At 39.8% G+C, this 121,896-nt stretch overlaps 1 long non-coding RNA gene across 1 annotated transcript; it reads right to left on the bottom strand.

Annotated features, from left to right (window-relative positions):
• Positions 1-48,918: 48,918 nt before the first annotated feature.
• Positions 48,919-97,855, bottom strand: LOC133265443 (uncharacterized). The gene is made up of 2 exons (XR_009741957.1): positions 97,736-97,855; positions 48,919-49,104 (listed from the first exon to the last, which is right to left on the bottom strand). It is a non-coding gene; the product is annotated as an uncharacterized LOC133265443 (long non-coding RNA).
• Positions 97,856-121,896: the final 24,041 nt, after the last annotated feature.

Below are 121,896 nucleotides of genomic sequence, written 5' to 3' on the forward strand. Positions count from 1 at the left end.
GAGGAAAAGTCTGAAAAAGTTGATACAGTTTGGCATGGTTATTCATTATGCATGGGAAGTGCATTGCTTCATTTTCATTAATTTTACATAGAAATGAGACACAGAACAACATGCTTTTCTCATTTTTGGGAGCTTCACGAAGCTTATGTTCTCTATGCAGAACCAGTTATAGACAGGCAAAACCAAAAGCATTCCATATTCCCCAGACCATTAATCCATGCTTAAAGAGAATGGGATTGTCCTTGCTTTAAATGCTGGCATTCTGTTACTTCTCCTGGCATAATGCTATTTCTGAAAACTGAATGGTGCGATGGAAAACATTCAGGTGTGCTAAAAATATAAAATACTTATTTGGCATATCATTGAAAATAGTAACTAATCATCATGATGTGAATGTATAGACTATCAAAATACAAGAGCAAAGGTACAGGAGTGTAGCTTTACATGTACTGGACTAATGGTATCACTCACAAAAAAAAGATTGTAGCTAAAATACAGCCTGATTGTTGAGCTTCACTTCGTAAGGTTGAGGATTCCTTTTTCATTAAATAACAGCAAATTTCTGTCTATTTTTTTCTGTCTGAAGGAGATGTAGTTGAAAGGTCAGCATGTCAAATTCAGGATGATTTTTAGTAATTAAAGATATAATTTGATACTGAAATGTATACTGCTTTTTTAAGAGCATGCAGCTAAAGCTCAGAAAAATCTTGTGGAACTCTTCACACAAATGTGATGATTTACATACTGGTGAGAACAGAAATATTTTGAAGAATATATGAAGTATTTTCTAACCCCTTATAGAATCCTTTATAGACTAATACAAAATATAGCATAATCTCATGAAGATAATCAATATTAAAGGTATTTTATATACTTGCATTCAAGCTCAGACCTATTCATGATGACTTTAGTCGCAAAGCTGCATCTGTTCCATGGACCCAAAAGACTGCTATGGTTTGCAAATGATGAGCAGTTACTTTTTCTCTTCTGCTTCCTACCCCTCTCTGCAGCATCCACTATCTTACTCAAGCTCTCTTGTTCTGAACCTTACAAATGTCATTGTGAATCAAATCCTGCCATTTTAAATCTTCCAGGTTGACTGTTTTTTCTTTATAGCATAAATTACATTAGTTACAATCCTAGCAATCATATTTTTTTTCTGGTCCTAAAATCTTAGTTAAGGTCAAGTGGTGTCACCACAAAATTAGGAACCAAAAACTTCCTTGTAATTCTGTAGCCATAGACACTTGTTTCACCCGAAGTAAGCAAATCCTCAAAGCTGCTTGAGTGTCAGTTCTTTATATGTAGTTGGGTGATGATTCCTCTTGCCTCTTAGAACTGTAATAGAAATTATTTAAAATCCATGATCCTGAATGACCTAGAAGTACTAAATATTATCATCTAAGTATAACTAGTCCTGATTATGGATTTTGCATTGTGTGTAAAATGGTAAATATCTGGTTGTTTATGGTATTCTTTTTGGTGGGTAAAGCATGCACTAACAACAAATTTCATGTAGTTAATCCTTTCTCTGTTTTAGTTACCAAAGGTACACATTCAGCCCTCACTTACCCCTCTGCAGTCCTATTGACTCTTTCGTGATTTACTTATAGTTTAGAGTAGAGTTGGACCCAAAATGTTCACTTCTGATGTAATTTAGCTTTTGACATCAATGGAGATTTTGTTCCTTACCTTCTGCCTTGTGATACCTCATATGCTCACAGAAGTTGTGAATGCTCCATCCCTGGTGGTGTTCAAGGCCAGGTTGGACAGAGCCTTGGGTGGCATGGCTTAGTGGGAGGTGTCCCTGCCTATGGCAGGGGGATTGGAACTTGATGATCTTAAGGTCTTTTCCAACCCTAATTATTCTATGATTCTATATGAATGCCATTCAGGGACTCAGAAAACCTAATGTTTTAAGTGGAATGTCTGGAGTACATTTTGCATAGCAGTTATTCCCAGTATTGCATAACCAAAGTTTCAGCAGAAAGAGAGAAACAGTTAGACACTTCATGTAGTTAGTTAAGTATGGGGGTCGATAAGAGTAATGTTACTTAAATGTATCTATATTAAAAAGCGTAAGTAAAGGTCTTCCTCAGCTGAAGACACTGGGTCCTTTATTTCCTATCATATCCAGTCAAAATACTGTTTTCCATGCAGGCATTGCAGCAAAAGAAAAAGAGAATGCAGAAACAGGCCTTTCTCTATTCCAGCCACTCAGGCACCCTGAGTCCAAAGTGGTGATGGAAGCTGTTCTTTTTCCTTCCCACTTAATCCAACCCTGAGCTGGATTAGCAATGGCGCATTTCTTTGTCAAAGTGCAAGCTTAGACTGGATAACCATGTGGATATTCCCAGCTGGGAATCCTGCTTTAAGTACCCTCACTTGACACACATACACAGTCTCTTGGCTGCCTAAGACCCCTGCCCATCTGTTTGAATGGCACTATGCCTACTTCCCCAGATCACTGGCCATTTTCAGTAAGGTATTACTGCCAAATGAGGATTGGTTCGGATGGACAACTGACGTAGAATTATTGCCTGCTCTTCTGCTTGCAACTTTTTTCTTTCTGATACTGTAGAAACCTGTGTTATAGGTGTATATGGTCCTGGTCTATTTAGAGCCGCACAGGCAAAATCCTAATCTGATTGAAGCTGCGGCAGTGTTACCAATGATCTGACTGGGAACAGATATGAAATATGTCTTCTCTGCACTGGAGGGAAGACACATTAAAAAAATGAGTCTGCCAACTGTTACTGAGTCCAACACTTTGCTGTGTAAGTGCTTTATAGATGACAGAGATGCCTGGACATAAACAGCAATTCTTTCAAATTGATGAAGCAAGGAAGAGTTCAGTGTTACTGTGGTGATTCCAGGGGAGTTCAAGACATGCTTTACTTAATGTTGGGGTTTTTTTTTGTGTTTCTGCACAATATTTGAATCTTACTTTGACCCTTCTCCCTGGAAGTAAAACTATCTGACTTCTTGACCAGCTCACATCCAGTATATGATTTATGGTTTATGCCTTTGTGAAGATCTCACATCCCAACCCATGTATGTTCATCCATGCTGACAGAGGATTCCTCTGCATTTTGGAGCGCTCATAGTCTGAGAGGTTTTGTGAAAGAAACATGATGGAATACTCTCACAAATGAAATCCCAATAAAAAATAATTCCAATAAAAAACAATTATATGCCATTTTTTACCCTTTTATATTTTTACCTGACAGAATAACATGTGGAGAAAATTGAGCCCTGTCTGTTGCAGTGTAAAGGCACAGTGGGAAGAAAAATGGGCTGAAAGTCAATCAGGGCTCTTTTATTGCCTCTGCTGTTGAGCTACTTTATGACCCTTATCAAGTCTCTGAACTTCTCTGTGACTTGGTTTTCTTTTGTTACTAATTAACTAAATTGTAAATGATTCAGAAACAAGACTTCTACCCTCATCTTGGCTTGGGGTTCAGATGCTAATAAATCAAAAGTAACCATGCTGAAAACTTCATAACTGATCTTTCATTTAGCCAAACATATTCTTACCTATTTGGGAAAGTACTGACTGACTTACATAAAAATAGGGTTCTGTAACAAGAGAACATCACAACACATATCCTGTGTTGTCACTCATCTGTTTATCCTTCTATTCCATATTCAAATAGAAGTGAAGTATTTTAGATCCTTTAAAACAAAGAACATAGCAAAAGGGATTTGTTCTCCCCCTGATAGATTTCACAACTTCCCTCATGCCTAAAATGAAAACCAGCTCTTTTAGCTAGTATATGTGGCTGTAGCTCTATATGTGTGTGTTATAATGCACATACAAATACAGTGTATTAGAAATAAAGGTTTCATATATGCTTGTAGTTAAATAATAACTTCTCATGGTGTCATTGTTATGTGCATGACTGTTCTGGATATAACCAGTGTCATATGGAAGCCTAAAACCAGGTATCCCCTTCAGTAAGACAAGCAAATGGCAGCTTCAATTCTTTCTGTAAATATAGGTCAATTCCTGCAGAAGGAAATTTGTGCTTTCAACTGCAGTACACCATGTGTGCAGTCCTGGGTCCCACAGACTCTAGGTGTTGCCAGCACAACAACTTCTTAGGCTTCTTGTTAGCTAATTGTGTATCCTTTTCCTTAGCTCTATGATGTGTTTGAGTTGCATATAGCTTATCTTTCTCCATTCTTAGTTTAGGTGTTTGGCAGAGGCATTTCTGCTTTTGGAAATTTATGATTTTGCAAGTTAAAACAGATGTATTGTTGTATTGTTATTTTCTCCCCTCTATCTCTGTACCATGAATGTCTTCCTAGTATCCTTCTAAAAATAGCATATATGTTTTGAAGCTCTCTGAAGTTAATACTAATAGAGAATGAACTATAAGGACAGTACAAAAGCTTCTCATATCACTGCTCAGATGAGAAGTTTTAAGAGTGAACGTGGTAATATTTATGTGACTTCCATGCAGCTTGCTTGAAGAGGGGTGGGTAGCTTGTACAGAGGTTTAGATAAACCAGCTTTTGCTTTAACATCAGGAATTTTTTATATTATTTCACTTATTATTTCTTCTTTGGCTGTTGTAAGGATTGCTTATTCATTGACCTCTGATCCCAATTCAAACATTACAATTTCCTATTTACTCTTACTCCTCTGTCCTTTCGAATTTTATTGAGAAACTTCTAAAGGCTTTTTATCCAATTAGTGCAGGAGGTGTTTACCCTGTCCATCCTCCTCCCACATGTGACCAGAGTTTAAAAACAGCCTTGAGATTTTTTGTCTCTGAAAGGAAAAGGCCTAGTTGAGAATATGGTGAGACAGATATTTTGTTTTCTGCTCCCTTTGTGGCCATCCAAGAAGCAGGTGATTATGCTGTCAAAATGTTTGTGTTTGTGCATATATACGTGTTTACACACACTCTTTTAAAAAACACGTGTGTATATTTGTATGTAGAAATGGTACCCTTGAGGGGTGCTTCCTTTAAATAGGAATGGTTAAAAAAGAAATGTTCCCTGGTAGCAACAGACCTTCCACTTTACATCACAGCTAAATCCATGCAGTCTACACACATTCTAAATATACTCCATGTGTGTGTAAAAACCCACCACCTTACACTTTTGAAAAGGAAGCCAGCTTCTTTAGAGTGTAATTGGAGAAATATTGTAGCATTCTCTGACTTCCGCACGGGAGGGAGAATCAAATTAACCATTTACATGAAATTACAATGAAATTACAAATTAGGGAGCTTCAAAATCTATTGTTATGCAATTTGTGGAACTGCTCCAGTATCCCAAACGCAGCTACTGCTTCTGAAATACATTCATGTGCAGTTTAAAACAGTCTCACAACCTCCAGTGAAGCAGGACAATTGTTGAGGAGACAGGATGACTGACATGGTAGCTCTGAGGTTTATAATTTAGAGGGAGGTCTCTGTCAGAATCAACACCACTATGCTGATGACGTTAATCTCAGATAATATCTGATAGAGAAGATATGCTGTGATAATGTATTTACTAAAGATGTTTTACTGATAAGAGTATTATCAGAGTATATGTGTGCATAAAAATGTTTGTTGCTATGGAGTTACAACTTTTATATGATGCTAACATGGCAAAAGTACAACACACGGAGCCCTCTGTGTAGCTATGAGTGCTTGGTTTAGATCTTGCTAGCTTTTGGGAGCTTAAAGATACAGGCAATTCATGGAAGTGCTAGGGGGATGTCTTGGCAAACTAAATAAGCTGATCAATCCCTTTTGATGGGCCCCTTTTTAAAAGGTTATACAAAAGAACTGTTTTGTTTGAGCAAATTGCCTTCTACTTCGTGAAAATCTTATCTAAATGAGTCCCAGATCAATACTCTTGAGGCTTCAAGAAGAAAAAAGAGAAACAACACAAAAGATAGGTCAGAAGCTATATTTTAGCAAAAATGTCGCTTAAGTGCTGTTGTCTGACACTGTGAACTCCAATCAATGTGTCAGTATTTGGGAATTTGAAAGGAAATAGGAATCAGACCTGACAATCCAGAGCTGAAATTTGATGCTCTGTTTTTTTTTGATAAACTGACAGGCAGTGAAAATTACACACGTCTGCAGGGAATTGGGAGAAAAGGAGAGACAGTTTTGTAGAAAGTCTGCTTACGATTCACAAAGGCATGCATTTTATCAAAATGGATTGCTTGTGCAGCGTGTGGCAGGTTGCCTTGCTTTCTGAATGGAAGCTTTTGCAGCTTGTAAACTGATGGGTTTTGCACACGTCTACAATATACTATGACTTCTGTCGGCTTACAGTTTCATTTCTGTTGCTGCCCCATTCTTGCAAATGAAGCAAACGTGATGAAAACAGGCAAGCAAAAAGGAATTAGAAACTTTACTCCAAAAGATTTTTTTCTAGATATATGTTCAAATTTGACAAAATGGGTTCAAAAAACTGGTTTGGTCAGTAGTTTAAAAGAACTGGATTCTTCATGTTGCATCTTCCTCAACATCAAAGCCTTTAGATTTGTGTAATATTTTTAATGTGAGACTCTCAAACCATGCTGCAAGCGGTCCATCTTAAAATACCTTATTCACAGAGACAAATATTATTATACCCATATTGCAGGCCATAAGCAGAAAGATTGGGTGACCTGCTCCAGATCGTAGCCAGGAGTGCAATGTGGGAAAAGAACTTAGGACTTCTGACCCTCAAGATGGCATTTGATGTAAACACAGTTTAAACATGTAAACACAGTTTAAAATACTGGAACCAAATCCTGAATCTTGCGTAAAAACGCCCTCAAATGTGCTTTGTGTAAGAGACCAAAGAAGTTTTGGTACATGTTTAGTGATCTTCTGAGTTCAGCACACTCTCTCTGGGAGCAGGTAGTAATTCCAAACACTTCACCCACTCTGTGGGTTAATTCATTCCTGTATTTTATCTTAGTCCTCTGAATACAGGGATTAAATAACTTCTTGAAATTATTCTCTTTCTCCTCCCCCACCGCTACTACCACCTCTCCCCCCATTATTAACTCTTGTAATTGCGTTTTGTTTTCAGACATATAAACATGTTTTGTGCATGCAGTGGAAGTGGAATCCCTTTGTATTGCTAGAATCTTTGAGCTTTGTAACACTTCTCTTTATAGTTTTTTTTAAATTTTAAAAGATCCCTGGCTCTGTTGCTTTTAAAGCCTTTACAAGCATCACAAAAATTACAACCTGTAAACTGCTTTATGTCATTTTAGCTTTAGTATATAGTCTTATAAGAGCATAAATACCACTTCATTAGAAGTGTTCTTAAATGCCTTGATATGTAAAGAACGTTTTCTGAATTTAATCACTTCTTCCGCTGTGCTCCTGGAGACATAAGTAATAACAAAGAGAACTGTCAACTCTGAAAATCAGCATTCATAAGACTTGATGAGATGGCTAAACATGCTGGAAAGTTTGGCTTCGTCTGTTATCGACCATATCTGAAATTAGAGTGCCATGTCGTTTAGAAAGGATTGTACAGCTGTAGGGACAGAAAGGAGAACAGCAGAGGGGTGTTGCAAAGAACTGGTATAGCAGAATATGGAGAGGACAGGGTGCTCAAAGGGCTGCAGGTTGTCAGAACTCATCCCAAATCTGGTTCAGTCTAATTAAAAATGAAGTTGTAGTTTTGATTTGTGTATTGTAAAGTATGAAAGACCCTTCTGATCTCTTTGTCACTGAGAAAAGGTATTCCATGCCTTTGGTAGAAAGGGAAAAATAACCACCTTCTCTTAAATTAAGTTATGATACTGTAGGATACTGTGCAAAAGCATCCAGTCCCAGGCTGCTGCTGTTTTACCATCTATTACCTTGGTTTCATGTAGCAGCAGCAGTAGATAAAGTGACTCTGACCATCTCAGATTCAAGACTAGCTTTACGTTCATGGATCCCCTACATAAATCAAGTGCAGTTGTGTCTGAACAATTGTCTGCCAAGGCTAATAGAGCCGTTTCGTTCTTGTATCAGGCAGTAAGCAAGGTATAGTTGTTTATGCAGCTGGGAACCTTATGCTTACTGAGTTCACTCAGTCTCAAGCATTGTGGAGCATAATCTAACCAGCATGTTATGTTCTGTACAGGCAACTTATGTGGAAGAATCAATCACAGAAAAGTAAGTACTGTGTTCTCAAACAGGGAGGAGTGTCATTTGGTTTCTTTTAGCACTTTTAAATTGCATACTGCTATTTCATTGGAGATAAAAACCACCTGCATTCATTGCAAGAAAGGGAAAACCACTTCTACTACTACTTCTTAAATTAAGTGAAAGGTTGTTTGGCTGGGTGTCTTTGCCTCTTAACATGTATTTTCACCTTAGAAAATGGCTGCCTGTTATTGATTTATATAGGAAAAAATATAACCCAGAATATATTAAATGTGGTAGATCCTATTTAAAGTGGCAGCACTTGTAAATTTTTTTTCTGTTTATTGGAGGATAAAGGATTAGGCACTTCCAGTTTTCTTTTTACAGATAGATTTGTTTAAAAAGTTATACTTTGTTATGTGGCTCCTGATTTTTCCAACGTGCTGTAGCTGTGCCCATCCTGTGCCTTGTTCTATTTTTTTTAAATATATCTTTAATGGATATGCAGAAATTTTGTCGCTTGTTATCTGAGTCTGAAGAGTTTTAATTAAATAACTTTCACTCATGTTTGTTGCGCCCGTTTTTGATGGCGATGTGACCCAGAGAATCTGCATTAGTTGACTGTCATACTAATAGGCTTTTGCTTCAATTTTGGCCAGTCTGACAAGTGAAAAATAGATGTCTGTCATGTGACAAGCTGCTGAATATAAATCCTGTTAGCATTTGCTCCTGAGAGAAAAAGGAAAGGTGAGAGCTGGGGAGGGGGTGGAGAAAAAATAGGGAGTTGGAAGAGGGTGGAGAAAGAAGAAAGGAAGCATGTTAGCTGCTCATAAAAACATCAAGCCAAGAAGAGAGACCTGACCAGCTTTATAAGTGTTAGCAGAAGCTACCAAGCCAGTCAGCTCTCTCCAGCTGTAGGTATTCTAGAAACACCTAATATATGCACTGCAATTTAATTGGTAAGTAAATAAAAGCAGTGAAGAGGCACATTTGTGGTGCTGTATTCAGGTATATTATCAAGTCAGCCTGATTCCTGAACTGACTGCACAAATGTACTGATAGTTTGCAGAAGATGATTATAGACGGATTTTCATCTAAAAAGGCCAGCTAACTTATGTGTGACCACAGACTTCAGAGGCCTGCAGCACATTCTGTTTATTTTCTGCAGTAAAGGGAGTATCAGTTTTTTTATTCACATAACTGAGAGACATGGCCTTCATTTAATTCTGCTACCTTATTTTTGGGGGGAGATGGTTTAGACATATCGAGAATTGACCTTGCCAGTGTTTGAGAACCTTTGCCTAAGCAGAAAAGGTTCTGCTTCTGCCTGGTGGGAGACAAAAGGTCCACAGACGTATTTCAAACCTCCATATACCTCAACAGTTTATTACCCTTTTCAAAAGTGGGTGGTTTAAGCTGCTACCAACTTATTAGCTCTGAATTAACAAAGGTCCCCACAAAATTGGATCTATATAGTTAAAGATGTTTGTTGAAATACTGTACAAGCATGAAGACCTATTTGTTTGATAACAGACAAACAGAAAATATCTTTTGACTGTTTCTACCCAAAGAAGCTTGTAAAAGGTCAGTTCCCTGTCAGAATTCAGCATAACAGTACAGAGGGTGAGGATAATACGTGAGGCTGCACTTCAAGGCTGTCTCTGTGATTGCCAGCATCTGTTGTGGTTTTCAGACTTGTCCAATATGATTTGCTAATACAGTTGTGTGTTCCATGCCATGCTACTGAATGCAAATATATGGAGCATGTTACATCCAATATAGCTCACCCTCAGGGACAGTCTTTATGCCACACTTCCCTTTATACATCCCAAGATGTATTGTGAAGATAACATTGATATATAGATGAAGTTGAATCAAACTTGAATACTGTATTTATATCAGCAAAAATGAACTTCAACTGCATAATAGTTGGATTCAGATTTCAGATTTATAGTAGGAAAGAAAAGTTTAACAATGATGTAGAGAATGTTGTCCTTGTTTGCCCACTTTCTGAATTTCTGACTGTTCTCCTTAGGTGTAATGTTGTGTGGGGTATGCCTTCAAGTAGTCTGTATCTGAAGGTCAAAATGATGATTGGTAGCATTTAGAAACTGGAATTGGAGTTGTTTGGGGTTTTTCTTGTTATTGTATACGCTAATAAATGATGCAGGGAAGTTAACTGTCTGGAGGAATAGATTCTAGCTTTGTGACTCATGCTTTTACTATCAGCTCAAGGGATACATGGATTTGAACTAAGCTAGTTAACAGCATTACCATCAGGATGGAAAAAACAAAATGAAAGTGTATTATTCCATTTGTGATCTGTGGTGGTTTCTAAGAATTCATATTCTAGATAAGATTATGTGCCGCCATAAATTTCTTGGAGGGAAAGTAAATACCTGATTATCATCCCCTGACCAGCCAAATTCATATTCTCAGATACTATAATGATAGATGTGATATGAAAATACAGAGGGAGAAACTCTCTCTCCTGTTGCCATCACTTTTGAACTATTCTAGCTCTTTTGATTTTTTTTTTGTTAAATCAAGGCTTGTTCTAAGGAGTTGAAAGTAGAGATTAGCAGGAACCAGATATTTACGCAGAGGGATCTAAATTTTAAGAAAGTCCTTGTGTTATTTTGTTATCAAAATGCTTCACCAACAGCTCTCTGTAGAGATCATAATGCATGTTGTGACCATAGCATATTTTCATATTATAGTTTGGTTTGTGTAAAATATACATCTCTTGTAATGTGTTAACATCTTTTAGTAACTGAGGTACTGTCAACTTCTCTAACAGGCTGAGTTTGATTGAGTTATATATGGGACAGAAATAATCTTTTACTGTGCTGGCATCTTGAGAAAAGCTTATTAAAGTGTAAGATGTGTTACTGACTAACAGGAAAACTTCATTGGTTCCCAGTACTTCTGTAAGTCAGCGTATCTGCAACCAAGCTTCTACTTGTTTCTTTTCCTGAGCCCTGTGCAACCGCTCTTCCTGTACGCCTTGCTCCTGCCCTGAAAGCAAGCAGGGCACCTGGGACTTGACCTCTTCAGCAGTGCTCTTACCCTTTCTATTCACCTCACTGGCCTCCCATAGAAGGCTCTCTAAATGAATCTTTGCTCGAGCACATGCAGCAGATGACTTTCTTTGAGAGCCTGTCGTGGGTTCAGCAGTAGCAGTCATTTTTCTCCTTCTTGGTAGCTGGTGTAGTGCAGTGTTTTGACTTTCAGCTCGGGAACAGAGCTGATAACAAGGATGTTTTGGTTTGGCCAAGGACTTTGTGAGCCTCATGCTCTGCCAGGGAGGAGGCGAAGCCAGGAGGAAGCAGAGACAGGACACCTGACCCAAACTGACCAAAGAGGTATTCCATACCACAGCACGTCATGCCCAGGATGTAACTGGGAGTTAGCCGGAAGGGCTGGGAGACTGCAAGGTTGGAGGAGGTATCGGTCGGTGCTTGGTCGGGGCTGGGGGGGCAAGTTATCGGTCGGCTGGTGCTGAGGTGTTGTATTCTCTTCCCTTGTTATTTCCTTTATCATTATTATCATTGGTGGTAGCAGTAGTGATTTGTGTTATACCTTAGTTACTAAACTGTTCTTATCTCAACCCGTGGGAGTTGCATTCTTTTCGATTCTCCTCTCTGTCCCTCCGAGAGCAGGGGGAGGGCAAGAAAGGGGGGGGGGGGAAGTGAGCGAACGAGTTACCTGACTGGGTTTAAACCACGACAGAGCCTTTGAGCAGCTGACCAGAGTTCTGATAACCACGAATCTGTTGATCCTCCTAAACTGCATTGAATGCAAAAGGTGGACAAGCTGGTGAAATGAAGGCTCATTGCCCCTTCCCCTCTAGACTATTCACCTACAAAAGAGCAAAGTAAAATCCTGTGTACAGTCACTAGCTGCGATGCTAACTCATCCTAATGTGAATTTTTATTAAAACAGTAGGAGGTGAAAATGACTGGGCTAAATGCAGGTGAGGCAGGCCCCTGGGGACCAGTGAGGAAGGGAAGGCGAGTAAATCAATATGTGCCATGGGATAACATCGTGTCTGAAATGGAATGATAATGGCAGCAGCTGAAGCTTGTATCGATGCAGCAGGAAATGCCTTTTTGCTCCACTGATGATTGTTGTTCAGTTTCAGAAAACACAGAAAGTTCTGTTTCATTATTAAAAATCAGCCAGAAGGTGTCTGTGTATGAGGTACAAATGTTTACAGATTGTTAGAACAGTCATTTATGTTACAGAACACTACTCCTACTGTACATGCACAGGAAGGTCAGCAAGTTATTTTACAATTGTGTTTTACTTGCAAAGGAAATGAGGAAACAATGATCTAACCCATTTAGTCTTCAGAGTGAAATTTACAATGTAAGAAATGGTTTAGCCTATTTAAATAATGGCTATGATTATGGCACACTAGTATGGTGCATTCCATACTACAGATCATGTTATGAATAGCATGCTGAGTGATTTTTTTAGTATATGTAAATTACGGAGAAGCACAAAAGATGCATCTCTGAACTGTTTTTGTAGAGCTGATTGTAGGTCTGACTGCTATAGGAGGAGGCTGAAAGAGCTTTGTTGAGAAGCATTGATTGATCAGTAAAGAGTGCAACAGCAACAGACATAACATTGCAGCTATAGATTTTCCATACTTTATCTTCAGGGCTTGTAAAGATACAGTGGTGATCAGATGAAGAGGTTTTCTTTCACCTTGCAGTAACACAAAAAATTATAGCATTCTGCAATGCCACAAACAGCTTTTTTTGCAGAACACTGAGTAAAAGAAAACTCTTTCACAATCACGACTTTATAGCTAGATATTGTCCTTATTCCTTCTAGTCTCCTTTAGTGAGAGATGCTTCCAGCAATAATTTAAAGTAATGTCCCAAATTTAGAAACAAAGTGGGAACTGTACATTCAAACGCTTAAGGATTCTATTCTTACTAAATGGAAAGTGAGTGGAAAGTCACGTGTGAAGCATGTGTGCATTTTATTCCTGCTGATAGATATACAAGATTTGCTGAAGAAACTTATATTTAGATTCAGAGTTAACCAGTACAATGGCCTATAGTTAAAAAACATATATATTAGAAGACAGTAGCTTTGTGTACTTGGTTAGCAAAGAGAAGATACCAACAGACCCTGATCAACAAGTGACTAGGATATGTCAGAGTTGATATTTTTATGTGTAAGTCAAATCCTGGCTGGGCACACACCCCATTTCAGCTATAGGAGGACCCATCAGATGGGCACTGCTGGAAATAATGTGGATTGTTATTCATTAGCTGTAATTTTGCTGCACCCCAGTAATAACTGTATAAATAGAAAGAGAGAAAAGAACTGCCACAAAAAAAAATGCTCTCTTTACCACAGTACTTCTTTTTAGAGATGTGTCTGTTCAAATAGGTTCTTGGAATATTTTTGCATTATTACATATATTTCCAATAAAACTGCACTTACCTAAGCAGGGCCTAAGTTACTGGAAGTTTAGTTTAATAGGAGTTTAACAGTAAGTTCTTTAAAGGCTGCTGCTAAGTCTACTGATCTTTCTGTGTTTTTAAACCCATTTTTAGTAACATTTTGGTTTTCACTTGGTGACATGAAAGATCTGTAGAAATGGGATATTCAACGTACTCATATTTAGAGAGACATAATTGGAATAAGTAGGTAAAATATAAGATTGATAAGAAGCACTAGAAATTTTTCATACAGTAGCCTGTTCTCTAAATTGACAATAGCCCTTTTGTGTTTGTTATTTGTTCTGAATTTAATTCACAACACACCCTGTTTTTTTTCCATTTGCAATATAAATGAAGAATCAGAACAGAGCACATGAAGTTCTACTAAACAGTCTTTTTGTATTTGTAGGTACATATATTTTAGAGACTATTACAGAACAAAATTATTTTTGAGAAAGAAACTGCTTTCAGAGGATGCGTCTCCTCCAGGATAATTACCTTTAGCCAAGCTGCAACTTAAATTAGCTGTAGTATTCCTCAGTTCCTAAAACCCTGGTGAAATTTTACTCTGAAACATCCACCTTGTTTTGTTCAGTTTCAGGGATGATTTTAGTTTAGTCTTGTGCAAAGTAATCCTGATACATATATCCGTAAATGTAATACAAATACATATATCCGCATATACATGTGATTGAGCCCCTAAGTGCTTCCTCAGGATAAATACTGTCATAAAAAAACCATGAGGTGAACATCTCTCTTTGATAATGTATTTCTCTGGTGTGCAAGTAGAACACTGAGTAGCAGTCTTTGGATTTCTGTATGGGATTTATGGTTAAAAAAAAAGCCCTGTATTCAACATTAGTCCAGATTACTTCCCTCTGTAGAAGTTGTCATTGAAAAATTCCTCGTGCTCAGAACATCATCGCTAATGATAGTTTCCATTTTCAGCATGTATTAAAGAAAGCCCTTTTGTTCCACATAGAGCCCACATAATGACGCAGCATTTAGTGATCCCAATGTTGAAATGTTGAGTGAATTTTCATTAGAAATCTTAAAATGTGCCCAGTCCTTCAGCTGGTGTATATTACGTATATACTGGTGTATATTATGTATATACTGGTGTATATTATATATTATGTATGTACTGGTGTATGCATTGTTTTGCTGGAGCAAGTGGAGGGACAACAGTTAAAACACTAGAGGGTTTTAGTCTAGGCTTTTAGTTTTTATAATAACCTGGGGTATGATACAAAGCAAGACTTGCCGTATTCCATATGTGAAATGAGTTGAGATGGACAGTTTCCTGCTGTTCGGTACCTATATTAACAAGCAGGTACTCATGTTGAATCTGTTCTGTGTATAAAAATGACAAACTTGATTTTGGAATCTCACAGGCATCAGGCAGCATCGAAGTCATACAGTTATAAATAAATAAACAATGCTGTGTAATTAGCTATTTTTGTGATATAAAAAAATGTCAGCACACGCAGGCATAATGCATTCCAGATTTTGCATAGGATTTAGCAGCAGTCTGTTTCAAATAGCAGCAGAGAAAATCCTTTTCTATTGACCCAACAAGAAAACAGTGTGAATTCTGAGATCAATTGGTTGCCAACATGTTCCAGCTCTTTTTCCAAGATAAATATGTGTATATTTGTATTTTAAACTTTTAAATTACTTTCATCTGATGATCTTAAATAGATTTCCAAACTTTGATGAATATGTAGCATACAGTATTTCTGGGATCTACAGGGATCAGACTCTTCCACTCTTAAAATGAAATCAAGTTTGTGATGAAAGCCACTATTGTAAAGTGCACTTCAAAACAGCTTAAAATGGGAAATGAAAAACTCTAGTGGAGACTTCAGGTGAATTCATTAACTACATTGTTACTGCCAGGAGTATGATCAGAATAAATATTGAAAGATTTCATATGCTGCAGCAGTGCCTGTTAATGTCATCCTGAGACATTGTTTTAGTACTGAATCTGAGAAGAGGGAGACTCGTGCTATGAACATCATGTCCTGAGAAGGAATAAAAAGCAAGTTCCTCATGGTAAATACTGAACACTACAGGCTTGCCAAGTCCTCTGTGACACTGGACTCTTAACATGGAAAGCAAATAAACCAGGAACTGTTTTGCAAGTAGATCTATTCAGATTGCCTCAGCACTTTGGTATATTAGCAGAGAGCTCCAAAAGGGATGGAGGAGAACGCTTATTTATTTTGGCTTCATTAAATGTATTTACACAAGTAGAAAAAAAAAAAAGAAAAGAAAGAAAAAAATTTAGGAAAACCAAAGCATGTCTCTGACAGAGCCTGTTTGCATGTCAACAGAGTTCAGAAAACCTCTAAAATAACAAAAGTTGGCTAAAATGCCACCCCTGTGGTGGTGCCAGGATCAGTTGTGCTCTCTATAACTGTTTGCCAGCATCTGCTGGAACACACTGAAGGGGTGAGGTGAATTTATACTTTACTGATCAACTTTATTTCCTTATCCATGTCTTCTGCTCCTTCCTCTCCTCCCTTTGCTCTCCACGTGTATGCCTGTCCTTCTCTAGTAGTCTTAAAACTGCTAATGACTGTTCAGATTCACTGTGCCCTGTCAGATTTTGATTTGAAGTTACTCCCTGGAGCATTTACTTTCATACAAACAAGAGCATACAGATAGAGCACTTTGTATTTCTTTCTCCTAATGGCACGCAAACATGCCTGGCAGGTGATAGCTGTTGGCATTCAAACTATCTGTGCTACTTTCTCCATTTTGCTCTCCCATTTGCCTACCGATCACATTTTATTGGGAATGATGCAGAGCAGGTGAACTAGAATAGGTTCATTGGATTGAATAGGTGCTAAAGGAGAAAGTGGCAATAAAATACTTAACCTCTGCCTGTGATGCCTCAATTCCTTCCGAAGAACCTCCTCAGAATACAAAAGATTTTATTATAATGATAGCAAAGGAAAAAAGTGGTGTGCTTCAGTGAGAAATGCATTTTCTGCTCATGATCTTTCACCTGCTGAAGACTGCCTCAGGTCACTTCTCACTGTTCAGCTGTTACAGGAGCAATATTTTATTCCTTATGTCAGTTGTAATTTGGGGAGCAACCAGAACAGAAGAGGTTCTGTCTTTGGAGGTTCTTGGCACTATGGCATATTCTTGTCATACAGACCTGGTGCTGCAGCAACAAAGAATTATTAGCTCAATACTCAAGACTACTACCATTTGTAAGTGGCATCAATCTCTGTTTTGTTTGTAGGGGTAACCTGAGGTGTTGATTTTTAACGAGCAGGGGTTTAACGCTCTGAATTGAGCCTCCACTACAACTACTGAAATCACCTGGGACTCTGACCTTCCTGTATTAGCTCTTAATTGTGGAATTTGCTGCCTTGCTGTTCCACTGGAGTTCAAGATTGCTGACCTTTGGAGCTTACTGTGAGGCCTATCTCTTCTCTTGGGCAAAAAAGCATTAGCTTCTAATAAGCAGGTGAGAAATTTTTATTTATTTTTTAACATGAATTTGTGTCATTTTTGGCACATTATACCCAGGTAAATAATGGATGAGGATTATATATGTTGTTTGTGCAACTGCAGTGCCAAACCCCACATGTGATAATCCAAAAGCTGAATAATTTTGAAGTATCCATTGAATTTTACTTTGGTTGCATGCTTGTCTGTTGCATGAGGAGACAGTGCTGTGGACATAGGCTGTGGTTGAGCATTTGGTCTAAAAGAGGGACCACAGAGAATGATTTTCCTGTGTAAACTTTAATGATGATAAGGAGAAAGCAGTGCATTATTCAGCCATGTATAGCAGCTAACAGGGATTTTGCTTTTCACTGCATCTATATGGTTTTGAGTCCCTGCGTCTTTAATCATTTACATCTCTGACAGGCTTTTTAGAACTGTGCATGCAGACATTTTTCTATTGGAGCACCACCAAAAAGTCTGTGTAAGCACATTATGCAAGGAAAAACATGTCTTGAAAATACTATTCTGGGGGGAAAGCCAAAGCAAAACAAAAAGCCAGTATAGTGCAGAGGGGTTTTGTCCTTTCCTGGAGTCATGACCCTTTGTTAAGATCAGGGCTATGCAGGCTGATTTGTTATTTATTTAGAGAACAAGATCAACCTAGAAGCAAAATGGAAGACTGAAGAACTAAAATACCCTACAAAACACATAGATAACATTTCTTCTCTCTTTTCCATTCATAATTCCTCAGTTATCTCCTTGTGCTGCTTTATAGTTAGCACTGGAACTCCCATTTTTATATAGGAGTATTTTTTTGTTCCAATAAAAGAAAAACGTTTTGACTCAAGAAGGTTGTATTATGCAGTGCCATGAGATTTGTCCTTCTCCCCCACCTTTCCTGTTAGCTAAAGCTGCTTTGCAATACATTAAATGATACAACACAAAAGATCTAATAGAATCTGAAATAGCTTGAGTTCTTAGAAACATGTAAAAATCTGCATAAAATGAATATTGCTAAAGCTCTGTCCAATTTCCATATCCTTTCCACATTGTATTTGTGTGTAATAGGCTTCCAGGAATGTTCATGACCTTACAGCTGTCCCTTTAGCTTACAGTCCAGTGCTCTGTCCTTGAGATATGTTGCACGCAGAATGAAGACAGAATCATGGCTTCAGGCCTCCATCTCCCTCTTCTGGAAAAGATAAATACAGCCTAGATAGGAGACATCCTGCAGTCAGTACTATTGCAAATCCATGTGAGTAAGTAACACTCACTGGGAAACAATTATAGAGGGTAAAAGAAATTAAGATCAAACAGGAATATAGCTTTTTCTCAGGAACCTCCAGGAAAAAGCATGTTTATTTACTATTATTTTTTTAATTATTAAACCCACTAATTTTTTTTCACTTAAAAAAATAAAAATGGACATATGCATTTCCTAACAGTTTGACTTGCTATTTTAAAAGATCCTTTTCTTTTTGAAGAGACTGTATCCTGCTCACATACACAAGCAGCCAGTTTCTTATTTGCTGTCAGGGTTAGCAAACAATCAACACACATTTACAACACTACTTCAGTAGCATAATGGTGATGTGATGTTGGGTTTATTTTTGCTGCCATGCAAATTTTCATTCTTTCTGAGTAAATGTATTTTTCTGCTGATATTCTGCTTCCTGGCAGGTGCTCAAAACCTCCTTGTTCAAATGTGTTTGCAGATGGCATAGTCATGGGTTCTGTGTGGTGGTTGAGTAGACAGTGCACAGACTGGGACAGAATTACAGTCACTATTTTAGAACGAAGGACGTACGTGAGATTTCAGTATCAAAGATCTCAATACCAGCAGTGCTTACCACAAGCATTACCTAATATAACCCTGTTTATGAAGTTTTGGGGCTGGATTTGAATGAGTTTGCTACTGAAGGGTATGATGGGATGTATCCAGAACAGACCTGCTTTTGGCTTAGAGCTCCAGCCCCAAGCAACACAAACAGTGCTGTGCAGGTAGAGGAGCTGTGCAGTAATGCTAGGAAGTGCAATGGATTCTTGATGTTAGATTAGTATCCAAAACATTGATATTTTCACTCAGTTTTCTTCCTGAACTTTTGTCAATATTGTTAAACAAATTGGATGGATGGAGATTATGAAATAATTGTAAGGCTTCCAGTGTAGACTCAGTTAATTTAGATTACAGTTTAAACTTTCTAAAATATTCCCACATATTTGTGAATGTTCTGTACTTTTCTGTGGTGGTTGAACTTTGTGAATGATTTGTAATTTCAGGAAGGTGGAGCTGCTCAAGTTAATCAGGTCGTTTTGGAGACATGAAGCAGCTATTTCAAAGTGCTATTCCATGTCTCGACGGTAGTTTTCTGTGTACACATACAAGCAGCACCGCTGGTGAGGACCGTTGCACAGTCCTCTGGTAACATTCCTGAAGTTCAGCATTTACTAGGTTGTAACTGGAGCTACAGACATACTGACTGCATGCTTCTGCACTCCAAAACCACTGACCAGGCTCCAGACACAATCTTTGGCATACTTCCTGGCACAGATTTTCCATCTGACACCATTACTTAAAACGATGATCTTTCAGCTCCCCTTCCCTTAATTTCCAGGACCAGTATGACCATGCCAGGGCACTTCAAGCTTTTCCTGCCATTCATCTGGTAGACTAGTCAGATGTACAGTCACAAACAAACACAGACAATGAAATCAATACATTGTGCAGAGGGATTGTAAGTGCAAACCCTCTTTGCATTAGCACAAAAAAGGGCCATCTTCAGATACGAGTCATCCCTTCCCTGACATTTTCTCTGTGTGTCTCAGTGCTCACAGTTATTTTTTAGGATTTGGGTATGTGTCCTGCTAGGATTTGAGAGTTCCTTCTCTTCGAATACCTCTTTAATTGAGGCCCGCTCCTTCCCATGCAGAATGTCTCTTTGACCTTTTCAGTTAGCTTCTTTCAACATCAGGAATTTTACAGATTAAAAAATACTTTTCTCCTCATAGAAAAATTGTCCTTTTCAGTGTTTTTCTTGGTCCCACCTCATCTTCAGGTAGAGTTCAAAAGCAGGATGTTATCTGATTCCCCAAATTATTGGAACTCTTCCTATTATTTGTTAATAATGTATTTGTAAATAAGCAGGTGCGTATGACATTCAAATGAGCAAAAATACACTCCTTTGCCAAAACAATTTAAGTGTACTAAAAAATCACAGTAGGATATAAAACCACAAGAAAAAATGTCACTAGGACAGAATATAAAGTCATGTCATTTGTAGTTCAGCTGTATCATGTTGTCTAATTTTTATTGCTTATCAGTTTTAATAACTACATGTGTGAGTTTTATTTGCTGAAAGGTGATTTAATGAACTGGTGTCTGGTGAGGTTCTTAGGGAGAGTACCAAGTCTTGTCAAGTGTTCTGGTTAACAATGCTATCTAAATTTTTTCATCTTTCTCCTAATTCATATAATGGTGCTGTTTTTTATTGCTTGTCTCACTCATGTGAGGGTAGGGCATTTAATTTTACATACCACACTGAAAGTAATAGTGAAAAGGCACATGAACTGTAAAGAAATCTCCCCTGAAGTATTAAAAGCAAGCTCTGGGAAATTTTAGGGTTGATGTCAAGACAGATAAATATACTGTATGTGCATGGGGGGGATTTAGTGTCACATGAGCCTACAGAGCTTTAGTACAATGCTTCATGAAGCCAGAGCTGGTTCTGGCAGTCTGTGTTGTAGCAGCTGATACATTGCTGCTAAAGCTAAAGAAAAACGTGGAAGGGAATTAAAAATCAAATAGAAAACCATCTTGGGCAAAAGAGTAATAATAAAGATCCATATTATTCTTGCTTTCCAGTGACTCTGCCAAGCTGTGGTGTAGGGGACTAGAAAGTTCTGAATTCATAAGTTTCAGAGAAAAGTTGTGGAGAAAAGGATTCGGCTTCTGCAGACTGTGCAGTATCTGGAAGTCCAATTCCTTCTGCCAATAAAGTCAGTCAGTATCTGAATGAGATCTTGTTACATGGCCCCAGAATGTACTTTGAAATACCCTAATGCATGGAAATATAATCTAAAGTAGATCGAGATGCTGCTTTCACTAGAGTGCTGTTTGTCAGCAGTTTAGCTGTCCCACGGTAAATGAGTGTAGGTGTTCCTTCTGGAGAACACAAAGGACCAGGACAATTTACATCCTGTTCATGCTTTCCAGTATTCTACTAGAGAAGGTGCAAAGAGATACTAGGTCTGACTTACAAAAGATCTTTGTAAAATATGTGTCTATACTTATAGGAAGTACAAGGATCTATCCTTTTCCTGCTGATCTGAGCACCTTTTATTCTCGTTATGAATTCATTAGTAGTGCAGGATGTTCAGCAGTACAAAAGAATGTGCTTTTTATCAAACAGACTCTGGTAAGTTCTTGTAAGTCACTCTGTATTGAGGGAAAATAACGTTCTTCTGTTTTGGAATACAGCTAAATGAGAAATATTGAAAGGCAGGCATCCATGAGATATGCCATCTTCACAAGTAAAAACTGGGGGTGGTCCAGAGCACATCTTTAGAGACTCCTGTCATTCCAGAAAAGCAGGAACCCATCACATTCACAGTGGGGTTTAGCAGCACCCTCAGACTAACAGGCTCAAGAGAGCAGATATCAGCATGGACCCTTCTGTCTGGGGGTTAGTTTGAGGCTGAGATGAAACTTTATTTTTTCCTTCCAAGAACATCTGGCTGAGGAAGGGACATATTGCCTCCTATTTTCCCTTCTCAGGGTGTTTTGCTGCAACGTACCCCTAGAAGAGGTGAATTATGTAGTTGGGTTCATATTGTCACTTTGCCTTTTTACTCCTCAAAAGTACATCAAATAAGCTACAAAATTTATGTGTCCCTGAATTCAGCATGTCAATAAGGAACTGCAAAAGCTTAGTGAACTCTAGAACTCAAATTACACACAAACCTGTGTATATGTTTCTGTCAGATGAGACAATGGAAACTAGAAAACAGCAGCATTTCTGTGGCCAGCATTTAAGATGCTTAAGATGCCCCCCCCCAAAAAAAATGGAAGCACTTGTCATAAGCTGGAAAATAGATATAGTGCGTATAACATGACTAAGGTAAACAAACAAGATCAAACAAAAGCTGAGCAGGCTTCTGTGTAACCGAATGCCACGTGAAGTGTAACTGCTGAGTGGATTCTCTGAGAGGGGAAATGAAACTGAGCAGACAGGACAGGCAACAGCATAGTCTAAGTTCAGTGTTGCTGATGACACTGGAGATTGCACTCATTTTGGCAGCTGATTTGGTGTTTTCCCCAGTTGAAAATGAGCTGGGAAAGTGCAGTGTGTGTATCCCTTGAGCCTTTGGTGACAGGGTCTGCAGATTCTAGATTAAATGCGTTCTTGGCAAAAAGCTAGTATCTAGCTCTTTGTGCGTAGTGACTCATCAGGATGGAAGTTAGGAATATCTAAGAGTTGGGTTGTCTAGATTTTTATGTAAAATGTCTCAGGGTTGATATTTGGTATTTGCTGTTTTTCCTTTGTGATTGCTTTCTTATTTGTGTTTTCTTTTATTCTTCTGCTTGTGGCCTAGGGTTTTTCTGTAAGATGATCTGTATGATATATTAGGCTACAAATGTAGACAGCACTAGCTGAACAGAATTATCATCACATCCTGATATTCTCATGAGTAATAAACATAAGGGGAGGTTACTTTGCAGTATACTGAGTACATGTACATACTGCAAAGTTGCTAATGCACTGTAATATGGCCTTCAATTTTTATTGTAGGATAACTTTCTCATCTAAAAAGCCCTCATTCAACTTATACACAGAGGTACAGGTTACTACCCTGACAGGAAAATGTAGTAAGAGGCATTGCTGACATGCATATATTTTGGAAGGAAGTGGCAGGCACAGAAACTATCTTGGTTTTCAATATTTTTTTTCTGTAATACACCCTTTAACCATCCCCAAGCATACTGTCTGAGGGTCATAGTTCAGGCACTCAAGCTTTCTGTCATTTTTTGGACCCTGGAAGCTTGATACCACTTTATCAATTTAAATTAAGGTTTTCTAAGGTTAAATTATCAATTTATCAATTTGATTTAAAGGTTGAAAATTATCCTTACAAGGAATATAAGATTTTCTTTTACATCTATATTCAGTTAAGTGGGCAAATTGATTACAGCAAGGTCTAAGACCTGCAAGGTCAGCATGCAATACAAAGGTAGAGAATGATCAGGAAATCCTGTGGGCTTCTTTCTATTTTATCATGTATAGTCTAGGGAGAATGAGGATGATATTTATAATGTTCTCAGGATGTGTCTTAATGCTTTTATAACCTGTAATTTTTGAAGGTGATAAGCCAGAATACCTGCAAAACATACTAGAAATTCAGTTGCAAAGATTGTTCTTTACTGTCCTTTGGGTAGTAAGGTAATGACCACCTGCACAAGTCATCATGGTGTCTTTACATTGGTCAGTTTGTATTTGTTGAAAGCTAAAAATATTTTTCCAGTCCTTATCTGTAAAGTTGTAATCAGGAGATGCTATTTTTGCAGAAGACAGGGCTGTTGATCAGGTTTAAATATCATGGCAAAAAGCAGTCAAAACAAAGCCTTCTGGAAACTGCCTTCAGAAACCACAGTAGGTAAAACCAGTGACACAAATCCCTCTTCTGGTACCTTTGTGCTAGATTTGCAGCTTTGTAGAATATATTCACTTGTACTTTGCTCAGCAGCACAGTCCTGTGTCCTGACAGCTGAGTAATGTTCTGCTCACGTCTTCCCTTGTAAAATGAAAAAAGTAGATCATTCAGTATAGATGTGACATGTGCAAGATAGATTTCTACCCAGCACAGTTCACTGCTGAAAGTATTAGGTTGAGAACCTTCTTTAAAGATAACCAGATCTTTAAGTTCTCCCCATCGCCACCCACCTTCCCCACAATTAAACGCAATACAGAGAAAAGTTTAAACTAAAAATTGAATTTATTCTTTGGTAATTTCTGTATGAAAAAAAATCTGTCATGTCTATTGTTCCAGAAAATAAACCAATGCCTCTTATTTTTAGCTAAGAGAAGGTTTTCTGCAGGACATGCTAGGTACAATTTTTGTATGTTTCCATTGCAGACTTTTATTGGTCTATCACTGGTTTTCCTTTCTGTAGTTTTCACTCTACCTGAATCATGGAAGCAGTTTACTGCTACTTCTTGTGGCCATTGTGGTTGGGAACTAAGTTTATTGCCTTCTCAGGCAAAGCATGATGAATTCTGTCAATCCAAATTACATTCCTGAGTATGGCAGTGTATGCAGTTTGATTTCACTGATGGCTTGAAAGAAACACATTGAATGATTCTCATACCTACATGTGCATTAGTAATGGGTGACATGCTGACTATACAGAATTAGTGTGCTGTCCTGATGCTGCACTATTAGTTTTGTATCCCCTTCCCTGGTATTTGACCAGTTTCTATCCCCCTGTACCAGTACTGCTACTTGCTGTTACAGCCTTTCTGCTCCAGCCATGGGGTGACCAGGTGCTTGAAGCAAGCTGTGCGGCTACGCTGTTCCTCTCAGCCAGAGGCACCTCGTTGTCTCCAAGACAACTATAGGACGTGAAGCAGAGCTCTGCCTGGTGTGGGAAGTCTGAGTCTTTGAGGGATGATATTGTGTTGAGGTGAGGAGAGTTTCAGAAGGGATCCAGCACCACTGCGGAAGTTGCATCTTTGGTAACAGCAAAATCAGATTGACTCAGGAAAGGTAGAGGTGAGTATGGAATTCAGCTCCCCTAAATCCCACTGAGCTTTTCCAAAGTCTCTAATAGTATCATGGATTTATTGGTATCATTATCCTTTCTCTTAAAATCAGTGTTGTAAAAGATCCAAATGACTGTGGACCATGACTAAATTGATCTTATACTACCTATTGCTGTCTAAGGTTATCCAGTAGAAGAATTTAAAACTTTAGGACAGTGTTTCAAAAGTATTGAGAATAGCCTATTTTTTTTTTTGTTTTAAGTTATGTTAAAAGCAGACTTCTCATTGATTTCAGTGGGTGAAATGTCAGCCTACTGCCAGACACTAAAAGCCTTCACATTTGCTGCCTCTAGGCATTGACCAGAATGTATCTTTCAACCTAGAGTTTTTAATGCACAATTATCTATGTCAAAGGAGTAACTTTTTCTGTGCAGTTGATGTGGTACACAGACGCTGCATCTGTCAGTTTCCTCTAGCATGGTCAAATCCCTCTACACAGAGGAAGGAGTACAGATGAAAAGGTTGAATGAAAATGATCCCTCTTAATGTTTTCACCAATATCCTGCTTACAAATGATTCAGACTCACTAGTTAAGGAGAGAACTGATCTCTTTAAACTAAAAGGAATATTTCAATCTAAGAATACTTTAACAGCATTACTAAAAAATTCATAACCATTGACTGTTTGGCCAGACTTGTAGTGCTGCACTATTGACGCTGTGTTCAGCCCTATGCAGGTGGCAACTCCCATTCATTTTGATGGGAGACTTGCCTGGGGTAGGACTGCAGAACTGATGCCTGGGAAGTTAATTAAACTTAGCTGGCCAAAATGTGGATGATTGAGTCATAAGGACAGATCCTCCTGGCTTACCTAGGAATACTTCTTAGTATATAATTAAACCAAAAAAACTGACATCAAAGTAACGATAAGGCCCTGCACACAACTGAGGAAATCCAGGCCAGCATTCTTGCCTGTGATCATCTGACTGGGCCAAGCCAGTATAAAAGCTATGGTTCTGGATATTCCTTTTCTCAAGCACTGGTAGAGGTGAAGCAGTTAAAATTGATGGAACTGGCTAGCATGGATGAACTGGTTGGGAGGTAATAATTTTTGTTGTGCATACTGCAGAATTGCTCCACAATTATGTGATGGGAACAGGGATATTTAGTTAAAAGGAGATTTTTCTGGGGAGTGAAGGAATAAACTCAGAGACAGCATACCTCTATAACTTGTTGATCTCCATACTTCATACCACTCCAAACTCAGTGAATTTCTGTATCAGGTGAAGTGATGACACCCATGGATGTGAAACTACTCAGGGAGTGCTCTTTGAAGGCATGAGGGTGCTAGAAGCTTAGGAAGAGAGTTTCTACCCTGCATCTCTCAAAGCTATAGATGTGAACTTCAGAGATGCTCTTAAACATTCTTGTTTCACATAACATTGTTTTAAGGAAGCTGGAAAAACAAGATCTAGAAAAAGATCTACTATGGAATACTATCAAAATGAGCTGGAAAACCCATACTAGCAAAATGAGCTGGAAAACCCAAATCAAAGAATAGTTACCAGTGGTTTACTGTAAATAGGGAAGGATATATAAAATGTGGTTCAACAGGGATCTGTCCTGAGCCAGATACCATTAAATATTTTCATTAGTGACTTCAGTGATGATAGGATAAAGAATGTTCTTATTAAATATGCAGATATCACAAAGCTGTGATGGCTCCTGGTATGGAGGAGAGCATGATTAGAATTCCAACAGACCTTGAAAAATTAGAAAGATAGTTTGAAAAAAATGGGAAGAAATTGAAGACAAGTCCAGTTTCTGTGCTTGGACAAGAAGAATCATTTATAGGATCAACTAAGTGGGGAAAAAACTGATTTACAGTCTTATAGGAAAGGAGCTAAGGTTTATAGCTGACTGCAGCTTGAACATGAGTGGACACTGCCACATTATTGTGAAAAAAATAAAGTAGGGAAAGTAATTTTGAGTTGCACAAACAGGAGCATGGTCTATAAAATGCATAAAGTATTTCTTCTGGTTTACAGTCATGGAAAGGTCTAAAGCTAAGTTCAGGTTTAAGTCTCACGTGAACCAGTACAGAGCAATATAATGACCAATGAGAAAAACAGGGTTTGGGGTTGTCAAAAGACTGAGAAGCAGCATGACAGCAGTCTTCAGATACATAAAAATCTAATGCAAAACCAAAGGGAATAGTAAGCTTGTGGACAGAACAGAGAGCAAGTGATACAAGTATAACACAAAAAGTTTTGCTAGGTTTAGGCAAAAGGTTTTTCTGACAATAAAGATGGTTAAACACAGATTACAATAGAACCTTTACCTTTTTGCTGTTGCTGTTGTGGGCTTGTTCAGAATGAGAAGAGTGTAGTTCAGCATATCTTGGGGTAGGCACAAGATTTCTTCTTGAAGTTCCTTCCTATCCTGTTTTGCAATATTCTCTGGTGTGTTACTAGGGGCTTTAGGAATCTCTCCAATAGACTGTTTCCTCAGATCTTAACAGCTATTTCCTGGGATCCGAACAAGTTGCTTGATCAAAGAGATGGGTAGTCCCAAAATAACATTTTAGTTCTCTCCTTCCAATAAAAACAAACCAAAACTCGGTCTGTGGCTGGGGGTCTTCAAATTCAGGGGGTGTCTTAATGAAAAAGTTTTTAATAAAATCTTTTCTAAAACCTCTTCCAAGGTTGGGGGCTTGCGAGGTCTAAAATCTGTCATGAGACTTGGACAGCTTTAGAAAAAGGACTATTGAAACATAGAAAATACATGGTATATGAATAATGGGAGGCAACTGATAGCCAAGTAACCTCTCTGATGATATTAGAAATTAATTGTAGATTAATTGTAGTCTTCCATTGTCCTGATTTAAATGATGGCCTTGAAGCCTTTGTGAGCAAGTGTCCAGTGAGACTGTGTGTCTTAAAAGGATTTATTTATTACACTATCTGACCAGTCTAATGTTGTCTTGGCTGCTGGGTTTTCCTGTGTGCAAGCACCAGCCACATGTTTTCAGTGAGATTGACCTCCATTCCAGATTAACAGCAACAAGCAGAGTGTGTTTGTCCTCAACATCACTCTTCAACAAATGAAGTAAAAATGACTTCCTGCTCTCATATATCTTTAAAGGTACAGCACCCATTAAATAACAAGTTAAGTGTAACCTATGCAAGGTCATAGAAAAACAGTAAACACCAGAGAACTGAAATGGGTGGTACTTATCATTGGACAATATGCCAAGCATGAGACACATTAGCTGGATGCAGACAGATAATTTTATTTCTGTAGGCTCTATTTGATATTAAAATAATACTACAATTCAGTTTCAGACAGCAGGAGGCAGAGAAAAGTGTTCCAGTGCTTCTGTGTGCAACCTGCTTGAAGTACTTAAATAAAGACATTCTTCTCTAGAACAAATTATTTTCCTTCTGAGAAAGTCTCTCGTGCTAATGAGAAAAACAAGGGGAAACAGATTGCAAGATCTTAATAGGCTTTTTTTTTCAGTGGGTTCCATGCCAAACTCTGTCCTTGCATGAGTTCTTGAAACCTCTCTGATTTCACAGGGACCTCATGGCTGTAAAAGAAGATTTTTTTGGTCTTAAGATCTAAAAAGCTTCATTCTGTATAAAGTGCTTTACACATGGAATGGCTGCTGAAGCAAATTGGCTAGAATGCTAGTCAGTTTTACACTGCTGCCCTCCCACCTGAAAAGCACTTTGAGTGCCCTACAGAGAAAAGAAATGAAAGAGGAGGAGAAGAAACATGCTCATGCACACACATATAGAGATCTTGAGAAAAAGGGAGAGAAAATGAAATAGCGCTGTATGCTGTCTGTCCTACATAGTTGTCATGCTGGATGGGGAGAGGTGTTTTTACAGGATGGAACATATCCGGTGACTGCACATTGAGCTAAATTCAGTTCTTATCTGCACTAGGACATTAGCTTCAAATAGCTTTGCTTAAGGGCCAGAATATTCCCAGGTTACATCTAGGGAAGATGAATATTTCTGGTTCAAATCAGTTAAAAGATGCATATCTACTTAGTGTCTTGCTATACTGTAGTGTTTAGGGACGCATTTTGTACTAATGTTAATCCATCATATTTCTGCTGAATATGTTGCATACCAATTTTGCATCAGCTAAATTTCCAGCCTCATATCATCAAACCAGTCTGTAAGTTTTAATAAATATTGACCAGATTCTTTAGATAAAAGAAGAATTACGTCTTTTGGAAAAAGAAGGAGCCTGCCAGCTCTGGCCAGCAGGATTCATGAAGCTCAGACAGTAAAAGTCTATTCTAGAAAACAATCTTCAGCATATTTGGTAAAACAGAAGTGCTTCTAATGCAGCAGTTACGTTGGCAATGTGAGAATGGGAGCAATAGGAGGACATGCTAGGAAAATATGCTGCTTATGCAAGGTCTGTATCTTTTGCAGTAAGAATGGTGTAGTGCTATGACATAAGATTGAACAGCTGTTTCTCTGAACATTTGAGAGTGATTGGAATATATTTTAAGGATGTCTTCTGTGTCCAAAAAGCAGCCTGTTTGGTGCTGTTCTTGAATACTCTGGGTTTATTTTCAGGGATATAACAAACAGGTTACACGCAATACAATATGACAACTCCAATTCTTATTCTGTTTAGGTGCATCCTGGGATGCTCACTATGGTACATACATACTTTCATCATTTTCCGTTCTGCTGCTTCTACTGATAAAATTAGGCACTATAGCAAAGGTACAGCCATGAACATAATACTTTTCAGAGATGTGCATCAAGTTTTCTCATTTTTGCCATTCCAGATTAATTGGGATGACAGAAATTTTGTAACTGATTTGCCCTTTTCTAAGTTTGGAATTTGGCCATTGCTAGATGCAAAAGTTATCACTGATAACGTTAGGAATAAAGTACCTCAGTCTTCTCCCCCATGTTCAAAAAAGACTTTAATAAGGTTTAAAACCACTGAAATCATGCTTTTTCAACTATATCCATAATACTTCAAGTCCTTTTGCTGAATAAGCAACATGCTCCAATACATTGTCTATTAAAGCCAAAATGCTGGAAAAATTAACATCACAGCCTGGCTTTCCATCACCACACAAGTCATCAAGAAAGAGACAGTTTTGTAATGCTTTTTGTATAAAATGCCTTTAAAAATATTGACAGTCTTGAAATAGTCTGTTTTCAAGGATTTTATCTGATTTCTGAGCTCAATAAAAAATTCTGAACCCCTTCTCAGAATTTCACATCATTATGGAAAGCCTTTATAAAAGTACTTATTTTCAGATATATTTTCTTCTTTTATATGTAGTGAGCTGTCTGAGTATCAGTTATGGTGTCAGGCTGTGCAGTGTTGTCATTTGCTTTCATTTTCCATCTGCAAAAGATTTTGTTTGATAGTGGTTCTAAGGAAGCATTACTTTTTACACAAGTGTTGATTCTGGCCTCCTCGTTGGTTGAAGATGAGGAACAGATTCTCAGACATTGTAAGGTGTCACAGCTCCATCAACTCTTATGCTGATTTAGACAATCTGATGTAATAACTGTAATCGTATACATTTTTTCTAATCAGTAATGATCTTACATTAAAAAGAATGTGAGATTTCTATCATCAAAGCCTTAAGTTATACATTATCTTTGAGGAACAATGATTTGTATGTTTATTTTCATTCATAAGGAAATGTATAATCAATTCCTTCTACCCAGTTCATTTTAATTAGCTAAATGTCTGGATCTTTTTTAATTATGACTAAATCTTTAATTTTATGAGGTAGATATGATCTAAACACTACAGGATCTAGTTCATTGGAACATCTCTTTAATGAAACTTCTTGTTATTCAAAACTTGGACTGTGTGTCTCATTGTATGTTATTTGTACTGAGAATTCATTATTAATGAGTAGCGTATCCCCTCTCAAACATTTTATAGGAGTTTAAAGTATTTTACACACTAAATATTCTATTCTTTCTGAATTCTATCCTCAGTACAGTATTCCTTAGTTTTCAACTGTGTAGGTTCAGTAATATTTTTTATTTTTCATTTGATCTCTCTTCTACTCTGTCACCACCAAGCAAATTAAACAGAGAATTTCAAGAACAGTGCTACTTGCATCACTTGCAACTGTTAATGCATGAGATTTGTTTCCATCCATGTGGATCATACCAAAGAAACTCGACATGAGAAAGGGGTCACATTATACTTTTGAGTTCATTTGCTATATCTGTTTTGTATTGTTTCTACCCTTGCTCAACAGTTTTACAGAAAGTGATATGTGTATGATTTAAGAAGTTACACAGCTCATTAACTGCACTATAGCTGACAATCTGATTTCAAAGACTTGTTTCTTAAGTTAGCAGATTTTACACAGCTTAAGATACTTCAGGCCCCAGATGTGTGAAGGAATAAAAAAATGAGAGCACTCCTGCCTGCTCCTATTCCTGGGGCTCCCCGAGGAGCAGCAGTTATCCTTGAAAGCTTCTGTGCTAATGCAACCGCTAGTATGAGGAGGAGCCTACTCAACTGCCCCTAGGCACAGTGCAACAGAGAAGGGCTTTTAGAAACGTAGGGAGTTAAGGCAAAGGGAAGATGCTGGCAGGGATCTTCACCTTAAATTTCAGATTTCATAAACTCACAAATGCCACAACCTGAGTGGATGTTGTAGCTAATAGACACTTTTCAAAATCTATGTAAACCAAAACCCCTGGGTTTGATGCAGCTCTAACAAGGATTCACTGAAGCCAGAAGATGAAGTCACTTAAAAAGCAAATGAATTTAAATGGACTTGTGCCTGCTGAAAGAGGGGAGGCAACTGTGAAAGAGGAATTTCCAATCTGCAGCTGAATTAACCAGGAACATGAAGTTTACCAGTTCTGGGCTCTCCTGAACACGGGCGTGCTGCTGTGGTGAAGAGGCTCTTTTTTGAAGGATGAGCACCAGCAGAGTTGAGGGAAGATGGTTTTTGTGGCTGGCCACATGAGGGTTTGCTGAGATACCAGTTCAGGCACAGAAGCCTGACCTATGACTTTCTGTGAGTGTTTTTCAGGCAGACATGCATATTCTGTGATGAATGGAATCTGAAATGAAGCAGCACAGCATTGCTACTAGCAGTGGAATGCCTTCCTATAAATAGTGTACTCCAGTCAATTTTAATACCAAGAAGCAGCTTTTATCTCATGACAGCCCCTTTTCTTCTTTTGTCTTCTTCTCTAAACTGCTTCCTCAAAGAAAAGTTCAAAAGGATACACAAACACATTAACTTATTAAGTAATAATTATGGTAATGTAAACAACACAACAAATGATAAAACATGTTGAGAAATACATACATACTCATCAAAAGCTGAGATTTGTAATAACCTGCTCTGACTGTACTTTTACTGCAGTCATTCAGTGTAGTCTCACCTGTTTTACCTGTTACCTTTTTATTGCCATAAAGTGATAACCTACAATTATGCTTTGGTCTTCAGCCATACCATATTACATCACAAAGTACTGAGAAGCCATGGTGCATGAGAAGAGCCTAGTTATTCCAAATATTTACACACCTAACTTTAAATACATAAGCTTGCCTACCATCAGTATTGTGCTGACTTGAAGCTTACCTTCTGGGAAGATATCTTAACCTTTTGGCTTGACTGTGCTCTGGGCTTATGAAGTACATGCATCCAGGTGAGAAAAGAAAGTGGCAGCTTGGATGACATTTGCACATCCAGCCAGCAAGTATGGTTTGTACCGACAAAGCTGCTTGTGCCATTGGATCTCTTGTCTTGATCTGTGTGTCCTTTTAGGTGCCCTAGCTGAGAAGCACCTTTGAAATTTTAAGTAGAGATATCAACCTAAAAAATACATAAATTCATGTCTTGTCAGCTAATACCTCTTGCTTTAATGACAATAAAGCCTTCTGACACATGTGGTCATGGCAAGAAGGCTTTCTGCAGCATGAATGGAGCAGCTGCTGCTGATCAAGGAGGGAAATCAATGACTCAGCATTCATCAAAAGCTTCCTCCTGCTGGTCACCATTGCCAAGTGCTGAGTCATCGATTTTCCTCTCTGCTAGGCATAGACTGCTCTATTTTCTTTACAGCAAGCTTTAAAATGTTTCCAGTGCACTGTATGCAGCTGTCAGCTCCCATGGGAAGGTCTCAGTGGGAGCACCCCAACACATGAATTGTATTGGAGCTGGGGGATAAATCTCAGCTTAGCCCAGTGTAGTTTTTTTCAAAGTGCTGAAAGCAGCGTGCCTGAAGCTCAGCATGCCTGAATCTACAAATCACCCCATGTACCACAACCAGCATAAATGAGGTGTTCTGCTTGCCGTAAACTCACTAAATATTCTTTTCTTGTGAAGTGGCAAGTGGAACACAATATGCATGGCTCACAGATTCACAGTCACTGAAACAACTCCAACAGCATGCAGTTGTCATCAAGAAATATGTCTAGGAAAACCTCTATAGCCATGCAGTTTCAGCACAGCATGCTAGTACCCACCAGTTCTTCAGTACTCAGACAAAGAGATTGCCATACATAGTGCGCATTAGAAGTGCTGCCCTTTGATTTCTCCTTTTAAAAGGAATCATCCTTACAGCTGTTCTCTATTGTCCCTCAGTCTTGAATATCTTCTTTGTTTAAAGAGACCCTGGAAATCAAAAATAGAATTAGAAAGGGGTCTTTGTCTGCCAGTGTTAAAATCTTGTGAGTCATGTTTTCCCCAATCCTTCAGAAAATTCTGTCATAATTCAGCTCACAGCTTCAACTTCAGGAATACTGTGAAGGTGACTATAAACAATGATATTCATTTACAATTTGAAAAGCTCATTTAGGCTGAAATGTGTGATATATTCACATGCATCTCTCTTCTGTTTCATTTACAAAGAGCAACAGAATTGCAGAGTTGAACAATAAAACTTGAAAGCTTTCAGTTCATTCCATTTTCAAGATGCCAATGAAGCAAGTTCTGCAATCTCAATCCCGTTTGTACTTACTGATGTTAATCTAAGAAATAGCATGTTTACAACAATACTTACTTAAATAGAGTATTTATTTTAAAATAATATCTCACTGTAGCAAAGATTTTTCAGACCTGTAACATTGCCATTCTCTTTGGAAACAAGGGAATATGCAAATAAGTTGTTATTTATAATAGCTGCAGCTTGCCATGTTTGTAAAATAATTATATTTACCAGTTAATTGACCTTGTGTGCACAATAGGGATAAGAAAAAAGAAATGATGCATGAAAATTCAAAGTAACACTGGATTGGTTTGGAAAAGTGAATTAAATGTTAATTTTAAAAAATACTAAGCAATTAATTGCTGCTGTAACAAACATTTCTCTTTTAATGCTGGCAACTGTACTGTGTGAACATAATATATTAAGAGTCAAGGCAGACCACCTGATTGCAATGTTTGCACTGTAATAAGTGTGCTTTTGGTTTAATTTTACATTTTCATCTCAATTGTTCTTACAGGAACGCAGATGTTGTCCTATTTGTTGGTCTTGTTAAAATCTTTGTCATGTGAGTGCCAGCGAATGTAGTAACACCTAATGAATTATGTAAAGTACTGCAGTATGCTGTACTTGTATGCCCATTTCAATATACTGCAATTGTTTTCCAACACTTCCCCCACAGGTTAGTCTGGCTTCCAACAGAGGCAGAAGTGAATAACAAGCCAATCAACATGCAAAATATTGAAGCGAGTAGCTCAGCGCACAGCCATCAGCCAAATGTGAGCTTAACACGTGGTTGCAGTCCGGACAGTGACTCCTTACACTTGGCTTTCTAAGCTCTGCACGTCTGCTCCCTGTATCTTCTGAATCATCGTTCTGTTTTTTACTGATCAAAATAAGTTGTTACCCATGTCAACACTGGGTATTAATACAACAGCAGAAGCAAGGCTAGATTCTGATCATTGCAAATTACCAGCTTGCAATCAGGGGCTTGATTTTGCTTCAGTTGGAGCTTTGGAGCTGTGTCCAGAAGAACTCAGCCTGAGCCCCCAGTCCTGCTGGTAATGTGGGGACTATGGTCTGGTGATGCCAGCTGGTGCCTGCAGTGAACAGTGTGGAGGAAACCCTGTCCTAATGTGGAAAGTCTCAGTATTCTTCAGAAAGTTTGATTGTATTGTAATGTGTAATTCTCTCTCTGCCATACTTAAGTGATACATTCCTTTTACTTCAGTGGATGCCATGCTTTTGGAGGCCATTTTCCAGAGACACTTAGCTTGAGGCTGAAGATTGTCTCTAGAACAAACCCTGGTCTGTAATTTACACTGTGGTACTTGGAGGAGCTGCTCTTGGTAGCTGTTTTGTCCATTGCCTTTCCACTGAACCCACTAAGTGAGTGTCTGTATGCTGGTACCAATTAAGGAATCTCTTTTTCTTAGTGAAAAGAGCTGGCACTAGCAACTGAGCTGAGACCATTGGCTCCTTTTAGACAGGCCACTCTTCACAGATTTTAGAAGGTAGCAAATTTCAGTCACTACGAGCCTTTGGTGGATCTAACCAGTAGTTTAAAAATTAAAATCTCTGTGTTGTATTACAAGTCCCCTGAGGCATCCAGCAGGATTTTTAAGATTTGAGTTTTTTCCTCCTTTTTTAGCATTTCCAGAATTCACATTAGCTCCTTTAAGACTAGATGGATATCTGCCCATAATTTGGCTCAGTTCTCAATCAGTCAGGTATCTACAAGTTGGGAAGCACTGGTTTTTGCCAGTGTAGTTTGGTGCCTTTCTGTGAAACATCTAAAATGTTTTTACTGTATCTTTTCCAAAATGGAATATTTTACAATCCAGCTCTAGTGCCAGGACACCCTTATGAAAGGAGCTAATCTGTGCTAATGACTGTGTAAGAATAAAATGGAAAAAAAGCAACACAGGAACTTCTCTTCTCTGAATTTATGGCATTACAGTCCTTCCCATGGCAACACAGATAGTCAGATGGTTAGGTAGCAAAGTACAAGCAGGAAGAAAAGGCAAACAGTGACAGAGAGAAAAAAAAAGGCAAAGAAAGCAATGAGATTTTCTCTATAAATACAAGAACTGAATGGAAAAGGGAGAAAATACTTATAAATGATACTGTCTACTTGTAAAGAACATCCTTCAGTGTGTGCTCATTTCTATTAGACTAGCTTGTCTAAGACATATACAGAAAGCCCTTTAATATCCCATTATACTGCCTTCTAAAGCATTCAGGTCTAATACTATTACTTATAAAGAAACCAAAAGCATATTTACAGAGACTGAATGTCTATAAAGAGGAGATCAAGCAAGCCTCTTGAGAAAAGAAAGTCCCATATCAGATTATTGTGTGAAAAAAAATAGCGTGCTCATCTCAATTACAGCACCAATTGGGTTTATTTAAAAAGGAAGTAATTCTGGTTTTGTATCATAAAATCACTTTAAGCCTGTAAACATCCAATAAATTAAATTTTTAGATAAGATCCATTTTGCAAAAAGCTATTTATGAAAAGCTTCAGATAATAATTAGATAGGATTTAATAACCTAATAACTGATTAATACTAGCACACAGTAAGTACACGGAATTAGATCCTTCTGTGGAATTGCTGTTTTACTTCACGTCATTTGGCAGTTTCTTACACAAGGTAAGTTGCTCAAGCCTGTAATCCCTACAGCAGTGAAGGTATGTAGCAGAAGAATTGTGTTTGTAGACTGCTTATAGGTCGTAAGTAAAAAAATCTTCAATAATGTTTGTCAGGGTAACTGACTAGCTGAACCTAACGCAGAAGCCAAATATAATCTTGTACTGTAAGGATATTCAGATGTTATGAATATTAACATCTGAAACATAAAAGGAAGTTATGCCACTTAGCATAAACATAGGCCAATTCAATATTGTCAGTATGGTATGGAATATTAAAGCTTGTTTTAACTTTAGCACTCTACTAGACACTGTAGGTACTCTGCTTAAGTTAATATGAACCTTTTGTTTATTACAATGCACTTTGAGCCAGACCCTGGAATTAATTTCATTCCTGGTCATGCAATTTACCTCTGAATAAAAATGGATGAAATAGAGAGGTGATGGTCCAAAACTAGAAGCATTAACACAGCAAAAGTTATATCCCTTAGATCTAACATTACCACTTTACTCCTTGAATCTTTTCTAGGGAGATTTAATTTAATTTTTAAAAACTTCAGGGCAGGTTAATGAAGGTCTATTCCTGTAATGGATAGAAGGTATTTAAAATGGGTCAAACCAAAACCCTAGGCAGACCACTGCAGTACTTTGGGACTTTAAAATCCTGAACAAAGCTTCATGTGTTTTCACCACTTGGCCATTATTGCTTTTAGAACTGATGCTATCAGCAGTCACTACTGAGTGATACTGTATTCTGTCATACCTGTCTGCTGGTCACGAGCACGAGGAACATCATACTGAAAGACAGCATGCTCCAGTGGATTGACACATCTTTTACTTACTCAATTTCTATGTATATACTGGAACGTAAAACAGCATAGAAACAGGTAAAAAAGGTAGAAGAGGAAAAATACAAATAGACACTTGCAGAACTGTCTTTGAAGTAGTGTATATCTGTAAATTAGGGATCAGATCCCTCATAGTGTAACTCTCCTTAAGAAAGAAATTAGAAAATTAAAACCTGTCTAATCAACAGCAATGACCACTTCCATAGGCACTCCTCAGGTGCCATTAAAAAGTTTCCACTGGAGCTAGCTATGGTGATACAGACACAATGAGACAGATCCTAATAGCTCCAGTTGAAAAGGTGGTGTGTGCCTGTCCAACTCCACCTGAAAGGCAAACAGTCAGATGGCTATAATGGGAGTGAAAAACAAAAGAGGATTTTTAGGTTTTGAACAAAAGGGGTTTTATGTATGTATGTATGTATATGCCTGACGAAAAGTTAGCACTTACAAACCTATGTAATAGCATGCATTATATTTTTGAAAGTGTCTTATTGCCACTGCGTTGCTATTAAAATGCAAAACAAGTGCAAGCATGTCATGTTTATTAAAACACTAAAAAAATGTTCCGACAGGATTATGACTTCAGTTTCAAAAGCATAGAAATGGGCAGGGAAAAGAAGGGGGAGGAATCAGAAACCAAATTCTCAGTTTACTCTTTTGTGCCTAGTTATTGGAACATGCAGGGTGGATTATATAGTCCTTTGAGATGTCTGCAGTAATAACCTCACGTTTTAGAGTAAATGATCTCAAAGTATATTGCAAATTTAACAGTTTGATACCAGACTTAAGCACAAGATGACTACAGCTGTATCTGAGATTTTCAAGGGAAAAGGTTTACAGCAAGGGAAGAATACACTCCTTTTCCCCCTGAGATACTGCAAGGGAACCATAGATGTGCAGAATGTAATTATACAGACTGAAATTAGGCCAGTTCACTATAGCTAATTCCTTGACTTTTACAAAAAGTACCACAGGATCTTTACTGCCGCAGAAGATTAGGTTGTCAGCTTTAGGGATCATCTGCAAGTTGGCAGCTCTAGTAGTTTACCCAACAGTGTGTCCAGTTTTCAGAGCACAGGGATAAATCCTAGCAGGGCAACATGCAGCATTTCTCCTCAATTCTTCATGACCCCATGTTCCACGTCAGTGGGTGATCCAGTGCCTTCTCATTCTTGCTTTCAGCTTAAAGTTTCCGTTTATTAAATCAGCCCTTCCATCATCATCATTTATGTCCTGGTTATATATTATTTCTATCATAATACTTATTCCCGGGATTTAAATAACTATGGCACCAAATACCTTGTGCAATCTGAGCAAAGTGACTTAAGCTATCAAAATAGCTTTATCTAAAACATACTTACCAACAAATGAAAGGAAAAAATCATTTGTGTTCTTTTTGTTCTGTTTTGTTTAATAAGAGTTATTCAGGAATAGAGCTATTTGACACCGAGTTCATTCTGGCAATAGTCAGATGCAGCCCCAGCAGATGGAGGAAGTTGCTATGACTTCAAAATGAACACTCTCTGCAAGTCATGAAAATGTTCTTCACGGTCCAGTTACTTGCATATCTTCAAATTTTGGATGATATCTAGGATATTTGCTAAGACTTGAGAAGAGTGGGCTTGTTTAACTTTTGGCTCTGTCTAAATCGAAGCATTAATTTTGTTCTGTTGCTAACATAACTTTTGGGTAACAGACTTCACTGTTCAGCTGTTTCTTGCACAAATCTTCAGCCAGTCAGTTGCAGCCAGTCAGATGCAGCCAGTCCAGCATCGTATCTAGGTTTTTAATTTGAAAAACAGTATTGCTACCATTTCCTTGCTTCAGAGCTGTTAGGTGTTGTGCAACTTCCCAAAATTGCTCTGAGATCATGAGATAAAAATAGACCATTGGGAATCCAACATAGATTTAAGCCGGCAAGCACACATAATTCTTGCACTCCGAACATTTCACTGCAGATGCACTTTTTGAGAGAATGTGTAAAAAAAAAAAGATGTTTTCAAACTAAAGCTAGGCTTGTGCTTGGAAGCTCATCTTCAAAAAGCAAAAGTCTGCTTTGTTGGTGGAGTATACTAGAAAAGAATGGACATAGGGGAAAAATGAGTGATGTCCAAGAGGAGCTCCAGGTGTTTCAACAGGCTTTCTCCTTCAAATCCCCACTTTGCAACAGCTCTAGGAGAGCTGAGAGAGGGATGGTTCTGCTTGTTGCAAGCAGTGGTAGAGGGCATTTAACTTGTGTTTCAGAAAACATAAGTTAAAGGCCCCTGTGGAGCAGAGGTGAAGGTCCTGATGCACATCTCCCTGTCCTATCTGAAGATATTGTCCCGAATCCTCCTGAAAAAGTAAAATGGGAAGCACTGACATTTATATTCTTTGATCCCACACGACATCCTTGTCTCTAAATTGGAGTGACATCAATTTGATGGATGGACCACTCGGTGGATAAAGAACTGGCTGGATGGCCGCACACAAAGAGTTGTGGTCAATGGCTCAATGTCTGGCTGGAGACCAGTAACGAGTGGTGTCCCTCAGGGATCGGTGTTGGGACCAGTCTTGTTCAACATCTTTGTCGCTACATGGACAGTGGGATTGATGCACCCTCAGCAAGTTTGCTGATGACACCAAGCTGTGTGGTTCGGTTGATGAGAAAATGAACATGGGCAGGCAGTGTGGGCTTGCAGTCCAGAAGTCCTGGGCTGCACCAAAAGGAGAGTGACCAGCAGGTTGAAGGAGGTGATCCTGCCCCTCTACTCTGCTCTTCTGAGACCTCACCTGGAGTATTGTGTGCAGTTCTGGTGTCCTCAACATAAAAAGGACATGGAACTGTTGGAACAAGTCCAGAGGAGGCCACGAGGATGATCAGGGGACTGGAGCACCTCCCGTATGAAGACAGGCTGAGGAAGTTGGGTCTGTTCAGCCTGGAGAAGAGAAGGCTGCATGGAGACCTCATAGCAGCCTTCCAGTATCTGAAGGGGGCCTATAGGGATGCTGAGGAGGGACTCTTCATTAGGGACTGCAGTGACAGGACAAGGGGTAGTAGGTTAAAACTTAAACAGGGGAAGTTTAGATTGGATATAAGGAGGAAATTCTTCCCTGTTCGGGTGGTGAGGCACTGGAATGGGTTGCCCAGGGAGGTTGTGAATGCTCCATCCCTGGCAGTGTTCAAGACCAGGTTGGACGAGGCCTTGGGTGATATGATTTAGCATAAGGTGTCCATGCCCACGGCAGGGGGGTTGGAACTAGATGATCTTTGGGTCCTTTCCAACCCTAGTTATTCTGTGATTCTGTGATATAATGTGTAATGACCCAAGTCTGTCGCCTGAGCTATGGCAAGCCCTTGCTTACAGTAGATGTGGAAAATGGGAATGAGAGGCAATTGCTGTTTAGACATACTTTAGAATTACATTAAAGTTTTGTTTCATTTTGGTTTCAGAATGCGTTATTACATGTCAAGTTTTGATGAATATATATTCAAGACCGGAATATTTCATTCATACCTTCAGTATTTTAGGTACAAATTTCAAATGGATCATCAGAAATTACTTTCCTAAAGCTGTCAGTTTGTGGGCTTTGGGCTTTGGACAATGTGATCCTTAATCCATTTGAACCCACTCTTTCTTTGCCTTGTACATTTGCTGTTTGCTTTTCTGCATTGTGCAATGTATCCTTTATGAAATTATACACTTTTACCTTGATGTCCTGTCTGAAGGTGGTTCACAGCATGTAGCAAGTTGAAAAGGTGAACTCTTGTGGGAAGCACACAGGCATTTTTATTGCCTGTCATTTAATCTTGCCTTGGAAATATGGGAACACTGGCTAAACACAGTGCAGCTGCCACACTGGCTCTCAACATTGAAATGGCACTAGTAGCCTATTTAAGACTATATACAATAACAAATCTGGTTGGTTTTTTTTTAACACATGTGTTTAACTGTTTTTCAAAAGGTCAGTAATTCATTCTTGCATTTCCTGTTAAAAAGTTGTATTATCATAACTTAATCCGGGCTGCGCCCAACTCCCTTCTCTGAGTGGTCTGGTTAGAGAAAGATGTTTTCAAACTCGTAAGGGTGTTCACAGTGGACACTTGCTAATGCTGCCTTCTCTTTGCTGAAGGAGTTCCTGCGTTTGTGTAATAATGTAAGGCCAGATGTGGAAACACTCTTTTCCTTGGATCTCTGGAAGTAGGCTAGCAGCATTCAATCGTTATTACATTAAGATGATTCAAGGCTGAGAATACTGATGCCACCCTTCCCCCACTGCTCTCTGTAGACACACAGACACATGCACACAGGCGTGCACACAGAGTTTTATCTCTGCCTTACTAATGTCATTGTGCAATATTCCATTTTCCTCTCTCTTCTTGTCCCCAGGGTCTGTAACAAACCCCTGCTGGACCTTTTATCCACCCACTAAGTCCAGATTAATTTATTATACTCCATCTAGTTTTTGAACTGTTCCTTCTAAATGTGTGATGGGGCTTAGGGCTGTGCAAAGGGGATTCAAGGATAAGGGGAGAAAACATCCTCAGGCTCTAGCTTACAGTGAAAGGTTGTGTTACAGTATGAACACCTCTACTATTATTATGCATAGCCATGGAAGATGGTGCAGGAGGAATGACTGATTAGAGCTCATATTTAGCTAAATTAACATCTCAAGTCCATTTTTTTAATATAAATCTGAGTTCATAATAATGTAAAAGCAAATATTTGCCTTTAATATCTCTGATTTATGCATAGAATACAGTGTACTCTTCATTGCCTTCTTAATTATTATTATTTTTTTTAAACAGCTTCCAGGCAGAAAGTCAAAGCCTGCTGTGTTTTATATTATACTCTGCAGCTCATTCTCTTGTTTTTTGGTGGTTTGTTTTTTTTTTTTAATGAAACATCTAATTAATCCATGTAATCTGAACACTTTCTGTTTAAAATCAATGTGCTAATGAAAAGAACTAGGTGAAAATGTGGCTAATTTGTTGTACCTATGAAAGTAATAGCTAGGTAAAAAATAGAGTGAGATAAAAACTTGAATACTTTATGCTTAGTATCTAAAAGGTGAATCAGACCAAATAATAAATGTGACTAAAAGTGGAAGATGTCTGGAAAAAGATCTTTAATGAAGGGGAAATTATGCTCCTGGTTTTGCCTCTTATTTTTGCTCATTGCATTACATGAGCTGGGCCTGATGATCTTGCATTTGTACCAATAAAAGTGCTGTTTCTCTTCCAATTCTCCATGTGAGCTTTTTACAGGATCCTGATAAAAAAGCTTGAAAGATTGTTGCAGCTCAGGGCTCTTTATCTTGGGCTGAACACAATAAATGACTAGTTATGTTAGAAGTTTCTTTTTCTTTATCTCTGTCCGACTCAGCATCTTCCTCTGCAGAGAGCACAAACAAGAGGAACTGGAACCAATCGTATATTTAGAATCGAAGTGTGTAACTTCAGGTGGCAAAGGCTGCAGTAGAGGAGAGGAATCAGAGAAATGTGCTTTTTGATGAATTATCACCAGCACCCTTTTTAATGGAATGTTTGTCAGCCTTGTCCATGAAATATCAGCAGCTCTTTAACATCTCTAAAATTATGACCTAGACAATTTCCAGTAATGATGAAGTTGAAAATTGATGTAGGAAATACTACCATAGTACAAGTAAAAAGATGCCTCTAAACAGTAATGTACAAAACCTCACAAGGGAAAGCTTACTTGCCTATGAAGCTTTCCCAGTAGAAACATTATAAATCATACATAAGTCAGAGTGTGAATGAGAAAAAGAAAAATAACTATCAAGACATAGTTCAAAATTGCTTAACGTCTCCATGGTTTGGCACAGACAAATGCAAATAAGGCATGTTTGTTCAGCATGGTCAGCAGAAACATGGCATCTAGCTCTGTGGGTAGAAGCTTACAAGTCCTATGTTTTTGAAGAGTGCATTGGATCCATCTCTCTGCTCTCTTTCGCATCTGCACCAAAATCAGCCGTAACACATCACTGTTAAGTGGCTGTGTAGCAGATGGAGAGTCAGACCCATTTTGTTGTAGGAAATGTCACCTTTGAGGCAGTGTGACTTCTGCAGCATGGTTTTACTTGGTTTACCTTACGCAGGTTTACCTGGTTTACTGTACCTGGTTTTGCAGTTGAGCCCACCAACAGGAAAAAGGATGTGTGGCTTCCCCTCTGGCATAGAGTTGGTCATTCACATTTAGAGCCCAGCATGCAATCTCAGCCCTGTTGTACCAGTGGCAAAATTCCAAATGACTTAGATAGGAGCAGCAGCCCTTTGATCCCCTGTTTTGCTACCTACAAGAAATCATTTGCTCTTGGCAGCGACTCTTTACACTGTAAATACAAATGGGCACATCTTAAAATATCCAGGAGTCTCAATGCTACCAGATTAGTCAGATTCTTTTCTAGATCTAATTTGGAATTAGGATAAGGAATATAATGAATATAATAATTGATACCATACTATGGCTTCATTCCTATCTACTCCCAGGATCCCTTTGTTTTCATATTGTACAGAACGGTCACAAGAAGATTGTCTCCATCCTTCTTCCAGAGTTTTACAAATTATATGCTGGATGAGATACAGCTGGTGGCAAAACAAGGACATGAGTGGCCTGGGAAAATCAAATAACAATAAAATAAATGATGTTTAGCAGAGAAGCATGGGATGCAATTTCTCCACAAAATCACTCTGCTGGATGAGAAGCTGTTAGAGACACAAAGCTTCTCCTGTGTAGGTACAGATGGGACCTTGAACATGGCTGGAACATGGACAGCAATGCAGATAGCAACGGAGGCTGTGCCAGTTTTCCAAGAAATTCATCCGTATTTATACTGCAGTGTTTTGTAATTAATGCTCAACTCAAAAAACATCCACCAGATCATAAAGGCAGCTAGTTGTGAACACCGCAGATGCCCAGATTAGTTTCTGTCACAGCTGAACCCAGAATGCAACGTTCAACTTAGAAGCTTTCTAAAAGGTAACAAAGAAAAGGAAGATTTGCCACCTAGCTTAATTTTTAAATTGCCACCCAATCTTGCACTTGTATGGCAGAAACCTCATAAAAGTAGCTACAGAAATCTTTTCTGTAGATACATCTTTATTTCAATGTCACTGTATCTCATCACTGGCTATTAGTTGCCTTCATCTGCAACATATTTCATGGCAAAAATCCATTAAATCAACTATTATATACTACACCTCAGCAGTCCTGTCCATGTCTAATTTTGGAATGCTTTAGCAATCAGTATCCATTTAAAATAAGTATCATTTTAATACATATTTATATACCTATCCATGGGAAAAAAATAGGTATAAAAAGTCCCAATAGCACACTATGTTTTTACAACAGCAGTGTCACCTTGTTTGTAAAAATGTGTTTACATGTGGATTTGCATCATGTGTGCAGATTAGCAGAGTTTATGAGCACATGGGCCTTTCATATTTTGATACTTTCCAAGCATTTCCTCTTCTAATTCTTTTTAAAATTAGGCTTTTCCTTTACCTTATATGTGCTATATTTAGTAGATGTTAATTACTACATTATATTGTCTTTGTAATGACATCGAGCTTTAAAAGATGAATTAAACCCAGCCATTCCTAAAGCGATGTGTAACATGCACAATATTAATGTTGGTTTGGGGCAGGCAGTTCATTTTTTGTCCATCTGGCTGAAGGCAGGTGTCATTTTGCTAGGGAATTAAGATTGGGAGGGAAGATATAAAATACGGGAGGCTGACCTAAAATAGTGAGTTGGTAAGATCTGAGTCACCTGCCAAGGTGGCTCCACATGGAGCCTCCCAAAAAGACTGCAGATGACATCAGAATTGTCATTGAAAAGGTTCATGTTTTAATTTACACAAGGACAAAAGGGTGAGTACTGGGCTATTTACAAATTCAGCTGTGCCCTATTTCAGTTGGAGACAAAGTCACGTTGCATAAAGATAATGCTGAATGCCTGATTCAGGTAATTTCTGACAGTTTCTATTTCTCTTCTCAGCTTGCTTTGGTTTAAAGCAAATGACTTATGGGTGGTTTGGGTTGTGTGCTCTCTAAGCATATCGCTTGACCAAGTATGACAAAAGCTGATAATTCTCCTACTATGAATGTATACCCTCTTTTTATATGAAGAGCAGGATAGCAGAGCTTCCTGATCTTTAAAGCCCTGGAAGAGCAGCTGGACAAGGCTATAAAATGGCACAGGTGCTGGGAAAAACCTAAGGTCATAGTCCCAGGTGGTAGGTTAAATAGGTTTTCTGCCCACACAGGTGAATGGGTTATGTAGTGAGAGCTCCTGCAGAAGAACAGGTATGGAAAGGCCTTGTGGCCAGAGATTTTTGGGTTGCTGTAAAGAACTGAGTATTGCTGTCTAGCTTGCCGAAGATAGGTGGTGCTGGCTGTTGTGTCCTGTTCTTGGACTGAAAATAATAACTTATTTTAGAGGTTTTTCACACCAGAACGCTGGTAGCTGTCACCCTGCATGATCAGTTTATGTGTCATGCTGTCTGCTCCTGAAGTGCAAGGTAAAAGTGTTCTTGTTGATGTTAAGCTGATGTTACTCTATCTTTGGGAAGCTTTGTCATCCTTAATCTGCAAAGGTAAAAACTGAGCTGTTTTCTTAAATCTTTGCTGGCATAGGAAATGTCTTTGGAGCTTTTCCACTGCAAAAATGGAGAAAACCCTTACAGACATTCACCATAGCCTATTGCCCCTACATGCAGTGCTTCAGGGGCTCCCTGTGTGGTGATTTGTCTCTCATTTTCTTCGGAAAAACAAGAAATAAGGGAAATCCTAAAGCATACTGAGCTTCCTTGATTTCAGGTGGAAATGCACATGTGAAATTTCTTGTCCAAGAGGACTTGGAAGGTGCAGTTTTGGAGAAAGTATAACCTGTTTTCTGACTTCACTGGGGGAAAAAAAAGTGTTTCTTTTAAACTTGCATATTGACCTTCACTTACTTTTATATTAACTTCTGCTGATGTTGATTTGGGTCTCTGCATGCTAGTAGTACTTTTGATAGCAGTATGAGTCCTTTGAAGCCAAGCACTGGTAACAAAAAATAACATTCCTGACAAAGTAGTAAAGTTAAACTGTTGAACAATGGGTTTAGTATTTTTAGCCCGTTAAAATGTGACTGCCATATCTTTTCTGTAATACTCCCTATAAAGGTTCAGTCTCCCCTTGAGTGGGGAAACCAGATTAATAGAGGAAGGACTTCAGGAGACCTCTTTAATAAAAGTCATGAAATAAGGAGGATGCTACTGTAGGTAAGGATTATTCTTGGTTTTTCTCCCAGTCGATGCAGATGAGTTCATGTGTCAATGCTTTCATTTTACAAATTCAAACTCAAGTAATTCTGTTTCTTCAAGTTTAAAAGAAAGTGTTATTCTGCTCTTGTTAATGACTGAGGCTCAGTATTCTGCTGAGTCCATGAATTTATTTATGGCTTTGACCTGCTTTCAGCACCAGCTCACTCAGAGTCAGACTGATGATTTAATACAGATTATACCTTTTTATTTTAGGTAACAATCTGAATTTGTTTAATAATACAGTGAGAAGTAGATATATTTGAAGCCTTCCACAAATATTCACTAAATGTTTGCTATATGTGGGGGTAGAAAAAAGCCACGCAGATGAGCACTAAAGTTGTAGTGCACAACCCCGAATGAAGAGTAAGCTAAAAGATTTTAGTAGACAAATCTGTGCATCTGCTTGGAAGGAAGAATCTTCAAGCAGTCATCCAGTCCTACTAATGATCCTAATAAAATAAATACTCTCAAGAAGTTTTATGTAAAGAAGAGTAGGAAAGTGATCAGAATCACACAAACCAAAACTTCTTGGAGTTTATGTCCAGGACTAACTGGACAGATGTTTTCAGGGAGGATTGCTGAGGTGATGCTAGGGATAAACACAGCTCCCGCAGCTATTTCTGACTAACAGGAAATAGCCAAAGCCATACCAGTTCTGTGCTTTGTTCTTCTGCAATGTGTCACCTTTACTGAGGATAAAAATGAGTCAGATACTGAATGTCACTGCTGAAAATACTTTTGTTTCTGTTAAAACAGAAAGACGAGTTTGTAGAAAACATAAAAATATATTAATATACACAAGTACTATCTTTTACCATGTTTGAAGCTCTATTCTCAGAAGCCTGCTTCAAGTGTACCTAATGCAAAATGTTGCAGAATAATCCTGTAAGGCATAGTTGTTTACTAATAATGGATACTGTAAGCAAAGCTGTTTGAAGTGCTGCTTTACAGTCATCTGCTGAACTGAAAAATCCTTTACAAGTAGTCTTTTTACATTTCAAGGTAACTGTTAAATTATCTAGGCTTTGTAGCCCACACTCCAAACTCTACTTTACACTGGTACAGGGAATGCTTATTTTAAGCCCATCCGGTAAAATACATATTGTAAATGATAATTTACAGTTCAGTGTTTTCTCTAAGCTGAAGATCCCAAAGTGCTCCTCAGATGGAGGTGTTAGCTTAAGAGTAGTCCTATGAGCAGAATTATTCCCATTTTACATACAGAGAAAATGAGCGATGAAAAGTGATGGTTTGTTGAAGGTTGCACACAGGTGCTGGCAGTAAGAACAGAACCTGCACTTCTTGCCTCCCACTTCTGTGCTTTAGCTATAAAGCCACTACTAGGCTTTCCACATCATCCTGTGATTGAGTAACTTTCATTAGATCAGGGGAGATTCAGGAATTCTGAGCTAATTAATGCTCTGGCACTTTTCAGACCCTCAGTTGTTCTTTATATCTGATGGTTCCATAGAGTTCAATGACTTGCAGTGATGTGTCTCTGAAGAGACAACAAAGAAAGGCAAATAAAGGATGGGGATTCACTAACCTTGTCTGACAAAGGTAAGGGCCATGCTCAGAAACATTTGCTTAGGTTTTATAGGCTCCTTACCCTTTTTAAGCAGGGTGTGAAAGCTTCTAAGAGGGACCCTGTCATGTCAAAATTTGATAATTTTAAAGCTCTTTCTTATCACCATCATCTGCACTCCTCTTCAACTGATGACAGAAATCATCTGAATTCTCTTTTAAAACTATGTCTTTTCAATGAGAGCAGGTAATTTTTTCAGTCCCATTAACAGCACATGGCCTGTCAGTAATGTTTGGTCATGAAGTGGCAGCACATTGCAAGCAACAGGGAGGACTAAAGAACATTCATCATTAAATAGTAATGTCATCTGAATTCTCACTATTACTCTTGGTCTCTCTCCATATGGCAAGGGTTTGTGTTCTATTTACATTTTACTTTGGTATTTTGATATGTTCCAACAACTCAGAAGTGGGTCATCAGTGATGAATATGTATGTACCTGACACTGGTAACTTACTGTGTTAGAAACAAAATGTACAAAATGCAAGCTTTTTCTAAACCTACTTTTTATTTGACAACTTGTGCAGAATAGGAAGGCAGTTGTTAAAATATATTTTCTGAATCTAGGCTTCTAAATATGACTTAAATACTATAAATATATATACACCACTGCAGGAACTGAATGCTTTGAATGGTTAAGAAAAGAATTTACAGTTTGCTCTTTAAAAATCCAAACAAATCAGTGTGAGGAACACAGGGATGAAGTAACTTTACAGTGTTAATAGTGCTTAATATATAAAGTATTAAACACTGCTGTAGCACTCATAAAACAACACGGCTAATGCTTAAACTTGTTTGACATTGGAGCCTTTTTACTACTTATATTCCAGCATATTTACAAACTGAGAAGAGGCTTGTTGAATCTTGTTCCGCGATAGACTTCTGAAGTATTCAGGCTGGTAGTTTTCAATTACTTCATCTTGGCTGGGATTCAAAGCAGGCCAGCATAAGAGGAGGAAGGCATTCAGCTTGACCAGCTGAAACACAGGAGGATAACACACTCTTAAAGGGGAAGAGCCCAAAGACCTGGCTCTTCCTGACATACATCATTAACTATTAATAGAGATTCATTATTTTGTGGATTTGTCACAATTGGCTCTTAGGATAGGGTGTCTACATGCTTTACTAATTATCCCTGACTTGCTTGGAGGCACATTTGTAAATGCCAATCATGTATTGCCAATTTACATACATGGAGGAGAGGGCTGGGGGGAAAGATTCAGGGGTATAAAACTGTGTTGGAGTTAATGCATTAATGTTTCCCTCAAGATCACCCAGTGCCATGACTTGACGTGTTTGTCCTAAGTAAACCTAACCTCTTGCATCCTTCTCAAGTGGCAGGAAAGCTGAACAATTTCCTTGAGGTTACTTGAATTCCTTGGAATAATGTCAGTCATTGTATTAAATGTTAGGATGTTTTTAAAGAATGAAATGATGTATCTATGATCAAGTCCTGATTTACTTATTTTATATCAAATGTCAGTGTTTTCTTCTTGCATAACCCACTTTACAGTGTGTCAGGAAGCATTTTCCTAACAATCCATAAGGGAACAGAAATCTCTTGTTTGGATACATATGAGTTTATTATACTCCTTGCCTTGAGATTTGAAATGATGTGTTTTCATATGGTGAGAGGGTGGGCAAAGCTCAGTGTAGGTGTCAGGGTAATACCATTAGCCACTCATCGCTAATCCAAGATGTCATGCCTGACTGTACTGTGCCATCATGACTGAGGTGTCTGTGCTTTGTCATCATTAAGTGGGTGGCTGCTGTGGCAAGATGCCTCTGTTCAATGAATTGACTGTAAAGTGAATGTTAGACTTCTGCAGGGGAGGTTTCATGCTGACTCCTATGAATTCCCACCCCCCCAAAATTTTCTTCCTCTGCTCCTCTGACATGCTGCAACAGCTTTATGATAATCAAATGCCTTAACTGTAAGACTAATACTTTACTGAAAACACATAGGCTTTATTCGGTGCTCAGCTCCTAGAGATCACGTTTTTTGGCAATTCTCTCTTTCTTTACTACATCTTACCAAGCAATCTTTAATATTAAAACACATGCCACATGGTGAGGAAGGCAAGTGTCAGCTTCCCAAGTTGTTTGAGAGCTTCACAGTTCTTCAATATTTCCTTTATACAGGTCTGGATTCTTTGATCAACTTAGGCAAAATAGCCCTAACAGTAACAAGCTCTTCCTGCAGGACAGAGTTCTCCAGCCATACTTGCATCCAGGGGTGCCCCTTTCTCAGAGGCAGCTAAAGGAAAGACTGCTATAAACAATGTTCTGTGGCTTGAGGCTCCTGAGGATCTTGCCTTCAGTCCTTGCAGCTATTATTTGCATGATATGGCTTCAAAATATCAACCATTAATCTCCTTGCAACTGCTTATCTCAAATGTGCTGCAACCTGGAAGTGATTTCAGTTTGGCTGGAAAAAGTTTTCTGTCTGTATCCTCTTTCTGAGGGTGAAGTGAACAGGATGCTTTGTGAGCATAGTTACTGTAACAGGGCTGCTATTAAAGACTTGCCCATACAAGCATGCCTTCAACTAAGGAAGTGGATTCATATTACTCTTTCAGAGCAGCTCCTATGTTAATCTAGGCAGAGGAGGGTACAGCAGAGCATGCCCACCTGCTCTATTGAGGAAGTGGTACTTGGCCTCATGTGCCAGATGCAGAAGAAGCTGCGTCTTGCTGTGTAGGTCCATGTCATGTGTTATGAGCATGTTTGTAGGCACACGGGTGTTGCAGAGGAGGACTGCACTTTGGCGAGATTTTGTAGTCCTGATAAGAAGTAGAATAAGCATGTAAAATGCTGCTGTTGAAGAGCTTCCCAAGGAACTTCATAGCATTTCTGTGGTGTGTGATTGTTTTAGATGTAGCTTGGTATTGATCAAGAGGAAGTCGCTCTTCCTCTTGCACATAAACCTCTGAGAAGAGGAAATCTCTTTCTAGGATAAGCACCAGCAGTGGGCAGCTTTGCACACTGTTCAGTTGGGCTCCTATTTGCGAGACCAAGTTTTGTTTGCACTTAAAATTGCTCAGCTCACTCAGATTGCCTACAAATAAATGAGGGTTTATTTTAGCTGTGATTTCTAAGTATCTGCTGTAATACTGCCTGGGGGTTATTTACCTCATTTGTTCAGAAGTGGCTTCTTCTGAAAAAGAGGCGGAGGTGAAGAGGTATGGCTTCCTGCGTAGTAGCAAATGCACGCCACGTGTGCATGACAATATAGGTCTCTGAGGTTTAGTGAATCTGGAATAACGCCATTTGTTTCACACTAATTGAAGCATGTGTCTACAAGTGTGCTGTGCAAAACATAGGATAAATTAAGTTCATAAAATCAGGGTACTGCATAACCTATCTCATTATTAGACAGGCAGTCACTTGCTCAGCACCTGAAAATATGTTCTGTGAAAAAAAAGAAGTTGCTCTTTTCTGTGCATATGTGTATACATACTGAGCTAATAGGATTTATTTCTGCTAAGCCAGTCTGAGACAACACATAGTCTTTTACAGCTTTTCAAAATCTTTCCTGTCTGTCCCTTGTGCTCGTGAAAGATAGCACATACTTTTCAGTTCTTTTTAAGTTGTGAGTCCAAAGTAACAACTGTGAGACTTAAAGCTGCTTCTGTATGAGACCAAGACATCTTGAAGAATAAGTGTTGTATATTAAGCATGATTAAACATAATGTGCTCATACACTGGACTCTCCATGAGAAGGTTTACATATTGTGTAGTTTGAAGAGACAGCTGCTGAGATGAGGCTAAATCTGGTCACAATTTGAAGCAACCTGAATGCCCCTGGAAAGAATGGGGGTGTCTCTGTAGCTGGCAGAGACATTCAATGCAGTATGTAGGTTAGTGTAACGTGCTTGCTAGTATAACTTATTATATTGCATTTATTGCTATGGTGTACATGAGATTTCATAGTAAATGTTTTCAAGAAAGGGAATTAATGCATCTTTGTTATCTGAAGTTTGGTTTCCCCAGTCAAGACAGATGGATCTGTGCTGTTGACTTTGGGATAAGGCACTTACAGGCACTTCTGTTGGTTTTGAATCGAAAATATTTTTTTCAATAAGTCCTTTATTTTCATTGCCATGTCTACAGTACAGCGGAGATGTATTGAGCTATGCAGTGAGCAGGAAAAAAAGATGAGGAACTTAGTTATATTCTAGAGATATCAAACCACTGAGAGAGAAAACACTTTTGCTGTACGCCTGATTTCTGCAAACCACTGAGGCATCCATGCATAGGCTTGAAAACAAACAAAAAATTGAGAGGAAAAAAAGGGGGGGGGGGAACCAGCCCCAGACACATTTTCTCTCTATCTGTACGCTTCAGTGCATAACAAGTAGTCTGTGCTTTTTAGGCATGATTCACAAGGCAGATTCATGTGCAAGTGACTCTAGGTACAGCACTGGGGGTGGATTTGGATCATGTAAGGCTAGTGCAGAATGTGGGAAAACATCTTCCCCCCTCAGTCCCCAGTAAACAATGTCAAATCGAAAGGTTTACATTGCAGTTTGATTGTTAACACACTAAGAGATGTGGGTCAAACTAAAGGTCAGTTCAATCTTATATTCTTTCTGCAATAGCAGTTAGTGTCTGGTACTTAAGGAAAGATGGTAAAAATGAGGATAAATTGAGATACACCTGCAAACACTAGCTTGGAGTAGAGGCAGTATTTGAACCATCGTGGTCAGAGCAGCCAGTGGAGTTACTCTGTGTTTGAACCTATTTACACATTACAGTAGTCTGTGATAGTGAGGTTCCACAATTTAGTTGTGTACTGAGTGAAAAAGTATTTCTTTGTTCCTTGTTTTAAGCTTCCTACCTAATGGGTACCCTAGCAAAATTATTGGGATGTGAGGGGAAAAATTACTCATAGGCAGTTTCTCTGTTTTATAACCCTCCAGCTTATCCACACCTTGTTAAAACTTTTCCAGTCTGAAAAAATCCTAATTCTCTCTATGTAAGAAAGTTATTCTATACCTTTAAGCAGCATTGTTACCATTTTTGTTGCCTTTTCTGTACTTTAGAAAACCAAAATGAAACAAAAGACCCCAAAAAAACCAGCCCAAAACTAAAAGCAGCCCATAAAAATAAAAGGAATGATTTGAATCACCTGGAAGAATAGTTCATTAGAACTTCAACTCAAAGCAGAAGCTAGCCCAACTCCACTGCTGAAAGGTGACAAAAGTTTAAGCATGAGAAAATAGGTGCTGTCAGGTGCTTGCTTTCAAATCCTAAATGATGGATCAAAAGTGTTAAAGATATTGTAGATATTTCTCTTGGCTAATAGAAAATAAAACTTATATGTTGGTGAAACTCCGAATGGAAGTTGTTATCAACCTGCTGTATGAACTTTTTACTGTTTTGCTCTCATGCATTTATATTTATTTGAGTGGATTGATTGCAGAAGCTGATAAACGATCTGCTGTCAGTTGTAGTCCATTGTGTTTGTCATCAGTGCAAGTTCATTGTAGTCAGTGATGAAATTTCACCTGCTGTGTGAGAGAAAATAAAATGCACAGTTGTGGTTGTAATTAGGGTTGAAAATCAATAGTAAAAGATGTTTTAAAAATGAGAAAGACAGTAAAAGAGAAAATGAGGAGAAAACTGTGAAAACAGAATTAACTGTGGATGGATAAGATGAGTGAATGCAGAGATGCATTGGAGGAAACGGAACATTAATCTGAGGTGGAAAACCTACAACCACTTTTTGCAAGAGGCTTCATTTTGAGTGTAAGAAAGCATGTCTTTTCTAGTAAAAATCTCTCTTCCCGTGATGGTATATGCATGTGTGTGAACAGAAAATGGAGCTGCTAATGGTGCCTTAAGATCCTCACATGAGTTTTTTTCTGTTTCACTCCCTTGGTGGCCACCATCCTCGAAAATTAAGGACTTTGGATGAAACTCACTTTAGAATTCAGGAGGGGATGTCCCTGAATTAATGCGAGAGCAGCATGTCACAGTACAGTTCACAATAAAGAATGCTGCACCATTTTATGGGGTTTTATTTGCCTTAAAACTATTCTTCCATGGCCTTTGAGACAAAGTATCTGGGGGTTTGGGTATGACCAGATGGCTGAGCACTGAGCAGTCATCTTCTAAGTTGCTCTTAAAAAGCACCTGTACTAAAAAGGTGGAAAATTGAAAATTCTTGTTGGCTCTGCAGGGGATGACTTCTGTTTGGTTTTGATGGAGTGGAATATCTTTGATTATTGCTGATTATGAAAGGACTTATTACTGGCTAGGGAGTAGAAAAGGCAAAGCATTTCACTCTCTGCTTTTCTTAGCTTTCCCCTCAAGAGCATCAGCTTAGGAAATAGTGTGTCAGGATGTCAAAGAAATACTCAGGCAGTTTGTGCTTTTCGTTTTGTCTTTCTCTAAATATCAAAAACCCTTGTGTCACAGAAAAGACAGTCTTTCTCTTCAGTAAGACTCTTTCCAGTACAAAGCTAGCACAAGATGACAGGCAAATACAATAATCTAATTAAAGCATCTTCTGTATAACACACAAATGTGTGAAATGTTTTCTCCTAAATAAATAGCCTTCAGGAAGGTATGTGTATTGTGGTTCCTTATGAGAGCATATTCTTGTATAACTTTGAAACTATGCCTTCTACGTTTTAAATAGTAACCAATGAAGTATGATGAGATGGCAGAATAGTTTAATAGTGTCCTTTATCTGCCCAGAGAACACAAAAGAAAAACAATGCAAATTGCTTATAAGGGGTAGAGCATTTTATCCTATCAGTGTAGACAATTCTGCTTCTGTTTGGCAGTTCAGTGCTATAACACAGAGATAAAAATGAATCCTTGCAGAGTGAAATTTCCTAGAAGTTCTTGTTGGAAATGATTTCTGATGTTGTTAGTTAAGGAAGATTTACTTTACGCTTAAGTTATCAAACATCAGTTTCTTGATGTACAAATCCATAAGAAAGTAACATCTCAGTGGTATCAATGAACCCTTTTTTGAGGGGATAATAAATCTGTCAAAGGGTTGACTTTGTGGAAGTTGGGCATATGTCACATTAAGCAAAGGTATCCAACAAAAAAAGATTTTATGTGGCTTTTGTAGAAAGGTACAAAGACCGGTGACATCTGACACTGCTTGTAAGGGGTGTACAAGAACAAAAAAAAGCAGGTGGCCTACCCAGAGAGAGCAATGTTTGCTTTTACATCTCGGTATACAGGCTTCTGAAGTCAAGCATGTGTGGAACTGCTCTTAGAAATAAGTAACCCGGTGGGACTCCCTGCTCATGCAGACTCAGTATTATTTACCACACAGAATTAAAAAGGTGTGGCTAGACAAGTATTGTAACTTCTGCATACCTGTTCGTGGGTTTCTCTGGTTTACATGTCTAAAAAAAACCCTGTAGTTACAGAATAGAAACAGCTTCAAATCCAAAGCTTCTGCTGACTGCAGTGAGGTGGTGGGTTCTGGTATCATTTGAGTCAGTTTGTCCCTTTTGCATCTGTGCACACCTCTTGCTGCCAGACAAGATGGGATGGTATTCTCAAGCTGAGTATTCAACAGACTACAGCACTGCTTAAATGTAGATCTGAGCCTATTCTCAAGTCCCAGCTTGTTCATCATCAGTCTTGTTTATGCACAAGTCTTTATTGAAGTGTGTATTTAGGCAAAGCTCCAGAGCACACCCAAGGGCATCAGCCCAGTGTTCTCAGCTCCACAGCAGCAGCTGGAGCTCTTTTGTGCTGGCAGGATGGTTTGGATACAGTGGGGGGAACATGTTCTACCTGCAGCTCTCTCCAGCAAGCACACATCATGCTTTCAGATGTTCTGGAGAATGGGGAAGGTGGGTTGCAATTGAGCTGTTAGCCAGCAACATGGCTGGAAAATATGCATGCCACAAACTCCATCATGCTAAACTCTATCTTTTCACCTTTTAATGGAGATAAGGGGACCAAAAAGACGACGAGGGTTGGAAGCGAGTTCCAGTTCGACGTCGTGGGAAACCCTCCCCCCTTCCTGCCCTGCTTCCCCAGGTGTCCCTCTGTAATAGGTTCGAGGCCCTGGATCTTGAAGGAGAGGTAGGTGAGAATGTGGGGCAAGGCCAGCCCACAAGGCCACATAGGAAAAGGGAGTCAACTTTGCACCTCAAGACTGCCTCTGTTAAGAAAGAAAGAAGGGTCATTGTAGTAGGGGATTCCCTTCTGAGAGGAACAGAGGGCCCGATATGCAGAGTAGACCCTCATCATAGGGAAGTGTGTAGTCTGCCTGGAGCCCGGATCAGGGATATCACCAGGGCGCTCCCCAACCTGGTGCACCCGACAGACTATTACCCGCTGCTGGTCTTCCAGACAGGTGGGGAGGAAGCTGCTTCCCGCAGTCTGAGGGGGATGAAGAAAGACTACAGGGCCTTGGGGCGGATGGTGAAAGAGTCTGGGGCTCAAGTGATCTTCTCCTCTCTCCTTCCATCTTCCACTGATGTGGGAAGGAATGGGAAGATTCAGTTCATGAACAATTGGCTTCGAGACTGGTGCTACAGGCAGGGCTTTGGATTCTTTGATAACGGCTGGTTTTATAGGGCACCAGTCTGGACAATGACAAGTGAGAAAGGTTTGTCTCACAGAGGGAAAAGGATGCTGGGGCACGAATTAGCAGGGCTCATTTGGAGAGCTTTAAACTAGATTCGAAGGGGGATGGGCTTGTAGCTGGGCTTGCCCCAGTGGGGCAGCGCTCCAGAATTAATGAAGACTGGGAGGCCTCCTACAATCCTAGGGTGAAATCGGTGTGCTCAGCTCGCTCCCTGAAATGCCTGTACACCAATGCGCGCAGCATGGGAAATAAGCAGGAGGAGTTGGAAACCTGTGTTAAGTCAGGAGATTATGATCTGGTGGCAATTACAGAGACGTGGTGGGACAGCTCACATGACTGGAATATAGTCATGGAAGGCTATGTCCTTTTCAGGAAAGACAGGCCAGCCAGGCGGGGTGGTGGGGTTGCTCTTTATGTGCGGGAGGAACTACAGTGCACAGAGTTCTGTCCAGGGACAGATGATGAGCGAGTTGAGAGTCTGTGGGTGAGAATTAAGGGGCAGGCTGGCAGGGGGGATACTGTTGTAGGTGTCTGTTACAGACCACCAGATCAGGGTGAGGAAGTTGACGAGACCTTCTACAGGCAGCTGAGAGCGGCCTCACAGTCACAGGCCATGGTCGTCGTGGGGGATTTTAACTTCCCTGATGTTTGCTGGAAGGACCACTCGGCAACCCAGCCACAGTCCAGGAGGTTCCTCCAGTGTATGGATGATAACTTCCTCCTGCAAATGGTGGATGAGCCGACCAGGAGAGGAGCGCTGCTGGATCTCATCCTCACTAACAAGGAGGATCTGGTCGAAGCAGTAAGGGTTGAGGGCTGCCTTGGTTGCAGCGACCACGAGATGGTGGAGTTCAGGATCTTGTGTGGCAGGACTAGTAGAATACCAAGTAGAATTGCAACCCTGGACTTTAGCAGGGCAAACTTTGGCCTTTTCAAGCAATTGCTAGGGGAAATCCCATGGGCAGGGCTGCTTGAAGGTAAAGGGGCCCAAGATAGTTGGTTGACATTCAAGGACTGCTTTTTCCGTGCTCAAGATCGGAGCATCCCGACACGTAGGAAGTCAAGGAAGAGGGCCAAGAGACCTGCGTGGCTAAACAGGGAATTGCTGGGTATGCTCAAGTGGAAGAGGAGAGTTTACAGGTCATGGAAGGAGGGGCTGGCCACTTGGGAGGAATATAAGGCTGCTGCTAGAGGATGTAGGAAGGCAGCTAGGAGGACTAAGGCATCCTTAGAATTAAACCTGGCAAGAAGGGTCAAGGACAGCAAAAAGAGCTTTTTTTAAATACATGGCAGACAAAACTAACACCAGAGGCAATGTAGGCCCACTGATGAACGGGATGGGTGCCCTGGTGACAGAAGATAAAGAGATGGCAGAGTTACTGAATGCCTTCTTTGTCTCTGTCTACTCTGCTGCGGGCAGTCCTGAAGAGCCCTGTACCCCTGAGACCTTAGATGAAGTCAGGTCGACGGAGCGGTTTGCCTTAGTCGATGAGGAATGGGTTAGAGACCAGTTGAGCAATCTGGACATCCATAAATCCATGGGTCCAGATGGGATGCACCCGCGGGTGCTGAGGGAACTGGCGGAAGTCATTGCTAGACCACTCTCCATCATCTTTACCAAGTCTTGGGAAACGGGAGAGGTGCCTGAGGACTGGAGGAAAGCAAATGTCACTCCAGTCTTCAAAAAGGGCAAGAAGGAGGACCCGGGTAACTACAGACCGGTCAGCCTCACCTCCATCCCTGGGAAAGTGATGGAACACCTTATCCTTGATACCATCTTAAGGCATATCAAGGATAAGAAGGTTATGAGGGGCAGTCAACATGGCTTCACCAGGGGGAAATCATGTTTGACCAATCTCTTAGCCTTTTATGAGGAAATAACACGGTGGATGGATGATGGCAGAGCGGTGGATGTGGTCTACCTTGACCTCAGCAAAGCATTTGACACAGTCTCCCATAGCATCCTCGCGGCTAAAATGAGGAAGTGTGGACTGGATGATCAGGTAGTGAGGTGGACTGCGAACTGGCTGAAGGAGAGAAGCCAGAGAGTTGTAGTCTATGGGGCTGAGTCTAGTTGGAGGCCTGTAACTAGTGGAGTGCCTCAAGGGTCAGTACTGGGACCGGTATTATTTAATATATTCATCAATGATTTAGATGAGGGAATTGAGTGTACTATCAGCAAGTTTGCTGATGACACTAAGCTGGGAGGAGTGGCTGATACGCCAGAAGGCTGTGCTGCCATCCAGCGAGACCTGGATAGGCTGGAGAGTTGGGCAGGGAGTAACTTGATGAAATATAACAAGGGAAAGTGTAGAGTCCTGCATCTGGGCAGGAACAACCCCAGGTTCCAGTATAGGTTGGGGAATGACCTGTTAGAGAGCAGTGTAGGGGAGAGGGACCTGGGGGTCCTAGTGGACAACAGGGTGACCATGAGCCAACACTGTGCCCTTGTGGCTAAGAAGGCCAATGGCATCCTGGGGTGTATTAGAAGGGCGGTGGTTAGTAGGTCGAGAGAGGTCCTCCTTCCCCTCTACTCTGCCCTGGTGAGACCCCATCTGGAGTATTGTGTCCAGTTCTGGGCCCCTCAGTTCAAGAAGGACAGGGAGCTGCTGGAGAGAGTCCAGCGCAGGGCAACAAAGATGATTAAGGGAGTGGAACATCTCCCTTATGAGGAAAGACTGAGGGAGCTGGGTCTTTATAGTTTGGAGAAGAGGAGACTGAGGGGTGACCTTATCAGTGTCTATAAATATATAAAGGGGGAGTGTCACGAGGACGGAGCCAGGCTCTACTCAGTGGCAAACAATTATAGGACAAGGGGTAATGGGTACAAACTGGAACACAAGAGGTTCCACTTAAACTTGAGAAGAAACTTCTTCTCAGTGAGGGTGACAGAACACTGGAACAGGCTGCCCAGGGAGGTTGTGGAGTCTCCTTCCCTGGAGACATTCAAAACCCGCCTGGACGCATTCCTGTGTAACATTATCTAGGTGTTCCTGCTCCGGCAGGGGGATTGGACTAGATGATCTTTCGAGGTCCCTTCCAATCTCTAACATACTGTGATACTGTGATACTGTGATAAGGCAGATGATAACTTTGTGCATCTGCAAGACTGAAGCTCCAAGCCTCTCACTGCACTGCAGGTTCCACAGCCTGGTCCTCCACTTTCTATTGAAATTAACATTGAAAATTGGTGAGAAATCCATTTGCTGTGCAAAACTTAACTCCCAAGCGGTATGAATTTGGAAGTGATTTAATATTTCAGATGGTAATAGTGTTCCTTTACCCTAAATGGTAAATGGCCTCTATTATAAATAGTTAGCTTTTAACATTTACAGTTTTTTAAAATGTCATTATATAAAAGCAATGGGAAGGTTGAAAAAGCGGGAAGAAATATTAGCACTCTATTGTTTTTTTTAGTGTACAGAACACAGCTCAGTAAAACCTTGATAGAAGTGTAGACTCTGCTATTTATAGGGAAACAAATTAGCTAGCCATATCTACAAAATCAATTGCTCAGACTCAAGTTGAAAGTTGGCTTAAAAATCACAAGGAATTAGAAATAATATACTTCAATTTTCTATTCTCATACCTTTTGTTTAATTTGTGGTGGTTTTGTCTTATTTTCAGGCTCTTCTCTGTCAAGAAACTCTTGAATCTGATTGAAATTTTAAAGGAAAAAAAATAAAATAGCCTACTACAGCACTTGGAGGTTAGGGTTCCATATTTTGAGTTAACAATACTACTTAGATAATGAAGCTTTGAATTGGTTACAAAAAGCTGGAAATTTAACATTTTCAGGGTAAGAATTAAGTGAGAATAGAAACAAAAGTACTCAGTAAATCAAAAGAAGGGCAAGTACAATCTTCAAATGTCTCAAATGAGGCCCAGTTCCTCAGCTGACATAACCTGCCATAGACCAGCAAAGCTTTCATTAGCTGAAGAGTCTTGGCCCAGTGATCATCAGCCAGTCTCAATCTAGGGTAAGAATTTGAACTGTGTTTCTGCTTTGCAAAAGGAATCCTAGGAAAATTACAGTATCTTATTGGGACCTTCATAAAGATTTTGGAGGCCCTGAGTGCTCTGCACGCATCCAGAATAACTGTTAGATGTGAAGTAATGCTGGTCTTACTGTAGTTGCTGTGTTCAGGCCCTCTATGGATGTGGACATTCACCATAGCACCTGCACTGCACTGGTGAAAGGTTTTGAGGAGTCTCTGACCAAAGCTCCATGTCTTAAAACAGGACTAAACCTGGATTCAAGCTGCAAAGAGGAATCATTTTAAGGAACGTATCCCCTTAAGCAATCTAGGAGAGAAGTTTCTAAGTAACTGATATGAATTTTTAGGAGTAGATAGGGTTTATGCCTCCTCTCTGGGTGAGGTCATTTTGGGGGTTTTATATCCAAATAAACACTATTCTGAAACATATTTTCACGGTTTTCTCTAAGCCATAAAGCACATAACAATAAGCTTCAATGACCATATCATCAGATGTTTCCCTGCAGATGAACAGATATCTCTTCCAGGTTACAGCACTGAGTATATAGACTGTAGGGTTTTGTTCTGAGCTGATTCATGGGAGAAATTAACATGTAAACTGGGGGGAGGAGAGAGTTTTCAAACAACGAGCCCCTCTGTTGGTGTAAATTAAGATAAACCTGTGCATTTCACAGGGACTTCTGTGAGCTAAGGATCTGTTCTGCAGTTTAAACATTATGTTGCATGATAAGGGAGTATCTCATGAAATATTCTGATAAATTACTTTCTAGGCTTAAATATCTCTAGGAAAATAGGCGGGAACTCCAAAGCATACTACCACCCACAAGGGCTGGATTTGTAATAAATATTTCCAAGCAGTTGTCCTCCTAAATTCAATTACAGTGGTGGCTTCAGCGTAGATCCTGATGGACAGTCACCCACATCATAGACGGTGCAGGTCATTTGCCACAACTGAGCAAAACTGTCATTTTCTGCCTAAAAGAAGCTGGGGCTAAGCTAAGGCAGAAAATAAATCCTCTGTGACTCAGAGAGAGAACGCTTTTTTAGGTCAGGTCAAGAACAAAGACATTGGCAGTGCAGTGCTGAGAGGCTTATAGTGGTATATCCCTAAGGACAACTCCCGACACTGATAGGAATTTTTTTCATGATGGGGTGAATGGGTTTTGAATGGATTTGTAAATGCCCTGAAAATAAACAGTTTATTCAATTACCAATTTCCCCTTTAAATACAGAAGGGCGTTTTATTACCAAACACGTTGTTTAGTCCCTGTAGCAGGAGGAAAAAGGATGTCTCTAGGAACACGGACAGAACAAATGCTCTGGGGAGGGTGAGACTGGGAGAGAATGTTACCGCTGTCCTCCCCTTTGCCACATATGCACACACACATGCTCTCCTAGCACTCTGCAGCTGCAGTGCTTTCAATATTGAAACTCCTTTGAGTCGAGGTGTTTGCTAGTAGTATTGAAATTAAATTATAATCTTGCCTCTAAGTTCAGATTTTTGTGTAAGTCTTGTTATTTTTGTGGATTTTTGTTTGCAGAATTAAGCTGCTGCTTTCCTAATTCACCCAGGTTAAATTTTTGGACTTTTTTATTTAATTTTTTTTCTCCCCTCAAACCACTTTGCTTGGGTTTTCCTATCAAATCCCATGGTGCTCAGTAGCAGGAACCATTTTGTGGTGCTTATGCAGTGGATCTGCATGTTAAAGGCTAATACTAACCTGATGAGAGGCAGTAAAATCTTTCCCAGAAAGAGGAGAGTGCAAGAAAGCACAATGTATTTGCTTGGTTTAGTCCGAGAACTTTTTTGTCCTTGTGGTTTGGATTTACTTCACCCTGAAATTATTCTTTAGAAAATAATTCTAGAGAGCAGTTTGGGGTTACTTGCTACGTTAACATTGGTTTTATTTATTTTCCCCTCAAGTGCTGTTGGGGACTGACAGTTGTATACGTGTAAACCTTATTCATCCTTCCATTCTTGAACAGAGTTTAGAGCTGGCCAGCTTCAGGATTGGCTCCTTTTCCTGCCCAAGCTGTTCCACACAAACTCTCTGCTTCCCCATGAAAGCAGGAAACTGTCCTGAAGGCTTCCATGGGCCTCCTTCCAGCACTGGGTCACTAGGAATAAAGTTCATTTCTGCTCTTCGCTTCCTCAGCTCCAGAGAACTGTCACAAAGTCCACAGATTGCAAGTGGCCACTGGAAACCTGACTCTGTGACTTCTGCTCTGTGGAGATGAATGAGGCCAGCGGGACTGTTCTGGCAAACAAATATGCTGGTACCCCTAAGAGAGAAGGCACCTCTGAGAAGTTCTTTGCCTACTCTACCTGTCCATAAATCCTTCCATTGCAGCTGGAGGATCATGTAGTACATGGATCTACTATAAAATAAACCTCATGGGAGTGAGATCTCCTCTGTCCCTGTGGATTTCCACTGTTGTCTGACAGTGGGCTACCCTAAAGTGCATGTAATATCATGTGGCTCAGTGAAAGTCTTCCTCTGAACCTTTGTTGGTCAAGGAATGAAAATGGAATTGTACAAGTTGCATGCGAGTTACCTAGAAGAGTTTGCCCTTAGGAGGTGTTACAGCTTCTCTAATTCAGGGAAATTGTGGACAGTGATATGCTCATGACTGTACAGGAGACAGGCAGGAACCTCCCTGAGCTACAACTGAACAAAACTGGTCTGTCAGTTGTGGAACTGGCAGATCTCTCAAGGCAGCCTGACTTGCTCTCTGTGCTGTTTCCTACAGGATGAAGTGATTTGGCACACAAGCAATTTGGTCTAAAATTTGCTTTGAGGAAATTAACTTAAGCCTTTTTGAGATCCTAAGATAAAATTTGGAGAAGCTTTCTATGTGCTCAGACAGTAGAATAAATGCAGAAAAGCGCTATGAGGAAAGAAAGCCTTTCTACAAATTTCAGTCTATGCTAGATGAAGATGGACTGCAAATCTCACATCAAGTTCTTTTTAGTGGTATTTCTAGCCTGGCTTTTTAGCTGAAGAGCTTCAGATATAAGCAGCCAAACTTTTGAATCCTAATGAATCCTTGTAAATCTTTGAAGTCTTGCCCATCATTAATCAGACCATCCATGAAAAAATATTCCAGACATACACACCATATGTACATCATGTGCTTCTGTAACTATTAATAAAAACAGCAAGATTGTCATCTCAACATGATTATAATCCACACCTTATGGAATTGCCTTTCTAGTGTTGAGGTTTAAGAAATGAGATCTCCATCTCTATTGTATAACATTTTAAAAGCATCACCTAGTTGAAAAGTATTCCCCAAATACATGGTTCTCTTTGATGATATTTCTACTAATGATGGGTTATTAGTGTGAAGGGCCAAATTATCTACTCATCTAATTGGTTCAGCTCCACTGTGCCGCAGAATTTGACATTATCATTTCTCAGGGTCTAACGTAATTCATACAGATCAATTTGTTATACTTGCCATGTTAGTATAAAGCACCTTTAATAACAGAACATTTTACGCAGCATTAGCTTTCCAGCATTTTTAGTGTAGAGATATTTTTTCTTAGCATCAATTTAAGCAGCTCTTATCCAAATGGTTTTATTCCTCTGCTTTTATAAATTAACTAGTTTAATCATATTGCAAATATTTATCTTCCCTAAATTAATGTGGAATCAAAATTAATTTATTTGAAAAATGTGAATTGCCATTTAATATCACATTTAAATACATAACGTATTAACAAGATAATTTTTATGTTCTGCTCTCTGCATGTGAAAGCCGGTCAGTGTAAACCTCAAGATATGGTTTCCTTGTTCTTTAGTTGTCAGTAAGCTCCGGCCTCTTTTGACATGTTTTTGACACATTGCTCTTCCATCGGGTTTCTTACTTTCAATTGTGGAATGACAAGTCTATTTTGTGGTGGTGTGAAATGAACCATGTACTGCTATTGCTGTCTCATGTCTCATAATGGAAGGTTCACAGCATGGACAATTGGGAATTTCTCCAGGCAGGGGAAAAGCACTTATTTTCAACCCCTGGCTTTACTCAATCAAGGAGAAACTGGAAATTGCTGTAAAGTAATGAATGTCAGTTTATGTACATGCTATTGATTTTAGAAATTTAATGCTCTGTTTCCCTATTTTATGTTGACCTTATGAAGCTCAAAGATGAACACAAAAGGTGAATATTCTTGAGCCAGAATTGTTTTTCCTTTGGAAATATAAACAAAAGATTTTGTACCTTCTGGGTATGGAAAGGGTAAAAAATTTAAGGCAAAGGGCTGTACCAAGTCAAGGGACTATAGAGAACAGGGACATGTTATTAAATCTATTTATTGCTAAATGGCCAAAACCATTCTTGAGAGACAAATACCAGTTGTTTTCTTGGAATCCTGAGGATTTGGGTTGTTAGAATTCATGCTTTGGTTAAATGCACTCTCTGTTTAACATTCATTGTTTTTACATAAAATAGGAAGGTATTGTTTTGAATACTTAACTGTTCATCTACCTCATCTTTTGCGTGCTTTGTGCTCCTTCATAACACTCTGACAGTGAGTGAGCGAGAGATTAGTAAACATGACCCTGGAAGACCTTTGTAAGTGCCTGTCTAGCATAACTTACTGGCTTCACTTTCTCCGCTCTGAGGATCCTTAGCTTCACTGGACGCCTTACACACAAGTGTTGCTATTGCTTAGCTCCACAAAGTTGACGTCTCCCTAGTTTTTATTCCCAGGTAAGAACCTTGGGCACTGTCAGTTCAAGTACGCTCCAGGAACTGCCCTCTCCCCCTCAAGAGGAAGAAAATTACTTCAGAGATTGTATAATTTGAACCTGCATTGAAAAGCCCCATTCTACAAATGTTTCTCTCATTCTTCCTCAGCATAAAAAACCAGTTCCAGTCAGAAACTAAATGATAGGCTGGTGTTTTAATCAGTCACAACATTCTGCTCCTAGAGAAGCAGTGAGAAAACACATACAGAATGTTTTGCTCACTTAGAGTACTTGTTGATCTCCGCTGTATATCTGCACAAAAGCTCTCGGGGGATTTCTTGCGTTACTTCCCTGAATACACAGTAACAGGATCGGACAGGAAAAGTGCAGGTAGCAACAGTATGCTCTTGAACAGCATATGCTAGTACTCTGAATAGTGTAAGAGTTGAAGCCTGCTCTGAAAGATGTTTTTTTCCCCTCTTTGCAAGAGTTTTACAAATGTAATCACAGTACTCCCTGAAATTAGTAGTGCACTTGACTCCATGATCAATTTACTCTATTTTCAATATAGACTTTGTCAAGAATGATTTGTTTATGCTGTCACATGAATCAGTCTCAGTAAATTAGACCTGTCAAAGTTACTTTTTCTGCACAATACAGTTTGCTTTGTTTTTGACACCTGTGCAGTTGAGAAAGCTATTGTAAATAGTGTAAAGACTTGAGTCAGATGGTAAGTGATCTGCCTTTAGATCCTGTTTCACGTGTCAAAAATACATCTTGAGAGTTCTTGTGAGTATATTTTACTTCATTTGGAAGTGATAACTAATAATAATAATAATATAAATGTGATTTGAAGTTTGTGTACTCCAAAATCCATATGAAAGTCAAACAGATGCATCTGTGAGAATGTGCATGTAGAAGAATTTTCTGCTATAGAACTGTATAGAGATGTCATGTCACCATCAAAGTATATGTGCAGCATGTCAATGTAGCAGCAACTCCCTTTTTTTATTAATTACTTTGCCCCCTTTTTGTGATCACATTTTAGCTAAAATCAAGGTCTAGATTGTGTCCTGGGTTTTAGTGGGACTTCTTGTGTAACCTTGGTATCAGCAAACCTCGGTAAATTCCTCTCTGAGGTGAGCTCCCTCCCTAGTTTTAATTCTTGTTGCCCTACAAGTAGTGATACATTGCTTGTGCACTTGTCCTAGGTGGAAAGGAAATAGCAGCTCAATACTCAAACTTGTTCCTTCTCATGGCCTGATACAGATGTAACCCTGATCAAAACTGAACCCTGACACAACTCACAGCATGCTTCATGGCACTGATGGAGAGTAATTGTAATGATAATTTCTTATGATAGCAAAATACTATTTTCCTTCTTAGTACCTGGTGCTGTGCTGTGTTTTTGACTTCAGTCTGGGAACAGCGCTGATAACACTCCAATGTTTTCAGTTGTTGCTAAATGTTTACTCCAGTCAAGGACTTTTCAGTCTCATGCCCTGCCAGTAAGGAGGGGCATGAGAACCCAGGAGGAAGCAGAGATGGGACACCTGACCCAAGCTAGCCAAAGGGGTATTCCATACCACAGCATATAATTCCCAGCATAGAAACTGGGGGCAGTTACCTTGAAGGGCCAGATTGCTGCTTGGGTAGGGCTGGGTGGTGAGCAATTGCATTGTGCATCACTTGTGTTTATTGTTTTCTTTTCCTTTTCCCCTTTTAGTTTCCTATTCTCTTATTTCCCTTATTATTATTATTATTGGCAGTAGTAGTAGTAGTTTTGCGTTATACCTTAGTTACTGGACTGTTCTTATCTCAGCCTGTGGGATTTACATTCTTTCGATTCTCTTCCCCATCCCTCCTGGAGTGGGGGGAAAGAGGGAGGAGTGAGTGAGCGGCTGTGTGGTTCTGAGTTGCCAGCTGGGCTTAAACCACAGCAACTATTTAATCTGTTTATGGACATTAAAGTTGGTTCATGCTATTAATTACTATTAAGAAAACAAAAAAGAACAAAAAAAAAAACAAACCCAAGACAAAAAAAAAACAAACACCAAACTTGAGCTAGTAGCTACACACTGAAGAGTCGCCAAAAGTACCTCAGTTTTATCTGAGAAATTTGCATCAGTTGAACTTGCCTGTTTTGGTGCAAGATTCTCTGCCTGCCTCATCCTGTGCCAGAGAAACTTTAGGTTTCATTTAGACTGATGTGCGGTCACCTTGAGTTAAACCACAATGAACCTACTGTAAACCATAATAAAAGTATTGCCACTTTCAGCAGTGTAGCTCAGCTATTTTACGTAACAGGCTTTGTTTAATCTGGGGCAGGTTTTTACGTAGACAGGCCCTTAGTGCTCATTAAAGCAATGGAGTGATATCGGCTTAGATGGAGCCTGAGTCTTGCACTTAAGGAGATCTTTCAAATTGAAGAAAGAAAAAAAAGAAGTAAAAATATTGAGGTAAACTGAAATCAATAACTGCTAAAGAAAAACAAGGCCCACCAGTCATTATCAGCGTGATCTGCTACTAATTAAGTGAAGAACCACATTACATTTACTCTCTGGTTCCTAACTGCTTCTTTGTTTTAATTCACCTATGTCTCTTTAATTTGAATATTCTGCTAGAAAGTGAAGCAGTTGGTGCTTAACAGACCTTCATGATAGAGTTCATTTGATCCAAGCAGGCCCAATTTATAGCTGCTACTCCCCAGAGCCTATTTACTTCGCTAGGATTATGATTTGCTGTTGTAATATTGGGATGTCGACCAAAGAAGCCAAAGACAAATGTTGTTGATTGATGGTACCCTATGTTTCTTCAAGAGGAGTGCTTTATCAACACCATAAAGAACCTTGTCCTTTCCAAAACCAGAGTGGGTTTTGTAGGAAACAGGAAGGGTTTTATCATTAACATTGTAAGCAGTTTTATAATCGGACACATTTCTACGTGTCCAAGCAACTCCTGCTTATTTGAAGTGTCTGTCTTTATTTGAAATTATGCTCTAAAAACTGAAAGTAAAGAGTGAATATAGGATTTTTAAAAGTAAAATATTTTTTAGATCAGCAGCATTGACAGGGAGTTACTGTTAGAATATTTGCTTCTTTCCTTCCTTCCAATTTACAGTTTTGGCTAGTCAGTGATATTTTGTTATCATTGTTATTTGGAGTTTAAAAAAGAAGAAAAATTAGTTGAATGGTCCCGTGTGTTTTATAAGGTTTTGTTTCAGAAATGTCTCCATAATTCTTGCAAACCATAGCTTGTGTGAGTAGTTTTTACCTATATGAATAATATCATTTATTTCCTTGGGGCAGGAATACTTAGGTCATCTTAAAGAATATTTAAAAGATGAGGCTTCTGCTGGCAGTAGTTTTTAACTCGTACCATTCTGCCTCCTTTTCTGTCCTTCAATTAAAACCCCCATGGATCTGACCTGAGAAGCTAGATCTCACCAGCTCTTACCAGTGTAACCTGTGCTCACCAGGGTGGTTCCAGAGCTTTGGAATAAGGGTTGCTTGTGTCAATTAAGCTTTGCTGGATTAAGCCTCTTTCAGTGTTAGGATATGATGTGCTTTTGGCACTGCTGCTTAAATATGCTACACGTGTCTGTTGCTAGATTTCACACTCTCGATAGTTGTCAGGGTCCTGAGTGCAAACAGTCCCCAGTGCCCTGCCCAGCCTCCCCAGTACCCCTGCCCATGGCTTAGGAACCCTACTGCAGCCTAGCACTGGGGCTTTGGTCCCTGCCGGAGCTGCAATGTGGTATGAATGGCCTCAGCCCTGCTCCTGAACTGTCACTTGCATTTCCTCAATTGACATTGGAAGTTGTGGATAACCTAGGGCTCACGTGTGGCTCCCTGGGCTGCCAGGACCTGTTGATGTCGATGTCCTGCTCTGCTTGTTGTGCCCTGGTGGTCAGCACCCAGCCTCTACCATGGTCTCACAGCTCCTGGCTGGCCAGCCATTGGAGAGCAGCCCCATTCCTGCTGCTCCCTGACAGTATCATCAGGGACCTGCTTTGGGAAACGTCTCTGGTTTGTGTTCCACACCTTAAGGGAAACCCAGAGAAGAATGTATTAATGTTTTTTGCAACAGCCATTAACTTCTGAAATGTCATTTTTCCTGATCTGAGATTTACCTACCCCAGAGGAGGTAGCCCTGGCTCTTGTTTTTATCTTGCTGGTGGTGTTTAAGCTTCCTAATTATAAAAAACAAACCAACCAACCAGCTGAAAAACAACCAACTGAAAAAAAGTGTTTGTACAGGTTCCTTACTACATGTCTGAGCTTGAGATCCTTGTTTGGGCACAGTTCCCATTGGGCCTGATGTTTCTCCAGCACACCTGGCTTCAAACAGTGCATGGACTATTGAAGACTCCAGTTTATCAATGCTAAGATCAACCTTTCCTTTTTCACTCCACTTCGGTTGTCTTCTTTTACCTCTTTAAGTCATCCTTTCTCTTATCTCTTGCTGCAGTTGCCTACCTTAGCATCATTATCTGCCATGGGTGCCCTGCTTCTCTCTTCCCTAACATAAGTGTTCTTCCTGTGTATCCTTCTTCTGGTTTAGTTTGCTTGTTTGTTCATTTCTGGGACCCCAGCAATCAAATAGCAGTGAGGTCTGAGGGAAGGTACTTCGCTGTCAGACCAGTCAGAGCATGCAAGCCTTGTTATCCAGAATATGTGCCCACTCTCCCAGCACTCCATGCGTGCTTCTTAACTGTCAGCCATGGACAGCTCAAATAAATTGTCCTCTTGTCTGCATTCAACCCCTGGGCAACAGGATGAGTGCATCTGGTCTAATATATGTGCACTATAGGTCTGATTTTTCTCTTAGTTTATGACCACCTGCTTTCCTACAGTTGTATTTGATTTATAGGGTGTAATAAAGTGGAAGTATTTTCTGTGTAGATGGTACAGCTTCTAAGCCTACTCAGTAGGCCTTGTGCAGACTGGGGAACATGCTCAGAGATACTGTAGCTGTGAAGAGTTACTGGTGAAAAAGTAATCGGTGCTTCTGTAGCTGTCCCTAGTTTGAAAAAGGAAATACTCCTAGTGCCAGGAGTTGTACTTGGGCAACGAGTCTAGTACAGCTGTGAAGGTACAAAAGAACTTCATAGCAGTTGCATCCATTGGCACCTGGGGAAGAAAACTCAGCTGTCAGCTACCTGGTTTAGGGATTTATTCTGTCCTACTGGACGTCAGAGGAGTCTGGGGACTAGGTTCTTGGCTAGTACCCATTGGTTTACATCCAGCTGAAGCTGAGGAAGGAAAAGTTGGTAAAAGTTGGCCCTTTGGTTTTCATGTGATGGCAAATGTGAAAGCTTTGATTAGCCAAAGTGTATACAATGAACTTAATTGACTTCTGACTTTTATGCATTCTTCAATTTGTGCTGGTCATTTGCTGAGGTGAGCTGGTGAAGGAATTCACCAGTACACCCAAGCCTAATCCTGATCAAATGAGAAAATACCCATCTATTAGGAAAGACTACTCACTGATCCTGTTGGCCATGATTTCAGCATTTTGATGCCTTCAGGAAAGGACATGACAGCTGGGTATCTTGCAGGATTAATTCCAGAGTTAAACTTAGAGCTTGAGTTTTGGAAACCCCAAGTTTGTGCCTGGCTTTGGGTGGCCCATGGAGAGAAGGGAAGAGGGCTTGTTAGATTTGGGTTGTATGAAGAGGAATGAATGTGCATGCTGGGATGGGATTTACAGCTTCAAACCAATTAGATTTTTAATTGTTTCCTTTTTTTCTGTTTGTTAGCAGTGTTATTAAGTATCCTAGGCCAATAAATAGCTAAAGCACCTCCCAGAGTAGGGACACTACATCCCTACTAGTTTTAGAAATGTGTTACAACAGTGAATCCTGAATTATCTCTGTATTATCCACAAAGCACAAGGATTGCATAAACCTGGTAGGAGAATTGTCTGTTTACTGCTAACAAATTTTAGGGCAAATTGAGAATGTTTATTTTCTAAACACATTCCACTGTAATTTTAAATGATGTTTTTTTTCCTTTACAAATAACAGTTTCAGTATCCTTTGCTTCACAAATGTTTGATGTAACCACAGTTGATGTTTAGCCATGGTAACAATTGAGATCGTTTTTTTCATGCCTGTTGCTTTCCTGTTCCCCCTCAACACCCCAAGACAGATGGATTTGGAAACTATCCAAGTTCTCTCAGGGGTGGTAACACATTTGCTCTGTTCTCTCCACACTTGACCCATCCTGGCTTCCTTTAAATGCTAAAACTAGCAAAGGCCCAGCCATGGTGAAAAAACCACAAAGACAATCTTCTTTGTTATCACGTATGTTATGTACAGGAATGGTAGCTTATGGAGAATGGTGTTTCAATGGATATATAACAGACTATGTTAAAAGGGAAGCTACCAGGCAGGTTTCTTTTTACATCAGATCATATTTAAGAAAGGGAAATGTAAATGTAGGCATTTCTCAACAGCTGTACCTACCTATGCACTGTTCTGTCTGTACCCATCTGTTTATTCCCCTTTACTCATGCAATAATAAAAACAAACCTTTTCCATATTCACACTTTAAAACACACTCTGCAGTTCAATATAATATTTCATGTAATAATCAAACCAATTCCCCTGCTAATAGCTGCACACACATTTGTGCGTCGGTTCCTTAAATACCTGACCTTTGGGAAATAGGCCCTGGGTTGGAGCAGGAGGTACTCAGGCTGAGCATACAATGAGCTTAAATGGAATAAGCTAATTTGTCACTGTTTCGTTATGATTGAATATATGTGTTTAGAATAAAATTTAATTTAAATCCAATTTGTAACATCTCTGTGGGTGAGACAAAGAGAAAAAAAAAAAAACGACCCAAAGGATGTATTAACTGGATAGTGTACTGTGAATGTAATGGGACTTCTGAGTTTAATGTTCATTTAAAAAGCCCTGCATGTTCTTATTGCTGTTACAAGAGTGTGTTTGGGGGAGATTTATGTTCTAAACCCCTCTTCCCAAACCTGTACAACCCTTTTTTTCTCACCAGCAAAGCCTTTACCTGGTACAGTAAAACTATCTGTTTTTCTTGAAGGAAAATTCAGTCACAGAGATATCAAGAGATAAAAGGAGCTTTTTTTATCTAAACATTTGCCTGAGTTGCCATATTGTGTTTTTACTTCAGAAAATGAAGATGAATTAGTGTAACTGGCTGTTGCATTCTGATATGGACCAGAAGAATCTAAGGAATAAACAACTGTGAGGCTGTGGGGGGTGATGAGTCTCAAGACCACTGGCATTGGAGCCAGGCTGCAGACCCTCACTGAGCAGCACTGCATCCTGTGCTGGCTGCTAAGGGCTCAGCAAAGCCTGGCACCAGCAGCTTCACCTTTTTTTCCCCACCTCCTCCTGCCACTTTAAAAGGAGTTGGGGAGCCTGACAAATGGCAGAAAGAAAAGCAGCTTTTTTCCTGCTGGTCCGTGGATTGGCAGTTTGTTACCAGGTGCCTGGCTTGTGGGGGGACAGAGTCTCTATTTGGGGTCCCAGCTGGTAAAAGCCAGGATTGCTTAGTGGGCTTCAATGAAATGACACTACTTTACACTGGATTTATTGGTTTAGGTTGTTTTTTCCTCCCTCCTTTACTTGAGAAAAATGTCCAAAATATATATCAAGCAGGGTGCTTAGATAAGGTTCAGAATAAGGTACTAACCCAGGAAGAGGCAAGAACTGTGAAGCTGGAGGGAGGGAGGACTGGGTAGGCAGGTAGGCAATATTCTTTATATTAAGGGTAAACAGCATGAATTAAAGGTATCTGAAGGCATTGGCAGTCATTAGTTCATATTACCTTTGCGTTGCTTATTTAACCTTGAATGTGTGCTACTACCACCAATAATAATGATAAGAGAAATAACAAAGGGAGAGAATACAACTGCTCACCACCCACCACTGATACCCAGCCTGACCTGAACAGCTGTCTAGCCCTTCTGGGTAACTGCCCCCAGTTTCTATACTGGGTATGACATGCTGTGGTATGGAACACCCCTTTGGCTAGTTTGGGTCAGGTGTCCTGTCTCTGCTTCCTCCCAGCTTCTTGTGCCCCTCCTCACTGCAGAGCACGAGACTGAAAAGTCCTTGATCGGAGTAAGCATTATTTAGCACAACTAAAACATCAGTGTGTTATCAGCGTTGTTTTCAGGCTAAAATGGAAAACACAGCACTGCACCAGCTACTAAAAAGGAGAAAAATGACTGCTACTGCTGAACCCAGGACAGTATTGAATACACACTTTACATTATCATTATTCACAGAGAGATAAATATATGCCAATAACAGGCCCTGAAAAGACAGGGTTTTTTTAATTATAGACTCATAAAATAAATACAAATAATTAAGTACTTTGTTACTTATACAGTATGCTCTTTCATTTGAATGATATTTACCTAATACTAAGTAAAGGATGTATTGCAAGCTCTCAAAACAGATACATCCCTTATTGGGTAATTAATACTAATCTTGCAAACACATTAGCAACACAGAGAGTAACATCTATCTCAGGAGCTGTTACGGTCCTGTCTTGTACATCCTGTCTTAGTGCATGGATTAGTTCATGTTCCTTTGGAGATATGAGAACCTACAGGGTCAATCCTGATGCCATGCATAGGGGTCAAGTCTGCGGGACTTTTGAATGCAGCTCGAACTGTATATTTGAAGTGTATGCACAAGTGGGTGGGGGATGTACATAAAACCCACCCCTGCTACTTTGAATTACTTCAGTGTTTTCCATTGTATGTAGTTGGCATTAGGAATAAGCAAACTAAGTCTTTCATTTTTTAAAGTTAATAGGAAAAAAAAACCCAGAACCCCCTTTTTAAAACTTTGCTTATTAAAGTAAACAAAAAGCATTGTTCAAGATACTTGATGTGTGTTTTGTTTTGTTTCTTTTTAAAGCCTCAAAAACCTTGCAAGTATGTTTTCCCTTAGATATGAGTATGTTTTCAGGTTGACCTCCAAAAATTACTTCCCTAAAGGGAGTGCTGACTGAAATGATTGTAACCATGATTTCACTGTAATAACTTAAGAATAGAGATGGTGCAGAAAGTGTGAGGGTTTTCATATACATTGCTTATAGCTTTTAATATTATCTTTGTGGCTATACAGTAAGACCCACCTGCTATATCTTTCATATGTATATTTCTATTTGGCCATCCACTCAGACTATATTATCCTGGTTCTGAGTGGGAAGTGAATGGTATCTCCTGCCAGCATTGCTCACACTGGCTGTGCAACACCCTCGCAGAGCAACTGATGTTACCTGCTGCCTGTGCCTGCAATAAGCTTCCTAGAAATATAAGAACAATTTTATGGCTGCAGAGAAGAATGTTTTGGGTAAAGACCATGTTTACAATTCTATTTGGAATTAATAAAGAAAACAGACTATACAGACAAAAAGAAAAGGTCCAGTGGCAGAGTATTGATTTGAAATTAAATGGATTCTGTTCAGGTAACCAAATTATCTCAAAAGTAAGCCAGGTCTGCATTCAAAGGCAAGTGAAAGCCCAAGTTATTGCAAATCCAGAACCACCTTCTGAGATCTGAAATACCAGGTTCCTTCAAGCACTGAAATAAATATATGTACTTACAGTCCTGTTTTGTTTGAAACTTGGCTTATCACCTGTTCGCCAGGACAAGAAACACTCCTACATTGACTGACTGTATACAGCATCTTCTGATATAGCCTCTCTTAGAAATGAGCATTCCTTCAATTTTCATACTTTCCTCTTTATCTGCACTGTAAGAGCAGTGTTTGTAGAGGCACAAAAGGGAATATGATACGGATAGTCCAACTTTCATTACACTAGTGCCAATTCATGCAGGGGTGGGTTTCAGCTCATCATGGGAAAGTTAATGTAATTGTCTCAGAGCTTCATTAGCTGTCGGTCCTCCCCTCTGTGTCTGACATGTCAAAACCCAGAGACAAGCTGCTAATTTCTTGTTGAAAGCAGCCACAGTCTCTAGAGCTTGAAAAGATATAGAGGCTCCCTTTTTTTTTATGCTAACATACCTGACAAGTGCCAAGTGCTCTTACCTCTCTGTGAAATCAAAAATCAATAGGTTTTGTGGGTGCTCAGAGCTATCAAGTGTCTTTCTTAAAGCTAGAGACCATTGTGCTTCAGCTGGGCTGGGTTTTAGGGGGCTCTTGGCATCCATCTCCAACTCTGACACAAGCATGCAGTTTCACCTTAAGCAAGTCACTTAGCCTGCCTCTTCTTCAGGTTCTTGATCTCAAAACAGAGCCTGTAGCTTTTTGTACCTAACAGCTCTCTGGTGAAGATTCACTTCTGAACGTTGTTAATGTGTTCAGATTTTATTTGGTAGTTACTTTACAGACTAACATCACAAATAATATCTGGATCCTTAACATGTTCAAGTGCAGTTGTTTACATCACATCTATCTTGACTCCACATCTGGACAAGATTGAGGTCCTACTCAGCCCATGCTCTTATTTCCCTGAGACAGAAGATCAAGAGCATGCGCTGCAACACAACCACAATGTACAATGTATGTGGGTGCACCATGGAGCACATCTGTCCTAATACTGTGAGGTGAGATGCTGTGACATGCAACACAGTTTGTTTTCTCCTGAAGCTTGCCTTGTCAAAGACCTTAGCAGCTTTGTTACTCCAGGCATGGTGGATCCAGAGCAGTCCTTGGGGTAGTTCTGTGGAGGCTGTGGGTTCTGCCTACGTGGTTGCCTTCAGCAGCAACATGATAAGCAGCAACTTGTGGCACCATCACACCCTCCCACACTGGGGATGACTAGAATGTGCAGTTGTCTTCCGTGTTTCCTAAACTAGTACATGATTTTATAGCCTGCACTGGTCCTGGACAGGCATACGAATCTCACACACTTACAAAGCAGGAAACCCTGGGAAATGCTAAACGTCCACAACTTAAGCAGAGTTGCTAGTGAATTTCAGTTCTCAGAATTGCATCTCGTCTTTAACTAAAGTATGAAGTATGCAGCCATTTTGCATTGAAAGAAGACTTTTGATTACTTTTTCTTTTTTTTTTTTCTTATAGGTGGCATTGGCTAAAACCATTATCTAAGCACACAGATATTTATAGAGTCTTTACAGTGATTGCTTTCTGCAGTTTTGTAACTGTTATTTTTAGCTCTCCATTTCTACAGCAAGACCTTTTGGCATCTTTGTGGAACGGGAGCAGTGTCCTGATTTAGCACAGATCCACGATACTGACACTGTATAACTGAAGGAAGGAAATAGCTCCCTCGATACGTACTCTTACTGTAAGCAGCATAGGGATACTTGCTGAGGTTCACTGAAGAGCAAAGACTGTAAGAAGTTGTCGAGTACAGTAGCTTTCCATCAGAGGACAAGGGTATAGAGGCTCCAAGGGAAACAGACAGCCTTTTTAATTCTCATAATGCTTACTATTCTTTGCTTCCAGATGAGCAAAGCAGCAAATATCAAGGAAAGGATGATTATTTGTATGCACAGCAATTGTTGGAATAAAAATCAGTTGCAGACCCCAGTGACTATTGCCAGACCTTGTTATGGTGGTAGAGATGTGAATGCACAGAAAGTAAATACAACTTAAAATTCAGGATACCCATCAGATTGTGACTCCAAATAGATCATTCTCCTTCCCAGAAATGACTGGAAAGCTTCCATGGGCAGTTCCCAGAGGTAGCAGGGGAGCAGGACCTGTAGAACTGTGCTTGTATAAGGAGCTGTATCATCAGCCCTGAGGTGCTGCTGGCATTTTGTTTGTTGTTAAGTAACACAAAAATCTATTGCAGAGAAAAAGAAAATGAGAACTCTGTATCACTGTAGATGCCAGTCTTGCATTAATAAAACAATAAATTAAATTAATAATTTATCCATGGCTGTTTTTACTTTCTGGGTGGCTTTGGGGTTTCTTTTTTTGAACACTAGTAGAAGGACATTTCCATTCAAACTGAACTGGAGTGAAATTACTTCTCCTATAGATAAAACATATTCAGATGAGTGGCATGCTTTCCCCACAAAGCTAACTGCAATCCCAATTAACACTTCTCAAAACTGATTTTATTTTTTTTCTCCTACTTCCTAATGAGGTTTTTTCCTCCCTGCTGTCTTGATACAAAGCTTTATGCCGTATGAGTGTGTTCATATGGTGCCTGAGTGCGTTATCTGACCTTGATTGGTGTTTTGGGAGCCAGTTAAATAGATTACATAGAGGTTACCTTGACAACTGTCTTTGCTGATTTAGCAATGCAGTTCATTCTTGGGCACAAGACTCTCAGCAACTGTGGAATTCCACTGACTTCATATTAATCATTAACACAATGTTCCGGGGAGGCTCTGCAGAGCTAGCAATAAGGACTGTATTGAAATTAATTTTTTTTACTGGGTAAATGTTATAGACCAAGATATGTTTACAATATGAAATGTTGTTCACAGTCATAAAATGAATATATATGTTCCTGCTTATTTTTTCTCTCACTTCTAGTTTCAACAATAATATTGGAATAATAAATCTCCTATCATGTCTGATGAAAAAAGATGGTAGTTTAAATGAAACTCTTTTCTTTAACATTGATCTTACACCATATCTTCTTTTAGGTCTATGCTGTAACCTCACAGGCATGACAGATAGTTAAATTCAGTGTGCAAAAGCCTATGAGCCTGGAATCTGATCTCTATTAACTTCAAGGAAATAGCTTCTGATTTACACTGCTGTTACATATCAGTCAGAATCTGGCCCTTGTCAGAAGATGTTTGAAGAAAAGACAGCCACTTCCTTTATCAAAACTGTTGTCCAAAATTGTTTACAATAGTCTTAAACATTAAAGATAGTATGTAATCAGGGCTTGGGGCTTTGTCTTTGAATTAGTCTTTCTTTCATGAGCCCAGCTCAACCAGAATTTTGCAGGAGGATGTCAAGGTTCTGGGGCTGTATTTTGCAAGAGACTGGAAACCTTGTGGAAATTAGATAAAGTTTTTTTTTATGAATTAAATATGAAAATTAATAATGTAGTCAGAGCAGGGGCCACGCCATGTCTTTTTCTTCTGATACGATATTCAGTGTATCTTGTAATGTCTTGTTTGTCCTCCCCACTTTCCATCTGCAGTGCTGTACTGCAAATCCAGCTGGCTTTTGGGTTGAAAGTACATAACTGTGTCATACAAAACGTCACGTACACAGTCAGTGAGGAGCACAGTTGAGGTCTGTAGCACAAGTGGAGGGAGATTGTATGGAATTTATACATAGACTTATTAGCTAAATATTTTTGCTAGTGCTATCACGTAGTGCAATACTAAACTGTAAATTGCCATCGTTAGGTTTCAGAGTTAGTGCATTACAAATAAGAGTCACTTGTATTTCCTAGAGCAGTTGTTTGCAAACTGAGAAAGACACAGTTAATTGTGGTGTCTTCAGCTCCTGATTCTGAAGTTAATGTTTGCCCAGTTTGAGAAATATTTTCTTTCAACTTAAATTAAACTGAAGAGTAATTCCTCCCAGCCTTGTTCTTTCCTTCTTTTAGCGGTTTGGTGCTGGGCCAGTGCCACCAGCATGAGCCTGTATTTTGTTTCTGGTGAGGTCAGGACACACATTGCTAAGATGGGAGCTGCTGTGGACCCTGTGGCCACTGCAGCTGTTGATGGTTTTTCTTAGGTGTTTTCTGCAGAGAGCACTAGAAATAACTGAAACTTTTCCCTCAAGCAGTGTCTGGGAATGGTCTCGTGCTGCCTGCAGTCAGGAAGGACCTTTCACTTACTTCGGTGCAGAGGACTCCATTTGACCACTCAAAGAGGAAGCTCTATCTAAACAGATTCCAATTTTTTGGGAGGCAGGTATCTACTATCATTCTGTAAGTGGCTTAGTGAGGCATTATAGTTGCCTTTGTACTACTGATTCGGCATGCCCAATGCTGCCTTGGCACACTGATAGTATTTGAGACAAAACATTGGAGGTATCAGCGGACAAGTCAGTAGAAACTGGGTTGTGTGGCTTACTGCACCCAAGTACCAGCCTTCCCTGATTCCCTTCAGCAGAGCTCTTTTGCAAGCCAAATTTAGGATTTCTTAGCATAAAAATACACAGGTCTGCAACTGCAGCCTACTTTTGGACATGTACCAAAGTATCTCTGATACAGTATATACTCACATTTATTTTTTTGCTGGTACAAGTGAGATCAGAATCAATCTGAAGCAGGCTGGTGTGGATTGCTGGAAGACTTTCAGAAGAATACCCAAATCTTTCACTGCAAGTGCAATTGCTTACAGACTGCATAAGGAAAGGGGCAAAATTTTGTTACTAGAGATTCTAATCTGTCACTTTAAAAGATAGTGAATGTTTCCAATATATGCTCCAGGGTGTTTCACAATTGGCAGAGCTGATTTATTTTGGAGGCCTGTAGCCCTGCAAGAATTCAAAAATAACATGCCTGGGGCCTCTGACTTTAAGTTACAGGGTTCAGATGATGGAGGTTTCCTTGACACGGTTTCTCTCTTATAATATCTGGGTTTGACTATTGAGCACAGGGGTTCCAATATTGTTCTGCCTGGAGAAGGGACATGGAATAGCCAAAGCATAAACAGAGAGAGGGTTGGTGGTGGGGTTTGTGGTTTTTTGTTTGTTTTTATTATTATTGCAACTAGAACAAGGCACAGGTTTATTCAAAAGAAGCTACAATCATGAAACATGTAGCTTTTGCATTTTGTAGGAATGGAATTTCCAAGTACGTTTGACTCATTTGAAAATCCAAGGATCAACAAAAGTCTTATTTTAGAGCAAGATCTATTGCAGACTGCTTTTAGCCCTATATAATTTTTACACCCATGTACTCATTCCGGCATGCTGTGACCTCAAGTGATCAGAATCAAACTCATTTCTCTCGTCTGCCATTCTAGCCCTGCAGGAAAAGCAGGGAGATATTTTTGTCCTTCCACAATAAATATCTCCTTGTTCACCTGCGAATCTTCTGCGTAAATCTGGTAACCTCATGCACTGAAATTGCCACGTTCCAGCATTTATATAGAAAAAGGATTTTTCATAAATATCAAATTTTCACTGATAAATAAGAAAATGTAATCTGATGCAGAGTGTCTCTGCATATCAAAGTTTAATGACTAGTCAAGACAAACATAGGGGGTGCTCAAAGCTGTTGAACTGTTGAAGTTATGCAAAGAGTTAAATAAGGCTTTCTCTGGGCTGATGAAGAAAATGGCTCTGGAAACTATTAATTCTTTTCCCACAGAATATTCCTGTGGTGTTAGGGCATGGTTCCTAATGGGCTTTGGACTAGAACAAAAGGCATGTTTAGATGCTGATGCTGAAGGCTGCTCTAACTTACATTTGGGGACTGTCTTAGCAATTAGCTTGGGATCATGGGATTTCAAAAGTCACCTTTGCACCTTCTGTTTTGAGCTACAGTGTGCATTTTTATCTTGTATCCCACATCATACCAGGGCAGGTAACTGGAACAGTAATTTATTGTATTACTTTTCCTTACACACCAGTAAGTAGAAAATATTTTGTACCTTTCAGAGATTTATTCTTTTGAAATAACTTCAGAATTTAGGATTTGTACAATGTTTGTCTGGGAGAAGAACACCCTTGCAGGCTTTTGCCATTATATATATTTTTCTAAAGATCCTTAATGGAACAAGATAATTCCACCTGCGTGTCATCATTCAATGTAAGGGAAAAGTTGTCAACAGATTGTACAGGGAGATGAGCAGTCTGATTCCCTTCATATTAAAGTGAGATATATGTGTGCTATTTCCTTACATGTCACCTGGAAGGTTTCCCCTGAGTATTACCAAGTCATGCAATTAACGCTGCTGAATTCCCCAAGAGGGGCCGTGCTTCTAATTTTCTACTACACTAAGACTGCTTTCAGCCCCAGACTAGTTTCAGTACTGGCTAACAGTGGAGTACAGAAGACTAGAAAAACTAATGTATGTGTAGGTACAGCAACGGCTCTACCAAAGAAAGACAAAGCACTAGCTTAGAATAAAGAATGATTTCTCTGTCTCCCCTTTATTGTTTTCTCTTTTTTAAGTGGGTGGGGAAATGGGAAAGAAGAACCTCTTAGGTCAAGGCAGAAGACTTTGTAACATAGAATGACAAGGGATTGTGATAATGTACAGATTGACTGTGATAATGTACAGAGCACCTGCCTGAGGATAAGCAAACAGTTCACTTTTCAGTGCTTTCAAGTATGGTATGAGTAAAATAGCATGAGCAGAAGATTTTTTTGAACCTTATAGAAAAGGAAAAATGCAAATCTTAAGAACAAACAAAATGGTATTTTATATCTTGTGATGGATTTTCTGTTTAACAGAAGTTGCGGCATGCAAATCAAACTGACCAAAATCAACCATGTCATTAACCACATTGCTGGATCCAAGACAAGAAGCATTTCTCCTAGTTTTTACCAGCTTATTCTTGAGCATTATTTTGTCTTCCAAGCAGTCCTGGGCTGCCCTGCACCTTGCTGATGGCAAAAGTACACAGCTTACCTCAGGAAACATGCTTGTAGTTAGTCCCTCACAGGCTTCTCTTTACTCTGCTGAAGATTCCAAATTCTAGGAAAAATTTGAAATTCAAGGAACTCAAAATTCCAGTTCAAGGAAAAATTTCCCTTTCAAGTCTGGGACTTCTTTCTACTAGTACAGGGGACCATTATCCAACTGTATATGGTTAAGCATGGAGAATAAGCTCTATATTGCTGTACTCAGTGGTCTTAAAGGTCTTCTCCAACCTGAATGATTCTACAATTCTAAGCTTGCTGGTGTCCTGAGAGTTATTACTGATGACAGCCAGGCTCTGTCTTGATCCCACCGGAAATCTCTAACAAAATCCCTATTTATTTCCATTGCTGCACAAATTGGCTCATGTAATTATTTCAAGATTTATTTGATAATTCTAGGAATACTAGAAACATCTATATGCAAAGAAAATGTGTGTGTTTATGATTCTCCTCTCGGTTCTATTTTCTCTAGAATCAAAGTCCCTGTTCCCACTTCATGATGAATCTAAATCTTCATTTCAGCTTCACTCCTGTTAACACCATGGAGAATTCTCCGACAAGACAGATGTCTGCAGCTACCAGAAGCCCTAAATTGAACACCTAAAAATAGAAAGCTGCAGAATTTATAAATATTTTTGCAAATCAACCTTTTATAACTACCCTCCTTTCGTAGCAGTGGTGGTTAGCATTGAAATCCAAGTGTATTTCAGCAAAAGATAAAGCTGACCAAGCAGCCCAGGAAATTCTGCAGAGTTTTGCAAACTGCAGGAGGCCCAGGGAAGGAAATCACTGCATGCCAAATTTTCCCACTGATTTCTATTGTCTCTACTTATCATATGTAACATTAGGAATTCATTGTGGAGCGCTGTAACTTCCCCACAATTCTTACCTAGCTAATAGCCTGATTATGTTTTATGACTTTGTATTCTCATTCAACATAATTTACTCTTGAGTTAGAAAATATGACTGTCCCCAGAGAAACATCCAGCCCTTTGTTCTCTTTGCTCACAAATTAGTTTGGAGAAGGATCGCCTGGTAGTGTAGAAAACCTGAACTAGATCTGCTAAGATCTCTTCCTATTCAGATTTGCTTTCTGTTGCTGGAGGCTACTCTTGATATTTATTTGGAATGAAATAGTGTTCGTCCCCTTAACAAAGAGGTGGTTGGTTCCATTCAGGACTTCCATGAACCTCAGACAGTGTTTATATAATGTGTATTCAAAACATGACAGCTATTTCTTAACATCATGTAGTTTCTCTGACCATGGGCTGGGCTTCTGTTTTATCAATCAGAGGGCTTCTGTTAACCTGGCATCTTTTGTTGTTCTTTCACATATTTCTCTGTGTAGTCATTTCCTTACCTGCCTAAGTAAATATGATTTTGAAGAGTCAAAACTGCAGAATTCTTCCTGCAATAAATTCCTTCAGCTTTTCTTCCAAAGACTCACTCCTGTCCCCCTTTCTCACACCTCAGATTTGGATACACCCATATAACTCTTGACAAAAGCCAATGCTCCCTTCTCTGTTTCCCTGATGCCAGCATATGGACAATACTGTGGAGTCCAAGAGCAGGTCGCTGTAGAAAATTTCCATTTATATCTGATGGCTCAGTAACCCTCCATCTGGGGACTTCTCTCCTCTCTTGTGTATTCCATAATCTGTTTCTGGTTTCATGTTGCTACTAGAGTGATCTGTAACAGATAGGAACAAAGTCAGGCAACTCTTTTTGAAGTTACTCATCCCTGAGTACTTTTTACTTTCAGGAGAGGTCTTTGCTGTTGAATACTTCTCTGAAGGTTGATCTGTACTACCAAGACTTTGCCAGGGAAGACAAACCAGTAAAAGCTTCTTGAGAAGGATCAAGTTCTGGGTATAAAAACTGCCACTCCTGCTAACCAGGATTCTCTCATTGGATAAGCCATCCTCCACAAAATTTCTTTTGCTGTTATAAATAGTGCCAGCCCAGGTGATTTCCTTCCAAAGCTATTTTGGCAGAATGCTGCCTATGCAATGCTTTGTAGGCTAAACCGATCCTTTATAGGGGATTATTTTTGAACTAGGTGAATTCTCTCTATTTGGAAATGTAACTTGGGTCATACCAAGGCCTTTGGCATAACCTGAAGGAGTGGGAAGATGACAGGAGGAAGGAAAAAGGAACCTGTGCTGAACTTAAATCCTAGGCGCTGCAGACAATAAAGCCCCTACAAGACCTCAGTCTGACTAATGTAAGTAACTCACATATATGTATCAACTATCACCAGAGTATTGTGAGCATTGCCAGTACTTATCCTTCCTCTGCTGTGCATTGAAGTCATCATGGACAAGACATAGGTATTTTCATAGTAGGTACAATGTTTCTGCAGCCCTTTGAAAATGCACCTATTTACACAGCTGACAACCTAGTCCACAGGTCACTAAATGCTATTTATAATTTTATTTTGTTCCTAGACTGACAGTAGAAATAACACTGATGCACAGGTCAGTATGTATCAATGCTGCTGACATAGCCTTAAGGGGGTTTTGTTTAATTTCTATTTTTCCCCTATCCCCAGAGAATCTCCTTTACAGCTTTATTTTTTGTTAAAGTTTCTTTAATCAGATCGGCACATTCGCACTCTCATAAGTTTGTTATTTTATGTATCTCTCAATTTCTTTAGCTTTATTAATCACTGTGGTACTCGAAGTTGCTAGCATGAAAAATGCACTGTAAGAATAAATAATCATTATTATCAAAGTGCTTTCAGAAAAATGATCTGTAGGATTAAATCCTTATTAGAGCAGCATTATTAGTCATGATTCTTATTACTATTACATATTAATTAGTAGTACCAAGATAGTGCAGCTTTCAGAATTATCTGTCCTGAAGTCAGTTAAATGTGAAAGTTTAAATTTTCAATGGATTTAGTGGTTTAGGGCATGATAGTGGGATTATAGTTAATATTATTTATTCAGTTCAGTACTTGTGAAGAGCTGATGATGTGCTCAGTGCTGTGCACAGCAGAACTTGCTGTCTCCAGCATACTTTGAGAAATGGAAAGGAAATAGTTGCATTAAAATGGGCCCTTTTTTTTAACTTAATGCTGGGATCCAGGAGTTCAATATTGTTTATAGCTCTGCCATTTCCTGTGTCTATTAAATTTTGTGCTTTGTCATATATTTAATCTTTCTCTGCCTTAGTTAATTGATGTGCATAAAGTATGTTAAATTAATTAACCTGTGTAAAGAATTTTGAATTACAGGTATATAAAAATGGAGCATTTTTTACCTCACCTGAGAGGAGGCTCTAGTTTCCATGGATTGCCATAGCATATGGCTGTGTATTTTGTATTTTTTCATAGATGTGTTACCTGTTTGGTTAATGTAACTGTGAGGTGACATGATGGGCAGATTGTGTACAGCATATTTCTCTCTTTTTCTTTCATCTGAAATGATACTATCATTCCTTCCCTTTGATGCAGTAACCTAGTCAAGCTTCAAGAGACATAGGATGAGAAAAGACTGACAAATAAAATATTATTATGGCAGGTGTCATGAGATGGTGCTGTTATATAATGTCTTCCAAGTTGTTTTTTTCCACCTTATTATGTGAGAAAACGTTCAGTCTTGGGAAGATATGCTGTGTTTGTAAATTCTTTTTTACAAGGTCTTGGATAGAGAAACTAAAAGAAATACTTTGTTTTGTTGCCTCAGCCCCTGGATGGTGTTATTCTGGAGACAGTCCCTCCCCAATAGACAGGCATTAGTATTTGGCTAAATTCCTGAACAAAGTCATTGTTCTGCTGTTGCCATCTCTTCGAGGTCTAATTTTGCTTGTTGCCTTCCCTCTTTAGGTCATGCCTCAAATTTATTATCCCCGGCTTTTAAAAGCAAAGGCTCTGCATAAAATACAGAAATCCAACTTGGGCACAGACTATACCTGCAAAGCAGGAGGCAGGCTGGGTACTGAAAAATGGCTCCCAGGAGCCAGCATAGTGAAAGGGAATTAGTGAGGGAGCTGCAAGCAGATGCCCTGGGAAAGCAGCCTTTCAGTCTGGCCTCTGAGTGCAAAGGTGTCACCTGGGATGCTGACATTCCTCTTGAAGGTACGTACTCAAAAGAAGTTGACTGTTCCCTACCAAGTGAGGGAGAGACTATTTCTTTTTTCTTCTGCTATTTGGGCATTTTCTACGAATTGGGAAGCTAAACATCCCTCTGCCAAATCTGGAGTATGGAGTTAAATGTAGGTACCCATTCTTCAGAAAGGCTTTTTGAGCCCTGTGGGCTCTTCCAGTCTCTCATGGTGACACTGCTCCAATTTACATACCAGTAAAATACCAGCGGTTGAAAGAATTGCCTGATGATGTGTTCCAGCTTTGTCCTCTGCCATGCAAGTGATGTAGCCATTGGTTCACAGGATCTTCCTGTCATAACTTTTCTGTCTTAAAAAGAGCCCAACACTTAAGAGATGGAAGAGATCCGAGTGAGGCAGAGTAGGGTCTGAAATGCTGATCACCTAGATCACAGGCAAATAATGTAGCCCCTAGAACATTATTTTTAGTACATGTTTACAAGGTATCTACTAAATTGGTCTATTTTGGTTAGTAAATAGAAGACCCTAAAGTCTGCTGTGCTGAGTAATCTGGTCTATATGCTTGTCATTACTATGCCATGGGGGGCTTGACATATTATGGACAAAATGGGTCTTCCTTTAAGAGCACCAAACTCTTCTTTTATTCAGCAGCATTTTTGGACATAGAAGGAATGCAAGAGCTGGCTGCTGAGAACAGCAACTAGTCATTTTGAGCAGTCTGAACTTTTTGCTTGGCTGCCCTATTTAAAATGGGTACCAGTGGAGCAATAGATTGGCATCTGATGTTAGAAAAAATCCTCCGCACTTAAGTGATACAGCAGCAAAGTGATTTTTGTAAATCTCTGGAATTAATAACTACAGCTATTTGAGAAGAGAAACAGTATCATTCATACTGAAAAATATTCTCTTCCCTCCCACAGGGGAAGCCTGTGTAGGTGTGGAGCTGTAGTCTGGGAAATTAAAAAATGCAAATTAAAAAATGCAAATGTAAAAGAGAGGCATTGCTTGCTGCAGTGCTCTGAGGGTTTTCTTGAATAGCAGCAAATTAAAGGAATGCTATGTAATCAAAGTTTATATCAAGCCTGTGAAAGAAAAGCACCATTATCTCTAAATATAGTGATAGTACTCTCTGCTCCTGATCTTTTACATTGTGTACATATTACCAGTAAATTACAAGGATACTGTATTATAGTTTTCAACAAGTCCTCAATGAAAATGCACATTACCTTTTTATATGCCACTTTATTCTGTTGTATTAAAACGGTATGATTAGGTAGGAAATGGTAGTTGGGCTACTTTTTTTTTCAACCCAGTTCCTTCAAGTTTCTTCACTCCATTTCCCTTTGCTACTTCCCAACTGCAGCTGTTCACCTCTACTGTTAATACAGTTCAATCACATAAACTGCACTGATTGTATGTAAGTTTAGGTAGTAGATATGTTCTGTCTTTCATATCCCCTCTCAACTTATCCATATGCAATCTACACACCTTTTCTCCACACCAATTTTTTTGTGGTCCCATTTGCAATATTTCCCACAAAAAAAAACAAGACAGGCCATCAAGGGAAAAATAAATGCACATATTATCTGTTCAGTATTTCAAGGTAAGCACAACACATTATGGGAAGGAATGTAAGCCACATGGCTACTTAAGAACTTCCCAGCATAAGGGTACCCTGGGCAATGTCCAAATGGTTTGGCAGAATACAGAGTGGGCAATGTGGCTGCGAGAAAAAATCAGGTAAATGGTGTATCATCATGACATCCAGGTAACCTGTTGGTCTCCAGGTCAATATGTAACTGGTTTGGAGAGTGGTGAGATCGTTGCCAACTAAAATGAAAAATAAGCTGAGATGGTAATTACAAGAAGCCTCACTTCCTCCAACAGAACCAGTTGGGCACAACTAAGAACAGAGGCACAACCATAAACCATGTATTTGGGTATTTCACCAAAGGTAAGTTAATGCTATTTAAGTTTTGATTCTTTTGAAGAGCTTTATTACATTATGCTATGATGATTTCTCAAGTTTCACTATTTTTTTTGTGATTCTTGGTATTCTTCTTTGACAGAAAACTCACTGGGGGCAGAGATTCGTACGTAACTATCTCTGGGCTCCTGCAGAGATTAGGGTGAAAGTCAAACATAAATGGAAGTTTCATGGAGCCTTCTTTCCTCAAAAGTTTCAAGGGAAGCTCACAACCACAGCAGGCCTTAACACAAATGCTTGTGATGAGTGAATTCAGAGTCTTTGGGCTGAAAAGGCACCTGCAGCCTGAGCTGTACACAGAATGCGGGTCTGTGGATTTGGCAGGTTGAACAAATGAAGACTTCAGCAGAATCTCTAGGCGCTTGAAAAAACTAGGCCAAGCACACCCAGGTAGATAGGCACTGAATAAAATATCTTTTTAGACCCTCAGTTTAATTAAAATAAAGCGTAACTACCCTATTGTGACACCAGTAGAGTTTACAATTCTTTCCTCATTTATTTAATCAGTTGAAACAGATAAATCAACAAAGAGTCTCGCAAAGTCTCCTAGATTAAGAGATGAAACTCAGGTAGCCTTCACCAAACATGTTAATAAAACAGAATTAGCAAAATCCCCCGAATACCTCTATGGATGAAATATACTAAAGCAGTTTGAAAACAGCTCTTAACAATAGTTGTAACTAGCATATATTTTTAATTTAATACTGTAATGTAGAACACGCTGCTTACTGCACTTTCTCATTAGACAGTGGATATTTGAATAAAATTCAGGCCTGGATTGAGATACCCTGCAGTAGAAAATAGGTGGCATTTTCAGCAGCTGTTATCAGATGATGCGGTGAGGTGAGCAAAGATTCCTCCAGGGCTTCTTCTTGAGCTACATCATATTTCAGTGACTTTCCCTTTCTCTTGGTCTGTCAAAGAGGGAAGAAAACCCAGAATTGTGTTTGGGGTGTAAAACACTCAGGACTATGAATATCACTTATGATGTGATCTTTACTACCCCTGAGTGATGGGGAAGTGAATTTCTCCAATCCCAAATCAATTGCTGGAAAGAACAATCATCATCACTGTTTCTGTACTCACATACTGTATCTTAACAGACTTTTGTAACCAGCCTAGCTCTGCTTCCAGAGTGTCAGTTTATTAGAAAAGAACTTGTTTCCATGATTATTATCCCAACTACTTCACAGTACAACACATGAAATGCACTTCTCCTTTGACATTTTAATAGTAAATGGAGATGGCCACTCAGATTTTACAACCGTCAATGTCTCTGCGGTGTGCATTTAGTAGCCTTGAATCATTTCCAAATTGTCTGACTTTAGCTTCTCATATGATTCCATTACTCTCAAATTCCAATACCATCATAAAAGCTGCTGTAACACCAGGGGTCCTCAAAAGGTCTTTGTCCGATTCACCTAACATTATCAAAGTGCTTGTAACTGGATATTTATGTTATATTCCTAACTTTAGTCTATTTTTAATGCAACTGGCACTGGGAAAAGATGGGAAATTTCTCAAGGTCTTAAAAGGATCTAATGTAACTTTTCTTTTGAGTCTTCTGTTCTTTTCACATTGGCTCTTGCTCCCAACAGCTAGAGTCGAGTTCTGCTAACAGTAGTTACTGGTTTTATGGGTGTCAGTATTTGTTGTTCTGCAGCCTTTAAAACTGCTAAAGAAGTTACTGAAGTCATTATCATTTCTGAGGGGCAACACAGGCAAAACAAATTGAGGTGTCAAGCTTGTCATTTTTAAACCAACTAAATCATATCTTCCTGCCCTGACATCATTGAAATTACCCATGTTTCCTGCATTTTAGTGCCTTGTTTATTTCAGGAATGCCTGGCTCGTGTTTCTTGCTAAAAGCGATGTGCTGAAGCACATCAGCAGGCATTGAAGCAAGCTTGCATTGAAGCACCTATTTGGTGAAAGGATTGAAGAACTTCTGCCTCTAAAGCTATTAATCTTGTAATTCCCGAACACAGAAATCAATAATGTTTTGGAAAGTCAAATTGTTCATAACAGAAATGTGGGTGGTATCAGTGCAGAAAAAAACATATTTACTGGAAAATGCAGACAAATGTATGTATTTATTTGGTATTGGGTGGCATGTATCAGAAGTGTAACAAATATCTCTAGCAAGAATACAAAGAAATTTTTGTAAAAGCTTGCTTGACCAATGAAAGGGGAAAACAGATCTAAAACCAGAAGGACTGTAAGAAATAATAATCAAATACACATAGTAACTAGAGCTGGGCTACAGTCCATAACCTTTTCTTTCAAATGTGGATTGAAATATTTCCAAATATCAATTAATCCCTAATCTACCATGCATTTCCTAGTTGCTTCCTGTGCATTATTAATGGACTGGTCACCCTGAGATGAAGGTAGGAAGTAAAAGCAATTAAATTCCTCTCCCATCCCTGCAGATACAATTGACCCAGAGGATTCAGCTAGAAGTAAAAATGAAAAAGGTCCAAAAAAGAATAAACATACCCTTCTTGCCTGAGCCAGACTGTGTAGGTTTAAGAAGCAGCATGCAAGAGCAACAGCAAGCTCCCTTTATATGAAACATCAAATTCTAAGATCCAGGGCTGATCAAGGAAAAGAGCAGGTGCCCACTCTGATTTTCTCCTGGTGTTGTTCTGTGCTGAATGAATACTTTGAGCCAGAACTCCAGACACTGATTCTTTTTTTTCAGTGTAGAAAAGAAAATCCCATCTGTCTCTTGAGAGGTATTGATCCCATTTGAATTTGAAGAAACAATTTTAACTTCATGTTTTTGTGCAGGGTGATGGCCACAGAATTCAGTAAGGCTTCTGACTGTATAATGTGGTTAACTCTGGTTTGAGAGGGATACAGTCATCCTAGTCTGCAATTATCATACAGATCAGTCAGCAAGGATAACAAGGAGAGCTCTGTGGCTGCTGTTTGCACTCCAGTGTTAAAGATTTGTGTTTGTTTCCACAGTGTTGTAATGCCAAGGTGAAAGTCTATCCTTTTGCCCTGTTCAGCATCACTGGAGATAACATATTAAGCTGAAATAGGCATCTTTCCAAATCACGCCGATGATCGTTCTTCTTAAGAAAAGTCTTCTATCTTAACAAAGATTATGTTACCAAATTCAGGGTGTAGGAAGAACTAACCGGTAAGGGAAGAAGGAGGAAAACACTGACAGTGCCTACATAGCACAGGGAAGAAAGTGAAAGGAGCATCATGCAATTTTACTGATGCAGAGGGTCAGTTCTAGATGTCTGTGAATGAGGTCCTTGGCTATACCCACCCCATATGTGACTGGAAGTATTGCCTCACTATTTCTTCTCCCACTATTTCTTTCTTGGTCTTTTAGAGCCAAAAAAGTCTTTGGGAGCACACTGGCTCAGTTGAATGGCAGGGAGAAGAGAGAAAAGTTAGAAGAAAACATGAGCTAGACTTCCTTTTGTGCTTGAGATCTAGTAAGACAGCTGGGCTTTCTTATGATAAGAAGTCTCAGAGGGATGGCAACAGGAACACAAGAGTTAGAAACAGAACCAGTGGCACTGCCAAAAGAGATCCTTGATTTTCTTGAACCATTATTTTGCTGGCCATGATAAAAGTTTTGACATCAATATATGGTTTTCTGAATCTGTGCTGGTCTCAGGTGGGTCTGTCACACATACAGCCTGCTCTTCTGGATGATTCTTTTTGAATTTTTTGAATTGAAAACAAATTCATTTGATTTGTTTTCAAATGAGCACCCAGCAGTTTGCACAGGAGCCCAAGGTCTGCATGAAAAGGAATCTTTCAAATACAGTCATTGTGGGACAGATAAATCTAGAAACTTAAAGGTTAGGAAAAGCAAGGGTTTAGGGTTGTTGTAGGACTCAGACAGGGAAATTGTCACAGGATAGAGGAGGAGACTGAAGTCCAAAGCAAAACCAGGGAGGAGTAGAGCTGGGGAGGGGTAAAGTGAAGGAAGAAAGTTCCTGGAAAGCAGCCAGGGCTTTGCTGAGCTACTGGCTTTCCACATTGTCACATTTATTTCTTTTGTTACAGTTTATACCTACTAGAAAAAGACATTTTGAGTTAACTAACATTGGCATTTCTTTTCCATTTTGTCATTGTATGTATTTTTCCAGAACAATTTATGATACAAAGGGCAAGGTTTTATGAACAAATTAGTTTCTGCATAAAGACATCAATTACTTGGCTTCATTTAATGGGACTTCATTAGCTCTTTTGGGATATCCAGATGTTGCCATTAAGATACACAGTGAGTGAACTAAATACAGCTCTCCTTGACATGAAATCCTGATGCCATCAGGAAAGCTCCATGAACAGAAATGAGAGCTGACTCATGGTAAAAGGGTGAGCTGGGCTCACAGTGGAGTAGTTTAGTATGACTGGAATGACTGGAAATAGGAGGTGTTTGAGTTGCATTGTAATTAAGAATGGCAATGGAAACAGGGAGTGCAGAAAGATGGGCTAATGGCTGAGACTGAAGTGACCGTAAAACCACAGGCAGGGTGCAAATTGGTATTGTCATAAAATGCTCAAACAGAATGATATCAGATACTGAAAACTATGCTTACATGGCAGCAAAGTAAGAACTGAAAAAAGCCATGGAATATGAGATTTGGTTGATCCTGTGCCTTTTAATGAGATCATTGTGTCTGTTCTTCATAACAGCATAAATTAAGAAGAAACTGTACACTCTAATTTTGAATTTCTGTGTTTCTCAAACTGTTTCTATAGCGATTTTTTTTTCTCTTTTTTTGTTTTAAAAGGACAAAAAGAAATTGAGATCATGTTATATTCTAATCACTTGTCAAAATCCCCTTTCATAAATCATAGCTGTTTAATGTTAAAGAATCCTTTTTATGCATATACAGCACTATGTTTTACTCTTCTATGATTTAAAACTGATTTTATTAATATTAGCAAAAATGTTCTCACAGACAGACTAAACTCTTGTGCTGTAACTCATATCCCAGCTAATTATGGCTTAGCTGTAAAGCTATAAGCCCTTGAAAAACAAGATTTATAAGAGAAGTATTGACACAGTCTTAACTATAGCTACGTGAATGGAGCCACTGTAATATTGTTTGGAAATAGTGTTCTAAAAGGGAATCTTTTATGAAAAGAGATGCCAGCTGTTCACTTTGGAAACATTTATTTCATTGGCTCATGGTAAAATTGGCTGTGGAAGATATTATTCTGAAACACAGCAACTTCTTAGTTTCATTACAACCTGCAGTCACTGAGAAAGACATGATGCCTGTGAGCTGTGAAAAAGGATTGTCACCATGTCTTTTGCTTATATCACTTTTCAAGAAACATATACATTTTCTTAGAGTAATCTAGGCTGGACATCTAGTATCCCCTGCTCAAAGCAGGAGAAAACACATGATAGACCATTTTTATTTCATTTCTGAAACAAAGATTTTCTTTCTATTTTAAAGAAAGGAGGCTTAAGAAATCTTGCTTTTTAAAGATATTTTTTGGCTTTTGGCAATGATTTGCCAGACAAGAACTTCTTACTTTGATGGGAGGAGGCAGAAGCCTACAAGCATGGCTAGAACCTCCTGCCAAACCCAGCTGTGCTACACAGTTCAGGATCACACATGAAGAGGTGGCTTTAACCACAAGAACCCAAAATCTGAAGGTAGAGATAAGAAAAATACGAGAGAAAAGTCTGTCCTTTTGACTGGCTCGCGATGATCTGCAACATGGAGTCTCATTTCGGAGTCAAAAAGGTTGCTGGTCTAAGAATAAGATCCACAGTCTGGGAGTGCTGGCAGGAGAGATGCTACAGCTGAAGATGCTGCTCCAGTGGTATTTTTCTATAGAGAACCTAACAGGAAATAGCTGTCCACCCTCAATAGTAAGCTCTGTCATGAGTCTCTTGTACATCAAATGGAGCTTGTTCATCTCACAGCATCCCCTTGTCCCACAACTAAAGGATAGGTATTGAGTTGTATAACTCTATGTGTGCCCTCATACACCTGGGTATGATGTCCTGAAACTATATCTTATATGTACTATATTATATTCTATATATCTTATGTCCTATGATAGATCGTATTTTAATGATGCAGTGCTTTGGAGATGCAGGGGAGGAAAGAACTTGTGTTTACCTGAGTTATTTTTCTTTAACACATGGCACAGCACTGACACAGACCAGTGTGCATTCATTCCTTACTGCTGCATCAACATGTCCTTGAATAGTGCTGATAAACTCCTACTGGCCAGAGTCTGCTGCTATTACTGACTACAGCCTCTATCCTCTGCCATGTCATTGAACTTCCATCACCATTGGCTTCATTAGCAATTACTGTTTTGGTGAAAAAAAAAAAAGCTATGCCACATAATATGGGATGACCTGAGGCCATTATGAAACCGAACGTTCCCATAAGGATTATTTAGCCATAATATCTCAAAGTGCTGAGAAAATATCCTTTGTCTCAGGTCATGTAACCAATGTGGCTGTTAAATGTTAAAAGCAGTTATATAACTGGCATTTAAAATGTTTTATTGAAAACCCATAATGCTACTGTAACTAAAATGACCTTTAGCAGAGTAAAACACATCACACCTTAAAATGGGATTTGATTAAAATATCAAATGTTATAATGTGCTCATGGCTGTACTTGGACCATCCTGTCATACCAACCACAGAAGCAGATGCACACTAGCTTTGGCTTATGAATGTTAGTTTCAGCTTAAACTTATAACCTAGTTACATTAAAAAGAATGATTGTTACAAACTTTTAAACATGCCTGCAAATATTTGACATATAAGCACTTTATTACTGGTATTTTTTTATGAACACCTGGTATCTTCAAGGCAGATGTTCCCAAACAGCATTTGATCTAGGGAGAGTTGACTGATCAGAGGATTCTTGCTGGCTTCTTGTCTCTTCCCATGCTATGATTAGACCTTTCCAAGAAATAAAAAACACATCCATTAATCTGCACTGTCATAGAAGAAACCACAGAATGCAAGAAAGTAGAGAGGTAGTTTTACATGCTAATACAAAACAAGATAGCCATGAAAGTCTTTTTTCTCTTAAGAGACTGCTCGTACTAGAAGCAATGTTAAAGGCCTCACAGAGCAAATGTACATGTAAAATATATTAAATGTCATGTACAAGTCATATACTGCTGATGTCTGGAGTTCTGAGACACAAACCCATCTGAATAGTGAGAGTGGAAATGCTTTTGAACTCAGGATAACAGAGCTAGGAGTAGAGCAGATACACAAGGTGGGGGCAGAAAGTAAAAAATTCCCTGAATGACAATGGAAATGAGAGATACTCTAGAAACCAGGTAAATGCTCTCACTGAGTCTGTCTGGCCCACTGAGAAAGATAATCCTTTTTTCACTTTCAAGTACTCTGAAGAGGGGTAGGTCAAAAAAACCCCACTCCAACCTATGGGAGTGAAAGATCTTTTTATCTTTCTACCTGCTTACCTGTCTATGGCTCTTTCCCCACAACTTTATGAGCACTGGTCATTCCAAACAGATTATTATCTTCGTTATTTTACAGCTAAGAAGTTGAGTCATATAGGAATAAAGCAAGGTGTCCAAGATCACCAGGAAAGCCTGTGATAGATAGAATCAGGAGCTGAACAGAGTCCTTGACACATACTTTCATTACATAAATACTCTCTGCACCCCATACTCCACCCTCAGTGCCTATGCAAATATCTCACCTATATAGACCTGATATCTGCAGGATGGGCAAGACTTCTGTTGTATACAGGATTATCTGGAGCAGGATTCAGGATCCCAGAGGATGAATGTATTACCAAAGAAGATGATTTGCTGATAATGTGAATGTGTTCATAAGTGAACTGAAGTGTGTGACCAAAACAGACATACAGCTTTGAAAAATTTATACAGAGATACTGGAAAAAAAGTTTATCAGAGATGCTAAGGAAACAATGGACTGCTAACAAAGCTTTATGATAAAAAAATAGATTTAATAACATTCCTATATCTATTCATACCTTCAAAACTCACCTCTACCACAACAAGCTTATAAGATGCAGCCTTTTAAATACATTGATGGACATCTACCAGTTGAACATTCAAGGCTTCAATTTAGCAACAACTGTGACAAATTAGGGAGGACCCTGCAGGGAAGCACAGCTTTTGAGGCTTATTAGGTACTGTGTGGGAAAGAGGCTGCAGGTGTGCAAAGGTGAGGGAAAGGCTGGATAAGAGGAAGAGCTTAGGAGCTATAAGTAATCCAGAGTATTGAAGGAGTTTGGAATGGCAAAGAAGAGAGAGAGCACAAGGTGAGTAAGAAACTCCAGTAAAAGAAACATTGTACTGCAAGTTTTTGAGAAGGGAAGTGATGCTTCAGGTACCAGGTTGTTTCTCTGTAGCTTGCATCTGACTGTGAATAGCGTGGAGGTTGGCTGTATGAGTTATTGCTAGAGTTGGCGCTGTTATTACTAGAGCTGCAATGCATAGAAGGGGGGGTTATCTTTGGAGCTGCTGGGGTGCCTTAAGAAAATATTTCCAAGTTGCAGGAAGTTGAGTCCTGTTAAATATGCTTAAAAACATAGAGAAGGTTCTGGTGTTGAATCTCTGGAAATTAAAACCAGCCCAGTGCAAGAAAGAGGGAAACATAGGAGAGGCTGAAAATAACTACTTGTGAGGGTCATACTGAAGAGTTAGATCAGCTTTTGTGTTCACTCAGACCAGGACCTGTCTAACAAACAGTTTGATTTTGCAAAGTGAGAACAATGGAATCATGCATGCAAAAACTGATTCTTTGTGGAGCGGAATGTTGCCTCTTGACCAACAGGAAAAGGCAGATGTAGGGAGTGTGGAATAAATGATAATTAAAACTGGTATGTATGAGCAAGAAGAAATAGAAAGAAATAGGGAACAAGCAGAAACAATAATATCCCTCAATAAACAGCTCAAAAAGTCCCTGGATAAAATAGCAGGTATAAGGGTGGTGGCTTCTGTATGTATGAGGTGCTCAGTTACAGTTGAGATATGAGCTAGGTTGTAGTATGTTACCCATTTTGGTGTCTTTGTGATCATCTTTAAGGTCCTTTCCAATCCTAACCATTCAACAGCTCTATAAATGAGTAACAACAAAAGAGGAACAAAATACATCTAAGAAATGTCAGTGTGGAGCTGGGGAACCCAGCAGCTTTCCCATGGAACTTCTCCTAAAAGGAAAATGTGAAATAACCCAGAGAACAGTAAATCCTTATAAATGCTTATACACAAAACTTCACTCTCTGATGTGCACTTCAATCCCCCTCCACTACAGGGCCCTAGGGTGGAGCTGGCAATTTATCTACAATTGCCTGGGAGGGAGGAGTTCACAGCTGAAGGGGCTCTGTGGATTATAAATTTAGTAAACAAAGTGGGAAGTCAGAGAGCTGGTAATGAAGGAAGTGCCAATAGTTAAAGCTATAACCGTCAGAACTCTAGGGCAGATAATCGACACCTACATGGCAATTCTCGATTCAATAAATGAAGCTACCAGAGTTGCCTACCAATGCTGTTGAGCTGTGATTGCAACTGGCAGCATCATGTAGCTGTGACAACCAGATGAAAGGGGGGGGGGGGGGGGAGAGAAAGAGAAATGCATATATGTTTCCTGTCTTAGTTACTGAAGGAGTCTGGGGGATGGAGCCCCACATTTGAAAGCTGCAGAGACAGCATACAGTCCATTTTGGATACTCCTCATCAACACCCCAGGGATCTGCACACACATACACACACACACACAAAAGGATTAGACAAAGGAACTTTTTTTCCTACCATGAAAGTGGCACCAGAACCATATTCCTTCTGCTCCTTAAATAATGCAGTCCAAGTACACATACAGAACCTGGAGGCATGGCTAGCCTCGGTTCTAGCCACCAGTGTGGAATTCTGCACTGCAATGTTCACATGCTCAAATTTTGCCATAGCAACCTCCCCATCACATTTAATACACTGAGACATCCCTCCTCTTGCCTGTTTAAAGAGCCCTTGTTAAGTGGTTTTGCTGTATTTTAGATGCCAAGATGTCGGGAAGATTGATGGAAGGGTGCACAATCAAACTTGCAAGGCGAGCCTAGCATCTAGCTCATTATGTAAGAGAATTAGCAAGGCAGTTCTTTTGACATGACAGTCCATTATGGCGGCTGTCAATCATACCTCAGCATATGCTTTTTTGTACTCTGCAGTGATTTATTTTTTTTATCCTTAAAGAAAGGTTGTTCCAGTCCTGTTCATCAATAAGGCAGAATGTAAATGCTTTGTGTTCATGAACAGTAGCTAATGCAGATCTCGATGGGCAGTGCTTTCTCCACAGTAATCGCTGGGTGAACATATTATTATGCATGCATGTGTAATCCTTACTCATGTGGCTCTTTGTCCCAGTTATATGTGCACAGAGGCTTGAATCTGCTATTGCTTCTCATCTGTCTAGTTGTTCTGGTCCTTTCTTAGGAGATAGTTGGTGCTTTGGATGTTCTGGTACAGAAAGTCTAGGTTTACTACCTGAGGAAAATCCATCTAGAAGGGCTGTGTATTTATTCAATCCTGCTTTAGGAGAGGCAAGAAAACCTTGCACCAAGAGTTGTCATAAAATGACAATGATACCGGAGTAATATAACTTTTCATAACAATACTTCCATATAATGAGCTAAGCCTAGAAGATGGTTCAGTGTTGTAGTGGTTGGTTAAGTGGGGAAATAAAGGCATGGGGAATCTCAAGTTTCTGACTCTAGTTTTATATCCTTCCTGAAGTATCCTACAACTGAGCTATCTCCAATTAGAAAGGAACTGAGATGGAAAGGAAACAATTTCTAAGGAAGTCTCTTTTCATCTCCAAAACAACATCTGAGAGGGGGGAGGGGGAAATAGAAGGACAGATTGCCTTTGAAAAATAAAGAAGTTCATCTGTAAAGTCACATCTTGACTGGTCTGCTCATTTTAGAGAGATGATAACTGGCAGTAATGCATACAAGGGAGCCTGGGAAATTAACATCTATCAAACAATAGCACATTTGCAAACATAGAATATGTGTTGAGGTAGCATTATCTTTTCATGTTATTTTTAAGAAAAATATCCTCTGCATTACAAGGCAACTCTTGTAAATTTCACCTAAAATCTGTATTTGATTCATACATGTAGATCAAGCAGCATAGTTGAGACTAGATGCACACTTTACTAAATGTGGTTACATTTATGGTTACAAACAGATAAGTTGGAAAAGAAGCTTCTTTCCCACACATCCATCTTTCTGCCACTCCTTTCTTAGTATCTGTCTCTCTTCTGCCCATGTAAAGCTAGAATCTTCTGGGGCAACATGAAAAACAACTACAAACACAAAGCTGCAGCAATGGGAAAGAGGTAGCACATCTATGCTAGTAAAGATGAACCTCCAGCAGGAGGTTAGTTGGCTGGGAAATCAAGGTTCAACACAGTAAAATGCTTTTTTATCTTGGTTATCACTTTTATTAGGGTAAGCAGGAAAGTGGGATTGCACTTTAAGAACACAGTAGGAAGAAACCTTCCCAAATGTTTGCTTTCTCAAAGTAAATGTTTTCTGAAAAGTCCCTTAAAATGTTCTCCAGTTTCTCTCCTCTTACTTTGTCTGGAAAGGAAGAACGTGTGGTTTACTTAAATAATCTGCTCAGTAGCCTTGAGAGAATTTATGTGCTGCTTGTTTTTTATGCTGCTATAATGATAGGTAGGACTGGGGCATCCTTGTATATATACACCATATAAATACAGATAAATTACACCTTCTGCCCCAAGGATCATACAGATCAAGGCTTCTGTCCTGGAAATTGCTGACTGAGGCGAATACTCTGGCTCATATACATTGACAATGATTTCAGGGGGGTTCTCCATAGCCAAAGCTTAAGAGGCCATCCAGAAAAAAGAACAGGTCTTGGACGATTGGTATTGTATATACTGGCCTTAGTCTGGCCTTTCTGCACAAATGGATTGAGCATCACTGACTTCATTGGTGCTTCTCAGATGTGCAGTTGTGTGCAGATGTTTGCTTCTGACCTTTCTAACATTCTTTTCCACTAAAAATAAATAAATGATGTCCTGAAATACCAAATGGGAGTCATTCACATTATTCTAGCTGATTGCAGGTTAGATTTTATTTTTCCTTTCCATGTTATTATTTGATATTCCTTAAATACTTTTTTCCTTTTTTTTTTGGGGGGGGGGGTGGGAGGGGGTTGTAGGGATATATATACATACAACCTGATAAACAACTTCAAGGATGCTTTGTACTACTATTTCAACCCAAGCCAGCCATGTGGCGACTCTTCTCCTAATCCGGTCTGTAATGAAATCAATAGGAAGTATTCTATTAAATTTGCTTGGCTTCTGATCAGATGCTGCCATTGAAAACCATAATACAAGTGGCCTGGTTTTTGTGATATCTACCATAATGGCACAGTGTGGTCGCAATCCTGCAGTCTTACTCTGGGAAAATCCCTGTTAACTTCAATGAGAGCTCGTCTTAACTAAAGATTTCACAATCAGGTAATGAGAAGCAATGAGCATACGCTGCCCTGTCTATTAGATCCTGTAGTCAGACTACTTCTGATAGGCTTCTATAAAGTGATTTTTCTATGGCAATCTGTGCTTGCGGAAGCACCTGCTCTGTTAGTCTCTCAATTCTTAGCTTAACAAAACAGCTTGACACCACAGGTGAAAGAATCTGAAATGTTTTAATTAACTAGCTTGAGCACCATTTGATTTCTGTCTCCCTAGGTGTTTCAGAAATTCTAAACTGCTTGGTTCTGTGACTGCCATCAAACAAGACTTGAATGTATGAAATAGGCTTCTGTAAGAGGAAAAGTTGCTGAATATATATTGGAAAGTTTACATGGGGCCACTGTAAACAGTGTTTTTATGCAGCTCATTATTATTGGGAGGTCTGATTGGCAGTATTTCTTAGGTTGCAAGAATAGTTCTAGAATCATGGGCCAAATCTTATAGCTCTGAGTTAGTAAAAACTCCAGTTGATGTCGGGACTTTTGGTTTGGGGCTCATCTTGAGCTTTAGAGAATTAAAGAAAAGTTCAATGGGAAGACCAAAAAAAACCCACCTGGGGTGGGGTGTGTTGAAGTATTCATTTTCCAGGTTATACAAGAATATGCGTTTCAGTGGGCTGACGTACTGAAGCAATTGGAGCTCTCGGTCACAAAGGAACCTCTCAGTCATACACTGGGACAATTACTGCAATGTTGTGGCCATATTAGCATAGCTCAGTTTAGCAGGTCAGTGCTGTGCACCTGCTGCTGCACAAACGGGATCAAAGGCAGGACACACGACGGAGCACCAGCAATCTTCCTGTGACAGCCCCCACCACCACTGCCACACCTCCCCTTGCTGCAGAATGGACGAGCGGGAGATAAGGGCTTGTTGTCTAAATGCAAAGAAGTAGGTTGGCCTCAAAGGGCTCAAAATGAACCTATACTTAGCAGGGCTGTAATCTAGCAGAAGCAGCTATTATCTTGGAGAAGGCTGGTTTGTTTGCACCAGAGTTACTTGCTTATGAGGATTTGATAGCAGGCTTCTGAAAAAATGGGAAAAGTAGCATGTGCAAGGAGGGAAAGCCGTTAGATGTCTGTTGTGGCCAGTGGAAGCTTTTTCTCAGTCCTACCAAAATGGTGAAAATATACCTTTAGTAAAAAGGTAAAAGCTAAAATTCTCCTGTAATAACTTGCCTCCATAGCCTCAAATATCACAGTGCTTATAAAGGGATGAAAGCATAACAATCTTGCCTGTACAGCAGCAAAGCCACAGTATACATTTGTGGAATCCAGGATTTGAATGTGACTTAGTCTATATGGAATGAGTTTTAAATGTTCTATGCATACTAAGTAGTACCAGTTACCAAGAAATCTTTAATAATCAGTAAAGTGCTGCTGGGATAAAAAAAGTAGTCTCTTTTGCTTCTTTTTTTTTTTTTTACCTCGTTTTTAAATCTGGAATTACTATACAGATGTTTTTGCAGAATTGTGTATTACTGTTCTGAAGTCTTAATCTATATGGGTTTTTTTTCCCCTCACATTAAGCACAGTAAGCTAAATTAAGTGTTCTCTGCCCTATTGTGTCTTTTCATAGTTTCTGAACAGAAGCCAATTTAAATAGTTAAAATCCATTTATGGGTAACGTTCCTCACAAACACTGCACCACTGAGGCTATTTGTCTTTGTGAACTTGAGCTAGTGCTCACTGCATTAGCAGTTTAATCAGATTTGTTAATGAATAATGTTTCTCTTGCAAAGTATATATTATGTGCATTAAGCTCTTAACTGTGGAGTTGCCCCAAGCCCTGGATAAAAAGCAACATGCACTGAAGATGCTGAGGAATCCATGTCGCAGCTGGGTTCCTGCTCCCCCTTGCTCCTTGGTCTAATTCCTGCTGGCTGGGTACTGGACTTGGGTGAGCCCATTCCAGTTTAGAGGAGTTTTGCCTTTTGCTCTGAGCAGGGGAGACACATTGCTCTCCTGCTTTCCTCTAGTTCTTGGTGGGGTTCCAGTAGCAGGAGCAAAAAAAAAGTATTTTGCTGGGGTGTTGTGTTGTTTTTGTTTTTTTTTTTTTTGGGGGGGGTGTTCTTTTGTTGTTTGAGCGAGTTTTGAGGTGGTTGGTTAGGTTTTTTGGTAACTTGAAGAAGGGGAGGGTAAAAGGATGTCGACTCCTGAAAACAACAATTTAACCCTAACAATATTTCCTATACTGCTGATTACTGATGTGTTTTTCCCTAATGGTACCTTGTTTCTTTTTTTCCCTAATGGTACCTTGTTTCTTTACTTTGCTCTGGTACTTTCACCCTTCAGCTTAGCATTATCAGAAATTAACCAAAAATTGGAAGTTTGATGTAGGTCTACAGTTAATGTATTCAGTCTTGAGCTGGTTTAGCCTGCTATTTCTTAATGCTTATTTTCATCTTGAAGTTCCCTTCATGTCTTTTTGTTGAGTGGATTTATGAGTCAAATACATTTACAGCTGGGCATCACAATTCTCCAAACTGGGCTGTCTTTTCTACTAAAGTGCAAGCTAGCTTTTACATTCTGACTAACGATAAATCACAGTACTGTGTATGAAACTAGTCATTTAATTGCAATGTAGAGCAGTGGGACAGAAGTAGGAAGTGAGGTTTTATTTCTCTTTGAAGTTAAATGCTCCATTTCTCATTTTCTTATCAAGTTTTCAGTTTCATCTGCCTTTGAAATACAGCAATTATATAAAACACTGGTTTGACCTATGTCATAGAAAACTGTGTGCCAAATTTTTTTAAGGCCTGCAAATACATATACAAGTAAGATGTGAAACTGTATCTGGTTTGAGGGGGCTGGAATACAAACCAGAACACTGAACCACAGTTCAGGCACTGAAGGAAATAATGAAATCTAGAATTAATCAAGTAGGAAATCAGGTCCTGAATCCAGGTATTAGTGATCAATTCCTTCCTCAATTTGGTTGGCAAGACACTTCCACAATGTTTTTAATATATCCATTTTCTTCCACAGTGATTTAAGGGTTTTTTTTCTTCCCAGGGAAGACCATTATGGTCTCAGGTTGGATTATCTGAAAGTGTCTTCCTTAAACCATCATTTTCGCTACTGTGAATTGTAATTTTTGTTGAGTCATTCTGAAGTCTGCTTGACTTCAAAGAAACAAGGGACGTGCCTCACTGGGGTGGTTTCCCCAGCGGTGTCTGCGCTGTGCCTTCGCTGCTGGGCTTTGACCCAGCAATCTGAGCAACCCATGCCCATGCTGGGGTGCAGGCAGGCTGAGAGCAGGCAGGCTTGAACTGTCAAAAGCACCCAAAGCCAGTAAGCTGATCTCAGTGTTTGCTGTCCCTTGCCTTGGGTGACAGCTGGAAGCAGAGGTGAAGCCGTATGCACGTGGGGGCACACTTGTGAGAGCCACCATAGACTTTGTTACCAGGACCTTTCCCCTTTGGTCCCCTCCTCTGTTGCTCCGTCCCAACTCCAGCAGTGGAGCCATTACCTCCTGGCCACTGAGCGTTATCTGGGCAGCAGGTAATGGTCCTCTGCTCCATGAGTGTGATCAGAACCTGTGTACACACATCTTCCTCCTGGGAGGAAGCAGTCTCGGGTGAGAGGTGATGCTAACAACTGGGACTCCTGGCAATACCACAAGGTACTTATTCAGGCAGGCTCTGTAGTAAATGCTCTCTGTGCCTGCATTCACTCACTTCTGCCCTTTCCCAGCCAATGCTGGGAATTGCCCTGCTCAAGTGGTGCTAATGCAGAGTACAGTGCTGGCATGTTAGCCTGGGTCTGTGAAACAATCCTGGGGATTTTTTCCTCTGAAAAAGAGAAGAATAAAATAAAGTTCCTTAGGGCTCTCCAATGGTTTCACAGGTCTGCATTAGCTAGTGGCACCACAGCCATGTGGCACCAGGGTGGCATGGCTGCTTCCCAGGCAGGGCTCCTCCTGTGTGGCTCCACCACCAAGCACTCATCCAGCTGACAGGGGAGCCACCGGCATGTCCCTACGGCAGAGGTGAGGAGCAGCACTCGCTTGTGCAACCAGGCTCCCGCTGACACCTTAACAATGTGCACAGTGAGTGATGCTGGGCACAGGGCCAGCACAGAGCAGGGTCAAATGCACGCTGCAGACGTCACCGTTACTGACTGCTCTGCTCCTGGCCTGGAGTTCCTTCCTGGTGTTATTTATTCCTTGTGGTGTGCACCAGCTGAATGCTCTGTTTTATCCCCAGCAGGACAGGGCACACCCAGCAATGAGCAGCAGAAAGTTCGCTGCGGCTCCAGCCAAGCTGGGAGTCTCTGCAGGGTTACTGTCAACAGTAGCTAGCAGGGCTTATTTGACCAGGGAAATATGATGAGTAAAACTTAAAGTAGGGTTCAGAGCCAAACCTGTCTGCTCTGTACAAAGCAGAGCTAGGTAACACTGCTGTTCATTGGGTTATACCAGCAGCCAGAGCCCCTTTTTCCTACTGTAAAGGCACATAGGAACCAGATTGCGACTGAAAACCTGATCTTGAGTTTACTGCTCTGAAGTCAGAAGGATGGGCATTGTTGAAATCAATGCGTATATGATGGATTACTTTTGTTGTATGTACTTCTCTGATGCTTACGTATGGGTGGCGCACCAAGTATCTCCCACAGGTTCTGCAGCTAACTTCCTTCTACGCTGAGATTTCTGTGCAAGTTTATTTGGCTACTCCTCCTAATCACTGTAAGGCTTTTATTTAGCACCTGACACTGTGTCAAGTTATTTCTATTGTCTGTCTTGCAAATACACTATATTCTTGAGAACAGATACATAGTGCCCCTACCTCAAGAAGAGCTGCAGCTTGTCCTTCAGGTGATTGCTCTGCAGCCCCTGTGCCACAGAAAAGTATTTCAGGAAGTTGCTAGACTGATACCAGTTTTCTGCAAGCTTTCCTCATAAATCCAGCAGACTTGGAAGAAGTCCATTCAAGATAACTTCTGACCCCATGTAATGCTTTATAAATACTCAAGAGGCAGGGTTTTTCAGGAGAGAAGTCACTCTACCTATTATTAAGTGCATGAGCAGTCAGCTCTGACTTTGTTTTTTTTTTTTCCTCTAGTGTTAGGTGCTTCTGAAGTTTTACTTTGGTAGAACCAGGATTTCACCTCTTTGGTAGACACAGTATGCTTTCAGCAGTTCAGTTCATGTTTATCAGCATAGTCACATCCACACCAAAATTATATGATTTCATTTCTTAGTCATGTTCTTGCTTGCAGCAAGATGCCTCATCCCTAATATTCCTTGGGTAGCTCTGGAATCTTTATGTCTAATTTCCTTTCTGGACATAGTACTGAAATATAACTAGGTGCCAAGCTATAAAGTGCATATGAAGAGCAGACTAGCTCATCAGCACAGCAACTACTACTAGAGCCAAGAGTTTGTGTTCAGATTACATTTTTGTGTGGACTAAACTATGCTATAAACACATGAGAAAAAAATCCCAGGTCAATGAGAATACTGTTACATAAATAAAGCCATATTTATTTCTTTGCCCTAAGAAAATGTTGTGACTAAAACACTGAGGGAGATCAAAGAGGAAAAAAAACCTACCCTAAATAAAACAGTTATAATTGGTGAGTCCAGCTTCCCTTGTATAAACTGGTCAAATGGGACAGAGCAAAACAAGTTCTTCAGCCCTTCAGTAATCACAATTGAAATAACTAGCTCCAGAGCACACAAGAGGGGAGGCTATTCTAAGCTATGGCCTAACTAACATAGACAAGTTAGCTAAAAGTATAGCTATAGCTGAACTAAGCAGCAGTGAGGTCAGTGAGTGGTGCTGGGTTTGTTTGAAAGCAAAGCTTCCTCTTTTGTTGAGAACAAGTGGAAATATCTGAGAAAAAACTGACTTTTAGAATACTTTAGGAAATGGGCAAATCAGAGCTGACAAAGTAGTGATATGTTAGACAGTGAATGCACGACAAAAGGTGCATTGGGGAGTTCTCAAGACATCTTTCATCAAAACAAAGTCAAAACCCGTGCAAGATATAGAAAGATATTTTTCTTTCAAGCTATGGATATTTCCTACTTCCCCCTCTCCCTTTTTCTGGCACGCTTTTCCCAGTCAGAGGAGTGGGAGCCTCTCCTCCATCTGCTTGCAGCACTGGGTTTTGCTTCCACAAGACTAGCAGGGAGTAAAGTTGCTTAGAGATCATACTTGCAAACAGAAAGTGTTTTCTTTCAGCCCATGTGTGGAACAAAATATTGAGACCTTCCTGGTGTTCAAGAAAGGACAAGTAAGTGCTCAGAAGCAGGTCATGAGCTTATCTACACTGATATTAACTAGGATAAAAATCTTAAGAGATTTAAATGCTTATGATTCACAGCATATGTAAGTACTGATTGATGAGACTTAAGGAAGTATTTCCCTTTAGGGCAGGCTTTTCCATAATCAACCATTACAAGCACACTTCTGGTCCACGATAGCAGGCTACAGGGGTAGCTAGTGTGATCCAGGATGGCAGTTCCCATGCTCCTGCAAGGTGAATCCCTGTTCTGAGACATGCCTACTGCTAACTTGGAGTCCATTTTAGGGTTTCCTCAGGCAATATGATTTCTTTCCATTTATTTCTTTTCCCATTTTAAGCTCCTGCCCAGGTAACCTCTTTGAAAAACTTCTAGAATTACTGTGTGGATCGACTGTTGATGTGATGCTCGCACCAGTCACTGGCTAATACAGTATGACAAGGAGTGTTTGCATACATGTGTGTTGCTATTGAAGACCAGGCTGTGGACTATACAGAATATAATTTCAACAGGAGATCCCAGTTAGCCTGGAAGAAAATTAATCTTGGCTGTATTGGGAGATTACTTAGTATCATAGGATCAGGTAGGTTGCATCATCTACTTTGGGCAGGGGCTTGCTTCTGTAGTTGTCACCTGCCTTACTTCAAGACCAGCAGAAACTGCAGGTGGGACTGGCTGGAGAGCAGATATGATTTTGAATTAATATGGTGCTGTTAGATCAACAATGAAACCTGCACATAAGACAGAGGTCCTGTTAGGCTGCTGCTTTTATGCTGTGAAACTAATGTATGGATACCTTACTAGGGTTGTCTGATACAAGCAAGTAGCGGGGGGTCAGCAGCTGGTGTGGGCACCCACATCTCACACCTCTAAGGAGTAGCTTTGTACACTAATTGAAACAGCTCAGCATCCGCAGCAGTAATGTGATCTGTAACAAGTCTCCAGCACCATGAAGATATTAAAGGTTAAAATCAGCTCCCTTTTCTATTTACAGATCTTTATGATCCTCTCACTGGAAATACCAAAGTCTGCAGTTAAAATGGAAATAGAGTTAAGAAGTATACTTTTGTCTGTATTTTCCTTGGCTAGAGGTTGAAGAGAGTACAGTGTGCAAGTGTGATGCAATAAAGGAGGCTTCAAGAAAGAAAAGAGCATGCAATGTGTATGTTAGGGATGTAAATATCACTAGAGAGCTGCGCTGCAGAATGAATTGAAAGGGTTATAAGGAGTTTCTGTCAAGAGGTTGCGTAATGGTTAGAAAGGCAATACATGGTTCAGATTCACAGTTCAAGTGTAGAAATGGCACCAGATGGAAAAGTATTGATTTATATTAGTGACAGTAGAAAAATAAAGGAAATAATTAAGCTACTACAGCTGGTTTCATGCTAAAAGAACAGTGTTCATGTTCTAGTTACTTGCTGCTACTGGGTGTCAGGGTGGCAGCAATAGAAACTCCTGTATTTCAACCACTGATTTGCATCTTTGAGCACCGAGTAATTTAATACCTATCAACACTGAATTTAATGGCATTATTTTGTATTCAGCTAGTGCTACTGGAAGCAGAATTTAGTCTTAATGAAAACAAAACAAACAAAAATCTGTATTTCTACTAGAGTCTCTCTAGTAGCCCAATTCTACTCACCAAAGCAGAATGAGGAAGATGTCAAAGATGAACTGTAACCACCTATATGTTGATTAGTCTATACTGACCCTGGATGAATTCAAATGATCGTGACATCACTCCAGTCTGTGCTGCTAGAATGGAGTTTACATGAAATGGTGACTCACTGGAACAGAGGATTCCAAATACCTGATATTTGGAATATATTCACCTTCTATTTCCATTTCCGGTCACTTAAAGCACAATGTGTTCCTTTGTGTGATCTGTACAAGATCTGGCTTTCTAATTTAGGATTTGTAAGTCTCCTGTATGGGGGCTGCATTTAGACTGAATGGTTTAGGAGGGTTCCCAGTGGGTCTGAGCCCCCCAGTCACCCAGAGCAATACCATTCTGCACAAGGCAGCTTCCTGAGAAATCAGGAGAGTCAACAGTGGGTTGCTGGATCTCTGCTTGGCATGGGATAGCAAGACAGATGAGGCATGAATCTGAAATGGGAATGTGTTCCTGTATGTCCCAGTTGAACTGAGTTTGTGGCATAACCACCAGTTAACATCTAAGCTGAAGAGCTGCATGAGGACTGACCTCCTGCTCTCTTTCTCATGTTCTCGCCATTAATTTCTCTCATCTTTCATGAGGAAAAAATGCTGATCTGAAGCAGGCCAGGTTCCAGTTTAGCTTCATCTCCCACAGGGCAGCATGCTGCCTTCTGTTTCTTGGAGTTTGGACAGAATTTTCTTGCTTAAATGCAGTGTTTATTATGAGTGTAGCTGCATGGTGGAGAGGTGTACCTGAATGTGTCTTGATGTACCTTAGTCTTGTATTTGATGTCGAAACCAATAAAGGCTTTGTAAATTAAGATTAGAACTTTAAATTCAATCCAGAAATTATTCAGGAGTCAGGGAAGGCTGTGAATAGTTGTGCAGAACTATGTAATAACTTCATGAGCTTTCTTTGCATGCTTTACCAGTAAGATAGTGACTCCTCTTGCTGCATTTATGCTGCAGTGAGGTTGCTTTCTGACAGAAGGACGCCTGAAGGACCTTCCTTGTACTCCTTTGGAAACATGGGGTGTGCCCAGTCCTGGGGGTGTTTTAGGCAGGCATGCAGCTGACGTGTCCTGCCATTTTCCACCTCTTCATCTGTCCCAGTAAGGGACAATGCAAAGCAACAAAGATGACTGGGATTTCTGGGGGACCCACGTTTCTTCCTAAAGGAATACTAACACTGGCTGCTGCAAGCAGATGGGATTTGTAAGAACCCCAAGCTCCATCTGTTCACAATAGACTGGATGAGCCCAAGATCCAGGGCACAGCTGAATGAAGTGGCTGGCCCAGCACTGTCAGCTGGAGGTGAAGAACAAGTGGGTCACAGCAGCAAGATTAGAAACCAGACAGTAAAGGCTTCTTCCACGAGGAAATGGCGGAAAACACTTTTCACTGCTGCTGAAATAGACTGGTAGTTGAACCAAAAGTCCAGCAAGACCACCTGCTAAATACTACTGCATAGCCTTTGAGCAGCCTGATTTTACCTTCTCAGTTGCCTACGGCTGAGGCTGCACTGAACAAATCAGCTCACCGGCTGCAGCGCACAACCTTTTACTTAGTGGGTGGAGCTGGCACAGCAGCATTTGTAACCTCAGAAGCTTGAATAACCCAGTTTCTAAAATCATAGTACTAGCCAGCCTATGCAAAGAACATATAATTAGAGCAGCCTCGACTATTTCTGTTGAAACAGCTCTTGCAGCTTCTTGTTAGTTCTGATAACAGGAATGTTGCTGCTTCTGCACTAATTGCTTTAACAATCTTCTGAGGGCTCGGTCTTGCAGCCAGTACGTACAGTTCCTGCTGAGCATACTGCTCTTAAAGCTAAGGGACTGTGAGCCCTGGCAAGAACAGGGAGCAGCGCTGGCCTATGTGCTGCAAGTTTTTCTTGTGTAAGAGGTAGGAAAGACATTATCATTTGTTACTGATACATGTCTTCACTCTCAGATAAACATCTTTGCTTCCATCAGGATTTCCACAGCTAACTTTTATCCATGCTCATGAGCTCAGCTGTGACTTCCAGGAGCAGTCTTTCTCTACTGCAAAAAAAAAGCCCCCTTGAGTAAACGATGAGTTCATGTAAGGTTGAATCCCTTTGCTCATTTACTTACTACTTCATATGTGCAGAAGATGCTAAAGCTACCTTAACTCTATTACCTGTGACATGTGTTCAGGATGGGAAAGCTTATGCCTTATTTTGGTAGTGATTCTCAATTGCCACCTGGTATATCTGTTTCTGGAGCACCAGGGCACAGTTTGCCTCTCCATAAGCATAAATTCCTAGAGCTGCTCAGCCTCCAGTGAGGCCACATTTGCAAGTGAGCTTGTTTTCTCAGCTTTATCATCTTGCCACAGCAACCTCAAACTATAACTTTGCATGCACAGAAGACAACATCAGCTCTGTACCCTGCAATGCCTAGGATCATCAGAACTTTGCACACAATAGGCAAAGCTTCCCTTTTAGAGCCTTGACTGATGATGGGGTCAGGCTAATGCATTAGTAAGCCAGGATGCTGCCCATGTAACACAGGTTAGAGTGGTGTATTTGAAATACTTTAACACTAATTTATCAGTAGCTGCGTGTGGGGAATTTGCCTGATATGTTGCAATCATCTGGATATTTTAACAGAGTTTCAATAGATGTGTGTCAAAATCATTTTGCCATCATCTTGACATAGTAATGTAGTCTCCAGTGGCTGCAGTGACATTATTTTGCCATCATCTCGATATCATCTGTTACAGCATTGTGGTCCCCGTGCTCTGGCATTGCTGAGTGCTTTGCCTCATTATATTATTTTCATGAGCTTGTTCTGAAATTAGTGCAAAATAGCTGTGGTTTTCCTAGCAAGTTACATGCATAGGGGGAGTTCCCTGAAATCAGAAAAGATATTTCAAGTATACGAATCCACTATTTTAAGAACACTCCAGATTTTTAATGTTTCTCCTTTAAATGACCAAAATGTTTAATTTGTACAAAACTGCCAGAAAAATGTTCATTTAGGAGGTAAATTATATTTTACTCAGAGTTTGGCAGCAGTGCTGAAAACCGGTTCCAAATTATGCTTTGTTCAGCTCTCCATCATAAAAATCAACGTCAACTTCATCTTTCTGGGGTGTACACTGAAGGAAACATTGCTTGTTGCAGCCTGAAATAGCCGCATTTGTATGTTTGTGATCCAATGACTCTTATGTTTGGGACCCAGCTTTTGAATAAGCTCAGTCCTTGACTATATAATTCTAAGTCCCTATCACAAGCATATCCCAAGTATCTTCAAAGGCACATCTGATGTCAGAAATGTGTGTTCCTGCCCATGGCAGGGAGTTGGAACTAGGTGATCTTTAATATCACTTCCAACCCAAACCCTTCTAGGATTCTGTGAAATGGAGAGTCTTGTTGAATTGTCTTGGATAGGGAAAAGCTCAAGTTTGGGCTTAGTGTGGCCAGATCTAGCCAAACCATCTTAAACTCAGACATTTTTTGTGGTTAAGTCTAACTACAAAAAGCTTCTTCAATGGGATTGTTCATTTGAATATGAAGTATGCATGTAGGTACTTGGAGAACCAAAGAGTGCAAGAGACATAAAGATTCCCACTGACTTTAATGGCTTTAAAATGGCTTCAGTTGCTTTACATCAGGTCCTTAGAGAGCATCGATGTATTAATATTTGTAGAAACAGGAGGAAATGTTAAGCTCAGTGTATCAGTCAGTGCACAATGGTAAGCCTCTGGCAATCCTGCAAGTACTGGAGTTTGCAGCTTAAGTACGGAAAATGCTGTCTGCAGCATTTCAGCTCTTTGTGAGCACTGGGAATGAGGAGGTACAACACTGACACAGCCAGAGAGCCAGCTGACGCAGGACCTGATGCCAAACAGCAGTTCATATTTTGCAACATTTTGTAAATTGCTGTAGGGTACCTGCTTCTTAACACCCTGCCTTGATGTTCCCATGTCTCTGTTCCACTGGTTGTCTTTCACTTTTTTAGTTAACCACATTTTCTAAAGAAAACTGCAGTTAAAAATAGGTATCCAATGAAGGCATTAATCCTTTCTTTCATGCCTTGATAGGAGGCCATCAGATTGTAAACATGAAGTTGAAAAAAATGAGTGATTATTTCTCAAACACTGGAAAAAATAGCTGGGGTTTCTTTTTTTTTGATATTGATGTTGCCATTTTCAAAGTACACACATAGCAGGAGTTTTAAAGTTTCAGCTTTTAAAGTGTGTTGTCTCGCATTCCAGTACTGATCCTTGCTGTATTGTCTCTTCGTTGGCTGCCCTTTCATTTCTCTTCAATTACAGCTCCCTCAAAAGCTGTATAGAAAAAGATGCAAAGGAATAACACAGGCTATTATTCTAGGCTTTCAGTGGTGATAGACTCCACTATAGCAGATATTCAAATAATGACTGAACTATCACTTCCCTCAGAAGCTGTTCTAACAAAACACCACCACCAGAATTCATGGAGTTAGTTAATGTTTAATTGTGACAAATTATAGGATGATATGGAATCACTTTTTGTTTTAAACTAGAATAACCTCATGGCTCTGTTAGCTGTATTAAATCTTTATTAGTCCAAAAATGAGATTGAAATCAGGCCATTCATACGCTGACATCTGCTGCGCCTGCAGATGAATAAAACTTTGTGCTTCTCCCCTACATTCAGTGGGTTGGCAAACAAATAATTATTTTCTGTTTCTATTTTGTTCATACAAAGCCACCAAATCTTGGTGTAAATACATGAATAGTAAATCTCCCATTGTCTCTAACCAGAGCCATGTCTGGGTCCATCTATATGAGAGTTAAGTCTGTCCTAAAGAAAGCTGCCCAGTAACCCTGTTAGTATGCCAACAATCATAAATGTGGTGCATTTTATGGAGCGTACTGGAAAACTATTTGTGCTAGGGAAAAAGTTACTGACAGAAGCAGCTGCTGTCCCCAGGATGAGAAAGCAGGCATGGCCATTAGCAATTCCTTTGTCAGTAGAAGGAGCAGCTTATCTTCATAATGCAGTCAAAGGAAGTCTGAATTACTATCAGGAAAGCCAGCGAGTAGCTACTACTATAAGCTGAGTGGGAGGAGAAAGAGAATGGGGAGTGGGTCACAGGGACTCTCATCTTCTGTAGGGAGTGAGAGGGGAGTCAGAAAAAATGAAAATAGGGTCAGTGTCAAAATGAGGATATTTAAGAGGCAGCAGCAGTGGAGTGAGCAGGGGCAGGAGGAAGGGAGACAGAAGATCACATGAGATAAAGGAATTGGGGGAGGGAAGTAATGGTCAAAAAGCTCAAGGGTCATCTTCTAATTCTCTGGGGTTTTCACGAGGAGAAACATTACTTCTGGAAAAGAACCTGTGCAATGCTTCAGCAGTCGTGCTGGTAGGAGGCAGGCGCTGCAGGAGGAGAATCTCAGAGGGTTTTACTGATCCTCAGCAAGAAAGCGGTAGCTTGGGGAAAGGGGCACATTAGGGAAAGGGGCACGGCTGCTGGAGGGGAGGAGAGGCTTTGCATGAGGAGCACTTCTTGCATTTCAGTGTAGGTGAATAATTGTCAAAGTGGGGACAGGCAGGTAGAGAGCCCCAAAGGCAGGGAATGGCTTTTGTGAGGCTGTGTGCTCACTGGTGAGATGAGGTGTGTGAGGAGTGGCTCAGCATGAAGGAAGGAAAAAGGGGTTTTGCCCTGGGCCCCAAGGCTAAAGCAAAGCACAGTGTTTAAAATGCTTGGCCAGGTTCTGCTCACATCTTTCATTTTAAAACAATGAATTATGGTTATTCCTAATTTATTGCTGGACTCTCAGAGCTGGCAGATGACCTGTGTTGTTTCTTCTCTTTTGGATTAACCCAGGCAGCTCTCTCTGTATTTCCCTGAGCTACTGCTGCCAGTACTGTTGTTTTGAATCCTGCAGCACCAGCTAAGTCAATCAATCACCGCAGTCAGTGCTGATGTTGAGACACAAATAACATGTTAAAAAAAACCACTGTAACCCAGCAGAGGGCTGGGTGGCACTGTGAAATCAAGAGTAGACACATGCTGCCAGTGGATGCATCATCTCCTTGTTGCCTGCTGTCTGTGTGTCTGCACGCACATGCACTGGAGCTTTCCTCTTGCCTGCTAAAAATTTAAGAAACTTGGCCTGATATGCTCTAAAAATCATATACTGAAACAGCAAAATACCCAAATGCATCCTCTTTATGCCTCAAATCCACTCCAGGGTAAGCAGAATGGAGGAAGGATTTGTGATTAAATAATTAGTTTGACATATTCTTAGCACATATTTTATTAGTATTTAACTGTTATTAATTGAATGAAATACATTGCGTAACAGAATGCACCTCCTTTACAAGTGCCACCCTAAGAAATATATCAGTGGTTGTACATGAGGGGAATGCAAGAATTCTTGTACAGTTTTCATTTGCCAGCATTTCATTTTCTCTGCTGACTTCTGACCTGCCCCCCCCAAATTAGTATGATTACAGGATTGTCAACTCATACTGTATATGTTCACATACATTAACTTTCTCATTTATTGGCAGCTGTGGCTTTCTACAGCACTGTGGCTTCAATATGCAGGGATGAAGTTTATCAGGAACTTCTGTGGGTGGTAGGAACATGAATATCTTTGTGACTGTGAACTTAGGGATCAAGATCTTAGAGACAATTGTAACAGACTCAACAACTGTGTCATTCAGTGTGCTCTGCACGTGGCTATGACTGGGTTTAAGTGCGTTTGTCACAGGGATCAGTTCTTGGCTAGTGGCCAATGATGCAGTGTCTCCACTTTGTGTTACCTACATAAAGATCATGCTGATGCTGGAGCAGGGCAGGACATATAATGGGTAGGACTTGATCTGCCACATGAAACTGTAACTTGGGCTTCAGCATTTCTGGGGTTTAATGACAGTGTTCAGTACTTTCTCTTTCCCTCTGAAATAAATTCTTAGCTAGAGCATGGAGTGCAGGTTATGTTTTCTCCCAGCAGTTAAATCTCTGGGAACATGGAGCAGAACTGTGCATTGACTAAAGCCCCTCTGTGGCCTTCAGAAGAACTTCCATGCTGAGCCTGTGGCCACAGGTACAAGCAGTAGATGGTAAATCTTGGAATTTGTGCTACAACTTCATAGGGAAACGGCTGCCAGTTTAGCCCCCAGTTCAATAAAGCGTTAAAATGTCTATTCATGTACATTCAAGAAATTCCTGCAGGAGGGATCGCCTCTCTGCTTGAGGTGAAGCACCTGCTTAAGCACACAGCTAAGGCTGTGACACCATGAGAGGGACAGGATGGGGATTGCTGTAGTATTGTGCTGTACCAGCACCCAGGCAGGGCTTCCATTTTACCAGAGTGAATTATCCCTTCAGTCTGGTGGAAAAATAGTCTTAGTGAAGTGCATTTTGAGAGGTCATCCAAGTCCATCTGCAGCTATAAAAGCATGATTTCTGATAAGTAAGTCTTACATACTCCCAAAACCTTCCAAGGAGGTACGCTCTGCAACCTCCCCAGGTGATCTTTTCCAGTGCTTAACTAGCTGAGTTATTACCAAGTGTTTCCTAATATATAACCTAAATTTCCTGTGCTCCTGTTTAACCCACTTCTTACCCCATCCACAGTGGATAAGGAAGACTACTCACTCCTGTTCTCTTTTGTGCACATGTATAACATGTATAGTCCTTCTCAGCCTTTTCTGCAGACTATATGGGAACATTCTTCCCAGTTCCCTTGCAGCTTGTGCTTCCTCCACCTCTGGTTGCTCTTAGTGTTCTCTGCTAGATCTTTTCTGTTTGGTATCTTTCTTTGAGGCTGAAATGTGTTACCCTAAACTGGATATGCTGCTCCAGGTGTCAAAATCGCATTGTATTCTAAGCAAACATCCTCAGGCTCACCATCACCCATGTGGCCCTTCTCTATTTTACTGTATGTGGAAAGTAAGTCACTCTGTTCTAACAAACACAACTGCAGTAGAAGTATTTCACAGAAGCAAATCCAGGGCAAATGCCTGCAGAAATGTACTTAACATGCTTCCAGTTTGACAGAGAATTTTGTAGGTGGAGGGAGACCATATTTTTCCCAGCTCACTTATGACCATGAAGAGGCTGATACTGGAAAGCTTTAATAAAATTGAGATTTATCTACTGCTTGTCCCCTATTCCCACTGAAGTAAATTAAATTGGTTTAACAAATTTGTGTTTTTGACAAAGCCATGTTAGCTGTTACTCATCTCCTTGTTATTTCCTGAGTGGTTACAAATAATGTGACTGTTTCTGTATTTTTCCAAAAACTGACCTTCACTTGCTGCTCTTTAAATCCCCGTTACAATCTTTTCCCTCTCTGTAAGGAAACGCACTATGTGCTATTTTTCTGTCATCAGGATATTCACCCATCTTCAGTAAGCTCTCAAAGGTAACTAGTAATGGCTCTCAGATTGCTTCAAACAGACCAGTAGGATACCTCAGGACAAATTGCATCTGACCCAGCCAATTTGAAAGGTCTAATTTATCTAAGTACTATTTAATCTATTTTTTCCTGGTTTTCACTTGTGTTTCTACCCCTTTGTCACTACTGCTATTTCCTGCCTGATCTCATTTGACCTTTTCGGTAAAGATTGCAGAAGAAAAGCTTTAAGCACCCAACCTTTTCAGCATCACCTGGCAATAACTTTCCCTGTCTTGTTCGATAGCAGGCCAACACTTTTCCCTCATCTTCCTCTTACTGTGAAGTGTATTTGCAGCATGTTTTCTTGTTATCCTTTCTGCACTTATGTGTTCCCTGTTCTCACTTGACCTCCTTGATTTGGGCCTTATAAAGTCTTGTCTTTCATACTGGTCTTCAGCAATCTGACCTAGATTCAACTTTCTAAGCATTTCTGGTGTTGGAAGTCAGCAAGGGGTTCATGATTTAGCTAAGGGGGTTTCTTATAGAACTTCTGATGGTTTTGCTGCTTTGGGGTAATTTGCACTTGTGCCCTTAATAGAACTATTGTAAGGAACTGTCAGCTACTCTGAGCTTGTTCCCTGTAGAATATTACTTACCAATTCTGTGAGTTTATCTAAGCTGTATTTCTTCCAGGCTGTTTTCTATTTTGCTGTTAGTTTTGCTTTCCAGGGCCAGTGGGTTTTCTCATTCTGTGATAACTATCACCCAAATCACCTTCTATTTTCCTACCTGTTTCTCCTGATTCTTAAAATCAAGATTAAGCAGTCTTCCCTTCAGTTGCTTCTCCAGCCTTGGTAGAAAGACATCGGCAGCATGGAATTTGTGTTCAAGGGTACCTGCGTCCCAGCAAGTTCTCCTCTACCCTCCCCACCATGCACCTCCATCATCTTCAAGCCCAGTGCACTCTATGTATGATTCATCTTGTTGCCCTCCAAAACAAGTAGCTCTGTCCATCTGTTCATTGTGGCTTTACTGTAGACACCCCACACCCCCCATCGAGACAGCACCTGTGTTTGTTCCCCCTGTTGTTATTAGCTAGGGATTTTCAACTGGTTCATCTCTTTCCACATTTTATGCTGTGGAGTGAACATGTCTATGGACAGCATTTCAGCCCTCTTCTCCCTGAACAAACTGTGTTATCTATATTAATATTCTAGTCATGTGAATTATCCCAACAAGTTGCTCGTGCCAATTAATTCATAATTTTGAGCACGTATTAAAACTTCCAAGTCCTCCTGTTTATTCCCTGTATTTCTTGCATAAGTTCTGGTGATTACTTTTTGTGATTGCACCCAGCTTGTATCAGGAACAACTCTGTGAAGTCAGCAGGTCGTGTTTCACTGTCATTTATATGAATGTCAATCCAAATGATTCTACTGTTTGGCAAGAAGTTATTTCAGATTTACTTGCGTGAGAGTAAAGGCAGAATTTGGCCCATTGTAATGAGTTCTGTGTGAAATAGGTCTAGGGCAGGAGGATTAAGCATGTTTCTCTAATTGCTAGATGTGTTATATTGTATGTAATCAGTGTAGTGGCAGTAAAATATGATTGCCACACCCAGGATATTTCATCACAGAGCCTTTTGGATCCTATAATTGTCCTTCCCTTGTTACTGCACTCACATTAATAAGATGCAGGGTTTTGCATAATTGGGAAAATAAATTTAGAAAAAACTAGAGAACTCTGGCTGAGGTGTGCTTGCAAACAGGCAACACCACGGAGCTTGTGCTACAGCAAAGCAGCCCAATGCAAGGTAGAAAAAGTTGGCTTTTGAGGTTTTATTACTTTTGCTTTGTGATGACTGGCTTTGAGCCCACACATTTCTTGAATACACAATAGGGAGTTGGGCAAGACTGCAGAAATAAATTTTATTAACACACAATCGCTGCAGCACCAGACAGAATAATCTCCTTTAGTCTCCTCTAGCTGGCAGAGTCCTCTTTGTACCAGGTCAAGTCAATTAGCAGTATAATGTATGACAGGTTTTATTTAAAAAGGGTTTAATTAAAGTTTTGTTACAAAGCTCGTACAAACTAACAATCTGTCTTTTAGGGATATGTATTATCTAGAAATTGATTTTTAACTTAAACACTAATTTATAGACTGTCCCCTTTAATAAGTATAATTCCTTGGAAGATATTAAGGTTCTCCTGCCCCAGATAAATTCGGGTCCTGATTCAGCAAAACACATAATTACTAAGGACTTCAATGAGGCCACTCATGCACTAAAAGCTGAAGGTGTGCTTCAGCACTTGGCTGAATTGGGGCCTTTCAGTATAACCACTGCCCTGATTGCTCACATTGTTCAATTCAGCCATGTCTTTACAGGAAAAGATACTTAAAAGAATTAGTGATGTCTTTAAAATATCTCGTACAGGCCATTAAAGATGGGAACTTTTCCTTCTGCTAGGTATAGGTGATTTGTCAGTAGTCCTGGCATCTTCTCAGTTCTTACATTTAAATACAGTGGTTTACCCATGTTACCTGTGCACATATTTTCCCAAAGAATATTGACCCTTCTAATCATTGTATTTCTTTTGTCTCCTCCACAAGAGAGCACAGGCTGGCTCCCCAGCAGCTGTAGCTAGGTATAGCTGCAGTAACTTAAATGGAGCTAAGTCAGTGTATGCCAGTTGCAACCCAAAAGTTTATTGAAGTAGATTATCTTAATGAAAACTAGCTTTGTTATTCTACTGATTGCTAACTAAAAGCTTTCAGCTTATTCTTATCCTTACAGAATAATATCCCCAAAAGCTGAAGAATATGTCACATTTTAGGATAACTTATAAATCATTATTGTATATGACCTATTTATTTTTTTTGTTATTAGTCACAAGCTATATCATTTAGAATAACAAATGGGCAGATAGAAAGGATTTCTGTATAGAAAAGATCCCAGGTGGTTTTCTGTGTCTCTCCTGGGCAGTGTGGTTCTATTACATCCAAACCTCTGGATAATTAGTTTGCTCCATGGCCAGGGAGGCAGGCATGCCGAGTTCTGTAGTCAGACTCAGAGACACCACAGAACCTGCTACATGTTGATAGGATGTGCAGGAGTCAGGAGTGATGGACTAGATCAGACGCTGTCCCTGTGCTATGAGCAGCACTGGGACAGACCCAGAAGCACCCAATTTGTCAGCTTATACCTATGGAGCCACAATGATGCCTGGAGACTCCATGAAGCCTTAGAAGGCGGCTGTTTTTTCTTTGCAGCGTATTTGGGAAAGTTGTGCCTTTTTGTTGCAATGTTTATTACCAAAGCAAAGCCCTCTTGTTTGTTATTTTTACTTTCCAAGTCTCTGAGACATATAGAACAGCAGGCCAGGATTTGCTTTGATTAATCTTCTATCTGGTTCTACTGAGTCCTTCCCCATGGTATAAATCTAGACTGCAGCCTGTAGGGGGTTGTATGCTTTAAAAAAACAGTCTCAGCACCAAAACATTCAAAGTAGCAAGCTTTTGTTGCCCTCTTCTAAGTCTGAATAGTCTGAAAACCAAAACACAATTCAAATGCTACTATTTCTGCCACCTTCTGCCTGAGCTCAACAGAGATGAAGCAGGGAAGGCAGGTGTGTATCCAAAATGTGTGACTAAAGAATGAAATGGGGGGGGCAAGCAGAGGGAAGGGGAAACAAGTACATTCAGAAGAACTGTAGAAGGGAATAGAGAAATTCTGTGTTACAAGTCCCACACTGATGGCTGCTGTCACAGGTCACTTGATTTCAGTGAGGCCTCTGACACAGTAAGCTGCACAGGCTATTTCATCTAGATGGCCTTACTTGTTTCAGCAAAGCTATTGGGTGGGGATGCCTGGCTGCCTGCAAGCTAGAAGAACAGGCTTGCTTATTTAAAACTGAACCAAGCTTTGAGTTTATGTTTACAACAGGGGAACATAAGAAATTAAATCATTTGTGGAAAAAAAAATCTTAAATCTTGTGGATTCTCAAACCAAACTCTTCAAGGTTTGCTCAAGATGAATGCCCAGTCGTCCCGCAAGTTAAATGCGTGTCAGTGAAGGCATATTTTACAAAACCCAAAAGTGCCTGTGATTTTTTTTTTTCTGGAGCTCTGACCCATGCAATTAAACAGGAATTTTTTCACTGATTGGATTTATTGTTGGTCAGTCAAGAAGTGTGGGATGCCATTTTACAAGCCTATGTGTGACCCTGCTGTTGACAGTATGTGGGATTAAGGGAGAGATGAGTATTTAAGGATTTAAGTGCTATTTCCCTGGCTCTGTGTATACACACACACAACTAGCTGTGGTGGAACGGCTGTGTTTGAGTGTGCGCAAACCCTTACGAGCGTGAGCACCAATGGAGGGTGGATGCTGAGAGGCAGGGTGTTGGGGATCAGCTTCTGTGCTGTCTGATGTTGCAAGGTGCTGAATGCCAGCCAGTGCCAGGTGACTAAGCTTCCAGGTACCTGAGTAAGCTTCGAGGTCCCACTGTGTTCACAAACACTTAAGTGCGTTCTTAAAAACACAGTTGGGTTTGGGGCCACATGGATCAGCATTTGAAGAGTTCAAGCCCAGAACTGTGAAGCAGAGTAAACCTTCATGTGCCTCGTGTGTTAGCCCACTCTTTCATCCACCCTTTCCTTCCCTCCCCTCCAGAAACAGACTCACCCAGTTTTACTGTACTGTAATGGAAAATAAGAACCAGAACACGCTTGGGCTTCCTTTTCCGCTTTTTTAGTGTCCAAATAGGTCCCACAGAGCTTCTCAGAGAGAGATTTTGCTTCTCTCAGTCACAACAGGATAAAATGCACACAGCATGAATCCTAAAAGACAAAGTACAGCAGAAGGCAGAGTTGCAATGAGAATTAAAATATCTGCAAATGAATTTAGCATCCACTGTCCTTTTAATGTTTGGAGTGATCTTCCTCTGGAAAAAAAAGAAATTGAGGTCGACACACAAACTTCCTCTGCTTCCTGGAATTCTTACATATTTTCACTATGATAACATGATTTGTGTGTGTGTAAATGTGAGGGGAGAGGCGGCCAAAAGCTGGCGGAGAGCCCCCCTCCCCCTCGGCCCTGGGAGAATGCCTGCAGCATGAGCTCAGCTGCTGGGCGCCA

Source organism: Pezoporus flaviventris, unplaced genomic scaffold (assembly GCF_033815535.1).
Source record: "Pezoporus flaviventris isolate CSIRO_AGI_PZ_B2104156 unplaced genomic scaffold, CSIRO_AGI_Pfla_v1 ptg000005l, whole genome shotgun sequence".
NCBI lineage: Eukaryota > Metazoa > Chordata > Aves > Psittaciformes > Psittacidae > Pezoporus > Pezoporus flaviventris.